Consider the following 144179-nt stretch of genomic DNA (forward strand, 5'->3'; position numbering starts at 1 on the left):
TGGGGTAAGTGCCCCTTGCACTTTCCCCCCAGCCCAGCTTGTTTGGTACCCTCGCATCTTCTGGGTGCACTGGAACTGCTAGGCAGGTCTGGGGTACCTGCATCTGCCTCCCCATGTGCTTGGAGGACTGTGGAGTTCTAAGCAACCAGGCAATGTCACCAGTTCCAGAGGCCCAGTGTCCTGGGTAAGTGCCCTGCACACTTTCCCCTGATCCCAGCTTGATAGGGACCCTTGAGCCTTCCAGGTGCAGTGGAACTGCTAGGCAGCTCTGGGGTGGCTGCATTAGCCTCCCCGTTTTGGCTGTGCTTGGAGAACTGTGGAGTTCTAAGCAAGCAGATGAGCGCCACCAGTTCCAGAGGCCCAGTAGCCTGGGGGAATGTGGTGCCCGAGTCCCAGGAGCTGAGGGCATAGAAGTGGATTTCCAACAGACCCTGAGGAAGCTTTCAAATAATACTTGAAACACAGAAATATGGGAAAGTGACAAAACAAAAGACCAAGTTACTATCTCAAACCTCCAGGATATCTCAAGAAACTTTAGGAGTGATGTATACAGAAGAAAATATATGCCACACACCTCAAATATTAGACATAATAGCAACTGAAATAAACAAGAAGCTCTGGGAAGCTTTAAAGGAATTCAAACAAGAAATAATCTCCCAAGTAAAACAAGAAGTGACAAAAGAAGTGAAAGAGATGTTGAATATATCTAAAGAAAACACAGTTTAAAAATTGGAGGAACTAAACAAAAAGATAGAATTCCAAGATGAGCAATATAAGAAACAAACAGAGTACACAAATCAGATGCACAGAGATATACAGCAAATCAAAAACTCCACTGAAAGCTGTAAAAGCTGCCTCAAAGAAAGTAAAGATAGAATTTCAGACCCTGATGACAAGATTGTAGCTAATGAACAGGAAAGGAAAGATCTTTTAAAAACAACAAAGAATCAGGAAATAACAATTCAACAACTGCAAGACAGCACAATGAAAAACAAAATAAGATTGATAGGGATTAATGAAAAAGAAGGGGATGACACAAAGCATGCCAAGAGGATATTTAGAGAAGTAATAGCTGAAAATTTCCCAAGCATGAGATCAGAAACTGACATCAGGTTCAGTGAAGCATAAAGAATTCCAAATAGTCATAACCAAAGTAAAACTACAGCCAGACATATAATAATCACCATCCCAGAAATCCAACACAAGAATAGATTATTAAAAGCTGTCAGAGAGAAAAGACAGATCACTTATAAAGGAAAATCTATCAGAATTAAAACAGACTTCTCAACACAAACAATAAAGTCAAGAAGAGCAAGGAGTGAAGTAGTCCAGATCCTAAAGGAAAATGATTTCCAACCTAGATGGATGTACCCTGAAAAATTATCCTTCAAAATCGATGGTGGAATAAGATACTTCCATGACAAAGAATAGCTGAAGAACTTAATGATCACCAAGCCAACCCTGCAAAAAATATTGAAAGACAGTTTAGATACACTTAGGAAAATCCACTAAGCAAAGCAGATAATTAAAACAGAATAGAAAGATAAAGATGCAACAGCAGAAGATAACATGTCAACAATAAACCAACATATAACAGTAATAACCATTAATGTAAATGGTCTCAATGCACCAATTAAAAGAAACAGATGGGGAGAATGGATCAAGAAACAAAATCCAACCATATGCTGTCTACAAGAAACCCATCTAACACAGAAGGATATTCTCAGACTGAAAGTCAAAGGATGGAAAACAATACTTCATGCAACAAGAAACCAAGAAAGAGCAGAAATAGCCATTCTGTTTGAAGACACAGTGAACTTTAAACCAATAATGATCAAAAAGGACAAAGAAGGTCACTACATACTCGTTAGGGGAAAACTTCAAGAGGAAGAGATAACTATCTTAGATATGTATGCACAAAATTCCAAAGCACCCAGTTTTATAAAACAAGTATTAACAGAAATGAAAAATCAAATTATCAGTAACACAAATGTAATAGGAGGCCTTAACACACCATTGACACCAAAGGACAGATCAACCAGACAGAAAATCAGCAAAGAAATAACAGAACTGAATCACACATGTGAACAAATGGACTTGATAGAAATGTACAGTGTTCCATCCAATAACATCAGAATATGTCGATGTCCGCTCCCGGCCGGCAGGAAGGACACACGACAAAGTCTGGTAGTGGACAACCTTTTCTTTTTATTTTCCTTCTCCGTACAGCCTGCCCTGGGTTCTCCCAGCTGAAGCCTCCTCTGGTCTGCTCCCCGCGGCTCCTTTTGTGCTTCAGTCTGCCCCAAAGCCTCTACCGGTCCGCTCTCCGTGGCTCCTTTTGGGCTTTTACTTCTGGGCTTCTACCTGGCTTCTTCTTCCGCCCAGGGGTGGCACCGGTATATATACGGGTACAGTGTCCAATCATGTTAAAGTAAGCAAGGCAAGCTGATTGGCTAACATCATCAGTTGCCAGGCAGACTATATTGTTGAGCGGGTTGTTTACGCGGTAAGCAGGAAACTAACATATTCGATGGGAGGGGTAATCTACCTCAGGCTTTGCTCTTTACCACAGGCCGCACGTCTGCCGCGCAAGGCGAGCTATCACAGACGCGGCTCCCAACATCTCCCCCTATTTTATTTTTTATGAATGTGCGCATCGTAGCCCTTTCTGGACTGGGTGCAGAGGCTTATGCCCTATGTGTAGGTCCACCGTAGGTCCTTGGCTTAGACCCTGGTTGGCCATGCCATGGTCTGCCAAGGCCCTGAGGCCCTCGTCCTTTTTCTAGGGCCAGGCACAAACTGGACGGAACCTGGATGCACACAAGCTTGCACTCATTTCCTCTCCGTAAAGAAATCCCCTCGGAGAGAAATTTAGACCTGGGCAGCATCTAACAGTCCAGCGGCTTACATGCAGGATGGGGTAGGGCCTGGCTTAGGTTGAGTCGCACCGGGGGAGTACGCTCTTACCCGTCATTGACTCTCCTACCCAGCTATGTCATAATTTTTTAGAGGAGGAGTGTGGGAAGCTCACCACCCCTAGACTCGGTCGTAGGCTAGGCGAGCGAGCCATGCATATGCCTGAGGATCTTCTAGTCCATTTCGGGCTACCGCTATTTCTATTCATCTTGTTGGTTGGTCTGTGATGGATCTCCGGTAGGGCAGGTCTGATCTTCAGTCGAGGGCTTTGTCGCCCGTGTCAGTCTCTCAGGTACCCACAGTGGTTCTCGTCCTGGTTCCTGTGGGAAAACACAAACCGCGCCTCGGTTCCAGCTGACCACTGGATCCGGGCCCATCCATTGTCCTGTCAGGACATCTTTCCACTTCACCCACCCTTTCTGGTTGGGGGAAGGGTTGCAGTGCTCCACGGCTGGGGAGCAATTATCATTATTTAAATTTAAAAAATTGTGTGTGAATAGTGCCATGGATAATCGTGCCTTTGGGGCCAGGCCTTGGCCTACTCCCCCTTTTTGTTTTTTATTTTTTATTTTTTATTTTTATCTTTTTTTTTTTATTGGTACCAGGGATCGAACTCATGGCTGCCTGCTTGCAAGGCAGGCGCTTATGCCGCTGAGCTAAATCCCCAGCCCCCTTTTTCCTCGACCGGCGTTTTTTTCAGCCTGCTCGGCAGAGAACTCTGTGTACCAGGCTCGCCAATCCAGGTAACTGCCTGAGGGCAGACACGCCTTTGCCAGCTGAATCCAGTCCGCGGAGGTGAGGGGCCCAGAAGACAGATTCTCCAGCATGGCAATGGTGTAAGGCGCAGTCGGCCCAAAGGTTGTAACTGCATTTTTAAGTTCTCTAATCTGCTTTATCTCAAAAGGCTCCCATACATTGCGTCCCTGGCCCATAGCTACTTGTACAGGAAATATCCCGTAGGGGCCACTATCTATCCCAGGTGGATGTACCTCATGAGACAAGCGTCCCCCCTGCCAAAGCCGCCTGTAAAAATACCGACCCGCCGGCGGCGGAGCATAAGACAGCGGCCGTGATTGGGCGGAAAATGGGGGCCCGTGCATCACTTCCTGTTCTGGCGAAAGGGGAGGGAGCTACCAGGCGGCCGCCTCGTGGCGAGGGATCGCCTCCCTCTCGCGCCGGGGAGCGCTCAGGAGCTCTCTACTCCTCCGCAGACCAGGTTGAGCAGAGCGCAATTCGCGGCGCAACGCTGGAAAAGAACCCTGTGACTCCTTATCGAGCGACTTGGGCTCCTGACAGCTGGTCTCTTTGGCCTCCTTGCCATTCAACTTTCCCTCGTCCTCGGAGTCAGACGACTCCGAGGCTAGAGCCCCGTCCTCCTCCTTAGCATCTTTGTTCCCCTTGACGGACCCCTCTCGGGAGCTCCCTGACTGGGCCTGCTCAGATACCCTGCGTACTTTTGTAAGCTCTTGAGAGCTTTCTCCACAACCACCCTCGCTTTTAGTGTTGCTACCTAACATGTTTCCCATCTTTTAATATGTTACTCACCGCGTGAGGCCCAAGGAATCCGCCACTTACGCGTGAGCCTGAGGGGAGTCTAAAAGCCCTGTAGGTGCGCGCCACCCAGAGCCCAGGCTTATCCCCAACTCACCTGTCTCGCAGCTCTGTACTGGAGCGTTGTCCGCTGTCACATCTCGGGGGTGATCAGTCCCCGGGCGGGCCTCCAAATGTCGATGTCCGCTCCCGGCCGGCAGGAAGGACACACGACAAAGTCTGGTAGTGGACAACCTTTTCTTTTTATTTTTCTTCTCCGTACAGCCTGCCCTGGGTTCTCCCAGCTGAAGCCTCCTCTGGTCCGCTCCCCGCGGCTCCTTTTGTGCTTCAGTCTGCCCCAAAGCCTCTACCGGTCCGCTCTCCGCGGCTCCTTTTGGGCTTTTACTTCTGGGCTTCTACCTGGCTTCTTCTTCCGCCCAGGGGTGGCACCGGTATATATACGGGTACAGTGTCCAATCATGTTAAAGTAAGCAAGGCAAGCTGATTGGCTAACATCATCAGTTGCCAGGCAGACTATATTGTTGAGCGGGTTGTTTACGCGGTAAGCAGGAAACTAACATATTCGATGGGAGGGGTAATCTACCTCAGGCTTTGCTCTTTACCACAGGCCGCACGTCCGCCGCGCAAGGCGAGCTATCACAGACGCGGCTCCCAACAAGAATACACATTCTTCTCAGCAGTACATGGGTCATTCTCTAAAATAGACCATATATTAGCTCACAGAACACATTTAAATAAATGCAAACAGCTGAAATTATACCTTGCATGTTATCGGATCATACCGCTTTGAAATTAGAAATTAATGATAAAAGATAATGCAAAAATCCCACAAATATATGGAAACTGAATAACACACTCTTGAATAATCAGTGGGTCACAGGAGAAACTAAAGAAGAAATTAAAATATATCTACAAGAAAATGAAAATACAAATACAACATACTGGAATCTGTGGGATGCAATGAAAGCCATTCTCAGAGGAAAATTTATTGCACTCAGTTCCCACATCAGGAAAACAGAATGAATACAAATTAATAACCTGATACTACACCTCAAACAGCTAGAAAAAGAAGAGCAAGTCAAGCCCAAAGCCAAAAGAAGAGAGGAATTTATAAAAATCAGAGCAGAAATCAATGCAATAAAGACTAAAAAAAAAAAAAAATCCAAAGAATGAATAAATCAAAGAGTTGGTTCTTTGAAAGAATAAATAAAATTGATAAGCCCCTCGACAACCTTATTTTAAAAAGGGAAAAAAACCTCAATTTAATGCAATAAGAAATGAAAAAGGTGAAATCCCTACAGACTCTATAAAAATACAGAAGATTATCAACACCAATTTGGAAAACCTGTTCTCTCAAAGGTTTGATAAAACACAAAAAGTAGACAGAGTCCTAGCAACATATGAAGTACAAAAGCTAAGTCAAGAGGATGTAAAACTGCTGAAAACCCAATGTCTATTAATGAAATTGAAAATGTAATTAAGTCCCTACCTACAAAGAGGAGCCCAGGCCCAGATGGATTCACTGCAGAATGTTACAAGAAATACAAAGAAGACCTAAAGCCAACACTCCGCAAACTCTTCAATGAAATTGAAGGAGAAGCAATCCTTCCTAAGTCATTCCTGGAAGCAAATATTACTCTAGTACCAAAACCTGAGAAAGACCCAGCTAAAAAAGAGAACTATAGACCAATCTCCATAATGAACACAGATGCAAAAATCCTCAATAAAATATAGGCAAATAGGATGCAGCAAATCATCGAGAAGATTATATATCATCACCAAGTGGGATTCATCCCAGGCATGCTGGGATGGTTCAACATACATAAATCAAAAACTGTAATGCACCATATCAACAAAGCCAAAAGTAAGAATCACATGATCATTTCTATAGATGCAGAAAAAGCTTTCGATAAGGTCCAACATTCATTTACAATAAGAATCTTCCAGAAAATTGGATTAGATGGTCTTGACCTCAATATAATAAATGCGATCTATGACAAACCAACAGCCAGTATCATATTAAATGGCCAAAAATTGAAGGCCATTAGTTTAAAATCAGGCACAAGACAAGGATGTCCTTTATCACCAGTCCTATTTAACATAGTACTGGAAATACAAGGCAGAACAATTAGACAAGAGAGAGAAATAAAAGGGGTAAAGATAGGGAAAGAGGAAGTTAAATTATCATTGTTTGTAGATGACATGATACTCTACATAGAAGACCCCCTAAACTCCATTGAAAGACTCTTAAATATAATAAATAAATTAAGTAATGTAGCTGGATACAAATCAATTCTGAAAAATCAATAGCATTTCTATACACCAACAACAAATTCACTGACAGAGTAATAAGAGAAGCCACATCCTTCACACTAACAACCAAAAAATGAAATATTTAGGAATTAATCTTACAAAAGAAGTGAAAGAACTATACAGGGAAAATTATAATACACTGAAAAAAGAAACTGAAAATGTTCTCAGAAAATGGAAATACATCCCTTGTTCATGGATAAGAAGAATAAATATTGTGAAAATGAACATTCTCCCAAAACTCTAATTCAGATTCAATACAACCTCAATAAAAATACCATCAACCTACCTCATAGATCTAGAGAAATCACTCCTAAAATTCATCTGGAGTGAGAAGAGACCTAGAATAGCAAAGAAAGTTCTCAGCAACAAAGACAAGGCAGGAGGCATCACAATCCCTGACTTGAAGTTATACTACAAAGCAACCATAGTAAAATCAATGCTATGGATTGAGAACTGGTGGTCAACTTAATGCCAGCTGGATTATATCAGCATGGCACTGAATGAAGTTGCTCCACCTGAGGAAAGTTTTCAGGATAAATAGGTGTAGAAGAAGGGAGATGAGGGTTGAGGTGTTAGGGAGCCATTGTGGGTTCTCCTACGATTTGCTGTCTGAGCTGTTGGTTCCCTTGGAGAGGTTTGGTCCAATCGAGCATTGCTTCCTGGCTTTGGAGGGGGAGACATATGCTGCTTGGTCTCCAGGATGAATTTGTCACGCTGCTTCCTGGCACATACCTGACAGTGCTTGTCGTCGGAGGAGCTCAGGGCCTCCGTGTCACTGAGGACACCTGTGGTGCCTTTCAGGATAGCCCTGGTCTTTGTTGTGAGTGTGACTTATGAGTATGGTCTCAAGTTGCGTCCATTTATTTATAAATATCTCAATGTGATCATTCTTTATAGCCCAGGAGTACTCCGTTGCATAAAAAATACCACAACCTTTTTTATCCATTCTTCAGTTAATGGACAATTAGGTTGTTTCCAGATCTGGTTATTACAAATTGTGCTGCTATCAACATGGGTACACATATATCACTGTTGTATGATATTTTCAGTTCCTCTGGGAATATGCCTAGAAGTGGAATAGCTGGGTCGAATGGGAATTCCAATTCCAGATTCTTGAAGAATCTCCAGACTGATCTCCATAATGATTGCACCAGTCTAAACCAGTTCCTTTTCCCCCACAGTCACTCCAGCATTTGTTGTTGGTAGTTTTCTTGATCCTGGCCATTCTTTCTGGAATGAGATGGAATGTCAGTGTGGTTTTAATTGGCATTTCTCTAATGATCAATGATGATGAACATTTTTTCATGTATTTATTTGCCATTTGTATTTCTTCATCTGAGAACTGAGTATTCATCTTAGATGCCATTTTTGGATTGGGTCTTTGAATTTTTGGAGTCTGATTTTTTTTTAAAATTTCTTAACATGTTTTAGAGAGAAATCCTTTATCTGAGGGACAGTTCACTAAGATTTTTTCCCAGTTTGTGGGTTTTCTTTTCACTCTGCTGAATATTTCTTTTAATATGCAGAAACATGTTAATAATATGTGATCCCAGTTATTGATTCTGCGAAGTATTTCCCATGCACTTTGATTCCTGTTCTTGAATTTTCTATCTACCCCAATGTCGTCAAGATTTTTACCTAATTTGTCTTCCAACAGATTTAGTGTTTCTGTCAGATCTTTGATCTATTTAGAATTTAGTTTAGTACATGGTGATAGCCATGGGAATAGTTTTAGTTTTCAGCATATGGAAAGCCAGTTTTTCCAGCACCATTTATTAAAAAGACTATTGATCTTCCAGTGAACATGTTAGGCCACTTTATTAAAGATAAAGTAGTTGAGTGTGTCGGTAGTTGTGATTGTATAATCTAATCTATTCTATTGATCGTCAGATCTGTTTTTATTCCAAAACCATGTTGAGTTTATTACAGTAGTTTTGTCATATAACTTCAAGTTAGGGATTGTGATGCTTCCTGCCTTGCCTTTGTTGCTTAGAACTGCTTTTGCCATTCCAGTTCTCTTCTGGTTCAAGATAAATTTTAGGAGTGATTTTTCTAGATCTATGTGGTTTGTTGATGGTATTTTTATTGGGATTGCACTGAATCTTTATAACAGTTTTGGGAGAATGGCCATTTTCACTATATTTATTCTTCCTATCCTTGAGCTTGGGTTGTCTTTCCATTTTCTGAGACCAACTTTGATTTCTTTTTCAGGGTATTATAATTTACCCTATATAGGTATTTTACTTCATTTCTGAGATTAATTCCTAAGAATTTCTCTCTTTTTTTTTTGGATGCTAGTGTGAATGGTGTGGCTTCTCATTTTTCTCTCAATGATTTGTTTGTTAGTGTATAGGAATGCTATTGATTTTTGGTACAGACTTTGTATCCAGCTACATTGCTGAATTTATTATATCTAGGAGACTTTCAATGGAGTTTTGGGGGTCTTCTATGTAGAGTATCATGTTATCTGCAAATAATGATTATTTAACTTCCTCTTTCCCTATCTTTACCCAATTTATTTCTCTCTTTTCTAATTGCTATGCCTAGTATTTCCAGTACTATGTTGAATAGAAGCAGTGATAAGGGACATCCTTGTCTTGTGCCTTATTTTAAGGTAAAGGCATTCAATTTTTGGCCATTTAATATGATACTGGCTGTTGGTTTCTCATCGATGGCCTTTATCATATTGAGGTAAAGACCATCTTTTCCAGTTTTCTGTAAGGTTCTTATCATGAATGAATTTTACAAAAGCTTTTTTCTCCATCTATAGAAATGATCAGGTAACTCTTATGTTTGGCTTAATTGATATGGTAGATTACATTTATTAATTTATACATGTTGAACCAACCCTGCATTCCTGTGATGAATCCCTTGTGGTCATGATGTATAATCTTCATGATGATTTGCTGCATCCTGTTTGCCAATATTTTATTAAGGATTTTGGCATCTTTGCTCATTAGGGAAGTTGGGTTTTCATTCTCTTTCTTAGCTTGGCCTTTCTCAGGTTTTGGTCCTAGAGTAATATTTGCTTCTAGGAATGATTTAGGAAGAATTGCTTCCCTTTCAATTTCATTGAAGATTTTGAGAAGTGTCAGCATTCAGTCTTCTTTGTATTTCTTGTAGAATTCTGCAGTGAATCCGACTGGACTTGGGCTCTTCTTTGTAGATAAGAACTTAATATACATTTTCAATTTCATAAATAGAAATTGGGTTATTCAGAAGTTTTACATCTTCACCCAGCTTGGGTAATTCATATGTTCTAAGACATCTGTCCATTTCTTCTTTGTTGATGAACCTATGAGAGTCGAGGTTTTGAAATAGGTGTTGATGATCTTCTGTATTTCCACAGAGTCTGTGGTGATTTCACCTTTCTCATTCCTTAGTGCCTGAGTTTGAGCTTTTCCTTTCATTTTTATTATAAGGTTGGGTATGATCTTACCAATTTTATTTGTTGTTTCAAAGAACCACCTCTGTGATTCATTGATTTTTGGATTGTTTTCTTAGTCTAAATGACATTAATTTCTGCTCTAATTTTTAAAATTTCCTCCCTTCTTTTGGCTTTGGGCTCCACTTGCTCTTGTCTTTCTAGATGTTTGAGGTGTAGCATCAGGTTGTTTATTTATATTCCTTGTTTTCCTGATGTGGGAACTCAGTGCAATAAATATTCCTCTGAGGACAGCCTTCATTGCATCTCCCAGATTCTGGTAAGCTGTACTGTGTTTTTTATATAATTATAATTGTTTTTATATAATTTAACTATGTGTTTATCTTGGGTGTGAAAATGCATAAAGGCTTTCCCACATTGGTGACATACATAGGGTTTCTCTCCAGTGTGAATACTTTCATGTTGCTTACAACGTCCACATTGGGTAAAAAGTTTCCCACGCTGCTTACATATATATGGTTTTTCTCCAGTGTGAATTCTTTCATGTTCCTTACATTGCCCACTTGTGGTAAAACCTTTCCCACATTGCTCACATACAGAGTGTTTCTTTCCAGTGTGAATTCTTTCATGGTTCTTACACTGTCCACATGTGGTAAAACCTTTCCCACATTGCTGACATAAAAGAAATTTTTCTCCAGTGTGAATTCTTTCATGTTTCTTACTATTTTCATGTTGGGTAAAAGCTTTCCCACATTACTTACATACATAGGGTTTTTCTTCACTGTGAATTCTTTCATGTTTCTTACACTGTCCATGTGCGGTAAAAGCTTTCCCACATTGCTTACATACAAAGGTTTCTCTCCAGTGTGAATTTTTTTCATGATTCTTACAATCTCCACCTGTATAAAAAGTTTTCCCACATAAATTACATACATATGGTTTCTCTCCAGTGTGAATTCTTTTATGTTTCTTATAATCTCCACATGTTGCAAAAGTTTCCCACATTGCTCACATACATATGTTTCCCTCTATTTTGATATTTTTCATGGATCTGAATATCATAGTTTGTGTCTGTTTCTTTCACAACCATATTTTCTGGAGTACAAAGGAATACTTCTTTATACTGATTGCAAGATGTAAGTCCGTAGTATTTTCCTACCTTATCATTTCTGTAAAGAAATAAATTACATATAGGACTGATAACTATATTACTAAGTTTTTGTTGGGTATTTAATTAGAACTCTTTGCAGTCTAGCTGTTTGAGACCCCACTTTATATGCTTCAATTTTGTGTCTTAAGCAACTACTTACAAGTGGATATCATGTAATCATCAACATGTTACTTCTTATTTATTTTTTTTCTTTGAGAGTAGTATAATTTCTACCCATTTTCTGTATTATTCTTTCTTTAAATAAAATTTAAAATAGGAAAAAAATCACACTGAAATGGGTCTCTGTACTAATGACTGCCTTAAGGACAAGTTCAGTTTTGATGCCTGCTAAGAAATTCTGACAATGAAGTAACTGAATGCCTTGCAAGATATTTGGAAAACAACCATTTCCAAAAGAGTGGTATACATTTGGGAATCTTAAAAGTTTGTATATTTTGAAATGCAAAACATTTAGCTTCACTTTGGGCATGGGTCTATATGTGTATCACATATTGATCATTCTGATTTTTCCCCAATAGCCATCTCCTTTCTGTCCTTAGCCTGTAGTTCCCTTATCCAAATGATCAGGCTTACCTTTCTGTATCAACTCTCTTTCATTTCACCCCACAATTTATATTTTGGTGTCTCATCTAACAGAAACACTGTGACCTTTTACATTTTGTAGCTGAGCTATTTCACTGAACTTGATGGGAGGAGCAACCAATTATTTTTATGGCAAATGACATTACATTATTTATTTTTCACTGATTACATAGCACATATTTTATTGTTTTCTGTACTCAAAATCAGCCACAGGTGTCAGCACTAAATCTCTAGCTTCTTTATTTTAAGAGATTTTCACTGATGATTAAGCTTTTAAGTTTGAACTTGAATTTGCCATTCTGCAAAATCTTATTCCCAGGGTGCTGGGTTTACAAGAATGCACACTCACACAGAAACTATTAATATTTTCCTTCTCCACAAATCCAGTGATAGCTAAGCTGCTTCAAGGCCTCATCTGTTATAACTTGATCTGCTTTGCATATGAATAAGCATGTATCTGTATTTTATGTTTGTTTTGACTCTTTTGAAAATACAATTCAGGAGAAGTATGATGGGATCAACTTCTAGAGACTACTGCATAATGATTTTCAGTGTAACTTCACTTAACATAACACCAGTCTACTAAGAATTTTAATTAGAAGGGACTGATTCTCTTGAGAATGGCTTTGAAACATGAGCATTCATTTATATTTCAAATTGTGCTGCAGTTTTAGCAATTTTTTGATAATGATTGTTTTGTATTCAAATGTATACATGGGTAGGTAAACTGAAGGTCGGATCCTATCAAAACTCAAAGTGTATGTTTTTTATACTCATTTATATGCAATTTTATACATTTTCAAAGGTTTCCTCCATCACATCTCTGTAGACTTTCTTTTGGGATGGACTCAGCAAAGTCCACTCCTCACTGCTGAAGTTCACAGCCACATGAGAAATACACATGTATTTCTCAAAAGAAGTTTGAGACTCAAGCCTGGGACATCTTAAATTCTCTCATAAAAATGTGAATCAAAAACTAAGTATGGTCATGCATATCTTTAATCCCAGCAATAAATAGGCTGAAACAGGAAGGCTGCTGTGAGTTCAAGGCAATTCTAGCCTACATAGGGGGTCCAAATACAGCTGATATACATAGTGAAAGCCTGTCTCAATAAAACTAAACTTAAGAAATCTTAATTCCATGTCTCTGTCATTAATTTTGTGCATATACACATTGTTTGAGACAGTAATTTTGATGCTAGATTGCAACTCATTTTTATTTATTTATTTTATTTTATTTTATTTTATTTTTATTTTTATTTTTTTTATTTAAGAGGAAAAAGAGAAAAACACAAAACAAACCAAAGCGGCGTAAGGGTACACGCAATACAGAACTACAAAACAAAACAAAACAAAACAAAACAAAAAATCATAACAGTAAGAAATTACCTGCTAGTAGATTACACACTATTTTCTTGAAAATAGTTCCTCAAATCACAGTATCAAAGAACACAAGGTGGACATTCAAACAGGGAGACTGCAAACAGCTGTGTTCAATGTTCCAAAAACATTGATAAAGTCAGCTATTTAACACCCTCAAACACACTTGCTGTTATATCCGTTAGAGCTCCTTTTCTTTTTTTTTTCCCCCTCTCTTTTTTACAACAAAATTTACACATCTTGGATTTTATTACTCCTTAGTGCTTATTACTTTCTTTGGGGGGGGAAGAATACAGTCAAATATGGCAAAACAAAGCTGTCAGCCAATACCAAGGATAGATGTAGCACATGGTGTAGAACAGAGTACAAGTTTATCAACAATGGTTATCAACGTTGTCCCTTGTTTCCTTAAAAAGAATTGTCTATCTTATTAGATATTATAAAGTTGGACAAAACAGTAGAGAACAAGACCAATAAAACTTAGGCGTTGTAAACATTACAGGACTTCCAAAGAAGACAATAGTCAAACCAGAATGGGTATCTTAGTGAATCTTATTGTCTTCAAAGTAGTTGCCTATGTCTTCAAACTTGATACTATCATATAGAATGGAACAGAGTCTAATCAGTCAAAACAAGATCGTGGGAGTACTACAGGACTTCAAAACAAGTTAATAGGAAATCGAAAAGAGTTACTATTTATATAGTAACTTTATATAGCAACTTTATATAGTAATTTATATAGCAACTCATTTTTAATGTAACAGTTAAAAAGGAGCATTGATTTTGGGCTGAGTCACTGCAAGAGTCCCTGTGCACTGTCTCTAAAGCAGAGCTCACAATGGGAGGCTGCAGGACCAGCATTCACAAAGCACAAAGGCAGACAAATATCTCATCAATAACTTTGATAGATTACAGATGATATCTCTTCAAATCTTATTTAGGCCACTGAGTTATTTGTTCTTAATATACTTAAGAAGCATTTTGAAATTTGAAATACATTTCATAGAACAAAACATAAATAAAATGAAATGTGGTACCTAAATTATAACTCAAATGTTAATGGAAAATTGTTTATGTAAACAATGTATAAACAATGGAACCAGGCACAAGTTGTAAATTATAGCTTAGTGTCACCAAGTGATTACCTTTCACTCGGATATAAGAAATATATCTGGGGAGGCTGATTCAGGAGTAATGCCTTGAGATTGAGGCCAACCTCAGTTACAGAGCTGTATGAAATAGAGAGGTCCTGACTGTAAAATCCCACAAAGTGAAACTTGAAAACTGACTGCATAAGACACTTTTGGTTTGATTTCAAAAACTATAGCTGTACATTATAGTAAAATTCCAACAACATTCAACACTTTCTGAGGAATAATTTTGACATGTTCCATAGTATACAGAAAACATATTCATTGCTGGCTATTTAGCTTAGTAACATGAAATCCTGCCTGGCAAGTATGAGGTCATGAGTTCAATCTGTGTTTCAAAAAAAAAAATCAAATTTCACCTTCATGACACTGAGGCATAAGTAGAGATAATCAAAACTACATCTCAAGTATGGAACACAGAATTCATGGGTTTCAAGGATGTAGAATACTGATTGTTGCCAGAGCTGGTGTTATTCACCTCAAGGAAGCAATCAGAACCCAACTTCAACTTCATGCTTATCCTAAGAACTACCTGATTTTCAGTGAAGACCCTCCCTGTTGTATGTCCTGCTATTGGCACCCTGCATCATACCAATCACTTCCACATCCTTTCGATGCTCCTCTGATCCACCCTAAGCAGAAAACGCTTCATGCCTAACTATTGATATCCCTACAAAATTTCAATTTAGAGCATCTCCTTTACGTCACTTAGTAAAGTCCATTGCAGAGCATTTCCATATTTAAACAATGTCTATGATCAACCAAGCTATTAAATCAGCTGTTAATTCAGAGATGACACCCATATTCCTTTCCATTCAGAAGGATATCACATCCATGCAAATGTCTTAAACTTAGGCATTTTCAATAAGGATTTAACAGGCATCCCATTTTGGAATTTGTCCTTAGCAAGAACATTTTACCCTGCCCTTGATAACACTTTCATATCTACATCATTTTTCACAGAATTCAAAACTGTATGGCTGTTCTCACAAACCTTGTCTTTGAGCAGGGGTGTCACCTAAATATTTAAGTATGTTCAGAAATTCTTTGCATTGTTCTGTATAATACACAGGAGTTCACCAGGTGCTTGGGAAGCCTTCCTCCACTGAGGCACACCACTACAAATCTCTGAATTCTCAGGACCCTTTCCAAAACCTGTCATAAGAATGGAAATATGAGAACATACTATAAATTTACGTGATCACTATAGATACAAAAAAGCACAAGTTTAAGGAATGCTTTTGTGGCTATGAGGCCCTGCATTACAGACATTTATAAACTTCAGACCCTTAAGATTTGCTGCTACCTAAAATGAGAACAGAGACCAAGTTCAGTACCATTACACCAATTACAAAACGCATCAGAGTCAGTGTCTCTCTAATCTCCTTACCCTGTCCACTATCGTGGAGGTGCCAGGGCAGTAGAGAATTTCAAAGATGATACTAGAGTCTGTTGCTGTCATAGTGAGGTCAGGGTTCTGGGGATGCAGAATCACCCTTACCCCCAGTAAGAGTCAAAAGGGACAGTGGATGACCCATGGCCAATGCTGGAGGACCTCAGGAGGTGAAGTTAACTAAATATTTGAGGCTCCAGACACCAGAACTGCTTCTAACCCCTTGTAACTGATTTTGCCCAATTCCACCCTATTTCTGTGTTCCCATCCACAACCTCTGCATCCTGTGGCTAGAGGGTCTCCCAGGTTCTTTGCTAATCAGGCCACAGGATATTGAAAACACTAAATGAGATCCAGCAAGCATTCTGCTCCCAGTTTTGTGCTCAGAACAAGTAGATAATGCCTAGACACTGGAAGAAACCTAAGAGACCACCTACCATGTCCTGCCTGGTTGGACTTTTCATATAGCCCGCCTCTTCATCACTGATTGACTCCTGATCTACTGCCCTCCTTCTGAGTCAAAATAAACAGTGAAAGGAGCCCCTCCTTGCAAGAGAGGACATCAAATGATAGACTGTAGTGCAGAGATTTCTGGAGTTGGCTGTCTACTACAGTGTTGATCGCAGCTCGATAGTGCAATATTTCTGTCAAAGAGCTTTACCTCAGGCTTTTTATTTCCAAACCCATTTGGTTTCAAGGATAAAAAGAAAACATAAACTAAAACGAATTTCAAAACATGTCAAACAGGGGAAAACAATGGTATATACATTGTACACTGTCATCCCCAAATCGTTACCCAGAGCACAAGACATCTGTATTCAATTTTCTGAACAATAGTGTTATGGGAAACTGCGTTAGTCAAATACCACTGGCAGTGAGACAGGGTTAGGTCCTCCAATGAGCCCATGCAGAAGCGCAGACAACTTGCAACTATGGAGAAGATGGACATCTCCTGCTATGGGCCAAGCCTCAAGACAGAAAATCACGCAAATTCATCCATACCCTAAGGACTGATATTCTAAATAGTTCCCTATGACTCTGAGGGAGGGAGGAGTCACCATTCAAATAAATGTATCTCTATCTCAAAGACTGATATTCTAAATAGTTCCTATGATCCTGGGGATGTTGGGAGTCACCATCCCAACCTCCTAAGGGAAGAGTCACTGCTGTCTAAGAATGCCTGCTTTCTATGTGACTCCTTTCCCCATTTGTTCCCATTTAATCAGCTTTATCAGAACTATTAATCTTATTGGCTGCCATAGATCTGTCCCATCTTATGTCCATCTGCATTGTGAGTTCCCAGTTTTCCACACCTTCAACCCATCTCACCACATGAATTTACTCTATAAAAGTTCCTACAAAGACAGTTTTTACCAAACCACTCAGAAACACTTGTCTTTCTCAGACAGCTTTCTTTCTCCCAATAAGTATATTCTACTCTTAACATCTGTTGTTCCTAAAATTCAGTTATTGATTTCAAAGAATACAAACTCATACCAGACATAGTAGCTCAGATGTCTCATTCTCCTATAGTAACACCGTATAAATTTTTCTCTTTCTTGAAGTCAGAGAAACAGTAATAGTTGTCTTCTTAAATCTTCATCTGACCTTTTAAGGGACACTTGCATTGAAGGAGTTTATACCTTCCTTTCCGTGCTTCTTCTGTTTTCTGAAAGAGAACTAATCTGTAGTTTTGTTTATGGTATATACAATGCATTAAGGAAAAGACTAAAAACTTTTCTTGTGTGTTGTTTACCAACATCCATGGAAGAAGACACATAGCCAAAATACTTTATTTTCATTTCTTCAAAGTGAAGGATGTACTCGAAAGTGTTTTGCCCTAGAATAAATCACAGGACATCATGGTGGTAGGTCATCAGGGTGAATGGCCAAATCAGGGATGCTTACCCATATGGCTACTTCCACTTTTTCCCTAATTACAGCTTCCTCATTCCTTTCCCAGGTGCCCCAAAAAATTCATTTGGAGTGATCTTCTCAAGTGCATGCTGACCACAGTTAGAAAATCCGAGAATCTACTAACAGTGTTAATGGGATTTTGAGTCCTACTTACTGTGAAAGAAACTGCAGGCTAGGAAGGTGGCAGGCAGCTTAACTAGAGTGACTCTTTCTATGAAGTGTCTGAAGACCAAAGCCGAACATTTTATTCCATGAATACACAACATTGCTACCAATTGCCAACTCAGGATAATATACACCTGTAATCCCAGCACTCTGGGAGGGGGAGGAAAGATGAGGAAAGTTTTAAGCCTAGCCTGGGACACTTAGAAAATTAGTGAGACCATGTCTTAAAATTTGTACAAAACAAAAGCTTTTACAAATGTATGAAAATATTGATCATTAAGAAATCTCAGAAGTCACTGAACAAAGTACATTAACCACTATTAATCTATACTTATTTTATCTTTTATAGACTTAAAAAGTGTATCTTTATATGATTCTTATTATTATTTCAAAATAAAAATAGTAATCACTTGCTCAAATTCTGGTTCTAAATATAAATTTAGGACAGAAAAAAAAAAAAAACCAGAATGATCAAAATCTCTTCATACTGAACTACCCAAATCTTAAGAGGATATATTCAGCAGCATATCTGCAGTCATCTAAGTAAAAAGCATTAAAAAATTGAAAGAGTATAAACAGCAGGAAGCACATCAATGTATCCATGATGGTAAACCTTATGCTAGGTGTGCTGACCAAAGTACACGTGCAAAAGAACCTCACAAAGATTTGATTTCTCACTAGAAAGGCGATTTTTGACTTTTCATTTTTATATTTTTTTCACTCTCTCTTTCTTCTTTCCTTTTTTCTTCAGACAGGGTTTTGCTATGCAGTTCAGTCTGGCTTTGATCTTCCCTGGTAGTCCTGGATGACCTCAAACTCACAATCTTCCTGCCTCAGCCTTTGGAGTCCTGGAATGACAGGTGTGCACCAACACCTCTGATTGTGCTTTCCTTTTTAAATTTTCTCCAAAACAAAATTGCTCAGACTTATGTGATATTCTCAAAGTTCATCAGGTTGGTTACACAAAATCAAATCAGAAAGCACTGAAAACACTGAGGGAGTTTTGAAATCCTTACCAACATCTAACATAACACAACAGAGCATAGCATAGTACAGCATAATAACACAAAATAATAAAAGGAAGCACATAACTCTACTTTAAACATCTGCTTCCAAAGATACAGTAAGAATTTCTAAGTTATCCATACACCAGCAATATGTTGCATTTTCTTTGAAATAAATGTTGGTATCCACTCAAATACTTGTGTAAGAATGGGTGTGGCAGCTTGCTTTCTTTGTCCAACCCGGAAACATAACAAATGGCCATCACAGGATGGGTGACAGGTACATGAAAAGTCAAATTTGCTTGGTTCAGCCCCATAATAGTGGGAGGTGGCAGCACAGGGTGGCAGCATGGATACACTGCTTCAAGGAGACCAACCAAAGAGTATTGCAACTGAAAAGGCTCAGTGCCATCACCTCTAGGAAAGGCAAACTACCCATCAGTGACACAAAGCCTATGGTCTGATTGGGATGGGAGGAAAGGAAGTGATAGCAGCAGCTATGAGACAAGTTCCCCAGGAGCTATGCACATGTGTCCTTCATCAGTACGGGATGATGATGTCACCTCCTCTTGTATGCACCACCTGCTGCCCCCCCTCACAGGAGGTCAGAATGTGGAGTACTACAGTGTATGGCTGAGTTAAACATCTAAGGATGGATAAATAATCATTCATAAGCATGTGAGAGTAGAACTGGCTATGAATCCTCCTCCCCTGGACACATGGGGGTTATGAGATCTTCACATTCTTTGGTAAAATTATTATGGGTTTTCTGCTCCCTAATGGAACTGAAAGGAAACTAATACAAGCCCAAGAAAGGAAGTCATCCTAACATTTGACAAATCTTTAACAGAAGACAATGAGTCCTTCATCCTCTGAGACAATGGACCCTTTGGATGGAAATTTGTGTTTGGCACCCAGCCTGACACATCTGAAGCATCTACATGTTTGCTGCATTAAAATCTTCAAAGTGTAATAAAGTCTAAAAGTATACACAGTTTTTCTAGCATTTTAACTTCTTGTTTCTAAGGAGGACATAGATTTGTTCCACAACAAAAAGAAAGGTGATATCATAGAGGAAGGCCAAACTCTGGACCCCAGTGCATGACCTTACTTCCTTGGAGACAGGTCCAAACAGAACTCTGAAGGCTCAGGCCAGCAAGCACGTTGGTCTGGTGAGTTTGTCTTCACAGACAGTTGGCTCTAGAGAGTGAACAGGGAGCATGTTATGCTGCTTTCCCAGGACACAAGACCCCAGCCTTAGGATCTCGCATAGGTAGAACATGTGGGAATGACTGAAAAAGTGGTTCACTCATTCCACAGCCTTCAGGATGATTGCTGGCAAATGCCAAATGACAAGGGCATTAAACAACTGGGCTCACTGTCCCCAGCCTTCAGGGCCCAGAGGCAGGAGGGAGCCCAGGAGAGGTGTCACTAGACTCAGCCACCAGCCACTCAGACACACGGAGTCCAGCAGAGGTACATTAAAGCCTGGCCACCACTATGAGTCTCCCTACACAATTCCTGCCCTAAGTCAACATTGTGACTGGGTCTGATGACACGCCTTGAGGGCAGATCCTCCTGGGCAGGTGCAGGTCCTTGGAAGCTGAACCCAGCAGAGAATGTCAGGAGGCTGGTGGTATGCACATCACCATCTCAATAAGGCCGATGTTTATTCAGACACTGGAGGTAAAATATGGAAATGCTTTAATAACAAAAACAGTTGAAATAAAATCCTGAATATGCACTTAATATACCAAATCTAAACTAGGCTTGGTGGCTCTTGTGTGGAGCCCAGTACTTGAGACACTGAGAAAGGAGAATTGTTTGAGACCACTCTGGGTTATAATGTGAACTCAAAGCCAGTATGAACTTCATAGCAACATGCTTCCTCAAAAAGATAAATACATCAAATCTAATGAATGTAATAGTGTCCTAGTGATGGCCTTGTGACATTAGCATGACTATCATATTTATGATGACCTGTAGTCTACTAGGAAAACCTAAGTTACAGCACAATTCACAATAAAATATCACATCACTTATCAAACGGAGTACACTGGTGAGTATTTGTTGTTCATCATTGGTATTTGGTGGTGATGGAGCAGTGATTGCTGCTGCTCTTCACAGGAAAATGACTATTGCTGCAGTAACAGGAATCTGCATGCATCACTGCAATATGTCCTTAACTCTTTGAGGAAGAGACCCACTAAAGGGAGCACTGCAATAATGAGAATTACTAATTTTAGTCTTTTGAATACTTTAAAAACTGACTTCAGTAGTAGTTGAACTACTTACCTACATTTCCACCAACAAGGTTAAACAGTTCCTTTTCTCCTTTAGTCTCATGAATGTTCTTTAGATCTTGTGGTGATTAGTTCTCTTTGCAATGAGATGATGTCCCTATTTGCATTTCTCTATTGTGCAAAAGTGCTCAATAGTTCTTCAGGTATTTCTTGGCAATTTGTACATATTCTGAAAAATGTGTGTTCCTTTCATGTTCCTATTGGTATTACATGTTAGCTGTCAGGGAGTAACAGGCAAAATTTCTCTCATTCTTTAGTTTACTTCTTCATCCTTTTGGTTTCACTTTTTTTGTGATTTCTATGTTCATGCAGGAGGATTAAAATCTTACAAAGTCCTTTTTGCTTGTTTTGTCACCCTACCTTATTTTCTACACAAAATAGCAGCAATAGTATTAATAAAACTGTTTTTTAATACTTCTACATTCAGAACATGGAATGTCTGGTCCTTTCTTGTTTCACTATGTTTTACTCTAATAGAGGCATATTTGAGACTGCTGCACATATTACCAAAAAAAGTACATTTCCTGAGTGAAAGAAAAATCACAATTTGCAGTAGTGATTCTTTTATCCTATTGTACATTTATATTCTTGACCTTGACTTACTTGTTTCCTTAAACTTCAAATGCAGGGATAAAAACAATTTGCTTCACATTCTGCTAAATCATCTAGCAGTTGCCTCCCAAAGTCAGCTTCAAAGCCAAGATCATCCCACCTCATTCTCTCCTGATGCTGGGACTAAAGAAATCACCTTTAGCCTAATCTTTATAGGTAACTCCTTACCAATGCAATTATTTAAATACAAAATGATCAAAAATTGCATACTTTTTGTTAGTTTTTATAAAATAACAAGGAATATAAAAGTGACAATTCTACTGTATTCAATAGAATGCATGTATTCATACCGTACACAGGCCAATAGAATGAATGTATTCATACTGTATTCAAGAATGAATGGGTTACATTGACAACTGACCCCAATGATGCTCAGGATAAACTGCATAAACAAATTTGCTTCCCAAGTGATTCTCAGGGATAACTGCTAGGTGGCCAAGTGATAAAAGGACAACTAATGATGTATAATTGTGAGTATTAAAAAATACTCACAGAAAGAGAGGAGATCTAAAGCATTAAGCTACATCTGCAGAACTTGAAGATATATGTTGAGATAAGTTCACACTAATTTGTACGTTGGACTCGACTTCCTCTTCCACTAATTTAAGCCAACTGCAGTGCTAGGATTACAAGCATGCATCAACAGGACCAGTAAGACTTACTTTCATGATAAAATGAGAAAGTGCATGTACTCAGGATATATGTCTTATAGATTCAGTATACTATTATTAGCTGTAATACAAACTCCAAATTTTCCCATTGATGGTAAGCAGAAATGTGCTGCAGGGAATCCAGCCACATGCTATAGCGCATAGAGGCTGACAATGTACTTCACAGTATCTTTTACTTTGTGAAGCACATCAGGTTCTTCAGGTACAAAATAGATATAATTTTAGTGGTGATTGCACAACAGGCAATTTATTTTCTCAATGATAACTGAGACTTGGGCAAGCCATCTTCACTGGATTAGGGGTATTTAATGCAATGTTCACTTGTGTTTGCATGAAACCTCAGTTTTTAACAACAGAATTCTATTGGAACCTAAGCAGATTTTTTATTCAACAACACTGCAGTAAACACTTTACAAATTACATGAATGTTAAAATGGAAGTGAAAACCACAGGCCACAGGAAACCAACTGGGTCTTATGGCCCAGTGTTTAAAGATATGTATTTAAAGATAATCGGCACACACCACAAACATCGGGCACTAGTCCTTATAAATAAAAAAATATGCCATTGTATAAATTCACAATTTAGTAAAACAGAACACAATCTGAATCTTAATTTGCAAATATACTTTTTACTGTGTTGACAGCTCAAAATTTAGGTTTCCCTTTATGCCATTACTTCAGTGTTTTAGTAAAAAGCAGTAATAATGACAAAATGTATAATGCATTCACAGCATCAAGGAATAAAATAAAGGCATTTTCATGATATATCCAATAACAACCTTTTCCCCCAAAACAACTCCACATGTAAGAAAAAATGATTTCAAAGTATGGTTACTCATAAATCAGCCAAATTTTATAAATTCTGGAGATATTAATACATTTTGTGATATGTTATTGGAGACAAGTTATGGTTCTATCAGTATGTGGCAATCAGAAATTCACAGTAGTATGGTTGACTTTTGGTACATGTGGGGAAACATTACTAGCAAAGAAAAGATGTAATATAAACATAACAGGTAAAATTCTGATGGTTAGAAAAACAAAGGTTTACTTAAATGACAAATATTGGCTCCACTGAGAAAGAAAATCAGGCAACATAATGTACATGGTATGATATCCAGTGATGTTAGGAAATCAGCAGGTATCTTGTCTCATCACAACATGGAAAACATAACATACATTAATGTACAACTTATGTGAAAAGAACACAACTTTGTCAAAAACATATGCTCCAAGCCTCTATAAATGTATATCTTAATGCCATAGATTGCATCAACTTCAGAAACATCATTTATGAAAGAGAAAATGAAGCATGTGCATCAAAAGATTAAAGCAAAATCTGTGCTAAAATTACAATTCACCAAAAAATAGGAGACTAGACTAATATCACTCTGAACAGTGAATAATAGTATTACACGATTTTATATCATAATGCTACAGAATTAGCATTGGGTTTCTTAGTGTCTCTTCTTCTTCAGAGTATCTGTTCATTACATTGTGTATTATATTATTTGTTCCCATAAATAGGTTAGAAATTACTCCCATGTGTGAATCTCTATGTGTATATCTATCTTTTCTGTATTATGGGGAAAAACAGATCAAAACAAGACAACAAAACCAATTCCTAGAAAATCATGATATGTAAAAGATATATAAGACCACTATATGAGGTGATGTACAGTATTACTATGCTTTCTCTTATTCTTTTCAATAGAATTGTCCACATCATCAGGCACTATATAGTTCAGCAAAACATTACATAGCTATTTGTATAAAAATACAACTTTGAAGACATTGTAGGACGTGAAAGCAGTTAATAATCAAACCTGGAATGGATATCTTTTATTTATTTTTTTGGTACTGGGGATCAAACTCACGACCTCACACTTGCCAGGCAGGTGCTTAAACCACTGAGCTAAATCCCCAGCCCCCCAATAGATATCTTTTACATCTTGTCATCTTCACAGTAGTTGCCTCTACTCTTGGACTTGATACCAGCAAGCATACCAAATGTGAATAAAAACAGTCAAGGCCAAATAGCATTCAAACAAACCAGTTTCAAATAAGATCAGTCATAGAAGATAATGTAAGTAATACAGGCTTTCAGTTTAAGTTAATTGGAAATTAAGGATAGTTACCATGGTATAACCTGCTGTTTTTGGGTTATCTCTCTGTGCCCTCAAATCTAATATGAGTAACAGACCAGAACAAAATATAATCAAACTAAACAGAGCAATAAGACTACTGTAGCTTTTAAATCCTGATACACTTTTAACAGTGTCCTCTGCCTTTTCTTTTAGGCAATTCCTCATGCTTCTCCTTCTCTGGATACTACTATGCACTGTTCAGAGTGACATTAGTCTAGTCTCTTATGTTCAGTTTCAGCATACATAAAGATAAAGACAGCTACTACAAAGAGAATGACAGACATTATGGTAGTCATTATCGACTTCCCCAAAATCAGTCTTAAAGACCGAAAAAATCCTGCATCATCCTGTAATTATTTGATTAGTTCTATAATGTTCAGTATATATTCAATGTGTGTGAAAATGGGAACAACTATTTGGAAGAAAACTAGACAGTAAGATAGACAGTGAACATCTCCAGTGGACTTGTTTTGAAATCTGTTTCCTTACCTTGTTTCTTTATGAACTGTTGTCTTCTGTTTCGTCATGTTTAATCTTACCCTCTTTAAGAAAACAACAAGTGTGTAGGACAGATAAGCATATTAATAAGTTTTTGTTGGATCATTGAGGTGAACTGTTCGCAGTGTCATTATTTGAATATAACTTTGTAGGCTTTAATTCTGTAACTTGAACAACTACTTCTAAGATGACAATATGTAACTAATCAACTAGTGATTTCTTATTGTTTATTTTTCTGAAACTCTGTATTATTTCTACACTTTTTTGTTTTTTCTTTAAATAAACATCATAATTCACCAAAATATAAAAATTAAGATTTAAAGACAAAATATTAAGTACATAGACACTATACATACTTGAAAGTGAAAAGCCCATTTCAGTTTATCATGTTTAATTACAAGATGCCATGTTGAAGCACAAAGACACTTTAAAAAATCTAGAGAGGTACAAGTGATTGAGTAGAGCTCCACCTCAGATTTGTTGTTTCTGGAAAATTTATGAACAAATATTGACATCAAACTTCTGTATTGATTATTTCTTCAGGTCTCCTCGGGATTTTTAAAATAAACTTAGATCTAAACTGTCTGAATAGTGACACTTTTTCTATGTATTTAACAACAAACTTGCATTTCTGTATTTCTCACATTGATAATCCACACAGGATCCTTGCCCAGTGAGCTCTTTCAGATATGTAACAATGATCATGTGTGCTGAGAGTATTCCCATAACACATATGATTTATCTCTTGTGTAAGTTTCTTCACGTATTTCACTTACAATCTGGCTGCTGAAGTGTCTCCATTTGCTTACATAGCTAGTGCTTCTTCCCAGTGTGAATTCCTTCATGTATTTTGCAATGACTGTATGCGGTAAAAGCTTTGCCACATTGTTATATAAACAGGGTTTCTCACCAGTGTGAAGTCATTGATGTATTTTACAGTATCCATGTGTGGTGAAAGCTTTCCCACATTCTTCACATACACAGGGTTTCTCAAGAGTGTAAATTGTATAATGTATTGGACAATGAGCATTTCTGCTGAAATCTTTCCCACATTCCTTACATATATAAGTTTTCTGCCCAGTGTGAAGTTTTTCATGCATTATGCAATATGTATGTGTGCTCAAACCATTCTCATGATGCTTATATATACTGGTTTTATCTTGAGTGTGAACTTTCATGTTGCTTACAATGTCCATGTAGGGTAAATCTTTCCCACATTAATTATACAGATGGTTTCTCTCCAGTGTGAATTTGTTCATGTTGCTTACAATTTCCAGAATTGGTAAAACCTTTTCCACATTGCTTACATACATAGGGTTTCTCTCCAGTGTGAATTCTTTCATGACCCTTACAATGTGCATGTGTGTTAAAAGCTTTCCCACATTGCTTACATACATATGGTCTCTCTCCAGTGTGAATTCTTTCATGAAACTTACAATATGCACGTGTTTTAAAAGCTTTCCCACATTGCTGACATACATAAGGTTTCTCTCCAGTGTGAATCCTTTCATGAACCTTACAATATGCATGTTTGTAAAAAGCTTTCCCACATTGTTACATACATAGGGTTTCTCTCCAGTGTGAACATTTCCATATATTTGACAATGAATGTTACTGCTAAAAGCTTTCCCACATTTCTTACATATATACAATTTCTACCCAGTGCGAAGTTTTTCATGTATTGCACAATAAGCATGTGTGCTGAAAGCTTTCACACAGTGCTTACATTTATAACATTTTTCTCCGGAGTGAAGACTTTTATGTACTTGACAATATGTATGTGTTGTACAAGCTTTCCCACACTCCTTACATATGTAGGGTCTCTCTCCTCTGTGAATTCTTTCATGTTTCTTACAAATTCCATGTGTGGTAAAACCTTTCCTGCATTGCTCACATACATAGGGCTTCCCTCCACTGCAATATTTTTCATGGATCTGAACATTGTGGTGTGTTTCTGTTTCTTTCACATTCACATTACCTCCTTCAGTACAAAGGAATACTTCTTTACATTGATTCCAAGATGTATGTCCATAGGATTTCCCTAGCTTGACATTTCTGTAAAGAAAAAAAATCACATATGGGATTGATAACCATATTACTAAGCTTTTGTTGGAGAATTGAACAAAACTGTTTGCAGTCTTGTTGTTTGAATCCCTATTTCATATGTTTCACTTTTGTATTTGATTAACTATTTCTATGAACAGCATATGTAATCATCTTCTTGCGATTTCTTACTGTTCATTTTCACTTTGAAAGTAGTACTATTTCTACTTACTTTGTTTTGTTTAATCTTTCCTTACATTAAATTTAAAAAAAAGAAAAATTCACAGTGAAATGTGTCTCTGTTTAATGACTGCATTAATGCCAAGTTCTGTTTTTAATGCCTGCTAAGAAATTCTGACCTTGAAGCAACAGAATGGCCTTGTAAGATATGTTGAAAACAACCATCCCCAAAAGACCGGTACACATTTGGAAATCTCAAAAGGTGGTACATTTTGAAATGCAGAATATTTACCTTCTCTTCTGTCATGGGTACTTATGTGTATCACAGACAGATCATTCTGATATGTTTCCCCATCACAATCACCCTTCTGTCCTTAACCTGTAGTTCAGTCTTACTTTTCTCTATTAACTCTCTTTCACTTCATTCCACAATTTTTATTTTGGTTACTTATCTAAAAGAAACCCTGTGAACTTTTAGGTTTTATAGCTGAGTTATTTCAGTCCATTGATGGGTGAAAGGCCCACCTGTTTCTTATGGCAAATGACATTATATTATTTATTTTTTGACATTATATAACACATTTTTTCTTTTCCAGGCTGGAAATGAACAACAGGTATTAGCATAAAATCTATAGATTTTTAAAATCTGTTTTAAGAGATTTTCACTGATTATTAAGCTGTGAAGTTTGAACTTGAATTTGCCATTCTGCAAAATCTTATTCATAGTGTGCTGGGTTTACAAGAATGCACAATCACAGAGAGTCTATTAATATTTTCCTTCTTCACAAATCCAGTGATAGATAGCTAAGCTTCTTCAAGGCCTGATCTATTATAACTTGATCTGCTTTGTATATGAGTAAGCCTGTATCAGTATTTTATGCGGATTTTGAGATTTTAAAACTATATCCAGGAAAAGTATGAGGGGATCAATTTCCAGAGACAACTGCATACTGATATTCAAAATGAGTGCGCTAATATTCCACCAGCCTACAAAGAATTTTAATTAGAATGGCTGATTCTCTAGAACATGGCTTGGAAACACAAGCACTCAGTTTTATTTCAAATTCTATTGCAATCTTAGCAATTTTTAGATAATGAATATGTTGCATTCACATTATATATCAGTAGAAAAACTGAAGGCAGAATATCATAACTCAAAGTGTATGCCTTTCGTATACATCTACATGCAATGTCATACATTTCCATGATTTAATTCACTCATTATACATACCTAGTTTATACATCTTCGGAGAATATTACTGACATTTAATTGAATATTGGTCATTTTTCTGCTGACTCACTAATTACTCAGGAACATTCCTTCTCCTTGTGAGTGTGGATTACCTTAAGTATCTACAGTAAATTTTGCATTCTTTTTCAGCTTCCTGGATATCCCCAAGTCCTCCTGAATTGTAGACATAGAAATACCAGGACTCAGTTGAGTAATACATACAAATTAATAGGTTTTGTTTAAATATATGATATAACATGTCCAAATCTGAGATAGTTTTTAAAATATTTTCACATTCTTTTTAATTAAACAGCACTGATGAGCAACAAACAATATTCGGACAGCATGACTGACAAAAAGATTTCATCCTTACCTATTGCAATCATGTTCCTAAAAGTTTCACCCATCACATCTTTGTAGAGGTTCTTTTGCAATGGAATCAGCAAACTCCAATTCTCATTGCTGAAATTCACGACCACATCCTCAAAGTCCACCCCCGCTGAAGGATCATTCATATATTCCTCAAAGGAAGATTGAGACCCCAGATTTGGTATATCTTAAACTCTCTCCTACAAATCTGATTCAAAAGCAAAGTGTGGTGGTCCATATCTACAATCCCAGCACTCAAAAGACTGAGACAGGACGGCTTCGGTGAGGTCAGGGCAATTCTAAGCTCCATAGGGTGTTCAAATCCAGCTGATATACATACAGAAAGTTTCTCTCTATAAAACAAAACTAAACTAAACTAATAAAACCAAAAATACAGCTGAATGAAGACTGATTTCTTCAAATTTAAATCCATGTGTTTGTCATTAATTTTGTGTATATACACATTTTTGAAGACAGCAAATTTGATGCTAGATTTTAACTCACTGCTAATATAACAGGCAAATAGGAGCACTGATTCTTGGGCAGAGTCACTGCAAGATTCCCTGTGCACTGTCTCTAAAGTAGAGCTCACAGTGAGAAGCCTGTAGGACCAGCAACCACAAAGCACAGAGGCAGATAAATATCTCATCAATCGACTTGGAACCTAAGCAAGCAATTCCTCTCCCTGGTCAGCGGTGGTGGTTTGGCAGACTGCAGCCCTTCCACGGGGAGAACAAGCAGCAGCTCCTGAGATGCATGCCATGTTGGAACTTAGGACACTGGGAAGCCAAGCAAGCACCACCACTCCCTGGTGAGTGGTGGCAGTCTGGCAAACTGCAGCCCTTCCAGGGGATAACCAGCATTAGCTCCTGAGATCTATGCATTATTGGAACTTAGGACGCTGTGAAACCAAGCACCAGCCTGTCTCCCTACTAAGCAATAGTGAACCTACTGATGCACCACCTAGAGTCAAATATCCCATTTCCCCAACTCCTCTATCCTGTCATAACCCCACCCCCCTACCCCCATTAGCAAATGAACCAGAAATCTGAGCATCTCCTTGGAAGTTGACTAAATAAGGGGGACTTCCTTCTACTATCTCTTTGAAGGCAAATATTTTTATTACTGTTTGGCTCTATTCTGATTAATGGTAGTGCTCTATTCCATATTCTGTTTTGATAAGTTCTATGTTCTGTATTTCATCTCATTTTGATATACGTGTTTAAAAGAAAAACTATTATAAAGATAACGAAATGTACTGTGATACCTATTTCTGTTACCCCAGTAACCTGTTGTGAAGTTGTATACCAATTTCACTGTATGATCTTAGTTGGTCTTATTCTGCCTTGTTCTGTTGTATTTTACCTATTTCAAAATTTAAAAAAAGAAAAAAAGTCTCATCAGTCACTTTGATAGACTGCAGATGATGTATCTTCAAATCTCATTTAGGCCAGTGAGTACTTTGTTCTTAATATAGTTAAGCAGCATTTTGAAATATGAATTTGGGTTCATAGAACAAAACATAAATAACACCAAATATGGTACATAAATAATAACTGAAATGTTAGTGGAAAACAGCTATATTTTAAAAATATGTATAAAAAATGAAACCAGGCCCAAGCTGTAAATTATAGCTCACTGTCACCAAGTGATCACTTTCAATTCAGATATAAGAAATATATCTTGGGAGGCTGGTGACAGACGATCCCAAATGATAGACTGTAGTGCAGAGACTTCTGGAGCTGCCATTCTTCTACAGTGGTGAACTCAGCTCAACAGAGGAGTGTTTGTACTAAAGAGCTTTACCTCAGGCTTTTAATTTTCAAATCCATTTTTTTTCAAGGAAAAAAGAACACATCAATTAAAATTAAATTTTAAAACATGTTAATCAGGGGGCAACACTGGTATATATATTGCACATTGTCATCACCAGATCATTCACCCAGACCACCAGACATCTGTAATCAAGTTTCCAAACAGTACTGTTATAGGCACCTGAGTTATATAAATACTATTGGCATGAGACAGGGTTAGGTCCCCAAAGGAGCTCATGCAGGAACCAGATACCTTCCAACTATGGGGAAGACTGACACCTCATGCTATGGGCTAAGGCTCAAGACAAATGATAAGCTAATTCATCCATATCCTAAGGATTGATATTCTAAATAGTTTTCTAGCACTCTGAGGAAGTCAGGAGTCACCATTCAAAGAAATGAATCCTTATCCTAAAGAATGATATTCTAAATAGTTTTTATCATGAAGTCAGGAGTCACCCTCCCAAACCCCTAAGGGAAGTCACAGCTGCCTAAGAATGCCTGCTTCTGTGTGACTCCATTCCCCCTTTGTTCCCAATTAAATCAACTTTACCTGAATTTATAATCTTATTAGCTACCATAGCTCTGTCCCATCTTATGCCCATCAGCATTGTGAGTTCCTAGTTTTCCCCACCTAAAACTTATTTCATCACATGATTTTACTCTATAAAGGTCCCTAGAATGGACAGTGTTTGGCAACCTGCTCAGGACACCTTCTCTCCCTCAGGCAGCTTTCTTTCTCTCAATAAGTATATTCTTCTCTTAATCTCTGTTGTTCCTAAAATTCATTCTTTGACTTTACAGAACAAAAACCTCATATAAGACATAGTAGACCGGGAGATTCATTCTGCTATAGCAATATCAGTACAAACTTTTCTCTTTTGTGAAGTCAGAGAAATCAGTAGTTGTTTGTATCACACCATGTTGATCTCACCTTGCCAGGGATACTTGCATTGAAGGGTTTATCCCTGCCTTTAAATGCTGCTTCTTTTTCTGAAAGTGAACTGATCTGTAATTTTGGCAGGGATGCTTACTCATATGGCCACTTCCTCTTTTCTCCTTGATTACCACTTCCTCTTTCTTTCCCAGAGGCCTAGAGAAAACTCCCATCAGCTCTTGGCATGACATCAATGTCCCCTCCAAGCACAACATCCATTCAAAAGTCACATATACTCCATATCCCAATAGTCAGTCGGAAAAAAAAAAAAAAACAGCCACACCCTTGGTGGCTGTGGGCTCCTCTCCACATTATTTAAATAAAAGGCCACTTTAACATTTCTTATATTCTGCTTCTCTATTGTGCTAATTTACCTCCTCAGTTACCACAGTAATCTAACCCACTTTAAACCTATCTCACAACATGATTTTATTCTATAAAGTCCCTAGAAAAGCCAGAGTCCTTTGCTACAGGCTCAGAATCCTTCCTGTTTCTCTCAGACAGAAGCTTTCTGATAGGATTTTTGGTGTAGTAAAAAGACAATATAAAATCAAAATGGCCTTTATTCTAAGAATATGGGGAGAATCCCATGACCACTGGGGGTCTGGCTTTTTCGTCTGGAAATGTGTGGGTGGCATACATATAGTGATTGACTTGGATGGTGCTTAAATGTGGCATTGCTGATATGCAAGTAGCTGATTGAGATTCTTTTCTGGCCACAGGTAGGTTGAATAGTGGAGAAGAAAGTAACTTCAAGGTAAAAGTGCCCTGCTTCCTCCTCCCACTTCCAAAATATCTTATTTAGAGCCCAAAACTTTCACTTTCTTTCTCTCAATAAATATATTCTGCTCTTCAAATCTGTTGTTCCTAAAATTCATTCTTGCATTTTAGAGAACACAAACTCATACCAGACATAGAAGGTCAGGAATTTCATCCCACTATATCACAATATGACTGCCTGTATTTCTAACTAACTCAGCTGACTGTAACTTTAAGAATTGTTTATCAATTTGACTTGGAGTAATTGTAGCAAATAAAATATTCTTAATGGATATAAGAAAATATATCATTAAATTGAAAAAAATGATTATCACAGTTTTTCTAGCTAGCATCAGCCAACATTTTCAATTTTCAAGTATGTGGGAAAACAAAAAATAAAAACAACTCAGAATATAGCAACCTATAGGGGACAGTACATCATTCACTGTAATTGCTATGTTATCTACAGGTATGTCATAGACCACAAAAGAAACATTGAGCCTATTAGTTAAAAAGTATCAGTTTCAAAAAATGTACTCATAGCACTGCATCATTGACAACTGTGAATTTTTTTTGTATGAGGGATTGAACTCATGACCTTGTGCTCTCCAGGCAGCTCCTTATATCATTGTGCTCAATCACCAGCCCCAACAAATTTAGATACTAACTATGACTATTAACAATGTTTAATTTGCCATTGACATACTTAGTTATAAATTTTGTAAATTTACATTTTCACAAATGAAATTATTTTCCTTCCTTGCAGTTCAAATTACTTTTGTTTATAGGTACCAGGGATCAAAGTTACAACCTAGCAGTTTCCAGGCAGGGGTTTCTGCCTGCTGAGCTAAATCCCTGGCCTGTATTAATGAATATTTTTAAATGTATAAACATCACTTTATTCATTCAAATAGTATTGTGATTTTAGCAAAGGATGTCAATGTAGACAGAAATTGATATACAATCAGAGAGAAACTGGAACCTCAAAGAGTCAGTGTAAAAAACTAACTCCCACAATCACTGCTACAGGCACAGCTGAAGAAAGCCAGAACTGAAGGTGAAGATGCAGTGACCAGGTCTACATGCTGCTGAAGAGAAAAACAGCACCTTTGAAATGTACTACAGTTACCACCACCTCCTCCAGGAAGTCCTGATAGGCATCAATTACCATACTCAATGACCAGAACAACTGGACTATTGTTCGACAAAATGCCTTGGCTCTTTCCACATACCTTTTCTGACTGACTTGTTCCCCTGATGAATAATATTGGTAAGCAGCTATAAGCTTATAGGTTGATTGTAGTCTGAGACACACACTGTACTCACATTGTGACTTTCCTGTATAAATGACCCCCGACAATAGGTCTGTGGCCAAAACACTGAAGACCACTCTTGAAAATTCAGGGCTATTCTTCTCTCTTTTTTTCTAAGAAAATTTTTTAACTTCTTTTGGTTTGTGACTTCCTTTCTCAATGTTGTGAGCCATTAAACTTGGTGCATTTGACATAAAACAGGGCAGGATTATATTTCTCTTATTTCAATTTAAATATGAAATGTCTGCTAAAGGCCATATTCTAAAGCCTGGATTTCAAGCTGCTTGTTTGCCATGAGCTTAACATTTCCATGAACTTTGAGAAGTCCTCAGTCTAGTGAACTGCAAATGTATTGGAGGAAGGAGGTCACTGTTGTGCTGTAGCACAATAGGTGCCATTCCTAAGTCTGTGTTTGTCACTGCCTCCTGGATGTCACTCCATGGCCTTCATTCCTCTGCATCATCATTCAATAATTCCCATTTTGCATAAGTCAACTTTCACTCAGCCCTATTATTGTTTTTTTTTTTTTTTTTAAATAGTCCTTCTGTCTCCTTGGTTGTTTATTTTTTTTCACTTTAGTTTTTTGATTTAAAGACATAATCTCACTTTGGAGTTCCGCCCCGCCTTGCACTCACTATGTAGGTTAGCCTGTCTTTGAATACATGGCCATTCACCTGTTTCAGCCTATTCATTGCTGGGGAAAATTGGTGGGCATTATAACACATGGCATTTGTCCATTTTCTCCTCTCCTTTTCTCTTTTATTCTTTCATTTCAGTGGCACTGTCATTTAACCCTGGTGTTTGCTTGTGTCAGTAACGGTTTTGGCAGCTTGAGTTGAGTATGTGAACAACAATATAGGAAGCCAAGCAACCCAATTGATAAATGTGGAACTTTATTAGCTGGTCTCAGGACTGCTTGTATACAGAGCCCCCACCTCCATTTCAAGATCTAAACATGAGGCTTTGAACTGGAAAGTTAGAGATGTTTTAAAAGATAGAATCACAAAAAAGATCCTGTTGGAAATCGTTTAGCTAGAATCTTATAATAAGTTTTGGATGACAACTGTATTCTGCTTCTTTTGTTGAGCAGGTTAATTTTTTTCTTTGGGTACAGCTCATGTTGCTTTTCTCCTGGGACTTCTACCCTGAGTGATTTTCCATTTTTCTGGGTGAAATACAGGGCACTAGTTAAATGCAAAGCTCAAGATGACATCTACTATGCCAAGCTACAACACAGCTAAGTTACAAGCCTCAATATTTTCTAGGGTAAAAACACACATATCTATAATCCCAGCACTCAAGAGGCTGACACAGAAGTGCTGCTTTGAGGTTAGGGCAATTCTGCACTCCATAAGGGGTTCAAATCTAGCTGATATACGTAGAGAAAACAAAACTAAATTAAACAAATAAACCAAATGAAACAGCTGAATGGAGACTGATTTCTTCAAATCTGAATTCCGTATTTTGGGGATTAATTATTTTATATACACATTTTTGAGACAGTAAATTTCATGCTATATTGCAATGCACAACTAATGTAACAGCCAAATAGGAGCACTGATGCTTATGCACTTATTCTTATGACTGCAAGAGTCGCTGTGCACTGTCTTTAATGCAGAGCTCATAGTGAGAGCCTGCAAGACCAGCATCCATAAAGCACAGAGGCAGACAAATATCTCACCAATCACTTTGATGTACTACAAATGGTATCTCTTCTAATCAGTTAGGCCACAGAGTCCTTTGTTCTTAATATACTTAAGCAGCATTTTGATATTTGAATTTGGTTTCACAGAACAAAACATAAATAACATCAAATATGGTACATAAATAATAACTCAAATGTTCATGGAAAACTGCCGTATGTAAAAAACTTATAAACAATAAAACCAGGTGCAAGGTTCAAATTATAACTCAGTGTCAACAAGTGATCACTTTCCATTCAGATATAAGAAATATATCTCAGGAGGCTGATGCAGGAGAACTGCCTTGAGTTTGGGGCTGGCCTAAGTTACAGAGCTGTCTGAAACAGAGAAACCCTGACTGAGACACCCCACAGACAATGTAAAACTTGAAAAGTGACTGCATAAGACACCTTTGGTTTGCTTCAAAAAATTATAGCCATACAATATAGAAAAATTCCACAATATTCAACATTTTCTGAGGAACAAGCTTGATATCATCCATAATATACAGAAAACACTTTCAGAGCTGGGTATTTAGCTCAGCAGCATGAAACCTAACTGGAAAGCTTGAGATCATGAGTTCGATCCTTGGTACAAAAAAAATTCAAATTTCACCTTCATGATACTGGGTCATAATTTGAGACAATCAAAATTAGATCTCAAGTGAATAACAGAGAACTCATGGGTTGACAGGGATGTGGAATACTGATTGTTACCAGAGCTGGTGTTATTCACCTCAAGGAAGATATCATAAGCCAACTTTAACTTCATGCTTACCCTAAGAAATACCTGACTTTTAGTGAAGACCCCCTCTGTTGTATGTCCTGCTATTTGCACACTGTGTCCTGCTGGTCACTTCCACATACTTTCCATAATCGTCTGATCCACCCTAAGTAGAAAACCCTTCATGCCTAGACTATTGATATTCCTACACAATTTCAATTTAAGGCATCTCCTTTACACGAATTAGTAAAGTCCATTACAGAGCATTTCCATATTTAAACAATGTATATGATCAAAAAAGCTATTAAATCAGCTCTTAATTCAGAGATGACACCCATATTCCTTTCCATTCAGAAGGATATCACATGTATATATGTTCATGCAAATGACTACATTTAGGCATTTCTCAGTGAGAATTTAACAGGCAGCTCTTTCTGGAATCTGTCCTTAGCAGGCACACTTTACCGTGCCCTTGATGACACTTTTATATCTGCTTCATTTTTCTCAAAATTCAAACCTCTATGGCTGTTCTCACAAGCATAGTCTATGATCACATGTGTCACATAAAGTATGTTCAGAAATTCTTTGCACTGTTATTTATAGTACACAGGAGTTCACCAGGTGTTTGGAAAGCCTTCCTCCACTGAGACACATCACTACACATCTCTGAATTCTCGTGGTCTTGCCAACACCTATCATTAAGTTGGAAATGTGAGAACATACCATAAATTTAGGCAATCCTTATAAATACAAAAAAGTACAAGTTTAAGAAGTTCCATTGTGAGGCCCTGCATTACATACATTTATAAACTTTAGAACATCAAGATTGCTGATCTCTGGAATGAGAGCAGAGACCAAGCTCAGTACTGCTGTTCCAGCTACAAAATGCATCAGAGTCAGGGGCTTCCCAAGCTCCTTCCTCTGCTCCCTATGGTGGAGGTGCCAGGGCAGTAGAAAATTTCAAAGATGATCCTCCAGTCTGTTGCTATCATAGTTAATTCAGAGTTCTGGGGACACAGAATCATCCTTGCTCCCAGCAGGAGAAAAAAGGGAAAGTGGATGACCCAAGGCCAATGCTAGAAGACCTCAGGAGCTGAAGCTAACTAAATACCTGAGTCTACAGACACCAGAACTGCTTCTAACCACTTGTAACTGGCTTCTCCCAATTCCACCCTATTTCTGGGCTGCCATCCAAAGCCTCACCATTCTGTGGCTACAGGTTCTCCCATGTTCTTTGCCAAACAGGCCACAGGACATCGAAACCAGTAAATGAGATCCAGCAAGCATTCTGCTCCAAGTTTTGTGCTTCAAACAGGTAAATAATTCCTAAACAAGGGAAGAGACCCAAGAGACTTCCTGCCATGTCTCACCTGATTGGACATTTCATATAGCCCACCTCTTCATCACTGATTGACTGCTGCTCTACTGCCCTCCTTCTGAGTCAAAAATAAAAAGGGAAAGGAACTCTTTCCTGCAAGAGAGGATCCCAAATGATAGACAGTAGTCAGAGACTTCTGTAGCTTGTTGTCTTCAACAGTATTGATCTCAGCTACACAGAGGAATATGTGTACCAAATTACCTTACCTCACAATTTTCATTTCCAAATCCATTTCATTTCAAGGATAAAAAGAAAAAATGAACTAAAACTAAATTTCAAAACATGTGAATCAGGGAGCAACACTGGTATATACATTGCACACTGTCATCCCCAGAGCACAATACATCTGTATTCAATTTTCCTAAAAGTACTGTTATGTGGAGCTGAGTTAGTTAATTATGATTAGCAATGAGACAGGGCTAGGTCCTCTGAGGAGCCCATCCAGAAACCCAGATACATTGCAACTATGGAAAAGATGGACAACTCCTGCTATGGGCTAAGCCTCAAGGCAGAAGATCAACTAATTCATCCATATCCTATGGACTGATATTCTAAATAGTTCCCTAGCACTCTGAAGAAGTCAGGAGTCACCATTCAAAGAAATGTATCTTTACCCTAAAGACTGACATTCTAAATAGTTCCTATCATCCTAATGAACTAAGGAGTCACCCTCCCATAACCCTAAGGGAAGATTCACTGCTGACTAATAATGCCTGCTTTCTACATGACTCCCTTCCCCCTTTGTTCCCAATTTAATCAACTTTACCTGAACTATTTATCTTATTGGCTACCACAGCTCTGTCCCATCTTATGCCCATCTGCATTGTGAGTTCCCAGTTTTCCCAACCTTCCACCCACCTCACCACATGATTTGATTTTACTCTATAAAAGTTCTTGGAAAAGACAGTCTTTGCCAACCCAGTCAGGATGCATTTGCTCTCTCTCACACAGCTTTCTTTCTCCCAATAATTATATTATCTTGACATCTGTTTTTTCTAAAATTCATTTTTTGACTTCAGAAAACACAAACTCAAACCAGACATAGTAGACCTGGAGTTTCATTACCCTATAGCAATAACAGTGTAAATTTTTCTTTCTTGAAGTCAGAGATATCAGTAGATGATTGTAACTCTAAATGTTGATTTCACCTCTTAAGGGACATTTGCATTGAAAGGCTTTATCCCTGCCTTTTAGTGCTGCTTCTGTTTTCTGAAAGTGAACTGATCTGTAGTTTTGTTTATGCTATCTACAATGCAGTAAGGAAATGACTGGAAACTTTCCTTTTGAATTGTTTACCACTAACCATGGAAGAAGACATGTAGCAAAAATACTTTATTTTCATTTCTTCAAAGTGAAGGATGTACTCGAAAGTGTTTTGCCCTAGAATAAGTCACAGGACATCATGGTGGTAGTTCATCAGTGTGAAAGGTCAAATAAGGGATGCTTACCCATATGGCTACTTCCTTGTTTTTCCCTGAATACAACTTCCTCATTCCTTTCCCAGGGGCCAAAAGAAAATTCCAATCAGCTCCTTACATGATATCAATGTCAGTGCCAGCACCCCCAAATTTCATATATACCCTGTAATCCCATAATCAGTCAGAAAAAAAAGGCAAACCCTTGGTGGCTTTAGGCTCCTCTCCACATTCTTTAAATAGAAAGGACACTTCTACTTTTTCTTATATTCTGTGAAAGGGTTTTGGCCTAGATAGGACTCTGTAGCCAGGAAAGCCTCAACAGGAAGCAGGAAGCCCCTGTCTCCCCACCTCTAGGAATTTACCTGTGAGGCCATCTTCCCGCCCCTGGAAATTTACCTATGGCACCAAACCTAGGACCAATGGGCTACCTGTGCATCCCTAATGCCCTCCTTATGTTCCACCCCAAACCGAGGCTACTTACATACACCCACCCCACGTGTCCGCCAGAGAGATTACGGGACTCCAGCAGTGGGGGATGCCAGTCATTTCTCTCCATGTTCTAAGAATAAAGGCCTCTTTTTGTTTTATACTTCTCATCTTTTGGAAATAATCCTATCATTGTGCTACTCTATTGGGCCACAAAATCATAACAGTACTGATTCTTGTTTATGTACGAAGCTAATTTACCTCCTCAGTAATTCACATGCTCTATGCCACGAGTGTCCAATGGAAATTAATGCAGTGGGCTTTTGCTTCACTCTATCAGTGTCAATGCAGTGAGTTTACTCCTAAGATAAAAATAAATCTTCATACAAGTTTCAAAACAGAATTATGCATCAAAATATAATCAAGGTCCTAGAGGCCTACAGATAGCTTTCAATAATATAATAGAAGCCTTCTAGAAACTGAAAAAATACAGTTTTTCTAATTAAAAATTGTTCAAGCAGGCAGTAACATAGAAATTTTTCTGAACAATTATAGATGAACCTTCTCTTTTGTAAGATATAATCTAGTGCCATGGCAAAGTCTATGTCTTGATAAATAATACAATCACAGCAATTATTTTAAACTTAAAATGACTGTTGTAAACAATTTTAGATATTGCCAGGACTATAATCACTATGAGTTGTATTAATCACTTGAAACTGCAGGAAAAGGAACAAATTTCAGACATTCTAAAAGTATAGTCATGTTAATTTGGCCATGTTAATGGTATAGGGGAATGAAACTCCTTACCTACTATATATCCAGTATGAGTTTGTGTTCTCTAAAATTGAAGAATAAATTTTAGGAACGATGGAGTTTAAGAGTGGAATATATTTAGTGGGAGAAAGAAAGCTTCTGTCTGAGAGACAGGAAGGGTCTGAGTGGGTTGTCAAAGACTGTCTGTTTGAGGAAATTGTATAGAGTTAAATCATGAGGTTAGATGGGTCCAGGGGAGGGGAAAAATGGGAATCTGAAAGTTAACCATAAGGCAGAGTAGAAATGTGGTCAGCCAATAAGGTTAATTGCTCAAGTAAAATTGATTAAATTGGGAGCAAATGAGAGAGCAAGTCATAGTAAGTGGGCAGGTTTAAGAGCAGAGACTCTTCTTGTAGAGGGTTGGGATGGGGACTCTTGTGTTCCTCAGGGTGATCAGAGAACTATTTGGGCTGTTGATCCTTAGCACTTGGTTGTATTTCATTTACCTTTTGTTTTGAGATTTGGCCCACAGCAGGAGGTGATTGTCTCTTCCAATCCTGTTAACCAATCTGAACTTATTTTCTGGCTCCTTGAGGGGCAAACCCTGGTGTTATAGGCAGCTGAGTTAGTTAGAAATATATACCCAGGGAGATCGGATCAGGTCCTAGAAGTGGCCAGCTCAGAAGCCCACATACCTTGCAGCTATGGGAGACAGATACCTCCTGTTACGGGACAGGCCTCAAGAGAAAATACCAAGCAAATTCATCTATATCCTAAAAATTGATTTTCTAAATAGTTCCCTGTCACCCTGCTGAAGTCAGGAGTCACCCTCCCAGTCCCATAGAGGAGAGTTACTGCTCTGTAAAATGCCTGCTTTCTATGACCTCACTTCTGCATTTGTCTGCAGTGTAAATGATTTTACCAGAACAATTAATTATATTGGCTAAACATAGCTCTGTCCATCTGCCTTGTGAGTTCCCAATTTTCCCCACCTTAAACCCATCTCACCCCATGATTTTATTCTACAAAGTCCCTAGAATATACAGAGTCCTTGGCAACCCACTTATGACCCCTCCAGTTTTCTCAGACAGAAGCTTTCTGATAGGGTTTTCATTGTGGTAAAGGAGAGAACATAAAGTAAAAATGGCCTTTATTCTAAGACGGTAGAGAGTACCACCTTGACCGCTAGTCATCTGCCTTTTTCTGCTGGATCGATGGTTAGGGGGATTATATCTACTTTTTCCTTGGGGTGGTGCTTAAAGATGGATTGCTGATGCGCCCGTAGCTGAGTGGGACTCTTTTCATGCCACAGGTAAGTTGCCTGAGGGAGGGGTAAGTGACTTCAGGGTAAATGTTCCCTGGCCTGCTTCCCACAGCTGTAATATCCTATCAAGAGCAAAAACCTTTCACTTTTTTCTCTGCTCTTTACCTCCTCTGTTCCTAAAATTCATTCTTCTATTTTATAGAACACAAATTTTTACCAGACATAGTAGGTCAGGAGTTTCATTCCATTATATCACTATCTGAATGCCTATATTTCTACATTTTTTTTTCTTTGTCTTTTTGCTTTTTATCAGTACCGGGGATTAAACTTAGGTCTGCCTGCTTGCAAGGCAGGCACTTGCAAGGCCACTGAGCTAAATCCCCAGCCCCTGACTGCCTATATTTCTAACACAGCTGCCTGTAACATTAAGAATTATTTACTTTACTAAGCACAATTGTAGCAAATAAAATGCACTTAATGGATGCAGTGAAATATCCGATAAAATTGAAAAATTATTATCACAGTTTCTCTATCATCACTAATCATTTTCAGCTTTCAACTAGGTGGGGAATACATAAAAGCAGCTCTCAGCAAATAGCCATGGTATAGCGCACAGTGTATTATTCACTGTAGTTACCATGTTATTCGTAGGTACTTCGTAGATGACAAAAGAAACATTGAGAATTTTAATGAACAACTATCAATTTCAATAGTTGTGCTCATAGCACTACATGGTGGTTGACAACTGTAGATTTTTCTTTGGTAGCAGAGATTGAACTCCTGACCTTGTTCTTGTCAGGCAGGTGCTTTGACCACTGAGCTCAATACCCAGCCCAACATCTTTAGATTCCAAATATGACTATTACCAATGTTTAATTTCCCAGTGACAAATTTAATTTAAAATCTTGTTAATCTATATCTTGACAAATGAAATTCTTTTCTTTCATTGCAGTTTAAGACTTTTTTTTAGGTACCGGGATCAAACTCACAACCTAGCACTTCCCAGGCAGGTGCTTCTATCTGCTGAGCTAAATCCCAGGCCCCATTAAATAATATTTTATTAAATGTATAAACATTACTTTATCCATTCAAATAGTACTGTTATTTTACTAGAGGAGGTCAAAGTAGACAGGAATTGATACACTGTCAGAGAGGAAATGGAACCTCAAAAGAGGCAGTGCAAAAACCTAAACATGACAATTCCTGCTAGAGGCACAACTGAAGAAAGCCAGAAGGTGAAGATGTAATGACAATGTCTACATGCCTCCTGAAGAGAAAAATAACAGCTTGAAACATACTACAGTTACCACCACCTCCTCCAGGAAATCCTGATGGGCCTCAATTACCATACTCAATGACCAGAACAACTGGACTATTGTTCCCACCAAATGCCTTGGCTCTTTCAACATACCTTTTCTGGTGGACTTTGTTCCCCTGATGAATAATATTAGTTAAGCAGCTATAAGCTTAGAGGTTGATTGTAGTTTGAGACCCACACTGTACCCACATTGTGACTTTCCTGTATAAATGACCCCTGACAATAGATCTGTGACTTAAACACTGAAGAACATTCCTGAAAATCCAGGGCTATTCTTCTGTCTTTTTTCCCAGAAAACTTTCTGAACTTCTTTTGGTTTGTGACTTCATTCCTCAGTGTTGTGAGCCAACCAACTTGGTGCATTTGACAACAAACAGGGCAGGATTGTACTTGTCCTATTTCAATTTGAATATGAAATATCTGCTAAAGGCCATGTTCCAAAGCCTTTGTGTGAAGCTACTTGCTTGCTGTGAGTTTAAGATTTCCATGAGCTTTTGGACCGCTTCATTCTAGCAAATTGCAGATTTATTGGAGGAAGGATATCACTGTTGTGCTGTAGCACTATAGGCACCATTTCTAACTCTATTTGTCACTGCTGCCCAGATGCTACTACATGGCCAGCTTTCCTCTGCAGCATCATTCCATAATTGCCAATTTATGTCAGCTTTCAGTCAGCTCTATTGTTTTTGTTTTCCTTTAACAGTCTTTCTGTCTCCCTTGGTTTTTTTATATTTTTCATTTTTATTTTTTGTTTTTAAAGATGTAATCTCACTTTGTAGTTCTGGCTGGACTTTCAGTCACCATGTAGCTTAGGTTGGCCTTGAATACATGGCCATTCTCCTGTTTCAGCCTCTTTAATGCTGTGGAAAAGAGGTGGGCATCATAAAACATGGTGTTTGTCATTTTCTTCATTCCTTTTCACTATTATTCTTTCATTTCAGGGGCACTGACATTTAAACCAGATGTTTGCTTGTGTCAGTAAATCTTTCTGCATCTTGAGCAGAGTTTGTTAACAATGCAGGAGGAATTCAAGCATCCAAAGTATAAAGTTGGAATTTAAGTAGCTGAGATCAGAATCCATCACTTGTATACAGACCCGCTTCCCCATTTCAGAATCCAAACAAGTGGCCCTGAACTAGAAAGTTAAGCATTTTTAAAAGAGAGAATCACAAAAGACATCCTGTTTGGAAACAATTTAGCTAGAATCTTAAATGAATTTTTATTTGACACCTGTATCCTGTTTCTTTTTTTAGCAGGTTACTTTTTTTTCTTTGGGTACAGCTCCTTTTGCTTTTCTCATGGAACTTATACCCTGAGTGATTTTTAATTTTCCTGGGTCAAATACAAGGCACTAGATAAATGCAGGGTACAAAATGGCATGTTATGCCAAGCTGCAAAACAGCTGAGCCTCAGTGCCAAGCCTCAATATTTTCTAGGGTAAAAAGCACATAATGTTTGAATATTTCATAATTTGTGATATTCATTCTTATAATAAAGCATGATCTAAAGTCAGGACAAGCTAAGCTCACCAGGTCTCTCATTGCTTTTCACTGGTCTTTTCTTCATCATCCTTAAATACAAGACTCTCTCAGTTCTTAATACTAATGCTCACATTTGATTCATATTCCTACCTGTGACATCTCCTGTTTCTGCAGTAGTCTAGTCTGGCATCCCCAGCCCATAAGAGATAGAAACACATCTTGTGATTCCCTGCACTCCAATTATGTTATGTATTAAATTGGACACTTTTCCTTTAAGGGAATGGCAGTTAATGAATACATGTGTATCTCATGACTGTTTCTTCATGTTTCAAATAACACCAGTAATTTTTTCAAGCGTTAGTTTCACACCTGTAATCCCAGGACTTAAGAGGCTGAAGTAGGACAATTGGTTTAAATTAACTGGACCAAGAAGTGAGTCCACAGTCAGCCTGAACTGCATAGGGAAATCCTGTCTCAAACAAACAGAAAAAAAATCATATTATTGTGGATATCCTTGGGAAGAAGAACTCAACAGTTTGAAACTCTTAGAATCATACCTGTTAGGTTTCATCTGGTGAGTATAAGAGACCAGTAAAACTACCTTCAAGGATATAGAGAAAACTCAAAAAATCATATTGCAAACTGTCATATAGATGTAATGCATTGCCTACCAAACTACGATTAAGATAGCTCACAAATGTACAGAAAACATTTCTAAAATTCATTTGGAAACAGAAATGCTCTAGATCGCAAAAGACATTGCTGGGCAACAAAGGCAAGTCAGGAAGCATCACAATTCCTGACTTGCTATTATACTAGAAAGCTACTATCAGAAAATCAGCATAGTTCTGGCAGAAAAATGACCTGATAAAAGGACTAGAAAATGCAAATAGAACTACAAACACACTCTGCTACCTTGTCTTTGACAAAGGAGCCAAATATGTTCGGTGGAAGAGGGACAGCCTCTTCAATAAATGGTCCTGAAGAAAATGACTTTCTTCATACTGAAGACATAAACGGGAGACATTTCTATCACCATGAAATAAATATAAGTCAAACTAGATCAAAGATCTAAATATTAAAACAGAAACACTAATGAGGCTTCGTGAACAAAATAAAAATTTTAAAGAATCAACCACCAGGACCCTATCTTATTAAAAAATATTTGTACATCAAAAGAAAGCACTAAAAGAGTGAAAAGACAATGCACAGAATAGGCAGGGGATATTTTTCTATTTTCTGATAATCTCTTCAATATCCTTTTCCAAAGTACTATAATTTTCAATATGTAAGTCCTTTGCTTTCTTTGTTAGGTTCTTTCCAAGTATTTCATTTACTTGGAGGCTATTTTAAATGGTGTGGTTTCTGTAACTTCTCTCTTGGTGAGTTTGCTGGTTGTGTACAAGAATGCTACTGATTTTTGATTGTCAACTTTGTCTCCAGCTATATTATTGAATTTGGTTATTAACTCTAGGACTGTTTTGGTCAAGTTTTTGGCATCTTCTATTTACTATATCATATCATCTGTGAACAATAATAGTTTAACTACTTTCTATTATATACTTATTCTTATTTCTCTCTTTTATCTAATTGTTCTGTTTCCAGAGCTATATTAAACAGAAGTGGTCATAGTAGTCATCTGTGTCCATTTCATAACTGTAGAATGAAAGTTTTCAGTTATTCTCCATTTACTATGATGCTGCATTTTCTTTGTCATTGTCTGATATTTTTTTTTTTGTCTTTTTCTTTTTTATCGGTACTGTTGATCATACTCATGACCACACAACTGCAAGGCAGGTGCTTATGCCACTGAGCTAAATTCCCAGCCCCTGTCATTGTTTGATTTTATCAGCTTTAGGTAAAGGTCATTTGTTGTTATTTACTGTAGGGTTTTTATCACAAATCAGTGCTTGACTTTATCAAAAGCTTATTGTGCATTTATTGAGATGATCGCCATGTGACTTTAGTTTTTGACTGTGTTGCTATGACATTTAAATTTGTTAATTTTCATGTACTGAAACATCCCTGCCTTCTTGGAATGAATCCAAGTTGGTCAGGTTTTCAAATCTTCTTGATGATTTGCTACATTCATTTTGCTAGTATCGTGTTAAGGATTTTTGCATCTATGTTCATTAGGAAAACTGTCCTACAGTTTTATTTTTCTGGTTGGGTCTTTCTCTGGTGTTAGTATCAGGGTAATACTTGCCTCCCAGGAATGAGTTAGGGAGAACAGCTTCTCTTTCCATATCATTAAACAGCAGTGGCCTTAAATTTTTTTCTACATTTCTTGTCGAATTCAGCAGTAAATCCCTCAGGACCTAAACTTTTTATGTTGGTCATTTGCTTTTCTGTTGTCATTGTTTTTCTTTTTTTTTAAAAAGTGCTCGTGAGACAGGCACTCATTATTCAGTTTAGGTTGGCCCTGAGCTCATTTTGTAGCGTTGTTTAGTCTTGAACTCACAACAAGCCTTGTACCTCAGCCTCCCAAGATCTGGGATTACAGGAATGCATCACCATGCCCAGAAGCTGATAAATTTTTAACTAGATCTTCATTGTCATTAACTGATACTGTGTTTTCTCTATTTATATCTTCTTAAATCAGATTTGGCATTTCATATGTATCTAGGAATCAGTGCATTTCTATATTTTCTAACCTATGAAAGTATAAGCTTTTGAAGTAGGTACTGATGATCTTCTGAATTTTCACAGAATCTGTAGTTATTTTATTCTTCTGATTCCTCAATGCATGGTTTTCAGTCTTTATTTTTCTCTTTTTTGATATGGTTGTCCAAGGGTTTATCAATTTTGTTTATTATTTCAGTGAATCACCTCTTTGATTCATTAATTCTTTGAATTGGTTTCTTGTTCTGCATTGCATAAATTTCTTGTCTGGTCTTATAATTTCCTCCCTTGTATGGGATTTGTGTTTGTCTTGCCATTCTTCTTCTGGAAGACTGAGATGCAACATTTCATTATTTGTTTATGTTCTTTCTATTTCCTAATGTGAGATTTGACTACTATAAATTTCCCTATTTGGACTGCTTTTATTGAATCCCATAAGGTACAGAATTTTGCATCTATATTCTTGTTAGGTTGTAGGTATTTTTAAGTTTCATCCTTTATTTCATCTGTTACCCATTGGTTGTTTAGGAGACTGTTATTTAAGTTCCATATACTCATGAAGTTTTGCAACTTCTTTTACCATTATTTCCCAATTTAAACACATGCTTAAGAATACTAGCTTTAGGCTGCAAAGTCAATCAAGTAATACAAGGATTAAGTTGTTGTTATACCTCAATTGCTATCAATTCAGCATGTCCTCTAAACCAATAAGATGGTTGGTGGTGAGAGGAGGTGATTGTGGTGCTCCTCTCCAAGCCAATGCAGGGGTTAGATCATAGGAAGTGTAAGTTACTTTCTTGCTTTTCTTCGGAGAACTAGAATAGCTTCCACAGAATCACAACATGGGCACATTGGCTAGTTTCCCCTACCATTCCCCATATGACTTCCACTAGCTCACAGGAAGGAAAAATTAGCTTTCTATTTCTCCCCTCAGGCCCAGGATGGCTCTGGATTATTAATATTTTCATCAGGATGACTTGGTGGAGACATATCATAAAACCTGCATATCTATGTGTATGTCCTACAGAAAATAATTCATATGTAGGTCATTGATTGGAGTGGAAATGTCTTGAGGAAAGTTGTGTCATGTAAGAGGATTTGGCATTGGTGAGCCAAAAAAATACAGTGGAAAGAACAGCTTCTGTATACCTGAATTGTCTTAAACAATTTGATACTTGGTCCTGTCATCACCCAACAATACCAGATTTCAGTGCTGAGTCTTTAAAATAGATACATTTTATGTTTCATGCTGGGGTCTTTTCCTAGACACCAAGATGCCAAAATGGTGTACCAAAAAGGCCCTAAGAAATGAGAAACACAGCATGGTCTTCAGAGCTGCAGGAGGAGAGAGATCCTTGACAGAGCTCATCACTCTGCTAGCCAGCTGGCCAACTCATGCTGGCAGGAGTTGAGTGGACAATGGAGGAAACCTGATAAGAATCTTGGGAGAGGTTCAAGACACTCTCAGAGCAACAGATGATGCTAACTGCAGAGAACTATCCCACAGAAAGTGTCTAGGTGGCCTCAGCTGTGGCCTATCTTGTCCCCTGAGGCATCTCTTCATTCTCAGTTCAATCATGCCTGTGCCACATCACAGCCCTGCATGAGTATTCAGTTTCAGGGGCTCCAACATATACCTCTTTTTTGTTTGGTTGATACACAGATGGGTGACCAGCTGAAGATGGATAAGCTATTTTAGAGCTTCTACCACTGCATAGTCCATCCATTCATAATGGTAGTCAGTTACCAGCATAGCCAGCAATTGTCAGAGGATGTTAATGAACTGAGATTCACACACAGACAATGTTTTACATTGCACTGTACCTCCAGAGGCCAGACTTTTCTGCAAAAGGTTCAAGACCAAGCTAACATAAGGACTGCGCTAAGGACAATTGGTTCTTTACATCCTATCAAGGCCAGTTAGGTCTCTTGAAGAACAATCTTATAGCCATGCATAGCTCCTCATATCTCTTCTGTCAGTGTCAGCCACCTGGAAGAGTCATGGACATTGCTTGACCATGTCGATTTCTGTGAAAGCTTTGGAGATTTTTCTGGTGACTCGTGACTCTCCTTAGGCATACCTTGCATCAAAGTTCACTTTCTTCTTTGGTCTCATCATCTTCCTGATCAGAATACCAGGTACTCACTGAGTATCTTCTGATGATGCAAGCAGAATTTCTTTTACATCCTGGGTCTCCTCCAAGCTTGAATTGCTGGGGCCAAAATATTGAGTATCCATTTAGGCCATCTGTGTCTCTCATTTTTGGTCTCTAGACCTTGGCTGATGGACATCCAGAAGAAAAGATTGATAACAATACAGTATATTAGAGGCAGTAAGCTTAACATTACTATTTTATCTAAACATGGAAAACCTTAGCACACTAAATGAAATATATTTTGTACTACCTATGGACATTTTAACATTTGAATACCTTTAATGCTAACAGTGACATATTTTACATCGTAAATCAGGAATGAGAACCATACATATTATTATATTATGACATCCTTGCAATAATCTGAATTTGTCTTTTGACATAAAATATCCATTTTAGTCAGTCACACTTATCTAATGCACAAGAAGCTTCTTGTGTATTATTGACAAACTTATTGACCTTTAGTGGAATGTGAATCTCACAAGTCTTTCATATTAGCAGGGGTATGAACATGAAACAAAAGTCTGCTACTATAAGAAATCTACATTTTACTATCTTGGAGGCCTATGCCTCCAGAAATATGAATATATCTAATACATGTTGAATTTGATAACAGTCAACTGTCATAACCATGTGAAACCTTTACAAAGGCATCTTCAATGCAAAAAATGTATTACTTATTTTGATAATGACCAATGTGAACATTTAGGAATACATTTCACAACTTTAGCTAAAGTGTCTCCTATAAAGCTATGGAGATTATTGAGGTCTCTGAACAATAAACAAGCACTGGTTTAAAATGTTACCAGGCAGCTGATTTCTGATTTATCAATCAGAGCCCTGCCCAGAAATCTCAGTCCTAAGGGACTGACTTTGTTTATTCATCTTAACAATATAATTTCTAAATAATGAGACTATCAAGTCAATGATAAATAACAACATATTCCATTCATATACCCAGTCTTTGTGACATTTGGACGAGCGCCCAACCAAGGTAAAAGCATACTTTATAAATTAGTAAACAAATAAATCTTTGATTATGTGATCCAGATATGGAAAAAGAGAAAGATTACTGAGCACAAAATGAAAGGAACAGCTTTTCACAGAGTGGACAAGTTGATAAACCTAGACAGACAATCTGTGCAGATTCAGACAAACACAGAAATAAGCACAGAGCTTATGGGGGGGTCAGTGAGATCTCTTTATGTTCCTCATAGGCCATTTGTATACTTGTACCATACCCCTTTGTTAAACTAGCTCATCTCTTACTCCCTGTGCTCCCAGTGCTGGAACACCTGTACACCTCCAGCACTCAGGGTCTTTCCCAGATTTTCTGGGCCACATGAGCACTCCTGTATGGGCATTTTTGCTTTCTGCTTTACAGGTTTGAACAATCACTAGCTCAGCAACTCCCAGCAACTGCTTACAAACAAACTAAACAAATAGACAACTGATATATGGACAGACTGACAAACATCTCAGAAAATCAGAGTGCACTTGAGCATATCCTTAAGCCCATTTACAATACCTTCTTACAAAGTTAGAGTCTACAACTATAAATCAACCAGTTGAATTTTTTATAGACCAACTATCTGAGAGCCTGTATAAAAGGATCCAAGACTTGATTCAGGGAGAGGTGAAATGGTGGAATTATGTTGTGTATCCTGTGGTGCCAACTCATTCTATTCAGGGCAAACACAATGATCTGGAATCCACACAAGGTCTTGGCAATAACACAGAAACATCCCCTCTTCCCCAGATCAGCAGGGCCACCAGCCCCTGCCCACTTGAGTCTGAAGTTGTTTTGAATAATACAAAAGGCTTTGTCAGAGATATATCCTGGTAAACACCTATTTGAATGACGGAAGAAGAAAGACTTGCTGGGAAAGAGAAGTCACTTATAGTAAATAGCACCATGGACACAAGAATAGTAACAACCTGTGCAGGAAGTGCACTATTCTCCTTTGTTTCAAGAGAAGAGATTTGAGGATATGAGCTTGTTAAATGATTGCTTGGTCAGTGACATTATAGTGGATACAAGTTACATGACATATGTTCCATGTGGAACAAAAGGAAGCAAAAGCCTGTGAGGTATAGGCTGGACTGTTGTCAGTTTTAATGAAAGAAGATACAACCATGACTGCAAATACAGCCTGGAGGTGTCAAATTACATGTGAAGCAGATTCACCATGCAATGGCGAAGCACAAATAAAACCAGAAAATGTATCAACAGAAACATAAAGAAATGAAAAAAGATTTAAGGAGGAACAGTGTGTGGCATGTTTACCAAAGTTCACTGGAATAGAGGCCACGAGAGAGTTGACAGCATCACAGGGAAAAGGGTGAGACATGGCAGCACAATGGAAACCTGTGGAAATAAAAGCTCTAGCTTCAGAAGGTGGAATATGAAACAATTTGTGCAAGGAAGAAGCTGATTGGTGAAAAAAAGGCAGGACATTCTTTAGTGTTATCAAATGAGTGTAGACTACAAAGTAATTTCAAGGTCAGCCTGAACTGCATATAGAGGCACTATGTCAAAAAGACCCTGCCCAAAAAAAGAGGGAACAGAATATGCAGTACTTGATCAGAAATAACATTATCATATAAAATGCCAGGTAGGGGTTAATGACTAACTACATGTAAAAGAAAAAGAGGTGCATGGTGAAGGCAAGAGGAGCCTGTAGATGTAAAAAAGAGACATTGAGTGTGAGTCTATTGCTACAGGAATGATAACAAGAGAAGATAAATGTGGGTTGGCATTAAGTACATATAAAATGTCAGTAACTAAGTTAAGGACTTGGGATGAAAAAATTTGCAAAGCAAGGATAACACAGACAGCTCATTTCATTGACAAGAGGTTTGTGGTAGTGAATACAGGTGTTTCCAAGTATTATAAACAAAATATGTTACAGCTTCATGATTGGGGTGTCCATCAGTGAAGACAGTGAGGGCACTATTTAAATGGGTACTAACCAAGTAAGTCTGAAGAGAAAAGGAAAGTAGGGTAATTAGAGACAAACAATGATCAAGGGGCATATCAATAAAAATAGAACCAACATAGACAGCCAAAGCCACTTGCAGAGGCTTTGCTTTTTTTTTTTTTTTTTTTTTTTTGTACCAAGGATTGAACTCATGACTGCACTTGCAAGGCAGGCACTCATGCCACTGAGCTAAATTCCCAGCTCTGCATCTTGCAGAGGGAACCGCAGAGGACAGCAAAGAGGAAAAGTCAGCCTTGGTAAGTGGTAAGACAGTATTGATTAAATCAATTCCAAGGCCTATAGGTGTTCCAGTACATCCTCAAGAGATGAGACATAACAGCACGGACAACAAGAAATAAAGCATTTCCATTAGCTCCAGTGTGTAGCAAACCTGAATAGTTAAAGCGAGGCTTCAGCATTCATCTCCCAGGGGATAAGCAGTAGCCTCCAATGTAGAGCCAAATGCTTAATTTCCATGAGTAACATCACAAGTTTTAGAGGAGACAAGGCAAGACAATTAGTTGGGCTACAGATTCAAAAAAATTAGTAGAATGTGTAAGAGAGAACACAACTGAAGCAACAATATGCCCACATAATCAGCATAAATGAGGCCAGGAATCACAGAAGTGCTTCTTTTTGATGCATGTGAACAGGAAAGAACTAGGCCAACTGTCCCAGGAGGTAAAGGATCATGAAAAGTAGTACAAAACTTCTAAAACATATCAGGGAATTCCAAGCTAGGGTCAGGTTTCGCAGAAACATCTTTAAAGCATTTTTGTAGTCTTGGTTTGCATTTTTGTATGTTAATTGCTTTAACAAGATAGAGGCTGCTGCTGTGTTGTTCACCTGGCATTCAATAGCTTTATATAGTCTTTCTATGAAGGCAAGGCAAGGTTCAGTGGCCTCCTGTTTAATATTACTAAAGGAATCTTGTAACCCTCTGCTTAAGGGATTCTTTTCAAGGTTTTAAAGCAATTTGAGCCATTTGAGAATAATAACCTGATGGTGGTAATGAACTTGTTGGCAAACATCTGAAAAATCTCTCTCCCCCCATAATTCAGCAGCTCCTACAGGAATATAGTAATCAAAATTATTTATAGCTTGCATGTTTACAGCACCAGTATGTTCTTAGAGCCACACCTGATGTTGGGTTAGGGTGAAAATAGTATGCACTGAGACTTTCCACTCCAAAGGGGTCATTTCAAAACCATGAACAACACCCTCAATAATGCCAATTATAAAAGTACTTTTAGTCCATATTCCTTAGCCATTTTAAATTCTTTATCTTTGTTTTTCTTTTTTGGAACATGGAATTGAGCTCACAACCTTGTGGGTGTCAGGCAGCCACTTAGGCCACTGAGATTATCCCTTGCCCCTTTTAACTCTTTAAATAGAGTACTGCAAACTTTCAAAGTGGGGCTCTTTTCCTGTTGATATAAAACAGGTCAAGCAATTAATTCCCCATGTTGTTTAGCTTCTTGGGCCATCTTTGGCCTGGGAGGTCAAACAGGTGAAGAGTTGCCCAGAGGTTTTATGGGGTTTGCATCTTGTGGAGGCAGCAGCAAGAGGAGGTGGAGAAGCAGTATAAGTGAGGCATCCAGGAAAACTGGGAAGCCAACGGTGCGATGTTCCATGTGCCTGCCTGCCAAATGTCACCACATCCCAGCAAAGATACCAAGTGCAAGACAGAGATCAGAGCTCAAGGTCCTCAATGCAGCAGTTTATATATATTTTTCCCAATCTGCCATAGTGACCACACTAACCTCAGAATACCAAGGACAATTATCATAAATAGACCACAAGAGTTGCACCAAACATGGCCCACATTCCTAAGGAAAAGCAGTTCTGAATTATGTTTCTGTTGCACTTCAGACACAGAAATCCCCATGACTTACCTGGTGAAGGAATTTTTTTTTCAAAGAAAATGAAAGAAATTTCCAAACAAAATAAAATAGACATGCTTTCAGGGCCATTTTCTGCCCCAGGAACACAGCAAAGGTAAGTAACACTCCACAGCAGACATCTCCACTGTAGAGTCCCTATTCAGGCACCAATTGTTGGGGTCAGTGCCTAGACCCCCCAAACCCACAAATAGATGCATGGCAAAGGCCTAAAAAAGGAAACAAGTGACAAAATCTTTAGGGCTGCAGAAGGACTTAAATCCTTCGCAGAGCTCATAGCTCTGCTAGGTGGCTGGCTGACTGAGGCTGGGAAGCACATATTTAATTATAACAAGCAAGGATTTGAGCGCAAAAGTGAGGAAAGCTGAGCAGGACATTGGGAGGGGCTCAAGGATCCCTCAGAGCTACAAACGATGCTAAGTTAGGAAAACTATCTTGCCCTACCTTGCTCCCTGTGATGTCGCCTCATTCTCAGTTCAATCATGCCCAGGCCATGCCACAGGCCTACACATGTATTCAGCTTCAATGGCCCCAACATTTTTCCATATAATTGCATGACTCACAAGTGCATATCACTCTGGTCTCATTCAAACACTGCCACTTTCTTGCACTCCCAGACATGGCCTTTCAATTTTACTGAATACTGATAGACATTTGCTCTATCTCATCGCATTTATGCTTAGTCACCATGCTCAACAGAGGAGAATATGTCAGTCTGAGCCATGAGATGCTGAGGACAGTGTAACACTTTGCTTTTGGTCAATACTGTTTCTCCGCATGCATAATATTTTCAAAACAAATGAGTAAGAAACTCACAGTGGTGATAATAATTAAACATTAACATTCCAGATGCTGTAAGAAAATGAGAAAAGGCAATTTGAAGTTCTTTAGCTCAACTGAAGAGTAAAATTGCATTTTATCTAGAGTTGTGTCAATAACACAAATAGGTTAAACAGATAATGTTAAAATAGCATTGATGGTAGAAACAGTACTTTGAAGCAAAGACATGAGGGTCTGCTGACCATAGAGACATGGCATTGTTACACACTGTCTAAATGTAAACCAAAAAGGAGGAGGGAGGCTCTGAGAAACTTATCTGTCTTGTGCTTGTAGAAGTCTAGTAAAATGCTGCAGAACCACTTAGGTTCAATGCCAGTTCTAGATGGAATAAGGGGAGCCCATATTTGAATTTCCATGAGTTCAAATAGGTCTATAGAGCTGTAATAATTGATGATTAGGAACTCGGATTGTGCATCCAATATTTTTCTTCACATCAGCAAAATCAGTAAAGGATATGAAAGACTTGCAAATTACTTTTTTCAGAACAGAACAATTTATGCAATGCGGTATTTCATCACAAAACCACCCAATATATCAGTAACTACCATAACTCTCTTTCCTTGAAAGAGGTGAGTATACCTTCATATACAATAATATCAAACATAACAAAATAGTATAAAACCATTAAAGAGAATGAAAGTATTACAGGGCATTCAGAACAAAATAACAGAAAATGAAAAAATTGTTACCATATTGTCTCATTGTCCATGAAAAATTTATTTATACTATGACACATAATAAAATCCAATAAGACACAACATGATGGAACCAATGGAAATGGAAGAACAAAAGCATGGTTGCACTTCAAAGTAAGATGATATTAAATTAGCAGTGCCCATTATAATATCTTGTTGTTTTCATAATAGCTGTTCATACCATCACAGATAATAAAATCAAACAACCCAGGATAAAACAATTCCAACTACTGAATGGGAACATTATAAGTCTCCAAAGCAATGTAATGGGGAATCATGATCACCATAAACTCTTATGTACTCTTATGATTTCTTACATTAGGGAGACTATACAGTATTTATACATTAGTTTGACTTATTTCACATAAGAGTAAGGTCTCAAGTTGCATTGATATATTTATAAATATCTCAATGTGATTATTCTTTATAGCTGAGTAGTACTCCACTGTGTAAAAATACCACAGCTTTTTTATCCATTTCTCAGTTGACAGACACCTAGGTTGTTTCCAAGATCCAACTATTACAAATTGTGCTGCTATAAAAATGAGTGCATATATATCACTGAGGTATGATGTTTTCAGTTCTTCTGGGAATATGCCTAGAAGTGGAATAGCTAGATCCAGTGGGACTTCCAATCCCAGCTTTTTGAGAAATTTCCAGACTGACCTCCACAATGGTTTCAACAGTCTACTAAACTCCCACTAACAGTGCAGGAGAGTTCCTTTTTCCTCACAGCCTCTCCAGCATTTGTTGTCTGTTTTCTTGATCCTGGCCATTCTTTCTGGAGTGAGATGGAACCTCAGTGTGGTTTTAATTTGCATTTCTCTAGTGAAAAATGATGAGCATCATTTTGTCATATATTTATTTGCCATTTGTATTTCTTTGTCTGAGAATTGTGTATTCATCTCAGTTGCTATTTTTGGATTGGATCTTTGAATTCTGGGGGTCTGATTTTTTTAATTCATTACATGTTTTAGACAGAAGTCCTTTGTCTGAGGGACAGTTCACTAAGATTTTTTCCAGTTTGTGGGTTTTCTTTTCACTATGTTGGAGATTTCTTTTCACGTGTAGAAACTTTTTAATAAGATGTGATCCCAGTTATTGATTCTGGGAAGTATTTCCCATGTATTTTGATTCCTGTCCATGAATTCTCTACCTACTCCTATGTATTCAAGTACTTGGTGATAGCCATGGGTCTAGTTTTAGTTTTCAGCCTATGAAGACCCAGTTTTTCAAGCACAATTTATTGAAGAGTGTCGTTCTTCCAGGGTACATGTTTGATCCCTATATCAAACGTAAGTTGTGTTTGTAGTTGTTGTTGTATCTTCTTATTCCATTGATCTTTATAATTGTTTTTATTCCAATAACATGTTGATTTTATTATAATTGTTTTGTAAAATAACTTTGACTCAGGGATTGTGATGTCTCCTATGTTTTCTTTGCTGTTAGAATTATTTTTGCTATTCTAGGTCTCTTTTGGTTCCAGATTAATTTTAGGAGTGATTTCTATAAATCTAAGAGCTATGTTGATGTTATGTTCGTTGGGATCACAGCGAATCTGTGTAACAGTTTTGAGAGAAAGTCCATTTTCACAATATTTAGTCTTCCTATCCATGTACAAGGGATATCTTTCCATTTTATGTGATCATCTTTGATTTCTTTTTCAGGATATTATAATTTTCCTCACACACACACACACACACACACACACACACACACACACACACATATGTTTTTACTTCTTCATGAGATCAATTCCAAAGTAATTCATTTTTTTTTTGGATGGTAGTGTGAAGGGTGTGACTTCTTTACTGCTCTCTCAATGATTTTGTTTCTAGTGTATAGGAATGCTATTGACTTTTTGAATATTACTTTGTATACAGCTAAATTGATGAATATATTTATTATATCTAGGAGACGTCCAGTGTAGTTTTGGGGTCTTCTATGTAGAGTATCATGTCATCTGCAAATAATAATAATTTAATTTCCTCTTTCCTATCTGTACCCCTTTTTTTCTATCTCTTATCTAATTGCTCTGACTAATATTTCCAGTACTAAGTTGAATATGAATGGTGATGGGGGACATCCTTGTCTTGTGCTTATTTTAAGAATTCAGTTTTTGGCCCCTTAATATGGTGCTGGCTGTTGGTTTGTCAATAGATGGCCTTTATCATACTGAGGTAAAGATCATCTATTCCAATTTTCTGTAAGGTTCTTATCATGAATGGAAGTTGCACCTTATGAAAAGCTTTTTCTGTATTTATAGAAATGCTCATGTGATTCTTACTTTTGGTTTTATTGATATGGTGGATTACATTGATTGATTTACATATGATGAACTATCCCTGCATGCTTAGGATGAATCGCACTTGGTTGTGGTGTATAATCTTGATGATTTTCTGCATGCTGTTTGCCAATATTTTATTAAGGGTTTTTGCTTCTGTGTTCATATAGGGAGATTGGCCTTTTTAGTTGGGTCTTTCTCGGATTTTGGTAATAGAATAATATTTGCTTCCAGGAATGATTGAGGAAGAGTTGCTTTCCTTTTGATTTCATTGAAGTATGTGAGGAGTGCTGGCATTAGGGTTCTTTGTATTTCTTGTAGAATTCCACAGTGAATCTGTCTGGGCCTGGGCTCCTCTTTGTACATAAGGAGAATTATATTATTATATTTTCAATTTCATTAATAGAAATTGGGTTATTCATCAGTTTTATATCTTCTTGATCCAGGTTTGGTACTTCATATGTTTCTAGGATCTGTCCATTTCTTTTGTGTTATTTAACAAATGTGAGTAGAAATTTTAAAATAGGTGTTGATGATCTTCTGTATTTCCCGAGAGTCTGTAGTGATTTTGTCTTTTTCATTCCATATTGCATGAATTTGAGCCTTTTCTTCCCATTTTTAAATAATGTAGCAGGCTAGGTGCTTATCAATTTTATTTATTCTTTCACAAAACAAACTCTTTGATTCATTGATTCTTTGGATTGTGTTCTTAGTTCTTACTGCATTGATTTGTTCTCTGATTTTTATAATGTTCTCCCTTCTTTTGGCTTTGGGCTTCACTTGCTCTTGTATTTGTAGATATTTGAGGTGTAGCATCAAGCTGTTTATTTGTATTCATTCTGTTTTCCTGATGTGGGAAGTCAGTGTAATAAATTTTCCTCTGAGGACTGCTGTTCTCTATAGAAAAAGTGACTGTTGCTGCAGTAAAAAGGAATCTGCATGCATCACTGCAATATGTCCTTATCTCTTTGGGGAAGAGATGCACTAAAGGAAACTGCACTGATTGGACTTACTACCTTCAGTATTTGAATACTTTGAACACTGACATCAGTAATGATTGAACTACTTATTTACATTTCTACCGACAAGGTTAAATAGTTCCTTTTCTCCTGTGGTCTCATGATCATTCTTTTGATCTTGTGGTGATTTGCTCTCTCTGCAATGAAGGTGTCCCTATTTGCATTTCTCCTTTGTGCAAAAACACGTAATAGTTCTTCAGGTATTTCTTGGCAATTTATATCTACTCTAAAAAGTGTGTATTCATTTCATGTTCCTATTGACTTTACATGCTAGCTGTCAGGGAGTAACATGCAAAACTTCTCTCATTCTGTAGATTATTTCTTCATCCTTTTTTATTTGATTTCTTTCTTTCTTTTTTTTTTTGGCTTCTATGTTTGTGCAGGACTATGAAATCTTGTATAATCCTTTTTGATTGTTTTTTCACCCTATCTTATTTTCAATACAAAACACCAGCAATAGCATTAAGTTTAAAAAGTTTCTTTTTAATGCCTCTACATTCAGAACATGGAATGCATGGCTCATTCATGTTTACTATATTTTACTCTAATAGAGGCATATTTGAGACTGCTGCACAGATTACCATAAAAAGTACATTTCCTAAGTGAAAGAAAAATCATGATTTGCAGTTGTGATTCTTTTATCCTATCCCTAAATTTATATTCTTGACCTCCACTTACTTGTTTCCTTAAACCTCAGTTGCAGGTATAAAAACAACTGCTATGCACTCTGCTAAATCTTCTAACAAAGTTGCCACCCAAAGTCAGCTTCTAAGCTATTACCTTCTCTTCTCACCATCTACTGATGCTGGGACTAAATGAATCACATTTAACCTAGATCTTTATACATAACTCCTTAACAGTGCAATTATTTAAATACAAGATGATCAAAAGTTGCATAATTTTTTTTAGTTTTTATAAAATAACAAGAAATATAAAAGTGACAGTAGTAATATATTTAATACAGGAATCAATGGATTAAAATTACAACTGCCCCAATGATGCTCAGCATAGTCAGTGCATAAACAAATTTGCTTCCCATGTGATGCTTGGGGATAACTGCTAGGTGGCCCAGTGATAAAAGGACAACTGATGTATAACTGTGAGTATCAAAATAATGTTGACATGGGGCGAGTACTAAAGCACTAGACCACATCTGCAGAACTTGAAGATATAGTTTGAGACAGGTCATACTAAATTGTGTAGCCTGGACTCAAATTTCTTTTCCACTAATTTAAGCCACCTGAGTTGCTAGGATTACAAGCATGAATCAACAGGACCTCCAAGATTTATTTTCATGGTAAAATGAGAAAGTGAATGTACTCAGGATATATGTCTTATAGATTCAATATTCTATTACTAGAAATACATACTCCACATCTTCCTGGTGATGGTAAGCAGAAATGTGCTGCAGGGAATCTGGCCATATGCTGTAGTGCATAGAGGCTAATGATGTATTTTACATTTCTTTTACTTCATAAAGCATGTCAGAGACTTCAGATATAAAACAGACATAGTTTTAGTGGTGATTATACAACAAGAGAGTAATTTATGTGTCCAAGCATAACTGATATTAGGGCAAGCTATCTTCATTGGATTAGGGGTATTTAATGCAGTGCTCACTTGTGTTTCCATGACACCAGTTTTTAACAGCATAATTCCAATGGAACCTAAGTAGATTTTATATTCAACAACACTGAATTAAACACTTTACAAATTACATGACTGATAAAATGGAAGTGAAAACCACAGTTCACAGAATACCAACTGGGACTCATGGCCCATTGTATGTGTTTAAATATGATCAGCACAAACCACAAACATCAGGCAGTTGTCCTTATAAATAATGAGACATGCAATTGTATAAATTCACAATTCAGTAAAAAACAGAACGCAATCTGAATTATAATTTAGCAAATTTATTTTTCACTGTGCTGACAGCTCAAAATTTAAATTTCCCTTCATGCCATTACTTCAGTGCTTTAGGAAATATCAGTAATAATTACAAAATAGGTAATAGGTTCACAACACCAAAGAGTAAAATAAAGGCATTTGCATGATACATTCAATAGCAACCTTTTTCCCCAAAACAAGTCCACAGTTAAAAAATTCCTTTCAAAGTGTGGTTACTGACAAATCATACCACATTTTTTACTTTCTGGAGACATTAATATAATTTGTTATATGCTTTTGGAGACAAGTTATGGTTCTGTCAGTGTGGGGCAATTAGAAATTCACAGCAGTATGGTTTACTTTTGGTAAATGTGGTAGAAAACTTAATAATACAAAAGATGCAATATAAATATAACAGGTAATATTCTAATGGTTAGAAAAACAAAGATTTACATAAAGGACAATATTTGCTCCAGGGAAAAAGAGAAACAGGCAACATAATGTACATGGTATAAATCCACTGATGTTAGGATATAAGCAAGTATCTTGTCACAGCATGAAAAACATAACATTCATTAATGTACAAGTCATGTGAAAAGAACACAACTTTGTCAAAAACATATGCTCCAAGCCTCTTTAAATTTATATCTTAATGTCAAATATAGCATCAATTTCAGAAATATCATTTATGCCACAGAAAATGAAGCAAAAGATTACAACAAATGCAGCATCAATATTACAATTTACCAAAAAATACAAAAATTAAGTTTTAAAGACAAAACATTAAGTACATAGACACTACGCATATTTGAACAGAAAAAGTACATTTCAGTTTACCATGTTTAATTAAAAGACACTATGTTTAAGCACAAATGCACTTTAAAAAATCTAGATAAGTACAAGTGATTAACTAAAAATCACATAACATGTACTTGAGGAGAGCTCCACCTCAGATTTGTCATTTCTGGAAAATTTGTGAAGAAATGTGGACATCAAACTTTTGTATTAATTATTTCTTCAGGACTCCTTCGGATTTTAAAACTAAACTTAGATCTAAAAATTCAGATCAGTGAGGCTTTTTCTATGTATTTAACAAAGTGTGTTGACTGACATATTTCTCACATTGCTAGTCCACGTAGTATTTCTGCCCAGTGAGCTCTTTCAGATATGTAACTATTATCATGTTTGCTGAGAGTATTCCCATAATGTATACAATGAATTCCCAGTGTGGGTTTCCTCCTGATTTTCACATTCACTCTGGCTCCTGAAATCATCCCCACATTGCTTACATAGCCAGTGTTTCTTCCCAGTGTGAATTCTTTTTTTTTTTTTTTTTTTTTGGTCTTTTTTCTTTTTATCGGTACCGGGGATCAAACTCATGACTGCCTGCTTGCAAGGCAGGCACTTATGCCGCTGAGCTAAACCCCCAGCAACCAGTGTGAATTCTTTCATGCGTTCTCCAATGACTATATGTGGTAAAAGCTCTCCCACATTGTTTACATACATAGGTATTGTCGCCAGTGTGAAGTTGTTGATGTGTTTTACAATATCCATGTGAGGTGAAAGCTTTCCCACATTCTTTATGTATGTAGTTTCTCCCCAGAGGGTATATTTTCATGTGTTTTGACAATGAGCATTTTGCTGAAAGCTTTCCAGTATTCCTTACATATATATGGTTTCTGGCCAGTGTGAAGATTTTCATGCAGTACACAATATGTAGTTGTACTGAAAGCTTTCTCACTGTGCTCACATATATCGGGTTTCTATCGAGTGTGAACTTTCATGCTGCTTACAAAGTCCACATTGGGTAAAAGCTTTCCCACATTGCTGACATATATAGGGTTTCTCTCCAGTGTGAATTCTTTCATGTTGCTTACAATGTCCATGTTGGTAAAAGCTTTCCCACAATGCTTACATACATACAGTTTTCACCAGTGTGAATTCATTTTTAAAATCTCCAGGTGAGGTAAAAGCTTTCCCACATTGCTTTCATATATAGAGTTTTTCTCAAGTGTGAATTCTTTCATGACTTTTAAAATCTCTAGGTGAGGTAACAGCTTTCCCACATTGCTTACATATATAGGGTTTTTCTCAAGTGTTCTTTCATCTCGTTTACGATGTCCACATTTGATAAAAGCTTTTGCTTATTGCTTACATACATAAGGTTTCTCTCCAGTGTGAATTGTTTCATGTTGCTTACAATGTCCACTGGTTGTAAAAGCTTTCCCACATTGCTTACATACATGAGGTCTCTCCAGTGTGAATTCTTTCATGTTCCTTACTATTTCTATGTGTGGTTAAAGCTTTCCCATATTGTTTGGATACCCAGGGTTTCCCTCCACTGTGGTGTTTTTCATGCATCTGAACATCGTGGTGTGTGTCTGTTTCTTTCACACCCACATTAGTTTCTGGAGGACAAAGCAATAATTCTTGTGATTTGACTGATTATACACTACACGTTTTTCTTTTCCATTGCAGGAATGAACCACAGGTATTAACACAAAATCTCTAGCTTTTTTATTTACTTTAAGAGATTTTCACTGATGATTAAATTGTTAAATTTGAATATGAACTTGCCATTATGCAAAATCTGATTCCTAGGATGCTCTATGGGGTTTAGGATGTATTATTCATAGCCAGATTCTCTTGGGCCTTGCAGAGGCCCCAGGCCCATTCAGATGACATCACCAGAACCAGAAGGTGCCATGAGTACATGAATATACATAGAGCTACACTGTGAACAGACACTTTGCCAGGCACTGACCATGATCCAATGACCAACAAAGATGTAGCTACTGCCCTCTTGACCTTCCACACTAGTGGGAGCAACACAGTCACCCTGGATGGCAGATCATATACTACTAAATTTATGGTACATGAGATTTCCTCTGGGCTTCCCTAGATATGGAAACACATCAGTGGAAGGGGACTCAAGAGGAAGCACAGAGTACTGGGTGGCAAGTCTCTGTGCAATCTAACAGCTGAGGAAAGGTGGAACACTACCCATCCCTTCTGTTCCCTCACTTCTCACATATGTATGAAGCACAATCCCAGTACCATAGTAGACACTTTTCCATCCCCTTGTGAAGGCAACATACCACTGGGAAGCACTAGAGAGATGTGTGTACAGCTTTCCTGAAGAACAGAGAGGGGGTCACAACACTGTTCACAGGCTCTCCCATGGAGTCATCTGTCAGTCCCCCAGAGCTGTCTGGGGCAGCACTGCTCCACTAGTGGTGGAGATAGGGTGGAACTGGGCTCTCCACAGCTGGAGCAGCAGCCAGGTATCCAACTCAGCAGGGTGCCTTGGGAGAGTAGTTAGGGTGGGATAACACCCAGCTCACACTCAGCTGCCCACACCTTGCACCCCCAGGACCTTAGGCCTGCTTCTTGGCTCCAAGCAGCAGCTGCAAACCAACATGGATCTTCCAAAGTTACTTCTCCTGCCTGAACTGGAGCACTGTGAGCCCAGTGAGGCAGAGAACAACAGTGAGGAGGACTGGGTACAGGCCTGTGAACAAATGAGAAGGGACAAGGCTAAGGGACCACCTTGAAGCCCTGAGACACAGAAGTCAGTGGGTAGATGCAGTGTGGGAAGACTGCCTAGTAGTGGATTTGTGCACAGAGCTGTCTCTGACAGTCACTGGAAGTCTGATGGCTGTGCAAGGAATGTGGGCAACTGATGATCTTTTCTCCTTTTGCTGTTGAATGGTGGGCTGGGCACCAATGTCAAGGACCAGGTGCAGACTTTCTGCCTGACACAATTACAGTGCCCTCACCAACTCTGGGACCACAGGAAGAGCCAGCAAGAGGAAGCTGATCTCTGTCAGCTCCAATGCTGAGGCTATCAGGGCCCGTCAGCAGCTGGCAGCTCCTCAACCTCACCCTGAGGCCAGCTCTTGATGAAAACCTGACTTTCCCATCTCCTCCATGATTTTTTTCCATTTTCATGCCTTTACCTCTATAATCCTTTTATATATTATGGCATAAATTAATTTTAAATAAAGGATATGATTTCATTTGTTTTAATCAACATCCTCAGTGCAGTGGCATGTACACATTCTCAGTGTGCACCACCTTCATTTCTGTATAGTTCCAGAACATTTCCCAAAACTTCATTCCCATTTGGACACCATTCTCTCTCTTCCTTGCCAGTCCCAGCCACCACTGATCTTTCTGCCTCTGTGATTTACTACTCCAAGTTTTTACATCACTTCAACACAACTCTGTTTGGTCAAGCAGTACTGGAAGAGACTAACTGATATTTCTCTTTGATAAAGGGGACAATCCCAGATAGACTACAGTTTATAATTAAAAATTAAACACATTAATCTTTGAGGTTGGAATTGCCTTTTCATTTGTTTTGTGAGATAAGAGACAAACTCTTGCAGTTCAAGAGGGAATCAGCTCATATTGCCAGCAAGTGTATAAAATGTACAGTATCCCACTACAGATACATTCAAGTATGGGTCACTGAGATGTGCTGTGTCCCCATCCAGTGGCAGGTTTTAAAGCAGGTGCTGAACAGCACTGTGGAGAACACTGGGGGCAGAGCAGAGCCCCTTTCCCCACCTCCCATCACAGCTCTAACAGGGTCCATGAACCTCACAGAGCTAAGCATAGAAGTTTCTCCCACACAGAGAGCTTCACAACACAAAAAATAAAGAAAAAAGATGCACTACCTTTTAAGTTTTCTTTTCAAGACTTGTTCACAGCACTGTTAGAAGCAGCAAGATACTGGGACCCTTTCTACCCTCCATGTAGAGGGTGCAGGCCATCAGTGTGGGCCATGGGAACCAGGGAAAACTACAGGGATGCTGAGCTCAGTCTCTCTGGGCTCACAGGGAAAGAGGTCAAGGAATCTCATTATGAAATAACACATGGATGCAAGATGGATGTGTGTGTGTGGATGGTCTCAGGTTTTACAATGTAGTATCTCTGACATCAATGTGTGTATACACAGAGATGTGCATGAGACAGACAGAGTGACAGAGGCAGAGCAAGGCAGAGTCTGGGAGATTTGCCCATCACTTAGTGAAGCAGAGCTACAGAGGCCAGAAATGTGAATGATTTTCTTGGTTTTACTCTCAAAGTCCTTATTGGACAATGTCATCTTTGTGAGGGGAAGTAGCACAGGAATCTATCAGGAACCTGTGAAACAGATAAATGTAACCAAAATTTCTTTTTTCTTTTTCTAAATCTGGCATTTATAAAAGCATATATTAATGACACAAACATAGTTCTCCAGTACAGAGTCCTCCTTGGACTTGTCATTAGCAGCCTCAGAAGACAGAAAAAGGGGCAGAAGGTCCATATAAAGGTGGAAAAGAGGTTTTTCCTTAGTTGAAGAAATGTCACCTGAGAAGCCTCACTTAAACCAAACAGAGGTGCCCTTTCTTCCCAGGGTGTGGGGGGAGGGCGTGGAGACAGCACAGAGTACAAGGATGGGTTGGAAGAGGACCAGGACTCAGCTGTAGGAGAGGTCACAGTATCCGGACCAGGGCCACTCAGTCTTTGCTTTTCTTTCTCAGTTAAAAAAAAAAAAAAAAAAAAAAAAACAAAAAACAAGAAAACAACACAACTATCAGGTGAGAAGAGTTTCTGAAAAAGGAGCCATGAAAGACACATACAATAGAACCACATTACATTTTTAAAAGGTATTTACATATAAGCTGTTTGTACATTGGCTTGTTCTGTGGGAAAGGCGGGAAGTCATGCACCACTGAGCTGCTTCACAGATATCAACATACTTGCTGTTGATTCCCCTCAGTAAAAATCCTTCAGTGCAGAAATAGAGTTGACAGAAGGAGAGATTCAATTTCTCTCATCCCCCAATGAAGAGGAATTGAAGATTGTGTCACAGGCTCCGATGGCTCTGGGCATGTCTGCAGTCCTCAGTAGCACTACAGTGAAGTGTCTGGGGGTACCCCTCCCACAAGACATGGACCACAAGTGAGGTGGACATAGGAGAGCTGTGTGGAGCATGATGTGCCTGGCTGCTGGAGGGAACCCTGCCCTGGCCCCAGGTCCCAGAGGTGCAGGTAAGACTCAGAACAGCACTCTGCATGTTGTGTAAATAAACTGACCCTTTAGGAGACATGGAAATAATACTCCGGGGAGGGGTCTCCTATGGCAGAGGGGACATCTCATGCATACAGTTTCTTAACTGCAAAAGAAAATCTCCCAGTTAATGCTGCATGCACATGACTTCCCCTTTGTATTGCACTGCAGGAAGATGGACCCTGGCAGTAACCTAGAGTTACTGAGCTGCCTCAGTAAACCCAGGGCAAACCCACCACAAGATTTCATCACCCTACTGTGAGGTCTCATCAGCTCTGGCCCCTGCTTTTTGCTGCTGCTGCTGCTGCTTGACAATTTCAAGGTGATTCCTATCTGCACAAGCCATCTCCACCTCTCTCAGCTTATGGCTGCCAGGGTGTGGATCAGAATATGCATTTACATAATATCCCATCATGATTTCAGGAGGGGTGGCAGCCTCTTCTCTACTGGAAATTATTTTTCAAGTTTGGGCATAAGAAACCTTATACTATTTGTATAGCCATTTGAGAGGAAATGACATTATTTGGAAAAATGTAGGGCACACATTTTGTCAGTGGAAGATTCAGTTGCTACTGAAGCCTATAGTTCAGGGGTAAAAAGACATTAGGTAGGGTTTGCTCTACAAGATGCTACAAGGGACAGAAATGTCCCCAAGTTCAAGTTCTGCTTTGCTTCCCTCATTCTACCAAGCTGCAGAGTGGATTCTGAGCATCCAAACATCTAGGGTTTGAACTGCAGTACAAATATGTAAAACCCCAGACAACTGAGGAGTAAAAACTGAAGAAAAGCTTTTTGGCAAAATGCAGTTTTAAATATATGCTTAAATAATTTAAGAAACCAAAAAACAACAACAACAACAACAAAAAAAAAAAAACAAGAAAGAAAGAAAGAGAAAAGGTAATGCTAATGCTGTGTTTTGTTCTAATGCTCCAGCCACAGTCAGAAAGGAGAGGAGCAAAATTTGCAGACTGGAAGGGTCACTGTGGGAAATGCACTTGGCCTAGGAGGCTGAGGGTGTGTTAGATCCACTATGAGAGCACCAACCAGGGCAGTATCAGGCACCTGGTGGAAGCAGAGGCCGGGACCCAGTCACTGAGGCCCCTACGGCTGAGGTGGGAGAGTCTTTCCTCCATCCTGGGGGTTCTTCCCTCCCATGCCTGCAGGGCTGCAGCATGGATGCAGTGGGGGAAAGGCTGTAAGGCAGGCAGTGCTGGGCTCTTCTGCATGTTGCACACTCCCTGCGCCTCTGGGCAGCAGGAAAATTCAATTCCTCCTCTCTGGAAAAAGAGGCTCTGAAGAAAAACTCTTGCTGTCCTCTGAGAGTCACTGGCACAGGTGAACATGGTAGCTTCTAGGGTGGGGAGGGCAGCACCTCCCCACCATGGAGGGGCTCTGCATGATCTCATGTGTTATGGTTTTAAAAATTAGTCATAAACAATGTGTTGATTTTCTGAATACCAAGAATCCTTATTCTTATGTTTGAAGTTTCTGTACTGTGCATATCCTTCATTATATATAAATGAAAATTAAATCTTCCATTCTCACTCATCTGTTCAAGAAATTAAACACTACTTATTCTTAACTAAGTTGAGCATAAGAGAAGAAATATTGAGTGGAGCACTGTCAATAATGCAGTGGAAATGGAAAATGGAAAAACCACAAAGGCTTCCCTCCCAGGATCATGGTCTGCCCTCCACTAGCTCCTCTCTCCAGTCCTTGCCTGCCATGTGTGCCAGTGTCTCTTCACTGCTGAGTGGAGAGAGGGCCAGGCCACAAGCTCTCTGTCATATCAGGGAAGACCAGGGCCATGGCCTAGGACATGGCTTTCTTTCAGCATTTTCAGTGCCTGTTAGTTTGTAATTCACTTGGCAGCTTTGTTGTTGTAAATTCATGGTTTCTAACTTTTCACACTATGAGTAAGAAGAGAATACATGTGACTGCCAATCTCATTTTTTATAATGAAGACTTAGCAGTGGAATTTCTAGGTTAAATGTATACAGGTTGAATTTCATAATCAAATATTTCATACCTGAAGTCTCCACTTTGAGTCGGAGTCTGGAAGAGGAAGTCTAGGGGTGCTCAGATCTCTGTGGAGATCTGATGTCAGGAGAAAATGGACCAGGCAGAGGTACAGGACACCGCTGCACCAGGGGCAAGAAAGGTCCAGTTCTGGGCTTCTTGATCCACAAGTCAGCATCTCAGCAAAGAAGCACACACTGCACACTGGACAGAAGAGGGCAGGAAAGACCCTGCTGCCAGAGCTCCTACCTGCAGACCTCAGGCCCCCTGTCTCACACAGGTGAGATCTCTATGAAAAGGTCAGCCTGTTACAGAGCACACATTGGCTGAATGTCTTCCACCCAAACCAGATCTGAACTGCTGCATGTGGACTCATCATAGCTGTGAAGTGGGACAGGTATTTACAGTGAGCAGGTCAGGAGATGGGGACACTGCAGGCAGGCTAGGGTATGAGGCCTGAAATAAGATACGGGCACCTGACCAGCTCCAGTTTCCCCCAGCAATAGCCACCCAAGGAGAACAGTTTGCATTAAAAGACTAAGTAAATGAAAGGACTGACTGACAAAAATACATACTACAGGGAGAGCTTGAAAATACAAAATAAATGGTGGCATCCCTAAGTAAAATGACACGTGACCTTCATGGGAATGTGGTCTCCACTGGAGTCACTGACCCACACACATCAGGAGCAAACACACTGATGAACAGAGGAAAAAATAACATAGGCAATGGATCAACAATCAAAACTGACTAATACCAACAACAAAAGCCAGGCTAAGATAAATGTCCCTCAAAAATTTTTCAAATGTGTAATAAAGAATAAGTAGTAATCATTTTTGGATTCTTCCAGGAAATTTACCAGAACATGGAAAAGTGAAGCACCACAATCAACACCAAGATCAATCCCAGTGCTGCAGGAATGGTTCCACTGCAAAAACCATTCAATGTCACTTGTCTCTTTCACAGAATGGGGCACAGCTAACCCCTCAATAGACTTGGAAAAATAGCTTTCAAAAATTCCAAAGTTGAACATTTTGTCATGGGAAGAACTACTCACACACACCATGTGTAGGAAGAATGGGCCTCAGTGCAGCATAGGCTGTGCAGGTATGATGATCTTTATTATGAGAAGTCCATCCCTGACATGGTGCTCAGAGGCAGACAAACTCCAAGATTTTCTACGCAGATCAGGAACAAGACAAGACTTGCAAATCTTTTCAACATAATATTTGAAGTCCTAACCCTAGAATTTAGTTAAGAATAACAAAGCAATGCCTTTCAAATCAGAAAGTAAGAATTAAGAGTTGGCTCTGTTTCCTGAGGACACAACCTTGCATATAAGAAACTTAAAACTCCACTGAAAACCTTTTAGGGTTAAATTTATAAATCACTTAAATTGCGAGATACAAGATCCACATGTCCTAATCAATTCATTTTTATGCACTTCATACAAACTGTAGCCTCAAATACATAGAACACAATTTATTGCATAATTCATCAAAAAGAGTTAATGCTTAGGAAAAAATTAACCAAACTCACCTTTTCTTTAAAAACTGTAGAAACTGATGCAATGAGTGAAATGGCACTAACAGAAGAAAAGACACACTGTGATGGTGGATGGGAAGAATTCATGTTGTTACAATGTTCAGGATACCCAGAGCAACCAGCTGTTTCAGTGCCATTCATGTCAAAGTTTCACTAATACTTTCCTAGAAAAAAAAAATGAAAATTCACAAGGAATTACAAAGAGTCATCCTACAGCCTAGGAAAGAACATTAAAAGGAAAGGCATCAAAATACCTGGTTTCCAGGTATATTGTAAATTGAAGGCAGTCAAAGGATCTTATACTGCAAGAACAGGACGGCAGATTAAAATGCATAGCCCAGAGACAAACCAATTCATAGTCACCAGGAATTTTGTTTTATTTCTTCTTTCCTTTCCTGTCTGTTCCCACATGTTTATTTTCTTTTTCTGGTCAGGGTCTCCCTGTGTCATTGTGGCCTGAGCTGAACTCAGAGTGTGTTGCAGTCTTGTGTGGAAATCCCAGGAATCCTGCTGCCTCAGTGGCCTGAGTTCTGACATTGCAGGCATTTTCACCATTCCTTGCTCATCAAATGAGTTTTTAACAACACTATAATGAGAGCAGGTCTGGTGTGTGGCTTGTAATGCCAGCTGCCTGGAAGGCTGAGGCAGAAATATCACAAATTCAAGGATAGACCCACCAACTTAGCAACTTATTGAGAAACTCCTGAAAAAAAAAGGAAGATTTTTAAAAGTGGAAGGTAATGGAGCTAAATGCAAAAGATCTGTACTCAATCTCTAGAAACTGAATGAAAAACCAAAACCATAACCAAAACAAAACCTTGGAAAGTAGAATGGGAGGGTAAATGTTTTACACTGGCCTGGATTTCTGGAGGGCACTGTGCCTGAAGTAGCCTTAACTTTCACACCTTCCTTGGAATTTGATGTCAATCATTAATTTCCATGAGGGACCAGAGAAACAGAGAATGTGTTTCAAGGACACCAAGCCTCAGTCCCAGTGCAGAAGTCATTTGAAGTGATCTCCTGAAGCTCATGCTGACCACAGTTGGAAAAGCAGAGAATCCACAACCATTGTTAATGTGATTTTCAGTCCTACTCACTGAAAGAAAGTACAGGTTAGTAAGGTGGCAGATAGCTTAACTAGATTGACTCTTTCTGCAAAGTGTCTAAAGAGCAAGGCTGAAACTTTTACTACACAAATACACAAAATTACTGCCAATTACCAACTCAGGATAATGTATGTATACGTATATTCCCAGCTGTCTGGGAGGGAGAGGAAGAATGATGAAGGGTTTAAGCTTAGCCTGGAATACTCAGGAAATTAGTGAGACCATGGGTCAAACTTTGTAAAAAAGCTAAATATTTTACAAATGTATGATAATATTGATCATTAAGAAATCATAGGGCAAGGTACATTAACCACTACTATTCTACAATCATTTTTATGTTTCCATAGACTTAAAAAGAGTATCCTTTTAAGCTCCTTATTACTATTTAAAAAATAGAAATCCCTTCATCAAATTCTGGTTCTAAATATAAATTTAGGAAAGTACAAAAACAATGATCATGATGTTCTTACAGAGGTAGCCAAATCCTTAGAGGGTATATTCAGTAGGGTATCTGTAGTCATCTCAGTAAAACATTCAAAAACATTGAAACAAAGCAAGTAGATCAATCTCTACATGATGGTAAACCTTATGCTAGGTGTGCTGACTGAAGTACACTTGCAAGAAACCTCACAAATATTTATATTTTGAATTCATAGGCGATTTTTGAAATTTTATTTAAAAATTTTTTCTCTTATTCTTTATTTCTTTTTTTCTTTCTTTTATGCTTTGTTTTGAGATAGGGTTCTGCTATGCAGTTCAGGCTAGACTTGATCTTCCCTTGTAGTCCAAGATGACCTCAAATTCCCAACAATCCATCTGCCTTCAGAGTACCGGAATGACAGGTGTGCACCAACAACCCTGACTGTGTTTTCCTTTTTAAATTTTCTCCAAAACAAAACTACAGATTTATGTGATATTCTTTTATTTTCTCAAGTTGATTATACAAAACTAAATCAGAAAGCACTGAAAATACACTGAGGGTGTTTCAAAATCCTCACCAAAAAATAACATAATGTAACATAAAATAGCATAGCATAGTATAGCATAAGAAAACAAAACAAAACAAAAAGCAACCACCTAACTCTGCTTTAAACAACTGCTTCAAAGACACTTTAAGAATTTCTGAGTTGGCCATACACCAGCAATATGATTCAGTAATTTCATATTTAAGTACTTTTTCTTGAAAATAAAAGCCTGTATCCACTCAAGCCTGTGTTAAAAAATGGCTGTGGCAGGTGAATTTCAAGTGCCGACCATGGAATAGAACAAAGGGCCAACAGCAGATGGGTGACAAGTCACGAAGAAGTCACATGTGGTTGGTTCAGCCCCATATTAGTGGTTTGTGGCATCAGAGGGTGAGTCCAGGACTGAGACACTGCTTGAATGAGACCAACCAAAGAGCATCACAACTGAACAGGCACAGTGCCATCACCTCTAGGAAAGGCAAACTACCCAGCAGGGACACAAAGCCAATGGTCTGTTTGGGATGCGAGGACAGGAAGTGATAGCTGTAGGTAGGAGACAAGTTTGCCAGGAGTGATACACATATGAACTTCATCAGCATGGAGTGATAATGTCCACAGCCTGGCAAAGCCTCCCCTTGCACTCACCACCTGCTGTTTCCCCTCACAGGATGTCAGAGTACAGAGCACTACAGTGTGTGGTTGAGGTAAACATCTAAGGATGAGTAAGTAATCATTCATAGGCACGTGAGAGTAAAACTTGCTATGAATCCTCCTTCCCTGGACAGACAGGGGTTATAACATGAAACATTCACATCCTTAAAAAAATTATTATGGGTGTTCTAGGAGCATCTCCGTGCTCACTATTGGAATTGAAATGAAACTATCATAAGCCCAGAAAAGAAAGTCCTCGGAAAATGTGACAGATCTGTCAGTGAAGACAGTGAACAACTCATACTCAGAGAGAATGGACACTTTGGATGGAAATGTGTGCTTGGCACAATGCCTGCCACATCTGAAGCATCTACATGTTTGCTGCATTAAAAACTTCAAAGTGTAAAACCACACACAGTTTTCTAGTTTTTCACTTTGCTGTTTCTAAGGTGAACACAGATTTGTTCCACAATAAAAAGACAAGGGTCATCAGAGGGGGAGGCCCAGCTATGGACACCAGCCTGTGACCTCATTTCTTTGGCAACAGGCCTTAACAGAACTCTGAAGGCTCTGGTCACGAGGCACCTTGGTGTGGCGACAGCCTTCACAGGCACATAGCTCAATAGAGTGACCAGTGTATATGCTGTGCGGCTTTCCCATGCCTAGAAGCCTCAGCCGGACCCCACATGAGAAAATCACCTGGGAATAAGTGAAAGGATGGTTCACTTGGCCCAGATGCTTCAGGATGCTCTCAGAGAACTGCCCAACAGACAAGTCAGCACTGGGCAGGGCTCACTGGCCCAAGGCCCCTGGTGCCCAGACACAAGAGGGAGCCCAGGACAGATGTCCCTAGGCTTGGCCACCAGCCACTCAGATATACTGAATCCAGACATGTCTCTTTAGGCCTGGCCACCACTGTGAGTCCCCCTAAACAATTCCTGCCTAGGTCATCAGTCTGAGGGAGGTTGAGGAGAGGCACTGAGGGCAGATTCTCCTGGGTAGGGGCAGGTACTGGGAATCTCTGAGCATGGGTCACTGTCATGTTCTTACCCATAGAACAAGGCTGGCAGGAGGAAAAGGGCAGTGCCCATGTTTATCCACAGCCTCCATAAACATCTCCTATGGTTCTGGGTAGAAGTCTGGGACAGAGCTGTCTGTCTTTGAGGAACATAAGATTATCTAGATTAACAACATAAAACCTGTGGTGTCTCAGAGCCTCAGGCTTCCTCCAGGCTGCTGGGCACTGCTGCTACAGTGCTGCACACAGACCATTGGCCTGGATCTCTTCCCTGGGCCCTGTGTGCCATGTCCCTGCTCCAGATACTGGGACCCACAATTACAATAGGTATGGGCTCCGGTGCAGGGTGTGTGAGCAGAAGGGACTGTAAGGAGGCCCACAGATGACTGAGAGGAACTTTGGGCACATCGCTCCAGGGCTTGTCAAACACTGGGTCCATAGTCCTGCTACCAAGGAAGCTGGACTCCCAGTGCTCAGCTACCATATCCTCTCTACTCAGTCTCTACCTTGTCACAGACAAGATCACTCTCCACATGTTGGTAGAAGCAGGAGAAAAGGACATAGAAACAAAGTCACTTCATTTATTGTCATGATTGAATTCTACCATTGCACCTCATTGTCAGTCCTGGGCCTGGTGTCCATGGACCATTAGCTGGCTGTCTTTCCACCCTGTCTCAAGCTCTTACATATCATCACCTCATCAGAGACGTGTTCACCTCAAACGTCAGTCCACTCTGTTGATTTATCTGGCACTTGTGTCACAGAATTTTTTTCAGGCACCGCAGTTCCTATTGCAGGAGCCTCTGGGCTAAATGAGAACAAGAGAGCAGTGAACACAGCTGCTCACCTTCCATGGCTATGGAAGAAGAACTTAATTCCTTCATGGGACATTTCATCAGAAACCTGAGGAGCATTCTGTGGGCCTCATTAGTGAACTTGGACATCCAGAATGAGCCTCTGTTTTCTCATGTCTAAAATGGGGACCATCTTATTACTCATAGTTTTGTTCATGCATAGAGTTCTATTCAGCCTCTCCTCTATCAAGGTGAACTGAGCATGCTAGTATTCCTAAGTGTCCCTCATGAAAGGTAACTTTCAATACGAAATTCCCCTTTCTGTTGGGGTCCTCCTGTGAGCTTTGTACCATGAAGCCCTGTGGACCATTTAGAGTGTGGGCTTTGCTTCAGCCCCAAACCCCCGAGATGCCATGTGCAGGACATCAATTCCATGTCTCCCAACTATCTCATCACAGATGGGGACTCAGTCACCAGAGAACCTGGCAGAGGTCTGTATAGCAAGCCTGGTGCAGGCAGATGGACCTCACAGCCTGAGGAAGCCTCTGGAGCCAGCTTTCCTGGACAGCTGGCCTAGCTCCAGCCACTTCTCTCTGGACTTTTCTAGGGCTGAATTCTCAGCCCCAGAGGCACCAAAGCTGAGGTGAGTTCTTACCTTAGCAGCCCAGAGAGACTTGACCACCTGCGGATTCAGGTCCTGGCCATGTACAAGGGACTCACTCAACCCCAGTTTTCAATACTGAATGGTGGTGTGCTGAGTGGATCAAGACATCAGGGTTCACTGAGGATGAAATGGGGGTTCCACAGTAAGTGCTTAGCTGTGGCCTTGGCTATTGTAGAGGCTGTGCTGAAGACCTATTTTAGAGGCTGTGCTGATTCCCATGGATGATCTTCTATCCCTCTCACTGACCAACACTTGGGGGAAGCAGTTCTTTTCATTGGAAAGGAGACTGGAGATTCACTGTCTGGGCTTCAGGGATTGTTCAAAGCAGGAAATCTTGAGTATAGCAAAGCATCCATGGTTATCAGATGTCATGAAAGACAAGTGTAATCAACCCACAAATGTACATGAAGACACACTGTGTGCAGACGTTTTTCTGGGTATTGACCATAATCCTGTAATCAGAGCAGGTGCAACAACTGCCTTTTGAGTTTTGATGTTCTTTGGAGTCCAGAGTCACCCTTGGCAACAGAACAGATACTGCTCACCTCAAGGCCATTGTTTTGGTCCCCACGTCTCCCAGATGAGGGTATAGACCATGCTCAAGGAGTTATACAGAGGCAAAGAGAACTGGACAATAGATCACTGCCTGAGCTAGAGATGGCAGAGAGGCAGGAGAGACACCAACTTACTCCTCACTTATCAGATATTCATGGAGTGGCAGCCCTGAGCCCTTGAGTGCAAAGACAGGGAAGGTTCCAGTTCTCACCTTCACCAAGCTGACCTGCACTGGGGAAGGGCAGGGAAGCACTGTCAGGCTTCCATGAAGAAAGTAGACATGTGATACAACTAAGCAAGGGCTCCCTCCCATGGAGACTTCTTTCAGCCACTAAGGTCTCCTTAGGCCTATACTGCCTCACTGTGGGTGGGAGAGGGTGTGGCTGGATCCTGTACAGCCTGGGCAGGAGGCTCATACAACCTCCCTACAGGTGAGTTATGCATGTAGTGCTGGAGGAAAGACCAGGCCTCTCACTCTGCTCCTTTCTTCCCTGTACCAGGTCCACCTCTTCTGTGCTTGACTCTGCATTGGAACTCTACTCACATGTGGATCCCCAGGCTGAGCTTCTCCTAGACCAGCTAGAGACTCCTGAACCCCCCAAGGCTGAGATCCTAGGGTAAGTAACCCTGGGATGTGGGATGTGGGCTTGTGGGAGGGGATGGGCCTTGGAACTCAGCAAAGCACACAGATGCTGGGGACCAAGGAGCATGAGACTCTCAGCAGTCAGTGGGGGGATGTAATCTACAACTGTGTTGCTTGGGCTATGTTGGTGCACATGGCTCCCTCTGACAGCCAGTGGGAAGGTTTTGCCCCAAGAAACCCATCGACAGTTGGTCATCTTTTCTCTTCTTGGAACTGTTGAGCCAGTTTCAGGCCATGCAGAACTTGAACCTGCTGACCTTGTGCCAGCTCTACCTGCAGCTCCCTCACAAGCTCTGGCCCCACAGCAAGAGCAGGCACCTTGATTCCCTTGTCCACCAGCTACAGAGCTGGACCTCCTAGTGGCTCCACAGCAGGGCTTTTTTCTTGAACTCTACCTCCTTGCAGCTCTTGACCCAGACCTGCCATTCCCATCTCTTCCAGATTTATTTATCATTCTATTCACTGCTACTCTTATTTCCCAGAGATATGTGTTAGAACAAATATAAATAAAATGTAAGATTTTAGTATGGTTTAAAGTAATCAGTGCATTCTCAATGTTGTGCAAATTTCACCACTGTTCAATTCCAGAATATATTCTTCAAATTTTTTTACCCAAAGGTGTTTTCTTTTCTTTCCCCTTCTGCTCTGTCCGAACCCCAACTGATCTTACATCCTCATAATTAATCTATGTTACATTTCCCACAGGAAAGTGCCCCTTACCTCTGTATATCTGCTGTCTTGTCCCACATCAAGTTTTCTTTGGCCAGAGAATGTTGGCAGTGACTTTTTAGGCTTAGAGTTAGGATTACGGTTCAGGTTAGTGTAAGGGTTAGGGTTGGGCTAAGCTCCCAAATATTACATCATTGCCCATTGCATTGATATAAAGAAAAGAAAATCCAGACAAAGCAGCACCTTGTGCTCACCATGTCTTGGCCCTGAGATGTATGCTCAGTGCAGGCAACTTTGAGAACAGTCACTGGTCGATGGATTGTACCATTATACACAAAGTAGGGCCTAATTTCCATTCTACATATCATATGAGCCATAGACCTATAACCAACATAAACAGTATACACTGTAAATAGGTACTAATAAAGTATACAATGATTTATAAACCAAACACAAAGCAAGAAAATCCACTTCTGACATGTGGGAAAAAAAGAGCAACAGATGAGAAGCCTGACACAGGAAAGATGCACTCTAGCTGGCAAGCAATGGGTGCTTCATGCAGATGCAAACCTGAAGAGCAAAGCATGAGCTTTAAGTCCTTGGTAATGGAGTCTCTGGCACCAATCTTACTATCATAGGAACATGTACTTTTATACTTTGCTCTATGCCCAACCTAACATAGACACATAGAAATCTAGATGTGTGCTGGCTGCCCGAGATCCCCAGAAGCAGTTCATTCTTGGGGAGACAAGTGAACCCACACTGCCAAAAGCTGGTGATGACTGAGTCATGGAACAGAAAGTGAAAACCAAATGCAGACAAATCTGGAGGAGCCCTCAGTGTGGCTCCCAAGCCCTGTCTCTGTAGCTCTGCTCAGACTCCTCATTTCTAGCAAAGCAATCAAAACTGCTGTCTCCTCTCTGGCCTCAGGATACAGGGTCAGAAGTGGGTCTAACAGTGACAGCTGAAAGTGCCCCTTACCTCTGTATATCTGCTGTCTTGGAGGAGAAAGCCCCTTATCTTCCTCTACCTTTCTCTCCTGCCTCTCCCACCAAGTTTTGAAGGCTGAGCTAGTGCCAGGCAGTCTGGGTGGAGAAGATTAGCAGAGCCTTCAACATTCTTTTATCAGCATACTTTTTATATATGACATACTTTGTCATACACACACAGCTTGAGAACAGTCACTGGTTGACAGATTGTACCATTATGCACAAGGTAGGGCCTAATTTCCATTCCACCCATCACATGTGCCATGGACCTTTCATCAAAATAATCAGTAAACACTGTAAACAGCTATTAATAAAAATATACTAATAAAAAATAATTAAGGATCTCATGATGAGTTGTGAGACAGAAAGATTTAGCAAAAAGTGACAGTTACCTGGAAGGAACTTTGCACTGTACACCAAGACCCTAGCATCAATATGGTGGGGAAGGAAATATATGGGATTCTCACCCAACTCTGCAGCCACTCAGACCTCAGCCGGCCCATTGTGCATCTCAAGGATGTTTGCCTCCTCCCACTACACTTGGGTAAAGCCTCCCTGACACCTGGACCTGAACACTAGGTATTTGCCTCTGGAGTCAATGGCAGAAAAGTGAGAACACAGCAGCACCTGGCAACTAGCAGGCAAGACAGAAATGGCAATGGCCATGACCACCTTACCTGAGAGTCAGTCCCTGAGACAGTGGCACGTTATACACATGTAAGCCTTGGGCCATCTCCTGTCCGGGTGCTGTTCACTCCTGAAAGAACCAGAGACATACTAGTAGCAGAGTGATGACACTGCCAGGCCTTATAACACAGTCAGTTGGTCTTGGGAAAGGACAGAGACTCATGGTAACAGTGGGGCGGAATTTGTCCCCAGACACAGTTGGGCTTGGGCACCCTTATTTCCCTCCCTTCCAATGTGTGGTCCAGATCTTTGGTCCCTGCTTCAAAGTCTGGTGCACTAAGCCTTTAGTCCCTGGCCAGATCCAATTCTGCCCACCCCACAGGAGCCATTTCAAAGTTACTGTTTCTACCTCGATTCGGCCAGATAGGAGTATCTGCATTTGTCTCCCCACATATCCAGATACGCATGCATCACATGGTAACCCAATGCTTAGGTCAGCTCCTTAGATGCTCCACAGATAGGGGTTTTCAGACTGACCTTGAGATCTAAATTCTAAGCACCATGTTCTAAGAAGAACTTCTAGATCTGGGAACCAACATTAGGGGCTCATAGTAACCTCAATCCTAGGCCCTGGACCAAGCACAACACAGGATGGATTAAGCTTGCTCTAAGTGATAACCCATCAGCCATACCTGTGGGTACAGGATTCTCTCTGGGACAAAAAGGGATGGAAGGGGCACAGAGCAGCCCCCAGGCCAACCAGGGTTAGCACAAGCCTAGCTGTGTGCTCTAAGGAGAATGATATATAACAGGAGGAGGGATGGATGCCTGAGGAATTAGGGAATAGAAGATGGAAGAGCAGAAAAAGGCCCCAAGTTTCTCAATGATGGACACCTGATTTTGTCAACCACCATACCTTTTGGGTGACAGCAGAGAACAGTGACATCTAGACTTTGGGCAGCTACACATGCAGTGCCTCCTCCTTTGATTCCACTCAAAGTTCCAAGGAAGGTTGGAGTGGAAAAGGAGGGTAGAAAAAGTCTGGCAGGGGAACCACAAAAGAATTAGTGTGGAAGGATGTCTTGAGCAGGTGGCAGTGGTATACACTCTGCGTTGCCCCATTTGGCTGCCAGACACAGCCAGTGTCCACTGCCACCCTGACTCAATACCACCAGGCAGGGATCTCCCTAATTCATTCAAGAGGGCCATCCCGATGCCCTGACAGGCACTGAGGTCCACACACAGAGAAGGGCTGCCTAACTCTGTGGGATCCAGCACCTGCTCCTGCCCTTGTTCTGTGCACTTCCTCAGTGTGATCAGCTCCAAGATGGTACAATATGTTGAGAATAGATGGCTTGCAGAGTCCATGGGGAGCCACCTTCAGGAGGGGTTGTGCTAGACATGTGTTGTCACTACCATGCCTTAATGCTGTGCCTGGTTTTAACACACTATAACACATAGAAAAAGTGAGTCCCCACGGGTTCAGGGATCAAGGGAGGCTAAGATATTCTGGTAAGAAGCTCCATTGTGTGAGAGTGGGGCCAACAGACACTATTGTCCTTGGCCTCCAGCCTGGGACTGACTCACCTGAGACCATGCTCCAACCAGTCTGCTGGAGAACTGCATGTCTGCTCTTTGGAGAGCTACGTTCCAGGTCCAGGTCAGAACATTTGAGAACTTTAATGCCTTGTGGGGTACAGAGTAGGTATGGAAGTGGGGCAAATGTCTATTACATAGATCAAGAAATGATCTCCAAGGCACAGGCATGAAACTCGATCTCTTTCTAAAGTTGTACCCCACAGAGATTTGCGCCTCAGGATGTGATGAATGCCTTGGAACAGGGCACAGGGGCTGTTAATCACACACAACTTTAGTATTGTGGGGTATTAAAGTTCCCTGTGTCTGTGGTATGGGATTTTCTCAGAGTTAGGGAGGTGAATGGGTATTTTAGTGGGTAAGATGCCCAGAGAAAATAAACCACCTGAGCCAACATTAGCAATAGCAGTAAGCAAGTGTCTCTCTCTATATATATCTCCATCCGTATCAGGGAATGCATTCTTGTGTACTGTTACAAGCTTCAGCATATCCATGGCTGTCTATGATAAGTCATACTTATAGAATTGTGTTCATGCTGTTCATATGCTAATTAGTTAGGTGAGGTCCATACATGTCCTCAAAGTCTTTGGGGCTGAAGCACTGTGAAGTGGTTTCCCATATTCCACCAATTGAAAGATGAGGGAAAATGTGTTTATTGTAAGTGACCCCTAGGGTGGACTCATGCACACAAAGACCACGACAACAATAAATGTAAAGCATAATACCACTAATCCCACCACAGTGAAGCTTATGGCCATGCAGAGTCAGGTGGATCCCAAGGATTCCCATCACTGCATGAGCAGATCCTGCTGCAAGGCCTGGAGGGTAGAGAATACCAGATTCATTTCTTTTTTAAAAATTTTTTTATTTAAAGAAAGAAAAGAAAATGAAAAGAAACAAAATAGAAAAAAAGTAGAATAGAGAAATTTTTAAAATTTAACATCATAAAACCATTGGATGATACGTTATATATTGTCACCTTAAAAATAGTTGTTAAAGTTACAAAAACAAAGTGTAAAAAGTGGCTAACTACTTAAACATAGGCAGTACAAACCCTTCTTTTCAATATCTCACAGAAATGTAGTAATATGGGCATCTATCTTACACATTATACATATCATTATTTCCTTTAGAACACTATTTTCCCTTTCTCCTTTGCAATATTTTATACTTTTTGGATCTCATTACTTGGTCAGTTTTTTTAATTACTTTTAACACCATAGAGATAATGTGATATTTACTAATGTGAGTCTTTTAATTTCACTGATGAGCACATTGTCAACTTGCCTACATTTACCAATAAAGGCCTCAAGATCATCCTTTTCTATAGCTGAGTAGTTATCAATTGTGTAAAAATACATTCTTTTCATCCACTCTGCAGTTAATGAGCATTTTGGTTGTTTACAAGATTTACCTATCACAAATTGTGCAATGAACATGAGTGCACATATATCACTGTGACATGACATTTTCAATTTTTCTTTGAAAATTCCTAGAAGAAAAGCAGGATTGAATGGAACTTCAAATCCTAGGTTTTTGAGGAATCTCCATACTGATTTCCACAGTGGCTGCAACAGTCGGCACTTACACCAACAGTGGAGAAGTGCAGTGGTGCACTTCACCAAGATTTGTTATCAGTTGATTTCTCGATGGCGGCCATTCTTTCCAGAGTGAGATGAAATCTCAATGCTGTCTTAATTTGGAATTCTTGAACAACCAATGATGGTGAACATTTCTTTATATATTTATTTGCCATTTGTATACCTTCATCTGAAAACTGTATATTCATCTCTGATGCCCATTTTTGGAGAGGGTCTTGGAATCTGGGGGATTTGATGTTTTTCAATTCTTTATATGTTCTGGATATGAATCCCTTGTCTGAAGGATAGTTAGTTAAAATTATTTCCCATTCTGTGGGATTTCTGTTCACTTTGTTGGTGATTTCCTTTGAAGTTCAAAAACATTTTAATAATATGAGATTCTGGTTGTTGATTTTTTCAAGTATTTCCCATACAGCTTGTGTTTTATTCATGAATTCTCTGCCTAGCCCTATGTCTCCAAGATTTCTACCTAACTTGTCCTCCAGTAGATTTAGTGTTTCTTTTTTAACTTTTAGATCCTTGATCCATTTTGACTTTAGTTAAATGTATAGTGATAGGCATGGGTCTAGTTTTAGTCTTCAGCATGTGGAAAGCCAATTTTTCCCACACCATTTATTAAAAAGGCTATCTTTCTTGCAGTGAACATGTTTAGCTCCTTTGTCAAATATAAGGTGGCTGAGTGTCTCTGTGGCAGTGTTTATATCTTCTATCTGTTCCACTGATCCTATGGTCTATTTCCTTGCCAACAGCATGCTGATTTTATCACCATGGCTTTGCAGTATAGTTTCAAGTCAGGAATTGAGATGCCTCCTTCTTTGTCTTTGTTGTCCAGTATTGCCTTTGCTATTCTAGGTTTCTTCTGTTTCCAGATGAATTTGGGGGAATATTTCCTCTAGATCTGTAAGGTGTGTTAATGATATTTTGATTGGGATTGCATTGAATATATATAACAGTTTGGAGAGTTTCACCATTTTCACAATGTTGGTTGTTCCTAACTCTGATCAAGGAATATCCTTTCATTTTCTAATATCCTCTTCAATCTCCTTTTTTAGAGTAGTATAATTTTCATCATATAGGTCTTTTACATTCTTGGATAGGTTGATTCCTAAGTATTTCATTTTTTTGATGCTATTGTGAAAGGCGATATTTCATAATTTCTCTCTCTTGGAGATTTTGTGTACAGGAATACTATTGACTTTTGAGTATTGACTTTCTATCCAGGTATGCTGCTGTTTATCATCTTAATAGGCTTTTAATAGATTTTTGGGGGTCTTCTATGCAAAGTATCATGTCATCTGCAAATAATAACTTAACTTCTTCTTTTCCTATTTTTATTCCCTTTATTTCTCCATCTTGTCTGATTGCTCTGCTAATAGTTCCAGAACTATATTGAATAGGAGTGGTGATAGTGCACATCATTTTTTTGTTCCTGATTTTAGTGTGAAGGCTTTCAGTTTTTGTCCACTTAGCATAACATTGGCTGTAGGTTTGTCATAAATGGTCTTTATGAGACTGAGGTAGATACCATCTATTCTGACTTTCTGTAGGGTTTTCATCATGAACAAGTGTTGGATTTTATCAAAAGATTTTTCTGCATCTATTGAGAAGTTCACGTGATTTTTATTTTTGGCTCTGTTGATGTGGAGTATTACATTTATTGATTAGCATATTTTGAACCATGCCTGCCATCTTGGAATCAATCCCAGTTGGTCATGCTACATAATCCTCTCAATGATTTGCTGCATTCTATTTGCCAATATTTTATAGAGAATCTTTGAATCAGTGTTCATTAGTGAGATTGGTCTGTATTTTTCCGCTTTGGTTGTGTCTTTCTCTAATGGTATCATAGTGATACTTGACTCCAAGAATGAGTTAGGGAGGACTGCTTCTCTTTCAATTTCATTGAAGAGTTTAAGAAATATTGGAGTCAGGTATTCTCTAAATTCCTTATGAAATTCAGCCGTGAATATATCAGGACCTAGATATTCCTTTGTTGGTAAGTTGATAAATCATTTTCAATTTCAGTAGCTGATACTGATTTACTCAGAATTGTTATATCTTCTTGATTGAGCCTCAATAATTCATGTTTCTAGAAATCTGTCCATTTCCTCTGTGTTTTTGACTCTATGTGAGTAGAGATTTTCAAAGTATGTGTTCATGATCTTTTGAATTTCCATGGCATCTGTACTAATTTCCATCTTTTCAGTCCTTATTGTGTGGATTTGAATTTTTTCTTTTTCTTAATAAGAAGGTTATCAGTTTTGTTTATTCTCTCTCTCAAAAAAAAAAACCCAACTCATTGATTCGTTAATTTTCTGCATTTTTTTTAGTTTCAACTGCATTAATTTCTGCTCTAATCTTTACAATTGTCTCTCTTGTATGAGCTTTGGGTTTGACTTGCTCCTCCTTTTCTAGAAACTTGAGATGTAGCATTAGGTTATTTATTTGTTGTAGGGAGTGGTGTAACTGCCCCACTGCTGTCTCTCCGCCTCTCCCTCCTATGGGCACATAATGCACCTGCCTACATTAACCATAGTCCTCTCCTACTTACGTCACATACACAGACATGATGATGACCCATCAGAGATTACCCCATAGCCTCTTCGTGTCCCACCAGCCCACCCCTGCCATATAAAACCAGTGACCACTTTATTAATAAATGAGACTTAATTGGACTCCCTTGACTTGTCTCTGACACTCTGTGTCTGGCCCCGTCTGTGTTAATCCCCATCCCTTCTCCAGGAAACTGCCCCACAGATCTGAATTGACCTGCAGGCCGGGTCAAGTGGCGCCTGTCATGGGGCTCTTGGCATGAAGGGCTCAATGAGGGAGCCATCCTGAGACACACGCATAGAAGTGAAACTAAAAGTTTTGTGACCAACGCTACGCAGGAGCCTGTTGCACCGCTAGAGTCATGGTAAGTGGACAGCAATCCTTTTCCCTTTTCTCTGGCATGGGTCAGGCATTAAGCGACCATAAATGCTTTGTATCAAGTTTAAGTAAAGCTTTAAAGACAAGAGGGATAAAGGCTAAAGAAAAAGACTTATTGCAGTATTTTCAATTTATTCATAAGGTTTGCCCTTGGTTTCCTTTAGAGGGCTCTATTGATGCAAAAAGATGGGAAAGAGTAGGAGATGCATTAAAGGATTACTATCGGGTCTTTGGCCCTGAAAAGGTCCCAGTTACAGCCTTTGCCTACTGGAACCTAATCTTGGAGCTACTTACACAGCATTGCCAAGCCCCTCAAATTGATAAAACAACCACCCAAGGTGAAGTCACTTTACACGCTTCCACTTCGCCAACATCTCTCCCTTCAGGAGATGAATCTAAACCTTCTCCAGAGAAGCTGCAGAGCGAGCAGTGGCTTCCCCCAAGCCAGAGATCCAGAGAGGGAGAAAAATAAATACTGGAAAGGAGGAGAGAACATAAGAGGGAAAGAACAGGAGGTGGATCACAGTTATTTTATGTGTGAACCTTAATATTTGCATCACATGATGTCTACCATATTTGGTTATTTAAGAATGAGTCAGGAGCTGGTGAGACAGCTCAGTGTACAATACTTGCTGACAATGCATGCAGCCCTGGGCTCAATTTCAGTGCTAATGCAAAACAATAACACTAATAATAGTAAATAACTAAGTGAGGCCCATTAGGTAGGGAATGGATTACTCACGTTGTAGCCATCAGAAAGTTAGCTGTCACCTATTGAGTAGGACCAGTCATGGGTGTGGTGACTCACATAGGTGTGAATATAGAAGAACTGCCAGTAGATATTGGGGTGCAACTCCATCCATAGTTCTTGCTTAGCCTGTGTGAGTTCCTAACTTGAGGGTATAACACCAATACGTAGAAGAAATTGCGATATTTAGGGAACATAAAGATGACTGAATCAATGAAATTCCGCCCCTTCACAATACTACCAGGGAATACGTCCAGAAGTTGTGTGTCATTTCTGCCACCAGGCAGTGGGGGCCAGGCCTATGTGCACTGTATTCCACATCCATTGCACCCCTTCCTGGATTTAACCTCTAATTCTGTACAGTATGTCTATGTGATATCAGCCCAAAGGCATTACAATTGTCATCTCACATTGCCAATAAGGTCCCTAGGAAGTAGATGCCAGGGTAACCTCTGTAGTGCAGGAGGACACTCTGTGAAGGTTCTGAGAGGCACGGTGTCTTGTCTTAGGAAGTCAGAAGGAAGAGTTGGGTCTAAACCCAGGTCTTTCCCCTCAGAGCTTGTGACCTTGCCTGCACTGTCTTTTTTCTTAGCCTTAGGGAAGCTTTGCCTACTACCAAGGGCCTGTCACTTGATTGAAGCTGTTCTCTTCATTATAAAGGACACCAGAGTGTCATTCTATTGGCTACCATGGTATCCATAGCAGGAATCTCTGGGGAATACCAGGGGGCACAATTCCACACAGACATCATGGAGGGAGCTGGTGAGTGCCTTTAATCATCAATTTACTAAGCTGTGACCATGATGCAGTGACCAGAGCAAATGTAACCACTGCTCTCTTGTGATTCCATGTTATCCAGGACACAAGTCCCTCTGAAGAACAGATCAGGTACTATCCACATTACCGTAAATGTGCCTAACTTCCTGGCCTCTGTACATTTGAACACATATTAGGGGAAGGGGTGTCCCAAGAAGGTACACAGAATGGGATGATACATCACTATATGAACTGAAGATGATGGCAGGCAGAACACACTCCCTCTGTTCACTCACTTCACTGATATTTAAAGTGCACCAACCCTGTAGAGTAAGCACGAGTAGAGTAACACTGCAGATACCATTCTTTTTCTCACAGAGACAACACACCACGAGGGTGGGAAAGGAAGATGCATTTCGTGCTTTCCTCAAGAACAGAGGACAGGTGGTCTCAGCACTATTAGGGACTTCTTTCAGCAGGTGAAGGCTTCCTGAGCCAGCACTGCCCGATTCAAGGCAGAGAGAAGGTTGGGCTGGTCTCTCTGCAACTGGAGCAGGAGGCTGGTGTTCAACTCCACAAGATGCCCCAGCTGAATTGGACCAACCTGAGCTCACTGAAGCTGAGCCCTGCCTTCAGGAGGGATTGGCCTGGGTCTGTGGGCCTCTGGGGATTGCATAAGACACTTTACATGGAGAAAGACTGCCAGACTTGGGATCTCTGGCAAGCCTGAGGCATGTACAAGTGAGTGGGTCAAGGAAGAATGAGAAACTTTGCTGGGGTGGATTTGTGCACAGAGCTGTCTGTGACAGGCACTGTGAAGTTCTCAGGCCTGCAAGGAACAAGGACAGTTGGTGATTGTTCTCCTTCTGTTGATGCAGGGCTAGTACCTGATGACCTGAAGTCGGACTTGCAGAGTTTGTGCCAGCTGGACTCCAGTGACCTTGCCAGCTCTGGGATCAAAGTGAAAACTAAGGTTAGGCACCCTTTCTTAAGGAATTTCAGAACTGGTGCTTTTACTAGCTCCATGGCAAGAATCCTGAGCTCCACTTCCAGCCAAGTGCTGCAGAGAACCTCTGTTCCCTTCCCCTTCCTTCCTTTGTACCCCTTGTATTTCTTTCAGCTTTCATTTTAGTCTTATTATCTATAATTGTTCTCAACATTAAAGTCTAAGATAATTTTAATTAAAAGTTAAGATGTCATTAGTTTCAACATGTTCAATTCAGTAGCACATAAGGACATCATCAACTTGTACAATTTCTACATCTATTGATTTCTAGCTTTCTGTTCAGTGTTGGACTCATCCATATACCTGTACTCTTCTACTAGTCCCAACCCACCTCTGATTTTTCTCTCACTGTGATTTGCTACTCTGGGTCGTTAATATTCAAGCATCAGATTATGTTTGGCCAAACATTACTGGAGGAGACTGGCTACAATTGCTTTTTCATAGAAGAGAAAATCCCAAATAACCAAAATCTACAGCAAAAATGTAAGAAATCTACTGATCTTTTCATGTTGGAAAAGCTTTCCCATGATAGAAGGGAGAGAGAAAGATCTGATTCACTGCATTTGAAAAACAGAAAAAGAATAATGTAGAATCCACAATAAGAAATCTTTCCTTACAAGCAATAGGCAGAGAGTTTGTATTAGAGGTGTCAAAGAGGTGTCATGAGTCCATTCTGTGAGAGATGAAAAATTCTTCTAACTCAAAAGAGAACCACCAAGTGTGGCCAACAAATGGAGAAGACGCTGGGCCCCACAAGGGTGATTCATTCAGGAATACATCCCTGACATGTGCTGTGATCCCATCTGATGGCAGACTTTAAGGCAAGTGCTGAACAGTACTGAGAAGAACATGGTGGGTGGGGCAGAGCCCTGTCCAGAAGCTCCCATCACAGCTCTCACAGGTGTCCCCAGACTTTGAGGTCTAAAAATAGAGATTTATCCTACACAGAGATCTGTATAACTTTTCAAGCTTTCTTTTCAAGACTGTTGTTCACAACACTGCTTGAAGCAGGAGGAAAATGTGATCCTTGCTACCCTCCACGTAGAAGGTGCGGGGCATCAGTGTGGGTCAGGAGAACCAGGGAAAGCTATGCAGATGCTGAGCTTGATCTCTCTGGGCCACAGGGTAAGAGGACAAGGAATCTGATCATGAAATAATACATGGATGAGAGAAGGATGTGTGTTCAAAGTCAGAGGATACTGACTTTGAAAATGCAATGTCTCTGACATCAATGTGCGTCCACACACAGACATGTAAGAATCTATGTTCAAGAATGGTGTCTCAGCAGTGTAGCTACTTATGGAAACCCTGGCTCAATATAAAAAAGAATTTTAAAACAGAATTTAGTGTAGTTCAGTGCATGGCCATGCGCTATAATTCACAGAATTATGTTAAGGAAAAAACACAGACAAACTGGGAGCGATGTGAGGGGCTGTAGAGCGCCATCACCTGGTCTTCTGGAGAGCAGTGTGCCCCAACTATCTTGAGCCTCCACACCTTTCTTGGGCACATTGATTTAAAAAAATGATCAATTCCATGAAGGAGGGGGAAAGGAGGATATTCACCCAAGAATACAAAGTCTCAGTCACAATGGAGAAGAAATGTTCAATTTTACAATAAACTGCATGGTGACCACAGTTAATAAGAAGTATAGCTTTCAAAACTGCTAAACAATGAGATTGGCAGTCCCATTCACTGTGAAACAATCTGTAGGTAAGGTGGTAGACACATTAACTTGATTGATTCTTTCTACAAAGGAGCCATAGATCACAAGTGCATGTCATCCCACAAACATACATAATTATTGTGAATTGCCAAGTGAAGATACCTTATACCTGCACTCTCAGCATTCTGGGAGGCTAAGGTAGGAGGACCACAAGTTTAAACCCAATCTGGGGAATTGAGTAAATTATTTAAAGTCTGTCTCAAAAATTAAAAAAAAAAACTAAAGTATATGGGCATACAGCTCATGGAGAATTCCCTGGGATCACTGAACACAGTATAAGAATCATTATTGTATAACTATTCTGTTATGAAAATTTTAATCTATAAATGTTTTCATATTTTCTGTTTTACCATCTACTTGTGCTATATAAAATAAGAAAAGAGGAAAAAAGTACTTATTAGTTTGTTTTGTTTTGAGACAACATCTTGCTACGTACTGCAGGCTGACCCTGAACTCACCATGTATTTCAGGCTAGCCTGGAACTCTCTGTGATCCTCTTGTCTAACCCTTGAGAGTGCTGAGATTACAGGCATGCGCCACCATGCATAGCAAGAAAATTTTTTAAAAATTTATTTTAAAGGGAATAAAACCAAATAAAAAAATAGTCAATCAAAACAAAAGGATGAACATGATACATGACTTAAAAACAAAATCAAACAGTAGGTTGTGTGGCCTGTTTCTTAGCCAGCACAGAAAAGAACTCAACACCTTGCTGAACACCAAATTTGTCCAGATAACTGGACAAATACCTAGATTTTGAAAGTCGTCTATTTAAACATGTTTTGTTTAGGAAGCAATTCATATCAAGCGCCAGGGAAAGAACACAGAACTTTGATTTACTATTTCCAATTTCCGGAATTTATCCCAAGAAAAAAGATACATGCTCAACACCAATTTTTCTAAGAGGAACTAGATTTGTATACATGGTCAGTAACAGGATAACTAAGTGCAACTCTACCTATGCATATAATATAAATATTCAACACTATGCAAATACATAAATGCTGTGAGCAGAACAGGGGAGTAATGGTTAGAGACAGCCGAATATGGACAAGATGGGTATCCTGCAGCAGGTTCAACAATGTTGGTGAATTAGTTTTATTTGTGGATTTAAATTTTTGAACTGCTGATCACACTGGCTCATCCCTCAAAGCCCCATGCCACATTCAGACTCCTCACAAAGCCTAAACACCCAAGTGGCGCCAATTTGAAAAGAAGCAGAAACCCCCCTATCAATGGAAGGGACTTGAGCCAAAGCATGTCCAGGTAGAATAATAACTGCTACCTTTCTGTAACATCTAGGTCCTCTCTGTCTCTGCAGGGAGGAGCTCCGAGTGGAATAAAATCGTCATTTTGGGGGTAAATATCAGTGGCTCAGCATGGCCTGGCTCACTGACAGCAGAGGCCATGTGAGACCTGAGCTGCCTGCCTCAGTTCCCACAGCTAGGCTGGGCTCCCAACAGCGCCTGGCTGGGCCAAGACCCCGGGGCTGCACGCGAGGCCTGGCCATTCTAACCCTGACGGAGAGGAGGGAGAAAGGAAGCTAGGGGCCCTTCAGGACCCAGGCTGGGTCGCCCCGAGCGCCGGTCCCGCCGCCGCCCCGGCCCGCGAACCCGCCGGCAGGACTCACTGCGCCGCTAACGTCGGGGACACCAGGCCGCACCGCCGCTCGCCGCCGGCTCACGCCCGCCTACCTGGCCCAGGCCCCAGGCCCCATCCCCCGCCCCACAGCAGCCTAGGCCGAGGAAAGAGGAGCGCTGCGGTCTCCAGATGGCATCTCTACCAGCAAAATGGCGACTCCACACACAAGACCAGCAATAGCTGCGAGGGCGAGGCTGGGGGATGGGCGAGACAGAGCGGGATGTGGAGGTGCACGGATCCGGGCGTCCAGGGCGCGGCCCCCTGGGGGAGGGGCGGGGGCAGCGGAACCTTCACTCAAGGCTGGGGGGTAGGGCGAAGCGGTGTGAGGGACAGGGCCAGAAGCTGGGGCCAAGTAGGTGCAAGCCTGCCAGTGGGACTAGAATGAGGCAGTGGACCTGGCAGTGGGGGTTAGGTCCCCACTGAAGCAGGGTTTGGCTGCAGGTGGAGGTCTCTGATGAGGCTTCTGGGAGACCCTGAACCCCAGGCCCACTGTGAGACAAAGCAGAGGAGTGGACTGAGTCTGAGGCTTGGAATTTATAGATGTCTGGACTCAAAACTTCTGGCCCTGATACATTAGGCACACTGCTATGCTTCTCAGAGCCTCAATTTCCACTATTGTTATTCTCCTATTATTTTGTTGTGAAATATTGTGGGGTTTACTTTATTCAAAAATCGAACCGTGATGAATGGCAGTAGTCATTCCTTGGCACTGCTGTAAAGATCCAATGAAACCCTGCAGAGATCTTCCCATGGTTCCTAGCATATAGCAAGTGCTCAGATGCCATTGTTATTTGCTTTGTTGCCTTTCTTTTATTGCAGAGAAAGGAGTGCTTTCGGTATCTGTCGTCTGATGTCTTCATAACTTAAAAGTATGTTTACATGTTAATATAACATAATAACAAGCATATGTACCAGTTATTGTGTCAGGCCAGGGCCTCTCTGAGGCACTTTACATATGTTAATTCTTACAACAGTGTGAGTTAGCAATTATCTTCATTTTCATAGCTGTGTGAGCCTAGACACCAATATTTAATACCTTTTCCAATGACAAAGCAGTGGATAGAATTTTAACCCAAGAGACCTCACACCAACCCCTCCATTAACTAACCCATAGTTAGCACAGCACCGCTACAGTTCTGCCTTGTATTTTTCACATGAGTGAGGCAGCAAATTGTTCATGGGAGGTTGCACAGGTAGTAGAGGCAGTTTTTGTCAGGGTTCACTAGAGGGTCAGATTTAATTTGTGTGTGTGTGACACTTAAAGGATTTACAGAGGAGTCTGAGGAAGGCCATCTGCAGAGTCAGGTGGAGAACACAAAAGGGCCATGTTCTCCTTGGAGATGCAAAAGATCCAGTCAATAGTCTGAGTCCTGGACCTCACTGCAGAGTCCTGGAAGAGTCCCTGGCAGGAAGCAAAAGAATCTGTGCTAGGAGACTGGAAATGACACCTAAGGTGATGGCAAGCACTCGAACTCTTCTGAAGAGGCAGAGCCAGACATTTTACTTTCTCTTTTTACTGCATCCAGGATGCAGGCCTATTGGTTGCCCACCATACACAGGGAAGGTCTTCCATCTTTAGTAAGTCAGTAATCTAAACACAAACACAAAACTGTGCTAAACCAATCAGCTAGGTGTTCTTTTTTGTTGTTTTTTGGTTTTTTGAGACAGGATTTTGCTATGCAGCTCAGGCTGTCCTTGAACTCACTGTGTTGCCCAAGCTAGTCTCAAACTCAGATTTTGCTGCCTCAGCCTCCCAAGTGCTGAGTTTACAGGTGTGCACCACCACACCCAGTTCCTCCTTCATTTGAATGCACTTATTCCATCATTCTTGCCTTTTTCTTCTGAATCAATTCTGGATGTCCTCTTATAAGGATCTTAGCTTTGCTGTTGTGGCTGCTTCAGTGTCTTGAATCAATTCAAACTATTTACTTTTCATGGTCATTTTGATTTTGCAGAAAAGTCAGAAGTCACAAGGGTCCAGATCTGATGAATCAGGTGGGTGAGGACACACCAAAATATATTTATGAGCTGTCCTTTCCATTGGATGGCACTCAGCAGCATCAGTCACTATATTATTTATCTCAATTTGTAGACAATTGTATAAGTGGACTTCCAAAACTGCTTCAAAAAAGCAAGAACAAATGAAGAAGTGTCTTTGAAGCAAGGAGGTGTATTTTATTTATTTTAAGGAGGTATTTTTTAAAGGAGAATTAATGGGCACATATCTTTTATTGTAGTAAATTTAAAAATTTTTAATATTAGCTGTTTATTTGTTTTATTTTTATAATTAGTATATCTTGATCAGCCCTTGTACTTCTTCCATAAGATTGTTAATTAAACATCTGCATATTCACTGTCCCTAATACAAAATGATTGGGACCAGATGTGTTTGGAATTTGTGAATTTTTGGTTTATTGGAGAATTTGCATATATATAATAAGTTATCTTGAGGATGGGATCTAAGTCTAAACATGAAATTTATTTATAGATCATATATACTTCATATTCATAGCTTGAAGATAATTTTATATTATATTTTTAATAATGTCGTGTTTAACATGTGTACTGAGTTGTTTTCCTGTTGTGGGAAATTGAAAATGTAGATAAGAACCAAAATAAAATACATATTGTGAATGTTATCTAATGAGATGGGGAATTAGGGATGGAGGAGGGCGAAAGGAAGGAAGGCAAAAAAAATTAATGAGAAAAGAAAGAAACAAAGCTTTCATAAATAAGGAGGGGAAGAGACTTGAAGGAAAGGTAGGGGAATGGAGAAAAAAGATTCATATCATGTATGCTACAAATTTCCCGTGGTTAACATGATCATAATTTACACCTAAAATGTGCCAATAATCTTAATTAAAAAACATTTTGTGTTTGAAAACAAAATTTCTTGCTGTGGAATTTTCTACTTTTGGCACTGTATCAGTAGTAAAAAGTTTTGGACTTTGAAGCATTTCAGACTTCAGATTTCATATTAGGAATGCTCAGCCCATATTTGGATAGTGATTTGATAAATATCAATAGACTGTAAGCTTTGTGGTGAGAGTATGAGAGCAGGCTCTTTGTTTCTACTGGTGTCATGGTTTATGTCAGTGACCATTCAAGCCTCATGCAATCATGGATGTGGCCAAATCTAGCATTTCTGAATGGTTCATTGTCTAACACTTAGATTGGTGGTATGAGTGCTACATCTACACAGGGGTGGAGCGAACATACAGTGTACCTGTGGGAAGAAGGCCTGCCTTTCTCTTTTGCTCTTCATGCTTGCTGTTTGTATCCACCACAAACTGCTGCCTCTCAGCCATGTCATTTTGCCTTGGAGCCAACTGAGGATGGACTGAAACCTCCAATCTGTAAGAAATAAACCCTTCATTCTTTCATGTTGGGCATCAGGTATTTTGTCTCAACAACCAGTGAAAAGTAACTAAAACAACAGGTAATCATTGTTTCTCAGTACTCACCTCAATGTCTGACACAAAAATGGTGCACTTTTGTTGACAGAAAGAAAACAAGCAGTAGCACACAATTTTAGATTTGTATCACACAGAATTTCACTACTTATAAGGCTCTATAGTGAAATGAGGTCTCATCAGATTTCCTTAGTGTAGGCACTAAGCTTGTCATTTCTTTTGCTTTATTATAGCAAATAGTGTTCCTCTGTCCAGTTTTCATTCTCCCTCTGGTCTTAAAAATCACTTGTAAGCAGTTATACAATCTCATGCTGGGCATGGAACTCAAGACCTTCTACCTGCTAGGCAAGTCTCTACCTCAAGATACATTCCAGCCCTCCCTTTCTTATCCTGGAATTTAAGCTATGGGAATGTACTATGGTGGATGTTCAGTCCAAATGACTGACCAGGGAACTGTAGTTTTAGGTCCAAGCTGATTGAAGATATTTTCAAGGCTCAGACTCTTGCATGTGGAATATGAATCAAGAGGTCCAAGGCTAAGAATCTTGCTATTATTTGATGGAAGTTTTTTTGTCCCTGAGCAATGTACTGTAGCAGAATGATCCCTTGCCTCAGGTGGCAGGAGCTGACTGTCAAATACCAGGAACAGGGTCTGCATGCTGACTCTACAATTGCAGAAATGACCTTAAACAGATCCAGTCACTTTTCCATGCTTAATTTTCTCACTTAAAAGCAATCACTTATTTTAGCAGCTGTACAGAGACTGGAGGTGAGAAACAGCATTTCCATGGTGTTCTTGAGTCAGAGGTGGCCAGGAGAAACTGTTTGCAGCTGATTCTTCAGCCATGCATCCCTGGCCATCAAGGAAGAAGAACAAGGCTGTTGTGTTTCCCTAAGAAAAACAAGAGGACAATGGCTTGTCCTGCAGTAGGAGGGAGCAGAGGCCTAAATCAGGTCACCACGCAATGGGGCTTTGAAAGTTTCACCATTGAATCCTCTCCCCATCCTCTAATTTTTCTTTTTCTGTTTGCCCCTTAATCATTGTTTTGATAATTATGATAATATTCACACATTTCAAAAAGTCCAACAAACAAGGAGAAAAAATTAGAAATATTTGCACTTTTTCTGTGTAGAAAGGTAACTATTGTTTGTACATTTTTAGCGTCCCTTTTCCTATTAATGATTTATTGTAGACATGGTTCCAGGGTGACTGATTTAGGTTGACATCATTGTAACAGGAATTACTGAAATAGGAGTTAGGATTCTACTAGGCCTTAAGGCCAGCAGCCCCAAAACAGAATCTTGAAGTCCAAAATGGAGCCTGCTGAGTTGTGATCCTCCAGGGACCTTACCGAAACATCTGTTGACTGTCCTTCAGCTGTTCCAGACCTTTCCAGAGCATAATCTGGCAGGCCATTGGCTGGAGGGTACATGGCCTGTGCATGGGCACTGTGTGAACACTGGTTGGCCTGCTTCGGTGACTCAAGGAAGATGTTCATGCGTGAGGTCCCAAGATTAGAGAATGTACATGTTCAAGACGTCAGCAACAAAGGTAGGCAGCGTGGAGCACAGCAGAGAACCACTGTGTTTTTTTATTGTATAATTCTTACCCAGGTTGTTATCTCATATTTACATTCTTGTGTAGAGTTCTATCCAGTGCATACAAGTTCACCTGTGCTAAGTCATGGTCACATAACTATATCCCACTGTGTGCCTATGCAGACAACCAGGGTCAGGTCCTCAGTTGTCTTTAGATATCCCTGAAATGTGAAGCATTCTGAGTGATTCCTCACAACACTGCATAGATTGAACCCTGAAAAGTAGGTAGTCTTCCATAGGGTAGCTCTTTTCTAAACCCATTAAAACTTCTAGACAAAGACTGCCTCGTGGGTATCCTACTCAGAACCCCCTCCTTGCTGAAGGGAACTTTACTCCCTTGCCTTTATAGCTATCAGAGTTGAGGAGGCTAAGGGGTAAATTTCTTGTGAGGTCCCCAGAGACAGCAGGAAGGCAGACATCGGCCCATCAGCAGCAGCAGGCAGCAAGCAGAGAGAACAATTGTATCTTTATCATCCAGGCTCTGTATATGTTGTTGTGTTTACATTCTTTCATGCTGGCTTCCCAGTAGTGCCACAGGCTGATGACCAAGCCTCTACCACAAGGATCTCTGAGGGACAATTACAATCCAAACTATCACAGACACAAACAAAAAGCAATTTTCATGTGTGCATCTCTCATGGGCCAACAGTGGTGTCTAACTCACATTGCCTGCACTTCCTTCCCCTCAGTGGGACACTGCCGTTCTTAACAGCAGAGGGAAAAGAATGTTTACTAGTTATTCAGTGTCAGCTGTGAAAAATAGAAGTCTAAAAAAATAGTACATGGGAAACAGTGTTGCAATTCAGGTGCACTTCCTCAAGGCAGCCCCATAAGGCAGATGCAGTGAAGTTTGTTGCAGGGGATTCCCACAGAGTTATTTTCAGAGACAGCTCCCTGCCTAGGCAGACACCTGAGTCACACATGCATCTGACTGTTAGTTAACAAAGACATTCCTGGGTGAGGGGTGTTGGAGGAGGAGGTGAAGAGCTTCAGTTGTTCTCTAAATCTAGGAACATTCTGCAGTATCACCTTCAGCTGGTTTGCCTACTCTCCTACAGCTATTTCCTGACTTACCTCAGGAAGTCTTAATCTTAGCTTTCTGGTTTTGTTTTATTTTGTTTCACAGCCCTGACTTTTAAGAATTGTATTGGGTAGTGGCAAGTGTCACTTGCATTTGTGTCTGACAAATATTCTCTCCTTGCCCAAACCCTAGTCAGGATCCTGACAGGGTCTGAGGAGTCTTCACAAAGAGGAGATGGGGACCTCTACTCATGCTGGGCCTTGTGTAGAGTTTCCTGTCTTGTCATGGAGGAGAATTGCTATGTACTCTGTGACAGGCTCAGGTATCTGCATTATCCAATCTTAGGAAGTGTCCTGCTAATTCAGCTGGCCATAAGCCTCCATCCCTGATTTCTGATCACCCTTAACATCTGATTGGGGCCTCATCCTCCACCATCTCGCAGCTCATGCCTGTTGAGCCTGGCCTGCCCTCTGCAAGCATCCTGTTAGCCTGGGTCAGGAAGCAGCTCCCTTCCATCTGCTGCTCACTCTTAGTGTTGCCAACGCCCTGACCTGACCCTGTTCTGCAGCTGTGCAGCACTAATTTTCCAAGGTGCATGTGGAGTTCTTTCTCCTCCACTCTTAAACCCCTCACAGTGGCTCCTGCCTCTCTTAGGATGGTCCCCATATTGTCAGAAAGTTCTTGAAAACACAAACAGGGCCCAAAGAGCGACCCAGAGGACTGTGGCAACTTCCTAAATGAACCAAGACAAGAAAAGCTCTGGGAGCAGCTGCACCACTGCTTTGGTGGTTGGTTGTTCTGTCCCCATCCCAGGAAAATTGTTGTTGAGATCAGGAGAATGTCAGGTACAGAGTTAAGGCTGCATACGTTTAGTGCATACAAAAATAGCAGGTTCTCTCTGTCACACAGTGTACATGTAAAGGTTAAGCAGCCGTTAAATATCTAGACATCTCTTTAAAGTTGGTCCTGGCACTTAAAGCTTGATCTACACCTACTGGGATTTATTAAATAAGCATTTTGCTACTACATGAATGAGATACAATTGTATTGGGTAATAAGTCTATATATATATGGTCATTAACATAGTTTCCTATATTTACGAGATTTCTATAGACGTCCTTTAATCCTCAAATTCTGTATTTTATTAAAAAATCTAAATTTTGCCTTATGAGTAAAATCTAAGTAAATACATGTTAAAGTTTCTACATAGTGTTGCTATTAATTATTGCTAACCTCATAGTATATTAAATACATTTGTTTTCCCAAGAGTGTAGGGTGTTTTTAAGATGTAGAGTGCCATAAAGATATCTCCTCATATTTACGACCTGCAAACTGCACTTGTAAGTGAGATCTGTGGTGCCTAGGAGAGATGGCAATCAGAAGGAGGTGACTAGGTTGATGGATTTGTCCCACTCTATTTGAGTGCACATGTGGGTGTTGGGTCTGAGAGATGTTGTGTGCTTGAACAAAAGGCCCCTAAACTGGTTTTTGCACACTAGAAGGGCTTGGCTGATTGGCTGGCTTTGTCTTCTGCCCAAAGTATTAACCAGAATCCCTCTCACTCAGCCTGGCTGCGTCAGGAACTCTCTCTAGCAGAGCATTGTAGTTCACAGAATGGCCAGGAGGTGGAGACGGAGCAGCGAGTCAACTTTGACAAGTTTCGTAGGAAGGCAGCTAGGAAAGTGAAGCTTTGGTAACAAGGAATAAGAAAGGAAAATGTTGAATTCAATGAATGTTCATAAATGAAATTAACATCCACCTCTTATCCTCTTTTCTGGCTGCTTCTCCTCTCCTCCCCCAAGATAAATACTATCCAGAGAATAATTTGTCCTGTTTTTATCAGTTATACATATGCATGTGCATTTATATCCCTGTATGTGCTCTTACAGTTTGTGTTTTCTGAGGGTGTGTGTGACTTTTTCACTTATCTTTATGTTTGTGAGTTTTACACATTGATCCATCCACAAGCCATTACATCTATGACCTGTTTCATGTAGTTACAGATGTATTTGTTCTCATGACTCTGAGTCTCACCTTGATTTGTCCCTTCTCCTGGCCAGTCTCTTCTACTCACAGGTTGATGTATTTTTGGGTAATTGCTAGTTTGAGGGCAATTACAGTTCTGTGGCTATGAAACTCCTAACATCTCTTTAAGTGGAGATATATATATATATATATAGATATAGATATAGATATAGATATAGATATAGATATATAGATAGATAGATAGATATATTCATAACCTCAGAGTGATCTGTTTTGCTTATTTGAGACTTGTTTTTTTTTTTTTTTTGAGAGGCAAGCCTTAAACTCATAAGGTCAAATGGTATTCCTGCCTAAGCTTTCTGAGCCGCTGGCTCTCCAGGCATGTAGTAGCATGCCAAGTTAGCTTTGTTCTTAAACTGTTTCTTTAGTAGTCTTTAGGCACTTGTGCCAGGCACTTTGCTAAATAATACAAGTGATGTTAAAAATCCCTGACAGTGTTGGGCACATCGCTCAGTGGCAGAGCTCTTGTCTGGCATGTGCAGGGCGCTAGACTTAGTAACCCATGACATCTGGTCCTCACAACCTAGAGAGAAGATAGGTGTGCAGGTGTGTAACTGACCACAGTGATCATGATTCAGCATAGGCATTGATCACCATGGCCTGTGTGGTGACCCAAAAGATCTCAGGTTTTCCAAATCTAACTGCAAACCGGGTAGAGGGCTGTCAAAGTGTGAAAGCTGACAGAGAGATGAACAAAGAGCCAAGCTATGATGCCTGACCAGGCACTGACTGGGAAAAGAAGCTTTCACTTCACACCAAGGACAGAGGGGGACAGTCTGCCTCCCCCACTGAAGGGTCTTTGCTACTTTCCCACTGTCACCTGGAGTACTTGGTGCAGTGCCTCACACACAGTGAATTGTTATATTAGCTTCCCAGGGAAAGCTTAGAGTACCACACACCAAATGATTTAAAACAGCAGAAATGTGTTCTTTAAAGGCCTGGGAACTCAAAATCAGAAATCAAGGTGTTAACATGGTCATTCTCCCCTTGAGGTCACAAAGGGAGTCTTGTTCTTCAGCTCTTCTGGTGACTGCTGGTCTCCTTGGCACCTCTTGACATGTACCTGCCCCACATCTTTCTCTGCCTGTCAACACAGGGCACTTTACCCTTGGCCTTTGACTCTGCTCGTATTAAGTTTGAGTTTTAGTACATCTATTTTTACTAATGCAAGATTTTAGCTTTGAGTTTTCTTATGAAAAATTGAAACTTAATATCTAAGTTTTAATGAAGAGGTTGTAATTAAGAGACAGAGACACTTTTAATGTTATGCCGTCCCCCTGGCATATATAAACAGCATCATGTTTAGTTGTGTGTGACTAATTTATGAAAAAAAGTCAAGGATATATTTGCTTGGCCTGGGTGTGATGCTAGCAAAAGCCCACAAGGTAGGCAATGCACTCAGATGCCTTTTTTAGGGCAGGCCAAAAGATGCTGGTCAGTAAAACATTGCTTCCTTGTGCTGATGGCCAGAAAATTCAAGAGGAACCCCAACTGAGAATCACTGATATAGATTGTGAATTCAGGTAACACCCAATTCTTTAGTGTTAACTAATAGTATTAGCTATTTTTGTTGTAGGGGTAGGTTTGTATTTGGTGCTTTACCTTTAAAAACTTTTATGTTTTTCATAGACATGAAGTTTAAAAACCAAAAAATGACTAAGAGGAAAAAAAGCACAAAACTGAAAATACATGGCAGAGATCACCCCAGGAGGCCTGAAGAGAGTCATTGGAGTGACTGCACACAGTGGGACAGCACTGTGCACTCTGTGTGGTGAAATTGCTGGGTACTGTACATCAAGTGTCAGATGACGCTTTGACACCAACCACAAAAGTGTTGCTAAACTTGGTGAAACTGAAAGGTGAGAGTTTCTAGAAGGAAAACTGGAACTATTCCCAGTATCTTAGTTCTTGTAATTATCATTCTAAAACAAATATTCCTGTAGATGCCTGATTTTAAATTTTATTGTGCATAGCAAAATATGGCTCAGTGTATTGATTTACTTAGGTACAATGGTGTCCCATGGCTGAGCAGCTGACGTGTCCGGGGAGATCTGCAGCTGCTTGGATGAAATAAGGCTGTTTAGGATGAAAAATGGCAGAAATATCCACAGGTCACTGATGTGGCCTCACATAAAAGTCTCACGGTTTTCATAGATTTTATGCTACACTTCTGTGTACTAAACAAAAAACTACAAAGTTTAGAAAAACAGGTGAAAAAATGTATCGTAATATCAACACATTTGATCCAACACTGCAGGTTTTTGAAAGAGATCTTGAAAGTAGGCAGCTGAATTATTTTCTAATTCTAAGTATGCATTTAGAAAATTCTACAACATTTGCTGACAATCCCACAAGCCATCAGGAAACCTACAAAGAATTTGCTACCATTGTAGTAGCTTCAAAGGAGAATCTTAGTACCAGACTTTCACAGTTCTGTGACATGGAGACAACACTGGGGTTTTTTGTTTGTTTGTTTGCTTTTGTTTTTTGAAACTGTGTCTTGCTGTGCAGCTCAGGCTGACCTTGTGCTCACTTTGTAGCCCAGGCTAGTTTTGAATTTGCAGAGATCCTCTTGCCTCACCTGCTCAGTGCAGGGATTATAGGCATGCGCCAACACAGCCAGCTCACCCTGTGTTTTCTTTCTTCTCCAGATAAAGCCAAATTTGAAGAACTTGATTGTTCATCGTAACACTGGTTAGATTTGGAAATATGGAAATACAATTATTGGAATTTCAAGAAAAACCTGTTGGACAAATAATTTCTATGACAAATGAGCAACACTTGAGAAGACAGAGTGTGAAAGAATGACAAAGGACAGCACAGTTGGCAGTTCTGAAAACGAAATCCTGAGGAAAAAACTCAGCTTCTCCAGAGAATGGGCCATAATGGGCCTAGGAGGAGCCCACCAAGAAAACAACCAGCCAGGCTGTCTGGCAAGCTTTAAAAGCCATGCGGGGTCCAGGAAGAGAAAAGTCAGCTCCTCCTGTGAGACCACAGGCACATGGGCTGAGAATCAACATCGCTCTCTCCCATAAGCAACTGGCTGGTTCTGCGGACATGTTGAGCTGATAGCAACTGAGGTCCAAAAAGCACCTGAATGCTTGTATTGCTTGCTTGACTTTGCAGGTCTGGGGCCAAAGGTCTGAGCATCTATTGGGAGGATAACATAATGAAATATAGCAAATATGGGAGATTTTCTTCTATCTTATCTTTGAAATCCAATATTTTTCTCATTGTTTTGTTTCATTCTGATTGTTTTGCTTTTTTCAGTGTTCCAGTTTGATGGGTTTTATTGTTTTCTTTTGGTTTGATTTTGCTATATCTTGTGGAATGGACAACAATTGTGAAGATAATGAGATGAACTGTGGTAGCCATTATTGTTTTCCTAATATCTTGCTTTGAAGTTCTGTGCCAATTTCACTGCTTTGTTTTTTGCTTTGTTTTGATTGAGTTTATTCTGTTTTGTTTGGTTTGTTTGATTTTTACTATCTTTAAAGTGAAAAACAAAATCCTTGAAGTGTGGAACTTTCTGCCAAATAATTTAAAATCGGCCATGCATGGTGGTGCATGCCTGTAATTCCAGGAATCAGGAAGTTGAGGCAGAAGGACTGGTGCAAGTTTGAGACCAGCCTGGGCTGTAAAGTGAGCTGGGGAGCAGTCTAAACTAAACTACATAGTGAGATCCTGTCTCAAAAAGAGCAAAAAAAAATTAAGTCAATGAAAGCACTGGTGAATTCTTGTGTTACTCTGGATCATCTTATGCTTGTGGGCCACTGTTTTCAGCTTATTAAATCTGATACATGAAACAGATTAACAGATGACTTGAGAATTGCATGTGTTCCTCTGAAACTAATGCAGAATGAGCCAACCTTTGACAAATTATCAGTATGCATACACCAGCAAAGATATCATTAATTTTGTGAAAGCATACCAAATGTTAACTGTCACTTTTAAGTAAAAACTTGTTTGTGTCATAGAAAACTTTGTGATTGTGTTTTTCTTTAAAGGCAAAATGTGTCAATGGATGAGTTCTTTTTCCTAACTAAAACCTCAGGTCAGTACTCAGGTCTAATTGCAGTGTTGGCACTATAATAAATGAGTGAGCTTTTGGTTGCATTTTGGGCCCTTGGTCTCTAAAAGGTTTCCTATCACTGATCCAGGAGAACTGAGGGGTGAGGATTACATCCCCAGCTCTCCCATCTAGCCTCTGGCACTCACTGGGGCCCCAGGCATGAACAGGGCATTTAAACACAGTCTAGTTCTTCCAGCTCACCCAAGGCAGATCCCAGACTGAACATCAGTTCCCTGGGAACTGTGAAAGTCAGCAACAAAGTTCAGGACTCAGCCAAACATTGCTCCACTGGTCACGTAGGAGCAAGAGCTGATTCATCTAGCTCTTTCCCCTAAAACACAGAAAGTGGAGCATCCACACACTCACCCTGCAAAGGCCAGCTTTGTGGGGCATCTGGGCTTCATTGGGTAGTGGGGAGCTGCAAGGCGTGGGTCACTAGGTTACTGGTTTCCATGGTGTAGAAGGGGACAGTCTCTAAAGAGTTCTCATCACTGCAGAACTGACCCTAACCTGGGTGCAGGTTGGGTCCAGTCCCTCTCTGTTCATACTGCCCCATGTACCACACAAACCCATCAGGTGAAGTGTAGTCTGAGGCTTCCCAGATGCATGATCATTGCCAGCAACTTGATTAAATTCTGTGCCCAGTCCCTGGTACAGAGGATCAAAGTGAGAAACTAAAACCTCATGACCTGTTTGTGTGGTTGTAAAATGGACTCACTGCTGTAGGGAACAGCATAGCTGTCCTCTCCAAATTGTATAGAATTATCCTGTGATTCAACAATTCTACATCTACTTATAGACCTTAATAGAAATCAGGAGCTCAAGCAGATATTTGCATTCCCATGTTCACAATAGGATTATTCCCATGAAACAAAATATGGAAATAATCCCCAAAGGATGGATGAACAGGTACTATATATGTATCCTACAATATTGTGTTAAGTGAAATAAAACAGAAAGAAAAGGAAAATGTTATCTGATTACATGTATGTGATTATCCAGCAGAGTCCAATTCATAAGACAGATAGTAGAATGGTGTTTCCAGGGGTTTAAAGACGGGAAATGAAGTTATTGCTGGGAGGGTTCACAGTTGCAGTTTGGAAATAAAGTTCTGGAGCAGGATGGTGCTCATGACTGCACAAGGTAAATGCTCTTAATGACACTGAACTGGTCACTGGCTAAGGTAATGGATTTTGTATCGTGCATATTTTAACATATTTTAGATGGTAGATAAGAGGTGATAAAGAGGCCAGAAGGGATGGGTGGATTCAGGGACAATTCTGTAATTCTCTGTTCATTTTTTGATGAGTAATGCTCTCCCAGGTCCTGATCATAACATACATCCAATATATCACTCAAAGGACAGAATTTACAGCTGAAGCCTCCTGTTTCCTGACTGCACATTTGATTCTTTACCTACACTCAGTAACAAGTCACTGATCCCTTCATTCTGAGCAGAAGAGAGAGGAGAAGAAGCGTTTGGGAAAGTTCTCCATGACCAGTACTGTCCTCAGGGGGCTCCCACTCTGCATGTCTGTGGTGGGGGTAGGGAGACTCCTCTTCTGTGCTTCTTTCTTTATTAAGGCAAGATTCAAGTCTACAATTCAGCATCTGTCCTGGAGCACCCAGTTCAGTGGCATTTCATGACTCAGGCCTATGAGACCCTCATCATGCCTGGCAAAGAATACCTCCACCATCCCCAGTGGTAACCCAGGTTCCTTAAACTGTCATTCTCCATTCCCCATGCTCAGCCATGGACCACTATTGTGCTTTCTAAGGATTTGTGTGTTCTGGGTATTTATATAAAAGCAAATATAAAAAATAAGTAAATATTTACATTTTAGGATAATCTAATTCCATTAGTCACAAAAATTCTAAATCATGAAACAATACATTTAACAGTATGTTTGTAAACATTTCATTTAAAGGGGTAAAAAAATTGAAAACAGTTCAAACATCTGACCTCAGAGTAAGGGTTAATTATGGTCAATTCTACAAAAGCTGCATAGGTTGAAGCATATATATGAAAATAAAAACAATTGTCCTGGTCAAGCTTTCCCATTAGTGGGACACAGAATCCAAGACCCACAACTAAGAAGAGGAGAAGTTTAATCTGGCTTATGGTTTCAGGGGATTCAGTCCTGGGTGGTTCCAAGGCAGGGACACTACAGCAGGAGGGTGTGCTGGAGCAAAGATGCTCAGTTCATGGTGGTCAGGAAGCAGAGTGGAGGGACAGTGCCAGGAAGGAAGGTACCAGAGACCAGATGTAGTACCTAGGGTCACTCCTCCATGACTCGTACAGATGAGCCCAGAAGTACACGTTACCAGTCACTTGGACAGCTCTCAAGCCCATCAAGTTGACAATGAAGATTAATCATCACATAGCTAAAGATTTGTGATGCTAAGATTATAGGTGATTTATATATGTGCGTATATACAGTATTTTGGGGGTTTTCCACCTTTAAAATTCTATCCAAAGTCAAAAAAGTGCTGAATTTTATGTTGAACAGAATTCTAGAATTAATAAATTCTTTTAGAAATAATAGAAAAATCCATTCCTTAGGTTAGTTTTATAAAATCCAGTCAAAAAGACTGAAAAATATACAAACAAAATACAGGAAGATCCAGAAATCTTAACTCTGCTTTGAACAACTACTTTGAAAGATAGATACACAATTTCTGAGCTGAACATGAAGAATTGTAAGATGCAACCTCACACCTAAGTACCTTCCCAGGGGAAATGAGTGCTATCTCCATCCAAACACAAGAATGACTGCAGCAACTTCATTTTTAAGGTCAAAGCTGGAAACACCACACAGGGCCTCAGCTGATGGACACATGAGGATTTGTGGTTCATCTACACAGTGTGATGTGATGGCTCAGCCACTGACAAGGATAAGCACACAGGAAACCTAACATGGTTATGAGGATTGAAAACCCTACCAGCTCCCCCCAAAACAAAAACAAAAACAAAATCAAATAATACCCCCCCCCGCAATCCTGGGTGGTTACAGACCTGGCACCTCTAAAAAAAAAAAACTGGTTCCCAGAGACAAAAAGTAGATGCATTGCTTAGGATGGAAGGAAGCAATTACACTGAGCCACAAAGAAAATGTGAAAATGATGTATGCATCTCCACTGGGGTGAGGGTTTTCAAGGGGCTCATGAAGGTCAAGATTCTTAGGGTTTTTTTTGTTTGTTTGTTTTTTTAGCTTTAGTTTTGTTTTGTTTTGGGTACCAGGAACCAAACACAGGATCTTGTACTTGCCAGGGAGCCCTTTGCCACTGAGCTATATCCTTGTTCCATGTCAAGATTCATTGAATTTTGTAGTTTAAACCAGTAAGTTAATTGTATGTCAATTATAGTGAAATAAAATTGCTTTAAAAAAACACTTCTCAGCCTCCCCATCCCGGCTGTGCTTGGAGAACTGTGGAGCTTCCAACAAGTAGGCGGGCGCATGCTATCCCCTGAGCCCAGCCTATTTGGGACTCCTGCACCTCACCATTGGTGTGCAGAGGAGGAACTGGGCAGATCTGGGGTGCCTGCATCCGCCTCCCCATGTGTCTGGAGGACTGTGGATTTCTCAGCAAGCAGGGGAGCATCACAGGTTCCAGAGGCCCCGCGGCCTGTGGTAAGCGCACTCTGCCCAAAGCCCAGTCTGTTCAGGACCCTCCAGGCTTCCGGGTGCAGTGAAGTAGATAAGTGGGTTTGAGGCATCTACATCCGCCTCCCCATCCTGGCAGCACTCAGAAAACTGTGGAGCTTCCAACAAATAGGCGGGCGCATGCTATCCCTGGAGCCCAGCCTATTTGGGACTCCTGCACCTCACCATCGGTGTGCACAGGAGTGGCTGGGCGGATCTGGGGCGCCTGCATCTGCCTCCCCATGTGTCTGGAGGAGTGTGGATATCTCAGCAAGCAGGGGAGCATCACAGGTTCCAGAGGCCCCGCGACCTGTGGTGAGAGCAAAGCGCACTCTGCGCAAAGCCCAGAATGTTGGGGACCCTCCAGGCTTCTGGGTGCAGTGAAGTAGATAAGTGGGTTTGAGGCATCTACATCCGCCTCCCCATCCATGTTGCGCTTGGAGAACTGTGGAGCTTCCAACAAGCAGGTGGGCGCACAGTGTCCCTGAAGCCCTACTTATCTGGAACTATGGAGTTCTAAACAGGCAGAAGAGGGCCATTGGTTCTACAGGCCGAGTGACTTAGGGTAATGGGGTGCCAGAGTCTCAGGAGCTGCGAACATAGAAGGGGATTTCCAACAGACCTTGAGTAAGCTTTCAAATAACACATGAAACACAGAAATATAGGAAAATGACAAAACAAAAGACCAAATTACAACCTCAAACCTGCAGCCCATCTCAAGAAATCCTAGGAGCAATGTATATAGAAGAAAATATATGCCATTCACCTCAAATATCGGACACAATAGCTACTGAAATTAACAAATAACTCCAGGAAGCTTTAAAGAAATTCAAACTCGAAATAATCTTCCAGGTAAAATGATAAAAGAAATGATAAAAGAAATGAAAGAGATTCTGAATATATCTAAAGAAAACACAGTTAAAAAATTGGAGGAACTAAACAAAAAGATAGAGTCCCTAGATGAGCAATATAAGAAACAAAGAGAATACATAATGCAGATGCACAGAGATATACAGGAAATAAAAAACTCCACTGAAAGTTGTAAACCGCCTCAATGAAAGTGAAGATAGAATTTCAGACCTTGAAGACAGGATTGCAGCTAGTGAACAGGAAAGGAAAGATCTTTTAAAAATAACAAGGAATCAGGAAACAACAATTCAACAACTGCAAGATGATGCAAAGAAAAATAACATAAAAATGATAGGGATTAATGAAAAAGAAGGAGACAACATAAAGGATGTCAAGAGGATATTTAGAGAAGTAATAGCTGAAAATTTCCCAAGCATGAGATCAGAAACCGACATCAGGATCAGTGAAGCATATAGAACTCCAAATAGTCATAACCAAAATAAAACTACACCCAGACATATAATAATCACCGTCCCAGAAATCCAACACTAGAATAGATTATTAAAAGCTGTCAGAGGGAAAAGACAGATCACTTATAAAGGAAAACCTATCAGAATCACAGCAGACTTCTCAGCACAAACAATAAAGTCAAGAAGAGCATGGAGTGAAGTATTCCAGATCCTAAAGCAAAATGATTTCCAACCTAGACTGATGTATCCTGAAAAACTATCATTCAAAATTGATGGTGAAATATGATACTTCCATTACAAAGAACAGCTGAAGAACTTCATGAACACCAAACCAACCCTGCAAAAAATATTTAAAGACAGTTTAGAAACAAAAAGGAAAAACCCACTAAGCAAAGCAGATAATTAAACAGAACAGAAAGATAAAGATGCAACAGCAGAAATAACATGTCAACAATAAACCAGCATTTAACAGTAATAACCATTAATTTAAATGGTCTCAATGCACCAATCAAAAGAAACTGACTAGCAGAATGGATCAAGAAACAAAATCCAACCATATGCTATTTACAGGAAACCCATCTAACCCAGAAGGATACTTACAGATTGAAAGTCAAAGGATGAAAATGAATACTTCATGCAGTAGGAATCCAAAAAAAAGCAGGAGTAGCCATTCTGTTTGCAGACAACGTGAACTTTAAACCAACAATGACCATAAAGGACAAAGAAGATCACTACATACTCCTTAGGGGAAAACTCCAAGAGGAAGAGATAACTATCTTAAATATATATGCACCAAACTCCAGAGCACCCAGTTATATAAAACAACTATTAACAGAAATGAAAACTCAAATTATCAGTAACACAATTGTAACAGGAGACCTTAATACACCATTGACACCAAGGGACAGATCAACCAGACAGAAAATGAGCAAAGAAATAACAGAACTGAATCACACCTGCGAACAAATGGATTTGATAGACATATACAGAATGTTCTACCCAACAACATCAGAATACACATTCTTCTCAGCAGTACATGGATCATTCTCTAAAATAGACCATATATTAGCTCAAAGAACATATTTAAACAAATGCAAAAGAGTTGAAATCATCCCTTGCATGTTATCGGATCATGGCACTCTGAAATTAGAAATTAATGATAAAAGATACTGCAAAAATCTCGCAAACACATGGAAACTGAATAACACACTCTTGAGTAAACAGTAGGTCACAGAAGAAATTAAACAATACCTAAAAGAAAATGAAAATGCAGATACAACTTACCGGAATTTGTGGGATGCAATGAAAGCTGTCCTGAGAGGAAAATGTATTGCACTGAGTTCCCACATCAGGAAATCAAAACAAATACAAATAAATAACGTGATGCTACACTTCAAACAGCTAGAAAAAGAAGAGCAATTCAAGGCCAAAGCCAAAAGAAGAGAGGAAATTATAAAAATCAGAGCAGAAATTAATGCAATAGAGACTAAGAAAACAATCCAAAGAATCAACTTGTCAAAGAGTTGGTTCTTTGAAAGAATAAATAAAATCGATAAGCCCCTAGTCAACCTTATTTAAAAACGGGAGGAAAAAGCTCAAATTCATGCAATAAGAAATGAAAAAGGTGAAATCACTACAGACCCAATAGAAATACAGGAGATCATCAAAACCTATTTCAAAAACCTCTACTCTCAAAGGTTTGATAACACAGAAGAAATAGACAGATTTTTAGAAACATATGAGGTACTAAAGCTAGATGAAGAGGATGTAAAACTGTTGAATAATCCAATCTCTGTTACTGAAATTGAAAACGTAATTAAGTCCTTACCTACAAAGAAGAGCCCAGGCCCAGATGGATTCACTGCAGAATTCTACAAGAAATACAAAGAAGACCTAATGCCGACACTCCTCAAACTATTCAATGAAATTTAAAGAGAAGCAATCCTTCCTAAGTCATTCCTGGAAGCAAATATTACTCTAGTACCAAAACCTGAGAAAGACCCAACTAAAAAGAGAACTATAGACCAATCTCCCAAATGAACACAGATACAAAAATCCTCAATAAAATATTGGCAAATAGGATGCAGCAAATCATCAAGAAGATTATACATCATGGCCAAGTGCAATTCATCCCAGTAATGCAAGGATGGTTCAACATACGTAAATCAATAAATGTAATCCACCATATCAATAAAGCCAAAAGTAAGAATCACATGATCATTTCTATAGATGCAGAAAAAGCCTTTGATAAGGTCCAACATTCATTCATGATAAGAACTTCACAGAAAATTGGAAAAGATGGTCTTTACCTCAATATAATAAAGGCCATTTATGACAAACCAACAGCCAGCATCATACTAAATGGCCAAAAATTGAAAGCCTTTACTTTAAAATCAGGCACAAGACAAGGATGTCCTTTATCACCACTCCTGTTTAATATAGTACTGGAAGTACTAGCCACAGCAATTAGGCAAGAGCAAAAAATAAAAGGGGTAAAGATAGGATAAGAAGAAGTTAAATTATCATTGTTTTGTAGATGAAATGATACTCTACATAGAAGATACACTAAACTCCATTGAAAGATGCTTAAATATCATAAATAAATTCAGTAATGTAGCTGGATATAAAATCAATTCTGAAAAATCAATAGCATTTCTATACACCAACAACAAATTCACTGACAGAGTAATAAGTGAAGCCACATCCTTCACACTAACAACCAAAAAAATGAAATATTTAGGAATTAATCTTACAAAAGAAGTGAAAGAACTATACAGGGAAAATTATAATACACTAAAAAAAGAAACTGAACATGTTCTCAGAAAATGGAAAGACATCCCTTGTTCATGGATAAGAAGAATAAATATTGTGAAAATGAACATTCTCCCAAAACTCTAATTCAGATTCAATACAACCTCAATAAAAATACCATCATCCTACCTCATAGATCTAGAGAAATCACTCCTAAAATTCATCTGGAACCAGAAGAGACCCAGAATAGCAAAAGCAATTCTAAGCAGCAAAGGAAAGGCAGGAGGCATCACAATCTCTGACTTGAAGTTATACTACAAAGCAACAGTAGTAAAATCAACATGGTATTGGAATCGAAACAGAGCCAAAGATCAATGGAATAGATTACAAGATACAACCACAACTACAAACACACTCAACCACCTTATCTTTGATAAAGGAGCCAAGCAGGTTCACTGGAAGAACGACAGTCTCTTTAATAAATCGTGCTGGAAAAACTGGCTCTCCATTTGCCGAAAACTAAAGCTAGACCCATGTCTATCACCATGTACTAACTTAAAATCTAAATTGGTCAAAGATCTGAATATTAAAACAGAAACACTAAATCTATTGGGAGACAAAATGGGTAGAAACATAGCGGTAGGTAGAGAATTCATGAACAGGACTCAAACCGCACGGGAAATACTTCCCAGAATCAATAACTGGGACACTTCTTATTAAAAAGTTTCTGCATGTCAAAAGAAATCTCCAGCACAATAAAAAGAAAACCCACAAACTGGGAAAAGATTTTAGTGAACTCTCTCTCAGACAAGGGACTCTTGTCTAAAACACATAAAGAATTAAAAAAACTCAGACCCCCAAAATTCAAAGATCCAGTCCAAAAATGGGCATCTGAGATGAATACTCACTTCTCAGATGAAGAAATACAAATGGCAAAGAAATACATGAAAAAATGTTCATCATCATTGGTCATTAGAGAAATGCAAATTAAAACCACACTGAGATATCATCTCACTCCTGAAAGAATGGCCAGGATCCAGAAAACCAACAACAACAAATGCTGGAGAGGCTGTGGGGAAAAAGGAACTCTCCTACACTTTTGGTGGGAGTGTAGACTGGTACAGCCTTTGTGGAGGTCAGTCTGGAGATTTCTCAAAAAGCTGGTATTGGAAGTCTCTTTTATTCCAGCTATTCCACTTCTAGGCATATTCCCAGAAGAAGTGAAAGCATCATACAACAGTGATATATGTGCACCTATGTTTATAGCAGCACAATTTGTAATTGCCAGATCTTGGAAACAACCCAAATGTCCATCAACTGAGGAATGGATAAAAAAGTTGTGGTATTTCTATACAATGGAGTATTACTCAGCTATAAACAAGGTCACATTGAGATATTTATCAATAAATGGGTGCAGCTTGAGACCATACTCATAAGTGAAATAAATCAATCTCGCATGTGTGAATACTGAATAGTTTCCCTAATGTAATTAATGATTCAAATATATAATACGTGATAATCATGATTCCCCATTATGTGGCCTTGAAGCCTTATAAAGTTTTCACTTATTAATTGGAAAGGCTTTATTCTGGGCTTCTTGATATGGAAATATTTGAAGCTATAGTATGTGAAGTTTTATTCAAATGTTTCAAGGAAAAAGACAGACACTATGGTAACTACTATTAAGTTTGGTTATTTGGTGGTGAAGCACTAGGTTGCTGAAACTGTCATGCTTTGACCTGTATTGTTATATTGTTATGTCCTCTTTTATCTCAATCTCTCCCTTATTCATTAAAAAATTATTTAGATATTTTTATGGTTTTTTTAATTAAGGGGAACAATTTAAAAAAAATTAGCAGGATATATAATAGTAACTTTATTTGATTTCCTATTAACTTGTTTTGAAGTCCAGTAATACTCCCACTACCTTGTTTTGACTGGTTACACTCTGTTCCATTCTGTATGATAGTATCAAGTTTGAGGGTATAGGCAACTACTTTGAAGGCAATAAGATTCGCTAAGATACCCATTCTGGTTTGACTATTGTCTCCTTTGGAAGTCCTGTAATGTTTACAATGCTTAAGTTTTATTGGTCTTGTTCTCTACTGTTTTGTTGAACTTTATAATACCTAATGAGACAGACAATTCCTTTTAAGGAAACAAGAGACATTATGGTAACCATTGTTGATAACCTTGTACTCTGTTTTACATCATGTGCTATGTCTATCCTTGATTTGAACTGACAGCTTTGTTTTGCCATATTTGACTTTATTCTTTCCCAAAAAAAGTAATAAGAATTAAGGAGTAATAAAACACAAAATGTGTAAATTTTGTTGTAAAAAACAGAAGGAAAAAAACTGCTCTAAAAGATACAACAGCAAGTGTGTTTAGGTTAGCAAGTGTGTTAAATAGCTGACCATATTAATGTTTTTGGTTGGATCATTGAACACAACTGATTGTAGTCTCACTGTTTGAATGTCCACTCTGTATGCTATGATACTGTGACTTGAGCAACTATCTCTAAGATGATAATATGTAATCTATTACCTGGTGATTTCTTACTGTTTTTTTTTTTTTTTATTACTTGTACCCTTACACCGCTTTGTTTTGTTTTGGTTTTTCTCTTTTTCCTTTTAAATAAAATTTAAAAAAAAAACACTTCTCAACTGGGCTACCCACCATAGCTTTGGTTATTTATAGATTTATTTACAAGCAATTTTGTTTATTTACAGATTTATTTATTTTTTGCAGTGCTGGGGATTGAATCAAGACTCTTGATTCTTTTGTCATAATATATATTTCATAATAATACCATGACACTGGAATATAAGAATTAGTATTATTAAAATATCTGAAATCAACCAGAAAAATATCAATGGCATTGCTATTAAAATATCAGTGAAATTTTCCTAGAAATAAAAAAAAAATTCTAAGATTTCTATGAGGACACAAGAGACTATTAATAATCTCTCATCTTCAGAAAAAAGAAGAGAGCTAGAAACATCACTGTACCTGATTTCAAATTTTATTTTACAATGAAAGTAATTAAAATAGTATTATACTGCAACAATATGAGACCTTGATAACAAATGAGATACACCACAGAATAGTAACAGAATATGAGTCCAGATAGAAACCCATTCAGATGCATTTAATGAGACTGTTAAAGGGACCGACACACACACGAGAAAAACGACAGTCCCCTCAGTGTGTGCTGTAGGGACAATTGTGGCTCCACACTCGAACAAAGGAAACCAAACCTTTTCCTTATCTCCCACACAAACATCAGCTAAAATGGATAAAAGCCTTAAGGGAAAGAATTGAAAGTGGAATATCTTTAAAATAATAGGAATGAGGGAGGTCAGGTGGAAAATTCCTTAACATTGGTTGGCTCCAAAACTACATACAAAAAAACACATACAAAACCACATTAAAAAAAAAAAAAAACTGAAACAACACCTCCCCGAAACTAGAACAAATTATATTTCACAAAAATAAGAGTTTCTGCACACCAGGAAAAATAATCAACCACCCTGGCATGATGCACCACAGCATCAAAACTAGCCTGGGCAATTTCATAACTGCCTTCAAACGAAAATGGCTGTGGAGCCAGGCATGGTGGTGCAGTCCTATAATCTCAGCACTCAGGAGGCAGAGACAGGAGGATCACTTCAAGTTCGAGATCAGCCTGAGCGACAAAGTGAGCCCAAGGCCAGCCTGAATGGTCTCAAAAGGTGGGGGGAAAATGCTGGTGATAGCACAGTATAAAGGCACTGAATTCAACACCCTCTGCCATACTATACACACACACACACATGCACATGCACACGCACACGCACACACACACACACACACACACACACACACACACACACACAGAACTACTATGTGACCCAATCCAACTTCCAGGTATTCAGCCAAAGGAATGGAATCACAGAAGTTCATGCTAACCAAGACACTGAGTCATCTCAGGAGTGGATTACAGATTAGTGGATAAAGAAAACGTTATGAGGCATAGCCAGACACCAGCCTTTTCCTGTGCATCAGTGGCATTTATGGACTGTGCGGGAAAAGAACAAGAAGTCATAAAGAAGCAAGTGCTCCCCACAAATCGGTGCCATGTGCAGGCTACTATGGAGACAGTGAGATGCCAGCCCTTCCAGTGCATGGGTTGGAAAGAATAGCCAACCTCCATCCTGCCACCTCATGCCATAAGTGACTGGCTGACCCATTGAAACACAGGCTTCAAAGATGGCTACTGAGGTAGAATACAGTTTAATGCTTGTAGTGTTTAGTGTTTCACTGACTGTGCAGGTCTAAAGGCGGCGGTGTGATCATCTATTCAGAAGATGGAAACGTGTAGTGTAGCATCTATGGGGTCTCTCTCTCTGAGGATGATGACCATTGCTGATTTACTATCATCCTGTTTTTAAGTCATGAATCATTTTTTCGTTTTGTTGGGTTGGGTTTTATTACATTTTATTTTATTTGATAATGGCACTGGCAGCTGCCAATGGCACTGGCAGCTTCTTTGAAGATAGCAAGATATAGTCTGGTAGCCATTTTGGATTTACTATAGTCTTCTTTTGAGGTCCTTTATTGCATTCATTGTTTTGTTTTTATTGGTTCTATTTTGTCCTGTTTTGTTTGATTTTTCTATATCTGAAGGTATTTGCAGCCATTTTAAAGAGGCATTATGGTAACCAGTGCTGTTCCTATTTTTTGAATCCTGTGTCACACTTGTTTGTTTTGATTTGTTTTATTCTGTTTTATTTTGCTTGGTTCTATTCTCTTTAAAATAAAAATGTGAAGGATAAAGGGAATATTATTCAGACTGTAAAAATCAAGAAATCTATCCATATATGATAGCATGGTAGACCTGGAGGACACAATGCTCTCACTCAAGACAGACACAGAAAGAGATATACAACATGTTCTTGTTTATATACAGAAGACAAAGAAGGCAAAATCATAAAAATAGAGAGAATATCAGTAACTATGATATTAGCTATAATTAGTAAGAACCTATCATGCAACTAAAATCTGCTGAGTGAAATTTTCTGATATTTTCTCATCGTACATCCAAAAAATGTTAGCTATATGAGGGAATATTTAATTATACTAATTGTGGTAATCATTTCATAATATATGTATATGTCAGAAACTCAAGTGGCATACATCTATACCTATAATTTATTGTCAGGAAAAGAGATTGCAAAAATCCAATGTTAATATTTTTCTTTAGGTTAGCAAAATAACAATTTTCAGAATTATCATAAATTAAGTTCACTTCTGCTATTTAGAATACAATTATATGAATCACATATGTTTTTATGAAAGATAGACTTTTTAGATATCTCCAGAAAAAAGTGAGTAAGATTCTGCCTGTTTTCTGGAAGTTTCCAATGAGTTTGGCAACTATTAGAACACTTGTGAAGACACCATTACCTGGGCCTTAAAATTCACCACTATGCTAATTTATAAAAAAAAAAAAACAATGCATGGTTGAAGCCATTTGACTTTCAAATCATGTCCTATCTTGTCCCATTTTTGTACATAATTATTATTTTTCAAATTACAGTTGATTGTTAAGCTTTAGTTCCATAAATTTTAATATTTCCCACATTGGAACTGACCAAGGAGGAGGCTCTCTGTGGTTTCTGTGGCAAAGCTAGCTGCATGCATTCAAGTATCTGATGAACAGTAGCACAGTCTGGGCTGCTCAAAGCACCTCAGAGCTGTTATAGCTTTAGGGTCAGGGAGTCCCCTGGCTTACCTGAGTCCATGCAATTGCAGACACAGTGGTGAGAAAGGGCTCCCCATCTTCCTTAGCCCTCATTTTCCTCCCCAATACTTCTCATCTCCTACCCACTTCTTCTGCTGCTGCTCCTCCTCCATAAATTATAATTATGTACAAAAATTGGACATGATAGGACATGATTTGTAGGTCTGGGTACACTTGGATCTAAGCAGAAAGTCAGGCAAAGGGCTCAAGGAAATCTTTCTAGTCTGTACCAGGCTTAAGGAAGTCAACAGTTAGGCACTGAGGGCCATGGCATTCACTGAGCTGGGGCAGGAAAAGTCTGGCAAGGGTGGCCCCACCCAGCTGGCCAGGCCTCACCTTGCAGTTCCCGAGGGGCTGCACAACCCTCTTTGCTCAGGATGAATATACTCTGTCTCTATAGTTGGGACGCTCGGGCTGTGCTTCCCCACAGCCAGCACAGGCCTGGGGACAGAAGGGTAGGGATCCAAGGCAGAGAGGCCCTGAGGTAGGACCACTGACAGTGAAAGGGCTTTGTTTTTATTTACCAATACAAACATGTTAAAATGCACTTTTTGCTTTTGTAAAAGGTTAACTAGAGCTAATGTGTTTATGGGAAATAAGCCCTAAGGTTCTGGCAAAAGGAAGCTGCTTGAACTTAGTTTTGCAAATTGGCCCACTCCTCATCCCTGTATAGAGCAGCCATCCTGGCACCTATCAAGAAATGGCTATTTGTTTTCAACAAGTTCAGAGCCTATTCCTAAGAAAAGAGACACCAAGCCTTGCCCAGAAAGGAGAATCTAACTCTTTAGTAATATTCTCGTGCATCACTAAATGAAGGCACACATTCTAATAAATATGCAGATGGATGGCTTGATCATTGTGTGCATATAATAAAATGTACTTATACAAACTAATATATCAAGATGCAGGCACTGTCAGGAGGTGATGTAATTTCATGGGACTGTCATCATATATGCAGTCCAACATTGGCTGGCATGCAGCACATGACTGTAGAAGCAAAGCCACCATCATTTAGTGACCACCTGTTAAATACTAGGCATTGTGCAAAGAGCATGTTCTCTACAAATTGGATCTTCTACAGTGGAAAAATAATTAAGACTCAGGAAAGCGCGGTGACTTTCTCTAGACAACAAACAAGGTTAAAAGTAGGTCACCTCTCAAAGGAGCAGAATAACAAAAGTCTTTCTCCAAAATATCCCAAAAGAATTGAAACATATTTGTATTCTGTATTTGGTAATAGTTTAATAAATTCTTCTTACAAGCAAAAATAGTGCTGTGATTCTGCTTCTTACGTCTGGGTTAACTGTAACCACTGGACACCACATATGGGGCAGAAACGCTTGTTCTATGGACGTCCAGGGGTGGATCTCTATCGTCTGCATCCCACCCATCTCTCTTGTATGGACTGCCAAAAATTACTGCCCAGATGCCAGTTCTTGTCCACTGCTGTTGTATGGTCTACAAGTAAGAATGGCTTGTACATTTTGTTTTTGTTTTTGACAGAGTCTCACTATGTAGCCCAGGCTAGTCTCGAACTTGCAGTGACCGTCTTGCCTCAGCCTCCTAAATACTCAGATGAGAGATGTGTGCCATCACATCCAGCAGGTGCCACCATGCTCATCATTGCATATTTCTAAGTGGATAAAAGTTTTATGTTTCATATTAGATGACCATTGGATGACATTAAAATTTGGACATCCACAATTATATTTGTGTACATTATTTGCACATATGCACAGTCCTATAGGTGCTTTTCTCAATACAGTGGCAGAGACGAGAGGTTGCAAGAAATCCTGTGGTCTTTATGGCCCATAAATTTTACTGTTTGGCACAGAGCATGCAAAGTGCTAACCTCTGGTGTAGTGGTTTATAGCCTAATCGTAACAACCCCACACCACAAAGCCTCATGTGCACAGGGTAGGGCTTTACGGAGGTGTTGAACTAGGAGTTGTACAGCTGATTTGCTGTTAGGACATCTTGTCTGATAAGAAGAAGCTGGTCCTTGAGGTGTGGGGGTGTCTCCCTTACTGGCACCTCCCATTGTGCTTTGCTTCCTTGATGACTTAAAGTGAGCAGCTTTCATCTCCCCAGACCACCAAGTGGTTTGTGCTTTCAAACACTGACTGAAATTCTAGAGTGGGAGCCAAAATTAACCTCTCCTTTAAGCTGTGGGTGGCAGGTGTTTTGTCTCATGATAAGAAAAGTAACTAAGGCACCTGGCGTACACATCTGATATCTTGGCCCATCTTGCTCCTTTATCAAAGGAAACTTTATCCTTAACCAGTGTGCTGTGCACTTCCACCAAGATGTGCACTTGCTAAGAACTCTGTTCCTCAGTCTCCCTTCACCTGTCATTCTCTGAGCTGACATTCTCTTGTCACACGGCTGGCTCCTTTGTACTGAGTTAAGATCCATGCACTCAGGATCAACTTGTCAAAAATAAAATTTTCAGTGAAGAAAGGTTCATGTCTCAAAAACAAACAACAAAAACAGGTGACAGAGCAGCAGCACATAAGGGAAGAGAAAGTCACTGCTGACCCCAGGCTTGGTCCCAAGGGTTCAGGCACCCCTGCAGCTCCTCCTGACACCAGCTGTAGTGAGTCAGGGCTCCAACATTCACAGGACCACTGAGAGAGAGCTCTGTTCCTATCTTCTCCCTGTTAAGGAGAGGAAAAAGAAGCCTGGGAGGCCAAGGAAAGCCAGGCCAAAAAACAACACACAATACAAAATACTTAAGAAATTATTATAGTTACATATACAATAAACTTAACATCAGTACTATGGAATACAAAACCAAGTACTGAGATGGCTATCTCAGTAAACCCAGAGCAAACCCACCACAGAATCCAATCACCTAAATGTAATGGTTCAGCAGCTCTGGTTCCTGCTTGTTGCTGCTGCTGCTTGACAATTTCAAAGTTTTTGGTATCTGCACCAGACATTCTCTCCTTGTTAGCTTGTGCATGCCAAGGTGTGGATCAGACTATGCATTTACCTAAAATCCCATCATAATTTCAGGGTGGCTGGCAGCCTCTTGTCTACTGGAAATCATTTTTCAAATTTTGATATAATAAACCTGAGACAATGTGCTTAGTCTGTTGAGGGGAAATGAGATGAACTGAAATAAATGCAGGAAACTCATTTTGTCCTGGCAGATTCAGTTGCTACTGAAGCACATGTCATGGGGGTAAAAAGACATGAGTCATGGTTTGCTGTAAGAGATACTGAAAGGCACAGAAATGCCCCAAGGATCATTCCTGCATAGCTTCCGTCATGCTACCAAGCTGCAGAGTGGATTCTGAGCATCCAAGCACCTAGCGTTTGAACTGCAGTAGGAATCTGTAAATGCTTAGGTACCTGGGCAGGAAAAAGAGAAGAAAAGTTTTGTGGCAAAATGCAGGTTTAAATATATGGTTAAATAAACCAAGAAACACCTAAAAAAAATAAACAACAAAAAGGAAAGGTAATGCTAATGTTGTGTTTCCTTCTAGTGCTGCAGCCTCAGAAAGGAGAGAAGCAAAATTTATAGAATGAAAGGGTCACAGTGGGAAATGGACTTGGCCTAGGAGGATGAGGGTGTGTAGATCCACTATTTGAGCCCCACCCAGGGCAGTATCAGGCACCTGGTGGAGGCTGAGGCCAGGACACAGGCACTGAGACTGAGGAGGCAGAGTCTTTGCTGCATCCTGGCTGCTCTGTTTCCTGTGCCTGCAGGGCTGCAGCATGGATGTGGTGGGGGAAAGTGGTGTAAGGCAGGCAGTGCTGGGCTTCTCTGCACACTTCACACTCCCTACTCTGTCTGGCAGCAGAAGATTCAGGTCCTCCGGGCTAGAAAAACACTCTAAAGAGAAACTCTTTTTGATCTCTGAGATCACTGGCACAGATGAGCATGACGGCTTCTAGGAGGGGCTCCGCATGGCCTCATGTGTTAGAGTTTTTAAAGTTAGTCATAAACGGTGTGTGGGCTGTCTGAGTACCAAGACTGCTTACTATATATACTATAAGGTGATGTTTCAATTTTCTACACTGTGCATTGCCTTCATTATACATAAATGAAAATTAAATCATCCAGTTTCTCTGATCTATTCAAGAAATGAAGCACTATTTATTTTTCCTAAGTTGAGTATAAAAGAAGAAACACTGAATGAAGCACTATCAATAATGGAATGGAAATGGAAAATAGAAAAACACACAAAGATTTCCCTCCTTTATGGGGTGTGGTTACACACTACACGCTGGACAGGAGAGGGCTGGAATGGCCCTGCTGCCAGAGCTCCTTGCTGCAGGCCTGAGTCCCCCTGTCTCACTCAGGGGAGCTCTGTACAAGAAGGTCAGCCTGTTACAGAGCCCACCCTGACTGAATGTCTTCCACCCAGGCACAGTTCTCAACTGCAGCATGTGGATTCAACACAGCTGTGGAGCAGGACAGGTGTTTACAGAGTACAGGGCAGGAGAATGGGACAATGCAGGCAGATCATGGTACAAAGCCTGAAATAAGTTACCAGGCCCTAATCGGCCCTACTTTCCCAGAGCGTTAACCACACCCCATAAGTGTGTGCATTAAAAGACTAAGTAACTGAAAGGAGTTACTCACAAAAATACATTCTGTAGGGATAATTTGAAGATACAGAAGTAAATGGAGACATCCCTAAGTAAAAAGAGATTTTACCCTTAATGGGTATGTGGTGTCCTTTGGTGTGACTGACCCACACCCATCAGGAGCAAACACACTGAGCCACAGAGCAATAACAAACACAGGCAATGGGTCAATATACAAAACTGCTTAATAACAACCATGAAAGCCAAGATAAGATAAATGCTCTGGTGAATTGAAACAAGTGTATAATAAAGAATAAATGTTTATCACTTTTCAATTTTTCCAGGACATTGAAGAGAAAGAACCACCATCTAATTCTTTTAGCTGAAAAAGTTACCCTGAGAAAAAATCCAGGCAATAATGTGGGAGAAAAATAAAACAAAATTTAAAAAATGATAACACCCTATTGACCACAATTCCTACATATTCAGGTAAATGCTCACCAGCTAAATTCACCAGCACATTCAAAAGTTAAGCACTGTGATCAACACTGGTCTCAATCTCAGTGGTGCAAAATGGTTCCACTTGCACAAACTTTCAGTGTCACTTGCCACTGAGAATGAGGCAAAGCTAACCCCTCAATAGATTTAGAAAAACACCTTTCAAAAATTCAAAATTTAACCATTCTGTGATGATAAGAACCATTCACACACCATGTATAGGAGGAATGGACCTCAGCACAGCATGACAAAATTATGCATGACATCTCCTAAATTGTGCTCAGAGGCTGACAGGCTGAAATCCTTGCTTCTCAGGTCAGGAACCAGACAAGAGTTGCAACTCTTTTCAACAGAGTTCTTGAAGTAATAGCCCTTTTATAATCAACAATAAAAAATTAAAGGTTTCCAAATCAGAAAAGAAGAATTAAGGATTGTCTCTGATACCTGGGGACACATCCTTGCATAAAAGAAACTTAAAACTCCACTGAAAACCTTTTAGAACAAATTCTTTTAAGTTGCAGGGTACACGATCCACATGTCCTAATCCATTCCTTTCTATGTACTTCAAACAAACTGCAACCCAAACAAGGAATACAATTCAATTCATAATTCATTGAAAAGAATTAATGCTTAGGTAAAATTTCAACAGACTCACCTGCTGTTTAAAAATTGTAGAAGTTGATGAAATGAAAGAAGTGGCACTAATAGAAGAAAAGACAGACCGTGATGGTGGATGGGAAGAATTCATGTTATTATAGTGTATTTGCTGCCCAGAGCAACCACCTGTTTCAATGCACTCCTGGTAAAATATCACTAATATTTTCCTAGAAATAGAAAAAAATAATATGAAAATTCACAAGAAATTACAGAGTCATCCTATAGCCATGGAAAGAGTATCAGAGATAGAGGCACCAAAATACCTGGTTTTCAGTTATGTTATAAAGGAACAGCTGTCAAAAGGTCTTATACTGAAAGAAAAGGACTGAAGATTAAAAGGGCCAGCCCATAGACAAACCAACTCACAGAATCACCAGAATCTGGTTTTCTTACTTCTTTCCTTTCCTATCCTTTCATATTATTTTGTTTTTCTTCTTCTTGTCAGAGTCTCCCTTTGTTGCACTGGCCTGAATGAATTCACAGTATGTTGCAGGCTTGTCGGGAACTGCCAGGAATCCTGCTGCGTCAGCCTCCTGAGCGCAGGCATTGCAGGCATTTTCACCATTTCTTGGTCAGACAATGAGTTTTTAACAACACTATCAGGAGACCAGGTCTGGTGGTGTGGCTTGTAATTCTAGCAGTCTGGATGGCTGAAGCAGGAACAAGACAAATTCAAGGAGAGCCCCAGAAATTTAGTCACTTATTAAGAACCTGCTGGGAGTTTAGCTCAGCGGCTTAAGCCCCTGCCTCGCAAGCCTGAGGTTGTGAGTTCAGTACAGGTTACCAAAAAAAAAAAAAAAAAAAAAAAAAAAAGAGAGCCTGCTCAACACAAGAAGTTTTAAACGGGGAACTCAAAGGATCCAAGTACAAAGCTATATATTTAATCCCTAGAAATGGAATAAAAAACAGAAGCAACAACAACAACAGCAAAAAACACAAATGCAAAATCTTGGAACATAGACCAGGAGGGTAAATAACATTTTACACTGGCCTGGCCTTCTGGAGGGCAGTGTGTCACAAGTAGCTTCAACCTTCACACCTTTCTTAGAATTTGACTTCAAAGAATCATCAAACTCCATGAGTTGTCAGAGAAAAAGAGAATGTGCTTCAAGGCCACCAAGCTTCAGTCCAAGGGCAGAAGGCATTTGGAGTGATCTTCTGAAGTGCATGCTGACCACAGTCAAAAAGCAAAGAATCTACCTACAGGGTTAAGGGATTCTCAGTCCTACACACTGTGAAAGAAACTGCAGGTGAGGAAGGTGGTGGAGAGCTTAACTAGATCGACTGTTTCAACAAAGGTTCTAAAGAGCAAAGCTGAATATTTTATTCCGTGAATACCCAACATTGTGACCAACTGCCAACTAAGGAGAACGTACACATGGAATCCCAGCTCTCTGGGAGTGTGAGGAAAAATGAGGAAAGGTTTAAGCCCAAGCTGGGAAATTTATAAAATTAGTGAGAACATGTGTTAAAATTTGTAAAGAAAAAACCAAAAAGTGTTACAAATGCAAGAATATATCAATCATTAAGAAATCCCTGAAGTCACTGTGCAAGGTGCATTAACCACTATTAGGCTTTAATTACTTTTCCAATTTGGGAGACTGAAATATTGCTATATGGTTCTTATTATTCTTTCAAACAATAGCAACCCTTTGAACAAATTCTTGTTCTAAATATAGATTCAGAGCAAAAAAACAACAGAATGATCAAATTCTCTTAATACTGAGCTACCAAAATCTGAAGAAGGTATATTCAGTAGCATATCTGGAGGCATTCCAGTAAAAAGTTTTTAAAAAATAAAACAGTGCAAACCCAGGCAGTAGATCAATGTCTACATGATGGTAAACCTTGTTCAAGGTGTGCTGACTAAAGTACATATGCATGAGACCATCACAAAGATTTGATTTCTAAATAGGCAATTTTTGACTTTTCTCTTTAACCTTATTTCTTTTCTCTTTCATTCTCTCTCTCTCTCTCTTTCTTTCTTTCTTTCTTTCTTTCTTTCTTTCAACAGGGCTTTGCTACACAGGTCAGTCTGCCCTAGATATTACATTGTAGCCCAGGATGACCCCAAAAAGCAAGCCTCTTGCCTCAGCCTTCTGAATACTGGAATGACAGGTGTGCACCAACATCCCTGACTGTGTTTTTCTTCTTAAATTTTCTCCAAAACAAAACTACTTAGAGTTATCTGATATTCTTCTCATAGTTCCTAAGTTTGGTTATACACAATGAAATCAGAAAGCACTAAAAATACACTGAAAGAATTTCAAAATACTCACTGACATATAATATAATGTAACATAGCATAGTGATAGGTCTGTCTTCAAAGGATAAAAGATGCTTCCAAAAGTTGAGGAGTATAAGACAAAAGAAGCCTTTATTCCGGGAACACGGGAAAGGAGACCGGCGTACTGGCCACTGGAATCTGGAGGTCTCTCTCAGACACGTGGCGTGGGGGACTCTAAATAGCCCAAGCCTAGGGCAGTGCCCCAAAGGCCATTAGAGATGCACAGGTGTCTCATTGGCGCACAGGTCCTTAAGGATGGGGATATTGGATTACAATCAAATCCATAGGGGGCAGGGTGAGGGAGGAGTTTAGCTGCAGCCTTTTCTGGTTACAGTGTTCCATCTGGGCTGGCAACTCTTTCATATCCCGTCTTCTGGTTATTAGGAAAAGGGGCGAAGATCTCTCTCTGTAACTACTTCCTGCTGGCTGAGGGCGCTGTATTGGGGTCTAGGGGGGTTTGACGGGATGAAGGTTGATGCCCAGGTAGACACTGATGCCAGGTGTTTTAGCCAGGACAACTTTACTGGTGAATATACGTATGTCAGACTGGAAAAAACAAAGAGACATAATGTTATTAGGAGACATGGCACTATTATTTTTAAGGACCCAGGTGAGGTAGATTGAGGTAGGAGCATCATCATGGTGAGGTAGAACTCTGAAAAATAAGTGTGAGGTTATTGAAATCATGAGAGGTGATTACTCCCCCATCTGAAAGCATCAGGAGGGTGGGTGTGTAAAACTTGTCTCTGGTCTAGGAGTTGAGCCGGATAAAATAGGGGGAGTATGGGAGATGGTGGCTGTACCAATATAAGGAAGGTGAGAGCTTAGGCTTTCAGGGATTTCACGTTTAACCAGACAGCTGAGGGTGGAAAGAACCACGACAGTTATCACATAGAACATAATAAAGATGATCTTACGCATGATGTGGGAGTCTCTAGGAAAGACTGTTAAGAGTCCTGCTGCAAAAATGATCATTAATAGAGCGTAAGAAATTAGGAACCAAATCGGATAACAAAACATGACTTAGCCTGTTAACTGTGGCTGCGAGGCCTTTGTGAAACGGAGATGGGTGGGCGACAAAAGATGAGATGACCACTCAGAATGATCAGATTTGGTGCTGGGAGGGCACCTTTTAGCCTGAGTGATGTGAAACCAGAATGGGAATCCAGCAACTTTGACCACTGTAGGGGTAGCCAAGTAGACCAGGTAAGGGCCACTCCACCTTGGTTGTAGTCCTGTGGATTTAGAACATTTGAGATAAATTAGATCTCCTGGGGATATGGGAGGATCTGGTTTGGCCTCTCCAGAGGGCTGTGGAAGACAGAGATCAGCATGTTGTCGCAACAGGTGTCGGAGGAAGGAGAGGACTGGGACATAGTCAGCCAGGGGAGGGAGATTTTGGGGAGCAGGAAGATTGTGGAGTAAGAATGGCCTGCCATACATAAGTTCAAAAGGACTTAAGAAAGTAGGAGCCCGGGGGAGTGCCCTGAGCTTGGCCAAGGCTAAGGGCAAAAGTTGAGGCCAAGGTTGGTGTAGTTCTAAAGTGAGTTTTGTAAGGTGTGCCTTTATGAGGCCATTTGCCTTTTCTACTTTTCCTGAAGATTGTGGATGGTATGGGGTGTGTAGGTGCCAGGTGATATGTAAGCTCGAGGATACCTGTTGAGTGATCCAAGAAATGAAGGCGGGACCATTATCTGACTGAATACTCTGAGGTAGACCAAACCTTGGAATGATTTCTTGTAATATGACTTTGGTAACTACATCAGCAGTTTCCCTGGTTGTGGGAAAGGTGCAAACAAAAGTGAGAAGATATTTGAGAGTCTTGTGGCGGGGCATGTGTGTAAAATCTATCTGCCAGTCCTGACCAGGGGTGTGTCCCCGAAATTGATGGGTAGGAAAGGAAGGGGGTGCCATGTGTCCCTGAGGAGAGGTTCTGGCACAGAGATCACAGGTGTGAGTTGTTTTAAGAATGATGGCTTTTAGAGAAGGGTGTGTGACTATTGGGGCCAAAAGTTTGTATAGGGCCTGAGATCCTATATGAAAACAGTTGTGTAAGTCAGTGATGATGTCTGAGGCCTGTTGATGTGGGAGAACAAGTTTAGACTTCCGGGAGAACATGGCGGACAGATGACAGCAACTACCGGAGGCTCTCTGAAAGACTCGGCTCAGAAACCAGGAATGGTGCGGACTAAGGAGACATAAGTCGGTGGAGATATGCTCTGCTGACTCAGGAACGAACTGGGCTGAGAGAAGCCAACTTGGAATGCAGTCCTGGTGCTAAAACAGGAACAGAAAAGACTCGGTGTGGAGGCTGGACCGCGCCATTGTAAGCCGCGATTTGGGTTTCCCGCCGCGTGGTGGCTGGCTGCCTCTACAGTGACTCGGCAAGGAGAGAGACGCGCAGAAGCTCTGAGAACGGCAATCTGCGAACGGCAGGGAGGTGTGCACTGACTTGTGGTGAGGTGAGTGAGAGAAACTGACTTTCTACCACAGTTTGACTCCAGCAGAGGACTTTCTGGGCCCGAGCAGTCCTGCGGGAGCAGGGCACGGTGGCGACTCCAGTCACACATCCCCCTCTCGGGCGGGATTGGTGAAAAGTGCCTGGCCTGCGTGACGCCGCTGGTGGACCTGGTAGACTGTCCCAACCCAGATCCCAGAGCCTGACGGTGGCCGGGAGGGGAGACGCGTAGGCTGCCTGGTCCGTAACTCCCTGGTGTGCAGCGGTGAGCGGGAACAACTAACTGGCGCAATTCGATCAGGCTGTGGCTGACTGGGAGAGAAGCTGGGCCTCTTATATAAGCTTGCATATATAAGGAACAGAGAAGAAAAGGCAGCATGGGAAGAGGCAGCAACAAGAAAGGCTCCTTGGCCCCCAATTCTGAGAAACAGGCAATAGCAGACACCACACCAATACACATAAGGCACCATATAGAGAGCCTCATAGACCAATTCAGGAATGAAGTTATCAATGACCTGAAGCTAGAAGTATGCAGAATAGTTAGAGAAATGCTAAGTACCACCCAAGAAAAAACAGGTGGTGGAATGGAAGAACAGAAAAAAAGGGGAGAATTGTTTGATGGAGAAAACAGAGAAAGCATAGAATACGTGAAGCAGGTTCAAAGGGACTACCAAGATACTAAGAAGTCTATAGAAGACTGGCATAACAGCTTGAAAGAAACTAAGGACAGACTATCTGAACTGGAGGGCAGACTTGTAATATGGGAGAATGAAATGAAAAACTTCTTAAAAATAACAAAGAAACAAACAGCAATAATACAAAGACAAGAAGATGATAAGAGGATCCATAACTTAAGGATTAAGAACATAAAAGAAGAAGTAGGGACACAAACAAGTGAACTACAAAAGCTACTCACAGAAATAATCCAGGAGAATTTTCCTAATTTAGCAAAAGGTAAAGATACTCAGATGTATGAGGCATACAGGACCCCAGCTACCTACAACCCAAACAGAGCAACACCCAGGCATATAATAATAAAAATTCCAGAAATTCAATACAAGAACAGAATATTAAAAGCTGTCAGAGACAAGAAACAGACCACTTACAAGGGAACACCCATCAGAATTACAGCAGATTTCTCTTCACAAACCATCAAATCATGAAGAGCGTGGGGGGAAATAATTCAAGCATTGAAAGATAATAATCTCCAGCCAAGATTGAGATATCCTGCACAACTGTCCCTGGAAATTGATGGAAAAACAAGGTGCTTCCAGGATAAAGAGGAACTGGGGGAATTTGCAACCACCAATTCAACTCTACAGAGAGTATTGCAGGATATTCTAAAAAAAGAAAAATACAAAGAATCCAGAAATAATGGCAGAGAGGCCACAACGAATGGAGCAGAGAACAAAATGAAGAAGACAAACTGACCTCTACGGACAGAAAAAGAGCTTAACAGAAATGAGGCAGAGAAGATTGGATGATAGGAACAGCTATTTTGGAGAAAATGACATCTTAATAGGTAATACAGATTTAGTATCATCTTGTTTTGAAGTCTCATCTAGCTTTTGTCCTTCTGTCTCCAATGGTCTAAATAGGCTGTATCTTATTGGATTTTATTATGTACGATAGTATAAGCAAAAACCTTTCAAAGACAAGGAGATTATACAGAAACCATTGTTCATTTTGTTAGTCAATTCTAAATACTCTGTAATGCTGTCATTCTCTTGAATGGTCTTACATTGTTTTGATATACTTAATACTACAGTATACGAAGTTGTACTCAAGGATTTCAAAGAAAGAAACAATATGGTAACTACTTTTAGGTTAGGATTATCTGGTGGTGAAACACTATTCTGCTTAAATGGTTATGTTTTGATCTGCACTGTTTCGTTGTTATGCCCTCTTTTATCTCAATCTCCACTCCATTATTTACTTTTTTATCTTTATCCTTTTAATTAAAGGAAAAAAAATAGCAGGATATATTATAGTAACCCACTTTGACTTTTCATTACCTTGATTTAAAGCCCTGTATTACTCTCACCATCTGGTTTTTAACTGATGTTCCCCTATTCTGTTTTGCCGGATAGTATCAGGTTCGAAAGTTTAGGCATCAGCTGTGAAGATAATGAGATTCATTATGACGCCCATTCTTGTTGACTTTTATCTACTTTTGAAGACCTACAATGTCTCCAATGTTTTGGTTTTGTCGGTTTTATTCTTTACTGTTTTGTTCAATTGTATTATAACTAATGATATAGGCAATTCTATTAGAGATAGCGGGAGGCATTATGGTAACCATTGTTGATCACCTTGTATTATGTTTTTACATTATCTATTATGTCCACCCTTTTGACTTGACCGATTCTGTTCTGTTATGTCACATTTGGTTTTACTCTCTTCCAAAAAAGTAATAAGAACCGTGGGAGCAATGAAACCCAAAATGTGTAATAGTCATGGTACAAAAGAGAGGAAAAGAAAGTGCTCCAAACTATATAACTGCATGTATATTTAAGTGTATAAGATAGAAAATGATATCACAGAGTTTTATTGGATCAATGAACAGAACTGTTTGCAGTATCATTGATGGAATGTCCACTTTACAAGCTTTAATTTTGTGACTTGAACAATTATTTCTAAGATGACAATATGTAATCCATTAACTAGTGATTTCCTACTGTTCATTTTTTTTCTGTAAATCTGTATAACTTGTACCCTTTCCCTGCTTTTTTTTCTTTTCTCCTTAAATAAAATTAAAAAAAAATTAAAAAAAAAACAAAAAACAAAAAAAACAAGTTTAGATCCCTGAAAAATCCATCCTTGAGTGTTTTGTGTGTAACCTGGTTTATGAAGTAGTTGTAGCTGTTCTGGTGAATAATTGGGCTGAGGTAGACTGCTTGGGACTAATGGGAGAAGATGAGAAGGGCAGGGCCCTTGTGCAGCTAACTTGGCTTGTGAATCTGCAAAGGCATTGCCTTGAGCAATAGGATCTGTAGAGCTTTGGTGTCCTCTGCAATGGATGACTGCTGCCTGCTTTGGAAGTTGGGCTGCCTCTAGAAGCTTAAGGATAAGGGGGGCATTAATAATGGGGGTTCCTTGAGTGGAAATAAAACCCCGTTCTTGCCAGATAGAGGCATGAGAGTGTAAGATGCTAAATGTATACTTTGAGTCAGTGTATATATTTATAATTTTGTCTTTTGCTAGTGTAAGGGCCCTTGTAAGGGCAATAAGCTCTGCCCTCTGGGAAGAGGTCCCAGGTGGCAGTGAATTTGCCTCTATAACTTTTGACTGGTTAACTATTGCGTATCCCGCCTTCTTTTGGTTGTCTGTGTTTGTTGAACTGCCATCTATGAACCATGTGTCAAAGGCCAAGGAGAGAGGTGTGCTACTGATGTGAGGGAAAGAAATGGGAGTCATCTGTAAAAACTCTATACAGTCATGGTGAGGAGGGCCTTCTGAGGTGGGAAGTAAGGTCGCTATATTAAGAGGACCACTAGTTGCAATAGAGATGCAAGGGTCTTGAGAGAGAGCTAAGTGTACCTGTTGAAGGCGAGAAGGGGTCATTAGGGCGGGGAGCACCTTATGTGAGATAAGGTCACGTAGGTGATGAGGTGAGTGTACTGTAATAGATTGCCCTAATGTAAACTTCTTAGCTTCCTGTGTCAGGAGGGCTGCAGCTGCAAGAGCTTGGAGACAAGGAGCCCATCCTTTTACTGTGTGATCTAACTGTTTAGATAAGTAAGCTACTGCTTGAAAAGAAGGTCCCTTTTTGTGTCCTAGTACACCTATAGCGTTGTGGCCCTGACAAGTAGTGTATAGGATGAAAGGTTGGGTGGGATCAGGAAGGGTAAGAGCTGGAGCATTTAGGAGAGCCTCTTTTAGTTTTTGAAAGGAGGCATGTATGGGCCTAGTAGGGTCCAGGGGTTCTGATAAGGAACCCTTAGCAGCCTTGTAGAGAGGTTGAGCTAGGGCTGCAAAATTAGGAATCCAAAGACGAAAAAAATTAGCTAAACCCAGGAAAGATGTAACCTGCCGTTTAGTTGTGGGCACCTGGAGATCACGAAGAATTGCCTTACGATCTGAGGTGATGGAGCGAGTGGTGGGGGTGAGAGCAAGACCTAGGTATTTGACTTTTGGGGAGGCTATCTGGGCTTTGGTGGGAGACACCCTGTATCCACGGCTAGCAAGGAAATTAAGAAGACTGGCTGAGTGGCGTATGGCTAACATATGGGATGGAGAGCATAATAGGAGGTCGTCTATGTATTGGAGCAGAACACTAGGTTTGAGATTGAGTTCTGTGAGGTCAGTAGCAAGAGCCTGACTAAAGAAGTGGGGACTATCCCTGAACCCCTGGGGGAGTACTGTCCAAGTAAGTTGCTGAGACCTGAGAGTGTCTGGGTCAGTCCATGTAAACGCAAAGAGGTTCTGGCAATCAGGGTGTAGGGGGATGGTGAAGAAGGCATCTTTAAGATCTATAACTGTAAAGTGAGTGGTGGAGGAAGGGATATGAGAGAGCATGGTATAAGGATTTGGCACCACTGGGTAAGTTGGGGTAACAGCACTGTTAATTACCCTAAGGTCCTGTACCAGGCGATAGGACCCATCAGCCTTGAGCACTGGGAGAATGGGAGTATTGTGGGGTGAATGGGTAGGTTTAAGAAATCCATTGTCTAAAAGCCGCTTAATGATGGGTTTAAGCCCCCTTAAATGTTGGGGGGCTATGGGGTATTGGGGAACGCAGGGAAAAATTGAGGGATCCTTGAGACGGATTAAAACAGGCGTGGCATGTGTAGCCAGAGTGGGATTAGATGTGTCCCAGACTGTGGGGTCAACCAAAGAAGGAGGAAGAGGGGGGAATGGCTTTGTGACACATTGTGAAGCAGTTTGGAGGATTAGAGCTGTGGGGAGAGAGAAAGTGAAGGAAAAATTAAGCTTCTGAAGGAGGTCTCTACCCAACAGGGCCGTGGGACATGTTGGGATTACGAGGAAGCTATGGGTAAAGAAAAGGGTCTGGAATCTGCATGGGATAGGCCCAGTCTGCAAAGGTTGATTTGGCTGGCCATCAACGCCCACAACAGAGATCTGAGACTTAGTACAATGTCCTGAAAATTCAGGAAGTACACTATAGGTGGCCCCCGTGTCTACAAGCAGAGATATTATTTTGCCTGAGACCTCTAATGAGACTCGGGGCTCCGTCAAGGTGACTGGAGTGGGGGCCATGAGCCCCGAGCCCCATCATTCTTCTGTAGCAAGTCCGAGCAGGTCAGTCAGCGATGAATCTGGCATTGATGAAGCCTCTTGTGAGAGCAAGGGATTAGAGGATGGCCTAGTCGCTCAATGGCGCCTAGGACAATCGCTCTTCCAATGCCCTTCATCTTTGCAGATTGGGCAGGGCCCAGGAGGAGTGCCAGGGTTGGGGCAGTCTCGTGCCCAGTGTCCTTGCTTGTTGCATTTGAAGCATGGTCTGAACGGGGCTTGGGCAGCCACACCTTGTTGTGGATTGTTTGTTTTGGGAGCCCCGAGTGCCACTGCTAAGAGGTCAGACTGATATTTAGCAAGCCTTAATTTTTGAGCTTGCTTTTCCTCTTTTTGAAGCTTGTCTCTGTTGTTGAAGACACGGAAGGCCAATTTAAGTAGATCTCCTTGTGGAGTCTGAGGGCCTTGTTCAACCTTTTGTAGTTTTGCATGAATATCAGGGGCAGACTGTGAAATAAAATAGGAATTAACTACAATCATCCCTTCATGAGAGTCTGGGTCTACATTGGTATATTTAATTAAGGTTTCCCGAAGCCGATTTAGAAACACAGCCGGGTTTTCATTAGCCTCTTGGACCTGTTCTAAAAGCTTGTTATAATTAGTATGTTTGTGAGCAATCTTATTAAGGCCCACAATCAGACACTCTATCATCTTATGTAATTTTCTTGAGCCTTGACCATTTTGATAGTTCCAGTTAGGGTCTTGGTCAGGCACAGCTACAGGGCCAGGGTCATTCTCAATCGTATTTGTCCTGTGTCTTCGGTCCGCCTCCTCGCGAGCTGCTTGCCACAGCTGGTTTCGTTCTTGTGAGCTAAGGGTAGTATTTAAAATCACATAAACATCTTTAAAATGTAAATCATAGCAATTGGTAATAAATTCAAATTGTCTGATATAATTTTGTGGGTCTACAGAAAAGCTGCCCAATTTATGGGTAATCTGAGACAAATCAGAAAGAGAAAATGGCACATGAATATTTACAAGGCCTTCGGGGCCAGCTTGCTCTCGAAGTGGCAGCAGAGCTTGAGGAGAGGGACGCAGAGGAGAGTGCCACTGAGCAGCTATCCGCCCAGTAGACGCGTGTGTGCAGTTATCTGAAGAGCGGCTATGGAGCGGCTGCTGCTTACCCTCTGAGGAGGAAGCACAGGCAGTGGACATGGCATTGTGTGGCTCAAAAGAAGCACGACAGGGCGGCCGTTGATGTTTACAAGGGGAGCCAATAGAGGGCGCCCGTTGATCGTGAGACCAGAAAGAACAAGGTTGTCATGGTAACCAAATGAACATGGCGGCATGCCATGTGACCCCTCTGAGCATGGCGGCGGCCCATCGCCATAACAACGATCTGAACCCAACAGCGCTCCGTCGCCACGCGTTGCGTCTGAACTTCTGGAACATGGCGGCGCCCCATCACTACGGCAACCAAATGAACCCAGCGACGTTCCGTCGCCATGCTGCTCGCCTGAGCTTCCGGAACATGGCGGCGCCCCGTCACTATCGCAACTAAGGAAACTGGGCGGTGCTCCATGCCCACATGACCTGCCTGAACTTCCGGAACATGGCGGCGCCCTGTTACCAGCATAGCTGCCCGAGCACGGCGGGCATGGCGGCTGTCGGCGCAAGCCAGAAAGATCACGCTGTGTGCCAGCGGGGCACAATGAACGTGACCTAGTGTGGTACGCAGGCGGTGAAAAGGTATCAGAAGGCGGAGCAGAGCTGCCAGGAGGAGCCTGCATCGCGGAAGAGGGAGGGGAGGAGGATCGTAACTGTGACACATGGCGACCCGCGCAACTGAGGGAACTGGGCACAGGGGGATGGCCAGCGAGGGGTAATGGAACAGAACGAGCTGTGTAAGCGGGTGGCAGTGACCTGAACACCGGTGGTACGTCCTCAAGCGAATCTGGAGGGCAGGATGGAACAGTTTGAGCCACAGTATCGGTGGCCAAAAGGATCTCAGCGGGAGCACAAGATCTAATGAGGGATTGGCGCGTCCTCAGAACCAAAAATGCCTCTATGTATTGGAGTTCCATGACTCTATCGCTGGCCTTACATAAATCATAGAGCGTTTGCAGAATTGAAACATCGAACGTCCCTTCTGGAGGCCAGCGTTTGCCAGGGAGTGGGTAGGTAGGCCAAACTTCCTGGCAGTAAAAAGTTAATAATTTAGTTTTTATAGTATTTTTAATTTTTAAAGTACATAAATTGGAGATTAAACATTGTAGAGGCGTTTTTTGGGATGTAGGAAGGAAATTACCCATCGGTGAATAGGGCGGGCAAAATCAGGTGGCACAAAGGAAAAGCTATCAGTAACCCGTAGCGCCACGCAGCGAGGCAAACGCAAACGGGGGATAGACCATTTGACTGGGTCTGGGCCCAGCGACAAGAGTCTTGTGGAGCGTGCTCACCTTAAATCAATCGGGGCTGCGGTGAGTGGAGGCGGCTGGCAGGAGATGGAACGCGTCCTGGCAGGAGGAGCACAGAGTTAAGCTGTGATGGTTTTGGTTTGTAGGAGGAACGTAGAGTCAAGCCGTGATGGTTTCGGTTCATGAATTGGCAAGGGGCCCAACTGGGCGCGTGTCCCAAGTGAGTCGCCCGCCGATCGAGTCACAGGGCACCAAATGATAGGTCTGTCTTCAAAGGATAAAAGATGCTTCCAAAAGTTGAGGAGTATAAGACAAAAGAAGCCTTTATTCCGGGAACACGGGAAAGGAGACCGGCATACTGGCCACTGGAATCTGGAGGTCTCTCTCAGACACGTGGCGTGGGGGACTCTAAATAGCCCAAGCCTAGGGCAGTGCCCCAAAGGCCATTAGAGATGCACAGGTGTCTCATTGGCGCACAGGTCCTTAAGGATGGGGATATTGGATTACAATCAAATCCATAGGGGGCAGGGTGAGGGAGGAGTTTAGCTGCAGCCTTTTCTGGTTACAGTGTTCCATCTGGGCTGGTAACTCTTTCACATAGCATAGCATAGTATAGCATAATAACACAATGCAAAACAAAAAGTAACCACCTAACTCTGTTTTAAACATCAGCTTCCAAAGATTCATTAAGAATTTCTAAGTTATCCATAACCCAGGAATATGATCCAGTATTTTCATATTTAAGAACATTTTCTTTCAAATAAAAGTCTCTATCCATTCAAGCACTTGTAAAGAATGGGTATAGCAGGTTGCTTTCCAGGCCCAACCTGGAAACACAACAAATGGCCATCAAAAGATGGGTGACAGGTACATGAGCAAGTCACACTTGCTTGGTTCAGCCCCATAATAGTGGGTGGTGACAGCACAGGGGGAGCCCAGCATGGAGACAGTGCTTGAAGGAGACCAACCAAAAAGCATTGCAACTGAACAGGCTCAGCCCCATCACATCTAGGAAAGGCAAACTATCCATCAGAGACACAAAGCTCATGGTCTGTTTGAGATGGGAGCAATGGAAGTGATAGCAGTGAATAGGAGACAAGTTCCCCAAAATGAGGCTCATGTGTCTTTCATCAGCACAGGATGATGATGTCCATGGCCTGGCAAAGCCTCCACTTGCACTCACCACCTAATTTACCTCCTCATAGGATGTCAGAGTACAGAGCCCTACAGTGTGTGGCTGAGGTAAACATCTAAGCATGAAGAAGTAATCATTCATAAGCCCATGAGAGTAAAACTTGCTAGGAATCCTCATCCCCTGGACATGAGGAGGTTGTAACATGAAGCATTCACATTCTTCAGGAAAATTATTATAGGTATACTGGGAACATCTCCATGCTCCCTAATGGAATTGAAATAAAACTAACATAAATTCAGGAAAGAAAGTCACCATAAAATTTGACAGATCTCTAACAGAAGACAATGAGTGCTTCATCCTCAGAGACAATGGACCCTTTGGATGGAAATGTGTGCTTAGCACACTGCCTGCCACATCTGAAGCATCTACATGTTTGTTGCATTAAAATTTTCAAAGAGCAGCAAAGTCTAAACCCACACAAAGGTTCTGGGGTTTTAACTTGCTGTTTCCAAGGAGGATACAGATTTGTTCCAGAATAAAAAGAAAGGGGACATTAAAGGCAGGCCCAACTGTGGACCCCAGCGCATGACCTCACTTCCTTGGCAACAGTTCCAAACAGAATTCTGAAGTCTCTGTTCACCTGACACCTTGGTCTGGTGACAGTTGGCCTTCAGAGACAGTTGGCTCAAGAGAGTGAACAGGGAGCATGTTATGCTGCTTTCCCAGGACTCGAGGCCCCAACCTCAGGACCCTGCATAGGGGGACCACGTGGGATCGACTGAAAAAATGGTTCACTCGTCCCAGAGGCTTCAGGATGATTGCCGGCACACATCCAAACAACAAGGGCAGCAAAGGAGAGTGCTCACTGTCCCCAGCCCTCAAGCGCCAAGAGACAAGAAGGAGCCCAGGACAGGTGTCACTAGGCTCAGCCACCAACCACTCAGACACACGGAGACCAGGGCAGGTACATTAAGGCTTGGGTACCACTCTGAGTCCCCCTACACAACTTCAGCCCTAAGTCAACAGTGTGAGGGGGTCTGAGGACAGGCACTGAGGTCAGATCCTCCTGGGCAGGAGCAGGTGCTGGGAAGTTGTAGGACTGGGCTCTTGTCATGTGCCCAACCAGGACAGGGCTGGCAAGAGGAGAAGGGCAGCGCCCCTCATTATCCACAGTCTACAGAGTCATCTTCTGTCTTCCTGGGTAGAAATATGGGACAGAGCTGTCTGTCCTAGAGGAATATGTTATGTGGGTTCACAAAATGAAACCTGTGGTGTCTCAGAGCCTCAGAGCCTCTGGCTTCTTGCAAGAGCCTGGGCTCTACACCAACAGAGTAGCACAGAGGAGACCAGTCTGAAGCTGGTCACTGGGCCCTGGGTGCCATAGTCTTGCTGCAGGCTCTGGGATCCACAAAAGGTGCTAGCACAGGGGGAAGGTGTGTGGGCAGAAGGGACTGTAGAGGGCCACAGATGACAGAGAGGATCTTCAGGTCAGTACACCCTCTCAGCACCTCCCTTCTGGGCTGGGCAAACACTGGGCCCATGTACTGCTCCCAAGGTACCTGGACTCCAGGTCCTCAACGACCACAGCATCTCTACTCAGCCCCTACCTAGTCACATGTAGGGTCACTGTCCACACATAGGTGGGAGCAAGAAAATGGGGACACAGACCCCAAATCACTACATTACCTGCCATGATTTAATTCTACCATTGCTCCTCATTGTAAATCCGGGGCTGGTTGTCCATGGAGCATTGGGTAGTGTCTTTCCACCCTGTCCCTAGCTCTTATACATCATCACATCACCAGAGATGTGCTCACCTCAAATATAAGGCGCATGCTACTCTGTCCATTCTCTGGTGCTTGTCTCACAGAATTTTTCCATGCACTTCAGTTCCTATTGCAGGAGACTCTGGGCTAAATGAATTCCAGAAGAGGGCAGTGAACACAGTTGCTCAGGCTTCCATGGCTGTGGAACAGGAACTTAAATCCTTCCTGGGGACTTTTCATCAGAAACCTGGAGAACATTCTGTGGGGCCACACTAATCGGCCGGAGCATCCAGAATGAGCCTTCATTTTCTCATCTCTTAAATGGGAGGCCATTTTAGGATGCATACATTTGTTCCTGCATAGAGTTTTATTTAGTCTCTCATCCATGGAGCTCTTCTGAGCATGCTAGTATTCCTAAGTGTCCCCTGTGAAATATAACTTTGAATGTGAGATCCCTTTACTGCTGGGCCCCCTGCTACCCCTGTACCATGAGCCTCTGTGGACCATTTGGAGTATGGGCTTTGTTTCAGCCCCAAATATCTCTGAGAAGCCAGGTGCAGGTCACCAATTCCATGTCTCCCCAATGTCTCATCACAGTTTGGAAGTCAGCCAGAGAACCTGGCAGAGGGCTGTACAGCAAGCAGGGTACAGGCAGATGGGCCTCACAGCCTGAAGGAGCCTCAGGAGCTGGCCTTCCAGGAGAGTTGTGCCATGCCGAGCCCATCCTCTCTGGATTCCTCCAAGACCAACATCTCCATCCCACAGGCCCCAATGTTGGAAAGGTGAGTTCTTACCTTAGAAGCCCCATGGGACACAGACACCTGTGGATTCATTTCCTGGCCATGTGCAAGCACCTCTCTCAGCCCCAGGATACAGTGCTGAATGGAGGAGTACTGAGTGGATCGAGCCTGTATGGTCATTGTGGATGAAATTGGGGCTCCATGGCCAGTTGTTAGCTTTGGTCATGGCCCCATGCGAGACCTGCTTTAGAGGCTGCACTGATTCTCATGGATGACCTTCCACTCCCTCACTGACCTGCACTTGCGGGAATCTGTTTTGTTCTTTGGAAAGGAAATAGGAGAGTCACCTTATGGGCTTCAGAATTTGTTCAAGGCAAGAAATACTTGTTATGGCAAAGGGTCCATGGCTGCCAGATGTCATGGAAGAGAAGATAAATATCATCAACCTACAAATGTACATGATGACAGAAGTGTGCAGACACTTTCCTGGGTATTGACCATGATCCTGTAAGCAAAGCAGGTGCAACCACTGCCCTTTAGAGTTTCAATGTTCTTTGGAGACCACAAAGTCATTCTTGGCAGCAGAACAGATATTGCACACCTCCAGGCAGTTGTTCCAGACCCAGGGCCTCCCTACATGTGGGTAAAGACCATGCAAGCGGAGGTCTACAGAGTCTAGGAGAATTGGACAACAAATTGCTGCCTGAGCTCGAGACAACAAAAAGGCAGGACAGACACTGACTGACCCCTCATGTCTCAGATATTCATGGAGTGACAGCAATGGGCCCTTGAATGCAAAGACATGAAGATATCAGTCTCTGACTTCAACAGTCTGACCTGTACTGGGGACTGGCAGGGAGACACTGTGTCAGGCTTCCCTGAAGAAGGCAGAGGTGGGATACAATTAAGCAAAGACTCCTTCCCATGGAAACTTCTTTCAGCCTCTCAGGGATAGTTGGGCCCATAATGCCCCACTGTAGAGGGAAGATAATGGGACTGGACAATGTAGAGATTGGGTAAGAGGTCCACACCCTCCTTCCCACAGCTGAGCTGCACATGTTTTGTGAGAGGAAAGTCCAGGCCTCTCACTTAGTTCCCTCTCTCATTGCCCCAGGTCCACACCTTCTGTGCTTGACTCTGCATTGGAAGTCTACTCACATGTGGATCCCCAGGCTGAGCTTCTCCTGCACCATCTGGAGTCACTTGAGGCCACCGAGCATGAGTCCAATGGTAAGGGGCCCTGGGGTGTGGCCTGTGGTCTTCTGGGGAGCAGATGGGCCATGGAATTCAGTAAATATTCCAGATGCTGGGTGATCCAGGAGCATGAGACCCTCAGCAGTCAGTGTGGGGATGCAGTTTGGGAGGCTTTGCTGAGGCTGTGTTGGTGCACATGGCTGCCTCTGGCAGGCAGTGTGATATTTGCCCCAAGAAGTCCATGGACAGTTCATGATCTTTTCTTATCCTGCAACTATAGTGCCAGTTCCATGTCCAGATCCTTCATCTGCTCTGAACCCACAGCCAGAGCAAGCACCTGGATTCCCTTGCCCACCTGCTGCAGATCTGGACCTCCTGGCAGCTCCACAGGAATCTTCTCTTGAGCTCTACCTGCGGGCAGCTCTTGACCCACACCTGCCTTTCCCCTCTATTCCAGATTTACTAATCATTGTAGTCAGTGCTACCATGATTTCCCAGAGATATGCCAGGGATGGAAGCAATATAAATAAAGTTTAAGATTTTAGTGTTGTTTAAAATATTCAGCTTGGTGTCATTCAGGGCATTCTCAGTGTTATGCAAATTTCACCACTGTCCATTTTCATCGCATTTTCCTCAATTTTGTGCATGAAGCAGTTTTGCTTTCTTCCCCTTCTTTCTCCACCCCAGCCAGCACTCATCTTATGGCCTCATAATTTACCTCTCCTATATTTTCTGCATCATTGCAATCAAGTTTCGCCTTTACCAGAGGATGCTGGAAGTGACTGTTTAATTTTGTTTTTGTCTTGAAACCCATAACGTTAGATAAATGTGCTTTATTATTCTTTCAAATATGCAATTACTTAATCAATTTTTATTCTTGAACAAGAAATACATCTTACACTTATATATGCAATACAATATGAGTGAATAATAAAAGAAACCACATAGTGACTGTTGTTTCATCCAGGAACAGTGGCCTCCCTCCCATGTGCTCTTCCTCCTGTCTCATCTTAGGGTCAGCCTGGGTGTTTAAGCCGGGGAGTGAAGAGTGTGTATTAGTGAAGCGGTCTTCAGGGATTGCATGTAGGACCTCGGGACACAGTCCCGTCATCCTCTATCCCATAAGAAACAGCCAGGTTTGTAAATGTCATTTTTTGGGTAGAGTCTTAGAAGTGGAGTTTCTAGGTCACTCCTAGGAGCTGGGTGGGACCTTTTTCTGTCCATAGGATCTGAAGATACACTGTATCAGGACACAGAGCTCCATGGTGACCTCTGAGAAATGCACCCATCAAGCTCTGGTGTTCCCATGGGGACAGTTCATGCCCATGACATCTCAGCAGACAGCACAACAGCATGGAACCACCTCGTCTCTTTTTCTTGAAGATGGATGAACATTCTCTATATTTTGATTGAGCTTCTGTTACAAATGCAAAATTTCAGAACATTCTGGACAGTGGGGGAAATTTGGTTCAACATGTCCTCATGGAAGTTGTAGAATCCATTTGATTCAGTTTCTTTACAAGTGTGCTAATTTCATATATTTTTAGGAGGGTGCACCCAGAGCCTTCTCACACGGCCACATCACCAGTCTTTTTACCTTTTGATTTTTAAATTTGAACTGGGGTTCCTTGTGCAGCTAAACTGCTCAGTCTGGGCTCAAATGTGGGATCATCTTGCCCTCTTCTGGTAGAGTATGCAGATTACAGAGACTCCAAACTTTAACTGGTTTCAGTAGGCCATTTTTTAAAAACCAACTATAAATCTACTATGATTTGGGCAACCACCTTTAGAACACATTTGATTGATCTCTCTCTCCAGGTGTACCTGGAGTCATGCTATGAGAGGTCAATACCTTTCTGGACTTTGTGTGAATTGAGAGAAAGTTCTTTCAATGCCATCTAGCCTGTCTGTATGACACAGGCTCTGCATTGATCTTTCGACCTCACTGGACCCTGACAGTCACACACTCCACATGCTTTGCCACTTTTCATAAAGTTGAGCTTGGAAGGGGAGGCACAGTGAGCCCTGCCCCCCTGCATTCCAAAATATCATGCAGTGGGGGTAGTGTCTTCAGACAGCTCCCTGTGCTGAGTCTGTGCCCATCAACACTGCAGGAACCATCTGCTAAATTTCCACACACATCCTGAGCTCATGACCTCCTCTAGGCTATTCTGGGTTCCCTCCATGACCACACACAAACACTCTCCCCTTGCCAAATTCTGCTAAGCTCTCTAACTGTGCATCAGTACATAGTGCATTGGCCATAAAGAAAGGATAAACCAGATGGAGCTGGGACTTGTGCTGTGAACAGCTGGTGACAAGAACTGGGTGATGGATGCAAACAATTTTGAAAACAGTCTCGGGTTGATGGGTGAACTATAATGCACCATATAGGGTATAATTTTTATTCTGCCTATTAAATAAACCATGTGCTATCATCAATGTAATCAATATACACTGCAAATTAGTTCTAAAAAAATACATCATAAATTACAAACAAAATAAACAAAAAGTAAATCCACTTCTTACTTTTGGAGAAAAAAAAGAAAAACTAATGATAAATCTCACACAGGAAGGACACCTTCCAGGCACCAATCAAGGAGTCCATCAGGGAGATGCAGGCTCAAGAGCAAAGCATCAGCTGTCCTCAAACTAATGCCTCCCTAATGGAGTTTCTGGGACCAATCATTCGATCATAGGAACATGTATTTCATACTTTGCTCTATACACAACCTAACAGAGACATGTAGAGACCTCACTGTGTGCTGACTGCTTGAGATCACCAGAATCAGCTCACTCTTAGGTAGACAAGTGAACCCACACTGTCAATAGCTGGTGATGACTGAGTCATGGAACAGAAAATGAAAACCAAACACAGGCAAATCTTCTGGAGGACCCCACAGTCTGGCTCTCAAGCCCTGCCTGTGTAACTCTGCTCAGACCCCTGATTTCTAGCAAAGTGATCAAAACTGCTGTCTCCTCTCTGGCCTCTGGATACAGGCTCAGAAATGGGTATAACAGTGACAGCTGAAGTTTCCCCCTCCCCCCGTTGCTGCTTTGTTTGAGGAAAAAATCCCTTGTCTTCCTTCACCTCCCTCCCCCCACTCCCATCCAACTTTGAAGGCTGAGTTGTTGCCAGGCACTCTGGGTGGAGATGCTTAGCAGGGCCTTCAACATTCATTTATTGGCACAGTCACATCTACACAGCTTCCCAGTAACTGGTCATGGGAAGGAAAGCTGCAGTAAAAAAGTGACACCTGAGTCACAGGAATCCTGCTATGTACATCATGACCCCAGCATCCATGTATGGGGATAAAAACACATGGGGTTCTCGCCACACTCTACAGCCTCTCAAAAAACAGCAGTCCCATTGATGATGGCACAGGTCTATGCCTCAACCCAGCACACTGGCCTACAACCTCACTGAGCAGCTGGAATTGGGAATCGATTCTGCTCTGATTCTGGACACAGTGGGCAGGAACAGTGAGAACACAATGGCAGCCTGGCAACCAGGTGGCCAAAACGAGAAAAGAGATGACAGTGGCCATAATCTGAGGCTGGTCACTGGGATAGTGTCACATTGTACACAAGCAAGCCTTGGGCCTGTCCCCTTTCCAGGTGCTGTCCAGCTCCTGAGGGGCCCAGAGTCATGCCATTAGAAGGCTGGCTACACTGCACACCTTATAATATCTTCCATTTCTCTTAGGACAGGACCGAAATACATGACCGCAGGGGCACGAATCTGAACCCAGACATAGTTGGGCTAGGGCACACTTATTTGCCTTTATTACTAAGTGTGCTTCAGATCTGAGGGCCCTGCTTCATGATCTGGTGCACCCAGCCTTTGTTCTCTGGCCTGATTAATATCTGCCCATCCCACATGAGCCATTTCAAAGTTACTGTGTCTTCCTGTGTTCTGCCAGACAGCAGCACCTGCATTTGTCTCCCCACGTATCCAGGTACAGGGACCCACAACTTAGGTAACGTACTGGGATGCTCCACAGTCAGGGGTTTCCAGATTAACATTGAACCCCAGTTCTTACCACCATGTCCTGAGATCTTCTAGACCTTGGAACCATGGACCAAGGGCAACACATTTTGGTTGTAGCTTATTCTGGGTAACAACAAATCAGTCATACCTGTGAGCATGGGGTTCTCTACTTGTCAAAAGAGTCCAGGGCAGTGCAGAGCAGCTCAAAGGCCAGCCAGGGCTACAACAAGGCCAGGTGAGTTCTCTTTGGAGGAGAAGGAAGTATAAGAGGAAGAGGGAGGGATGCCAGGAAAGAGAAAATGGATGGAAGAAGAAGAGTAGGATAACACCCTGAGTTACACAATGACGGGAACCTGATTTTGTCATATACCATACCATTTGGGTGATAGCACAAAACAGCTCTCATTGGATTGTGGGTAGCTACAATTTTGTGGTTCCACTCAAAGGTCAAGGGAAGATTGGGTTGGACAAGGAAGGGCCTGGGTAGGTGAATTTAGGCAGTCACACAGTCTGTGTTGTGCAAATTCACGGCCAGACCGAGTCAGTGCCCACTGCCACCCCGACCCAGCAACACCAGGCAGGGCTCTCCCTATCTGAAGATAAGAGAGACATCGTGATGCCATCACAGGTACTGGGGCCCACACATCAGAGAAGGGCTACCCACCTTTGGGGGTTCCACAGCACCTGCTCCAGCCCTTGT

General features: G+C 40.5%; 3 long non-coding RNA genes across 4 annotated transcripts; 1 reads left to right on the forward strand and 2 right to left on the reverse strand.

The window, feature by feature from the left end:
• Positions 1–9572: 9572 nt before the first annotated feature.
• On the reverse strand, positions 9573–18373 carry LOC134474892 (uncharacterized). Its single transcript, XR_010045806.1, has 3 exons — positions 17451–18373; positions 15444–15604; positions 9573–11064 (listed from the first exon to the last, which is right to left on the reverse strand). It is a non-coding gene; the product is annotated as an uncharacterized LOC134474892 (long non-coding RNA).
• A 40581-nt stretch (positions 18374–58954) lies between these two features.
• Positions 58955–81330, reverse strand: LOC101789352 (uncharacterized). Of its 2 annotated transcripts, XR_010045808.1 has the most exons (4): positions 79863–81330; positions 78997–79076; positions 70260–70429; positions 58955–64152 (listed from the first exon to the last, which is right to left on the reverse strand). It is a non-coding gene; the product is annotated as an uncharacterized LOC101789352 (long non-coding RNA). The 2 variants fall into 2 exon arrangements; XR_010045807.1 differs by having other exon boundaries at positions 78997–81317.
• Positions 81331–90103: 8773 nt separating this feature from the next.
• LOC106026693 (uncharacterized) lies at positions 90104–103011 on the forward strand. Its single transcript, XR_010045809.1, has 4 exons — positions 90104–91179; positions 92907–95916; positions 100660–100889; positions 101682–103011. It is a non-coding gene; the product is annotated as an uncharacterized LOC106026693 (long non-coding RNA).
• Positions 103012–144179: the final 41168 nt, after the last annotated feature.

This window comes from Cavia porcellus, unplaced genomic scaffold (assembly GCF_034190915.1).
Source record: "Cavia porcellus strain 051 isolate PalLab524CR breed Dunkin Hartley unplaced genomic scaffold, mCavPor4.1 scaffold_41, whole genome shotgun sequence".
Lineage (NCBI taxonomy): Eukaryota > Metazoa > Chordata > Mammalia > Rodentia > Caviidae > Cavia > Cavia porcellus.